This window comes from Vulpes vulpes, chromosome 2 (genome assembly GCF_048418805.1).
Source record: "Vulpes vulpes isolate BD-2025 chromosome 2, VulVul3, whole genome shotgun sequence".
NCBI lineage: Eukaryota > Metazoa > Chordata > Mammalia > Carnivora > Canidae > Vulpes > Vulpes vulpes.
The window spans coordinates 152,979,454-153,123,632 of NC_132781.1; the positions used below are offsets into that span (position 1 = coordinate 152,979,454).

The 144,179-nt window shown below is 43.8% G+C and overlaps 2 protein-coding genes across 9 annotated transcripts; both read right to left on the minus strand.

Annotated features, from left to right (window-relative positions):
• Positions 1-1,760: 1,760 nt before the first annotated feature.
• PIGV (phosphatidylinositol glycan anchor biosynthesis class V) lies at positions 1,761-11,965 on the minus strand. 5 transcript variants are annotated; one of them, XM_072750659.1, is made up of 5 exons: positions 11,590-11,965; positions 9,926-10,019; positions 8,048-8,182; positions 3,922-5,043; positions 1,761-2,562 (listed from the first exon to the last, which is right to left on the minus strand). In XM_072750659.1, the coding sequence occupies exons 3-5, from the start codon at positions 8,123-8,125 to the stop codon at positions 2,281-2,283; spliced, it is 1,482 nt and encodes a 493-aa protein (XP_072606760.1). In that variant the 5' UTR covers positions 8,126-8,182; positions 9,926-10,019; positions 11,590-11,965; the 3' UTR covers positions 1,761-2,280. The 5 variants fall into 5 exon arrangements, with proteins under 5 accessions (XP_072606760.1, XP_025870371.2, XP_025870370.2 ...); XM_026014586.2 differs by lacking the exon at positions 11,590-11,965 and adding an exon at positions 11,024-11,078; XM_026014585.2 differs by lacking the exon at positions 11,590-11,965 and adding an exon at positions 10,794-11,074.
• Positions 11,966-17,795: 5,830 nt separating this feature from the next.
• Positions 17,796-87,586, minus strand: ARID1A (AT-rich interaction domain 1A). Of its 4 annotated transcripts, none has more exons than XM_026014534.2 (20): positions 86,138-87,586; positions 61,773-61,985; positions 59,981-60,433; positions 58,642-58,758; positions 35,680-35,920; positions 35,302-35,391; positions 34,602-34,769; positions 33,183-33,495; positions 31,639-31,784; positions 31,419-31,528; positions 29,994-30,203; positions 27,266-27,473; positions 25,848-25,980; positions 25,500-25,672; positions 24,991-25,141; positions 24,775-24,909; positions 24,594-24,690; positions 23,219-24,110; positions 22,742-22,872; positions 17,796-20,877 (listed from the first exon to the last, which is right to left on the minus strand). In XM_026014534.2, exons 1-20 carry the CDS (start codon positions 87,278-87,280, stop codon positions 19,147-19,149), a joined length of 6,855 nt encoding a protein of 2,284 aa, XP_025870319.2. In that variant the 5' UTR covers positions 87,281-87,586; the 3' UTR covers positions 17,796-19,146. The 4 variants fall into 4 exon arrangements, with proteins under 4 accessions (XP_025870319.2, XP_025870318.2, XP_072606767.1 ...); XM_026014533.2 differs by having other exon boundaries at positions 25,500-25,675; XM_072750666.1 differs by lacking the exon at positions 86,138-87,586 and adding an exon at positions 71,559-71,685.
• Positions 87,587-144,179: the final 56,593 nt, after the last annotated feature.

Here is a 144,179-nt window from a genome sequence, read left to right on the forward strand (position 1 = left end):
TAGTCCACCTAGCTGGGGTCCTCAGTTATCTCCTCTATGTTCAACTGTAGCCATAATGGCCTTTGCAGCATACCAGTTTGGTTCCTTGGTATTAGTTGAGAAGGTGGAATTTCCATTTATAGGGTTTCTGGTCCTTGAATGTATTTGTGGGAGCAATCTGTCCTGAATATCCCCAAAAAGAGAGAAAGAGGAGAATCCATGAGAGCAAAGGATCTAGTGCTCCTATCTCTGCAATACAGAGCTGAAATAGGACCTCAAGTCTTCCTGCACACAGGGTGGAAGTCCCTGGATTTGCAGCTGTTGGTGAGGAGGGAGGGAGCAATTTCTGCCAACTGGAGGGACACTAGGGCAGGGGTTATCCTCTTTTGCCAAGAAGGGCACTCGGGTGTCTTGGCAGAAGGCAGAGGGCTGCCCCAATCTGCGTGTACATTTTCAGAAGCATTTGACTCTGGACCAAATGCTCTCAGCTGTGCTAAAGCTGGGGCAATGGATGGGAAATGCTTATTGGCCAGGCTGACTAGAGGCTCCAACAGAGGGTGTTGGGGCTCAGCCAGGAGCTTCCCTTCAGCTGGCAAGTTTAGCTTTCTGTCATGGTCAGAGGGAGTGTGTCAAAATTCCAATTCTCAGTGCTCTCCAGAAGCTATGATTACCCATCTATTTTGAAGTTTCTGCTTGTTGGAATTTTTGGCTCAAATAGGGAATGAGTGGTGATGATGCAAAGCCTCTTACCTCGCTCAAAGAATGAGCAAAAAGAGCTCAGCAGGAGTCAATGCTCTTACTACCAGCACAGTGATGGGCTCATAACCAAATGGGGACCAGGAAGATAACATTTCATTCAACCTTGGACTGCGCAACAATTTATGAATTCATGCTGCCTTGTTGGCATCTCTGACCCATGTCTACCAATCAAGTAAGCACAGGCCCTCGGGCACAGCAGGAAAACCAGTCACGGCTCAGACGATTTACTTGCCTGGAGCAGATTTACTTACACAGAACAAGGAACCTTATTTGCCAGGTGTCGCTGCTTTTCTTCTTTCAGAGGAAAGGTCACTTAAGTTACTCCTCAGAGTTGCACCCAAGGAGGGAGAGTTTCTTTGGAGCACTGAAGGCAGGAGAACAGGGTATTTTCTCCTAAAATCACGTCTGAACTTCTACGTGAGTGTTTAGACTGGGATGATTTCATTCTTAAAGCAGCTCTTAAGATCTTAAAGCAGAAAGGGACCTACTATATTACCTGGCCCATTCCCTCACCTCTCCCAGTACACTAATATCTCCCCCAGTTTCAGAAGAGGTCACTGGGGCTGTGAAAACTCCGCCAGGGTCACACAGCTGATAAGTGGGGCTCTCCTGAGAAGACTAGAATCCAGGTCTCCTGCCTCTTTGTGCAATGTTCATTTTACCATGACTTTTTCCCTAAGTATTTTGTTTTATTTTTAAAAACGTAATTCAAGGGCACGTGGGTTAACTTGGTTGGTTAAGTGTTCAACTCTTGATCTCAGCTCAGGTTAGTGACGTGAGTTCAAGTCTTACCCAGTGTGGAGCCTACTTAAAAAGAAGCAAATAATGGCAGCCCTGGTGGCGCAGCAGTTTAGCGCTGCCTGCAGCCCAGGGTGTGATCCTGGAGACCCAGGATCGAGTCCCATGTTGGGCTCCCTACATGGAGCCTGCTTCTCCCTCTGCTTCTCTCTCACTCTGTGTCTCTATGAATAAATAAAATCTTTAAAAAAAAAAAAAAAGGAGCAAATAAGTAAATAAATTCATTGCACAGTCAAAAGTTGTTTAATTTGCATATCAAGATTTTTTCATATAAATAAATGAACAAATCATGACAATAATAGAAACAATATCCCATTTAGAAAAGATGGCCCTACTTTATTTATTACTGCCATTACACTTGTTCAGGCCTCCACCATCATGTGTCAACTATTACCAGCCTGTCAGCTAGAGCCATGGATGAAACTCATTCAAATAATTTACATTTAAATTTACATGTGGGTCAGTGGTGAGTTTACAATCATCTCTGCTATGCTTGGTTGACAAGACAAATCCAAGTGTACTTTAAACCTAGAGTAAGATTTCTTCCCTTACAGAGAAAACAGGTACTGCTCTAAAATTTGCCATAGCCAGGACCATATGAGGGCTCTCCCGTAGCTCACATTCTTCCCATCCCCGATCAACCTTCAGAAAGACTGGAAGTTCCTAAAGGAAAGAACAAGGGTCTCAGGGCAGCACACACAGTTCTAGTGTGTATTTGTACTTCCAGACCCCTGAGATTCCAGGTCATGTCCAAGGTAGGAAGTTGCAATGGAGGAGTAGTCCCAGGAGCCAGTAAGACAGGAAGTAGCCCAGAATACATCGTGTGACTAGTGAACAGGCTTTCCAGTTGTATAGAAGTCCCACAAGAGAATTTCTGGGAACCTTTTGTCTTGCTACAGATTCCCCTGCAAGTGGCTTCCAAGGCACAGTCTCTGGGGATCTCAGCAGTGGCTCTTGATTCTGAAGCAAATAAGCTGGAAACCAGTACACAATAGGAGTGGAGGAACCCAGAAACCTGGTGAGGACCTGGAAATCATTAAGGGGGGGGGGGAACCCACACATTTATTAGAATATCACTGCTTCAAATTGGACCAGCCTGGGGCTTCCCTGCTGCTGGGTAAACTATAGGCCCATAACTAGAAATGTATTGTGATGGAAAAGAATTTAGCAGAACTTAGAATCTGCCTTATAAAGAGCTGTGTGTGACACCAGCCAGGTGACCTCAATGTTACAAATAAGCAAAGCTACGGCTAAGTACTACAATAATGGGCCAATCAGCACTAAAAACTCTATGGGGTCCAATTTTAGCCTAGGGCCTGGACTCTAAATGCTAGGCTGTGATGTGGGCTTTGGGGACCTGAAGTGGTTCCCTCGTCCCCCAGGGATGGCAAAACAGGAGGGAAAAGGGGGCAGAGGATCCTGTGGTTCAACATTTTCCTTCCTAGAGGAATTCAGAGCCAAGTCTCCACATGGCCTCCCTCATCTAAGCTGGAAACTCTAAGCTGTGCTGGCACTCACTCTACTAGTTAATCCAGCTACAAACACAGAATGCTACTTTCTATTTCCCCTGTGCCTCTTACTCATACAACTCAGAAAACTTTACAAACAGTCAATGTGCGCCTCCAAGAGGCAGAAAGCTGTTAAGGAGTGGCCAGCATGGAGGAAAAAACTTTCATGGGGTTATGTGGGAACTGGGGCCCTAGCCAGGAATAAAAACATTTAAAGTATCAAAGGCTTCCCATCCCTCTGTCCATCCCCCACCCCACCCCAAACATTGCACAAGGGATCTCCTCAAAGACTGAGCACCTGCCAGAGCTGAGAGTGCCTTGAGTCAACATTCCAGTAGACACTCAGTGTAACAGGACAGGAGGGGAAGGTCCCGAGTTCTCCTCTGTGCTTATTCCTTTATCTCAGTCACATCAGATCCTTCCACAACTCTTGTGTCTCTGCACACACACCCTTCATTTTCCCAGAATATTCTTCCTCTGCCTCTTAAATGCAATTCCTTCTTACTCTTTAGGACCCAGCCTTAATATGACTCCCTCAACTCCTTCGGTCCATTAGCTACTTTTTCCTCTGCATTTCCACAATACTTTATCTGAAAACAGCAGCTCCTCTTCCATCCCACTGTACTAGAATTTTAGCTGTCAAATGTCTATCTCCTCACTTTTACCATGAGACCCAGTAGGGCGGCAATCTTATCGCACTCATGTTCCATTCTTCAGTGGTCTGATTAGGGTCTGGAAAGGAAAGCCCCCAAATAGTTGTTGAATGAATAAATAGGTAGAGGTCACTCAAATGGGAGAGACTAGCAGCCTTCCTCATCCCTGGTCAAGGGGTTTTGCCTGTATTCACACCTTTACCCCAGCCAGGAACCCACCTCACCTGGACATGCATGTAGACACCACCAAACAGCAACAGCGCTGCAGCGTGGACCAGGTACACAAACACCCGAGGACTGAGGAATCCAGGATGAGAGTTCTCTCGGGTCTTACTGTTCTTGCTCCTTCGCATCCCAAGTGTAAGGCAGAGCCATGGGTGGATGGTCACATATGTCCATGTTGCCCAGGCAACCAGTATAGCCACTGGTGCAGCCAGTAGGAAATTGGGCACCTGCTTGAACTCATAGTATCGCAAAAAGCCAACATTCCAGTAGAGATCCTGGATATAGCTATATATTAAGGGAAGTTTCCAGGAGCACCAAGGTGGCTCATTTCCCTCCACAGTCCGGTAGCCCTTGTCCACAGCTAACTGCAGCAAGGGCTTAGGGATGGGGCGGGCAGAGCCTGGCAGACAGAACTGGGTATAGGCATAATACTGAAAGAGGGCAAAGGGAAGGCCAAGTGTGAACAAAGACAGGAACACAGAGCCCATCAGCATCAAGAGCTGTCTTAGAGGATTCAGCACCATGAGAGAAGACAGAAATCCCTGGCACTGAGAATACATGAGGAAGCCAATGTTGACCAGTCCATTGGAGCGAACGCCAGTGGCAAGGGCAAAGAGGAGTCCACTAGTCCAGCTTCGGCCCCTTTCCAGCTGCCCCATGGCGCTGAATGTCAGGAGGGCAAACAAAGCTTCTGAGTAACCAGCTGCCAGGAAGACATTGGCGGGGCTGAGGCAGAAGAGCAGGGCTCCATAAAAGGCCTGGCGGGGACAGCGCAAAACCAGACAGCCCAGGTCATGAAGTGCGACAGCGGCTAGCACGGAGAACAAAGAATTGAGCAATGCTACTGAGATTAACAGGCGACTCCGTAGGTTCAGTAATGCCCGCAGGGGTCTCAGCAGTTCAGCTCCCACCAAGAGAGCCAGGGGGAAGCCAGGGAAGAAGGCAAAGTTATGCTCATATAGATAGCCGTGCTCAGCAATGAACAGGAAGTGTTCAGCATCCCAGTGAGACAGGCCACCCAGAAGACCTTCCACGAGTTGGTCCACAACGCCTGAGGGGGTGAGGTGAGGAGGAGAGAAGGCTTCTGCACGGTGATCTGGGATGACGGCATTGAAGAGAGCCTGTGGGATGAAGGAGAGCTAGGATTTTGGTTGAGCAACTGGAAGGCAAGAAGTACCATTTAATAAAATGAGGAAGAACAGATTTGTTAGAGGACAAGCAAGAGTTCGGTTCCAGACTAAATTTGAGTTATACATTCCAGTGCAGAAGTTAACGAGGCAGTGAGATATGAGTCTGAGGGTTAGGAAAATGATCAGGGCTGGAGACATAAATTCAGGTGTCATAATTGCACAGAAGGTATTTAAAGGCATGAGACTGAATGAGATCACCTGGGGAGGAAGTAGGGCTAGAGACAAAAATTCTGAGGATTGGGCTCTGGGCGTGTCAACATTTAGAGGCTTGAAGCGGAGTAAGGATCCAGAATGTAGATAAAGAAGGAACAGTCATTGAGGTACAAGGAAAACCAAGAGAGTCTGGGGTCTTAGAACCAAGCAAGGAAGTGATCAATTCTATTAAATGCTGCTAGTAGGTCAAGGAAGCTGGGGACTTAAAAGTGACTGCTGGGTTTAGAAGTGTGTAGGTCACTAGTAAGTTTGACAAGAGCTATTTCTCTATCCTCTATGGAGGATAGAGAAGACTGCCTGGACTGGGTTCAGCAGAGAAGAGGAGAAAGAAGACAGTGCATACAGACAACTATTTGGATAAGTTTGGCTGTAAATGGGGTAGTAGTAGATGAACAACCATGTGAGAGAGAAGTATCTGTGAATGGGAATAATCCCATGGAAAGGAAACCACTGAGTATGCAGGGGAGAGAGAATTGCTGGCGCAGGCAAAAGGGGGTAGGAACTGCTACACAGGTAGGGGAGCAAGCCTGAGAGAACAGCCAGGTTTAGCCCCACCTCACCGGTGAAGGTACAGAGATGCAGAGGTAGATACAGATGTGGTGGGAGCATGCCCAGGGTCACTTCTGACTGCATCTATTTTTCTGAGTTTTTGCTCAGGGAAGCAAGTTGGGGAAAAGGTGTTAAGGCCTTGAATAAAAAAACAAACACATAAAATAAGTCATCTATGACCCTAGTTCTCAAAATAGGCTGTCGTGCACTGGAATCATCTAGAGAGTTTCAAAAATACTGATGCCTGCATGTCTGGGACCTTCCCCCTGAATTAATGATTTAACCAGTAGGGGATACAGCCTCGTCACCGAGATTTTTTTTTAAGCTCCCCCACGTTATTATGATGTGCAGAACAATCTGAGAGAATGGCAGGGTGCAAGGGCCAGGGAAATACACTAAGATAGCCAGGTAGCACTAAAGAACCCACTTGGGCCAAAGATCTTGAAGAGAAAGAGACTGGCCAATACAACTATGCGTTTCTCTCTGGGCATGATGCAGAAGTAGAGACAGAATGAAACTGAGCCACAGCTGAGCTTTGGTCTCGTGACTTAGCCAGGGAGAGGGAAGCAAGTGAGTTGTGCACGAATGCCTGGTGGACCCGAATCTACCTGGGTAAGAAGGGGCACAGTAGCCATAAGGTGGGTGAGACACTGTGAAACAACGGTGGAATCAATGGATTATAAGTCTTGAAGGGGTGAAAGAGCAGTTAGAACTGGGGTACTAGAGGGAGTGAGCTGGGAAGATAGGAGATAGTGGTTAGTTGTATCAGCTTTATTAATATTGAAACCACTAAGAAATCAACAGTAGTTGATTGTCAGCTACTTAAAGGAAAAGACACCATAACTTTTCATTCTCACCACCTAGCACAGTTCTTGGAACAGAGCAGGCACTTAATACAATCATGGTGGTTGAGGGAGGGGAGAAGAGATATGCTCCTTTCCAAATCACCCTCTGAATTAGTCTTGGTTCTCTATCCCAGATGCCAGTTCACAGTCCTGCCCTGGGGGGGGCCTGCCAATCACTCATCTGATGCTGTCTGGAGCCATCACTGGGTCAGTTTCCCCAGCCCCACAACTTGGGTATAACCCCATTCTTAGAAGGCTCTTTCTCTTTTTGGTCAGTTTCTTTATCAGGCCACTTTAAACAGTGAAAACGAATGGGACAGGAGTGACAGTAACAGATAACAGCCCCAGTCTCCAAGCTGAAGCTACTGTTGACTAAACCTGGGATGAAATAGAAGCTGCTATGCCTCATAGTGCGGGAAGGGAGAAAGGAGGTTTCCAGAAAGGAAACAGAAAATGGCATTTGTGGGGGAAGAAAGCACATGTAACTATGCTAATATAACATGCCTGCATCGTTGACATACAGTCATCAACAGCACACATTGAGAACATGCTAAGTAAGCACCAGGCTCTATGCTAGGCACCAGACAGAATTCATCTATGTGTGAAACTGGATTAAAATGTGTCAAGGGGAGCCTTGGAGGGCAAAGGGAGTTGCAAAAGTGCAAATGCATTCCAAAGGTTGTGATGAGTGAGACAGCAAGGGGAGACACCCCCCTCCCCCGCCCCGGGAAAGAGCTGGGGACATTGCTGACTAGCCGAATATACAGACTGTCTCAGGACAGAGCCGCTCAACTGACTGACACCATGCTCAGTCTCCTGGTAAGAGGACCCAGGGCAATGCCTTGGGCTGTCGCACCCTACAGGCATCTCTGGTTACAGAACCTCGTGGTCTATTGGAAAGAGCACTAGCTCAGGAGTTAGGAATGCTGGGGTCTGATTCTGGCCCTTGTCTAACTTGCTATGTGTCTTTAGGGAAGCCATTGAACCTTTCTGGGCCTCTGCTGGTTCACATGTAAAACAAGGGATTAATAAACCATTTCTGGGCACCTGGCTGGCTCGGTTGGTAGAGCATGAGACACTTGATCTTGGGGTTGTAAGTTCAGGTGCACGTTAGCGTGGAGTTTACTTAAAAAAATAAATAAAATCTTTTAAAAAACACAGACCATTTCTAAGAGTCCTGCCCACCTTTCAATGATCAGGTGTAGGTGTCTATGGTTCCAACCACATGGAAGGTAACCTGGGAGGCAGAAAGACTATGGGGACAGTTCTTGGTGCCTAGCCCCGTCATGTGGCAATAGCATGTTCAGGACAAAAGAGCAGAGACTGACCTGTAGCACCAGAGTCAGGACACGGCAGCTGACTGCAAACCTCAGCACCTCTTTCCTGGACTGGTCCAGGGGCCACATCCTCTCACTGCTGGGAACTCAGGGGTGCTGCTGCCAGGGCTGAGCTCCCACAGGCTTCTAAACTCCAAAATCCAAGGAAGAAATGTCATACATGGGCTGAAAATAAATTCTTCTCCCCCCCCCCGCCCCCACCAAAGTAAATTCTTGAAAACATTCTTCACAGGAGACTCTCCCTTCAGCATTACATGGCAAACTCAACCGCCTAACTGCCTAGATGAACGAAAAGGTATCACTTGGAAGCACTGTATTGTCAGGAAAGTTCTACACAGATAGGCATGAAGGTGGCAGCTAAGCTCACAGAAAATCTTTAAAAGCCCGCAATGTAGCCCTGTGCGGGAACTAAAGACTTGGGTTCAAGTCCTGACTCTGTCACTCACAAGTTCTCATTCAGTCCTACTGGGCCTCGGTTCTTTATGTATAAAATAGGATCAGACTGTTTTCTTTTTTCCAGCCTGTTTTCTCTCACAAAATTGTCATGATGGTGAAGTGGCCGAAAGTGTGAAGAAGTACCACCAAACCCATGTTGTGGTTACTATTATTTGGTGTGTGCCCTTTTCCTCTTGCCCAGAATAATAAACTACATCCCAAACCAGAGTCCCAAAAGTGGGGCACAGAACTCAACTGGAAGACCATAATGACTACACACTCTAGCCTCGCTCTCTGATGTGTGTTCAGCTGGTCTGTGAAATTAAGTGGAGAAGGAAAAGAAAACCACCACCCAGCAGGACTTCAGCCAGCTCACATTGCTAAAACAAACTCAGGGGGGGAAGAGAGAGTCGACTACTAGGGATGGGGAAAACTGTTATTTCCCCATCTCTTTGTTGGAATGGCAGCAATCTATAAACAACTGCAAAGCCATTCTGAGGCAAAGAATGAACTTTAAGGCTTTTATTTTATTTTGTTTTTAAACACAATTCCTTGGGCTAAAAGAAGTAGCAATGACTCCTAGAGAACATTCAGACACCAGTCTGGGAAGTCAGAAGTGGTGGCAAGAGCTCCAGAGGCAGCTCACTGATTTGGAGTGAACTATCCCTAAACCAAAGAACATATCAACTGAGAAATTAACAGAAATTAACTATCAAACCTTTAGGTATCATTTGTTTCTGGAATTCTTCTCTGATGCTCACTAGACTATTTGATATGCTCTCATTGTACTCTGCTTCGTCGTCTTTGCTGCTATTGCTTATTTCAGTTGCTTGCGAGGGCAGGGGCTTTGTCTATCTTGCTCCCAATCGTACCCCCAGGGCCTGGCATCACAAACAGGCATTTCAAGCCCGTGTTCTCATTGAGTAGAAGTGGCAAGAACAAGATATGGCATCACTAGTTCACTGGCTCGGGATATAAAGCCACTGCTTTAAGTATTCCTCCCACCATATCTCATGCTAAGATCAAGACCTAAGTCACAGAAGCCACAGGAAAATACAGTTTCACCAGCAAGGGAGCAAGATTGGCCAATAGCAACAGTACGCTTTCCTCCGCACAAGGGGGCGCCCGCTGCCCACTCCACCACCCGGGGGCCTGGAGGAAGGGAGGGGCCGTCAACGCCACACCGGTTTGCTCATCAAAATTCAGTTCAAAGGCAAGCTTTTGAAAACCCCAGTGAGCCGCGGTAGTTTGTTAGTCCACCCAACGTTTCCAGCATCTTGACTCGCGCGGAAGGGAGAGGAATTGTAGAAACAAGTACAGCCAACCTCGCACGGCCGTCGATTCTCTATTTTCGGGTGAATTCACTTCTTCCCTTCCTTCACTTCCCACCCACATGCAGAAGAAAAGTTGGGGACAGAAAAGCGCTTAACCCACCTCTGCCTCTTCACCAGGCTTCCATTCTTCCTTTCCTCTCTCCAGAGTCAAGCTCTAGCCCCGCGACCACAGGAGACTTGTAACCTACACTTAGCTTACAGGTAAACCAAGTAAAAAACAAAATAGAGCCAGTGAGTTGTCCCTCTTGGCTAGTTGCAGACCTCACTTCCCAACAAGCCCTTTGCGAAATCAGACACGAATTGGCAGGACACTTAGAGCAACTAGTTTACTCTATTTTCCCGTGAGATAAATATCCCCAGAGTGGTGAGTAATAAAAATCTCCATGGTTTTAACATCAGAGATCTCATTAGACCCTGTGAAGCCAGTATAATTACCATCGCCATTTTATGGATGTGGAAACTGAGGCTCATCGGGGTCAAGGGGCACACCCAGGGCTATATTTAAAGAGAATGTCATTTTTTCCCCCCTTTTAGAACTTCACGGTCTTCCCACCGGCCCTCAACCGGGCCGAAGGGGATGTGCTCTTTCAGAGCCAGGGTAACGACCCAGGTCTCCCAAGTCCTAGCCCAATACTTGTCCAAAGACCGCGCATGCTCTTACTGGGTATGCTTAGGGAAGGGAAGGCCCTGAGACTCTGGGGAAGCCTGTATTGGAGCCCGGCACCCTCGGAGGAAGACCGCGTCCTTCTAGAGTGGGGAAGTCTCCATGACCCGGTCCTCTCGGGGCCAGAGGCGTCGCTGGCTGTGGCGAGCCAGGGGCCGCGTTCTGCCAGCCCAGCCGGGTCCGGAGACCATTCTAACCCTTTCCTTTCTAACAGAATCCCAAATAGGCAGTGGGAACCTCCTCTCCCCATAGCGGCCACGGCGCTGGGGCTACTCCCGAGGGGGCCGGCGGGGCCTGGCCGAACCTGGCCTACGGGCCGGAAGGCCGGGGAGGGCGGGAGGCTGTAAAGGAAGTGGCGGCACCGGGAGGCCGCTACGGCGGAGGGGCGGGGCTCCCCGCTTCTCGGCGGCCTCCGCCTCATTTCCCTCGGCCTCCGTTTGACGACTTCCCTCCCCCCCGAGAACTCCAAGGCTCCCGAGCTGGCGCCGGGTCCAGAGCGCCGGCCCGTCTCGACCTCCCAGGCGGGGCCCGAACCTCAGCTCCTCCATCCGGGCCCCCAGCAGCCCGCGCCTGCGCACCGGCTCCGCCGAGGCGGCCCCGCCCCCCTCCTGCCCGGACTCGGAGCTGCCCCGCCCCCCTCCGCGGCGGCCATGTTGACTCCGGGCGCGCGGGGCGGGGATGGCTCAGACCCAAGACTCGGAGCTGTGTGTCTTGGCGCTTTCCCGCCTCAGTGACACCTGAAGAGTTCCTTCTGGCCCTTCATGCGCCCCAAGCCCCCTCCCCCGCCTTCCGTTGGCCGTGCTGCTGTGGCAGAGTCGGCGCCTTCGCTCGAGTCGCATCCCGCAAACATCCACTGAGTTCTCGACGCGTGTGCCCGGAGGCTCCCGGAGTTGGGGCCGCCCCGCGGCCTCTTCACAGAAGCCGGAGCCGCACTTTCCCTGCCGTCAGGCATCAACCGCTCATCACGGGGCCCGGCACACAATAGATGGTCTCTGAACAGGAGGAAAAGCTTTGGGGTTTCTGTGGCCAGCAGTGGCACCCTGCGTCCCGGGTGTGAGGAAAGTGGGGGGATCCCCCTGCCTTTCCCCTCCTCCACATACCGGGGACCTCGTGTCCTACTTGGATCCTCAGCCCCACCTCAGGTGGCTAATGAGGACTGTGCAGGGCACGCCTCCCCCCCCCTCACCCCCACCCCGGACTCTTCTTCCTCATTCAAGCAGTTGCTCTCGTAGGAAGTGGGGCCAAAAAAGAAGAAGCAGCAGCAGCTAACTCAACAAAACCGGCTGTTAGGGAGGAGCGGCCAGTGGGTACCCCGTAACGGAAACTGTTAGAACAAATTTGCACCCTCCTTTCAAGGAAAGAGATAATAAATCCTTCTCCGTTGGTGGATTTCTTGTTTCTCAGGATTCCAAAGCCTTCTGTGGTTTCAGTTATCGGCCCTCTAAACGGAGCTGGGGTCTGGGTTAGCCTCTGGCCACAGCCCTGGCTGAGGGAGGGGTTTATCTTCTGCCACAGCTACTGATGTGGGTGGGAACAAAGGGATGGTTGCTATCTCTCCAGGCAAAGAAAACTAGCCTATCAGTTGGGGGGGGGGGGGGGGTTGGGGGGAGGGACAGGGACGGCACTCTTTGATTACAACTCTTTTCAGGTTCTGAGACCTAAGCTGCCCTAAGATACTGTTGTGTGTAAGGTGGATAAAGTAGAAATCACATGTTAGTCCTGAGTTGGAGAAGGGGAAAAAAAAATGGAGAAGACTCTTGCCCAGTTTTTTCAATGACACACACTTGTTCTCAGTTCCAGAGGCTTGTGAGTGAACCGGCAAAGCTGTGGTGCACACTCGCGACAGGGGCCTAAGGTTGTGGTTGGGGCCTAAGGTTGGGGCTGGAATCTCTAGAAGTCCATGAGGCTCCCAGCAGCATTCTGTTTTGCAAAGACAAAACTGCTTTGTGAATTCACAAGGTAAAAAGACATGCATTCTTAAGGTTTCCTCTATGCATAACAAATTACCTTAAAAATCTGTTTGTAAAAACGACAGGGGTCTCTTGTGACAAGTCAGAATGTTTTCTAACAGCTCAACTGCCACCCATTAGAGGTAGAACTTTGTCTAGATCTTCAGCTCTACTTTCCAGCAATTTCTCCTTCCTTTCCTTCTCTGCTGCCCACCCCCCTCCTCTTCCGCTCTGTTTCCTGTTTCATTTTCTGGCTCCTGCTCTGACAGGAAAACAAGAAAACTGAACCTTGTGCTCTGAAAGCCCTGGCTTGTCAGAATGGGAGAAGACTGGGTGGGATGGGAGGGGTTCTAGAAGGATCTCCAAGGCTGTAGGTAAGTAGTTGAGGAGGCAGCTCTCCAGTCTGCTTTTAGAGTCTGCAGCTAAAATGGAGCCTGCATCTACACAGGGAATCAGCTGAGCAACCAGCACTGTGGGAGAGCCAGGGAGACAGAGACCGTGTCCAAGAGCTCCAGAAAGACGTTATACCACTCAGGCACTCCCATGAAGAAACAAATATCCCATACCACCAACAAATGATTTCATAATATAAATCCCTGACCTAAGCAATACAAGCAATGCATCACTGTTTCCAGAATCCTAGAAAGTAAGTTACAGCATTTGTTTCTTGAACTTGCCTGGCTCTGCCATTGCTGCTTCCCCTGCTTGAAATGTCTCCCTGCCAGACCACCCTTTGGCCAGCCCACTACCTTCAGGTCTCAGCTGAAAGGTGGTCTCCTCAGAGAGGCTTTCTCCCACTACCCAGTCACAACCAGCACCCTGTACTGTACCATCCTCCCTGTTCTGTTATCTTCATAGTACCTATTGTCACCTGATTATCCTGTCTGTGAATTTTACTGCTTTCATTGTCCGTTTCCCTCTTGTGGAATATAAGCTCTGTGAGAGCAGGGGCCCAGTTCACCAAAGTATTACTCACGCTTACACACTGTGTGTACTCAGTAAAGATCTGGTTTATAAATCACTTTGTTTAACCTGATACCTATATTTTATGGACGTGGGAACTAGGGCTCAGAAAAGGGAAGTGGCTAGCCTGAAGTCATATAGCTGGTGGCGAAGGCAGAACTTGAATTCAGATCTCCAGGCTATTTTTTTTTCTGCCACTCCACACTATTTTAATCTTTCTCAGGTGTACCTCTTTCTCTTCCTTTTGTTCCACACAACATCTTTATAGGCTATGCCAAGAATCCAGCATAGGGCACACACCACACCTTAACAGTTCCTATCCTTTCCTCCACTGAAGTCGTTTTACCCTTTGATTTAATCAACAAAACAGGAGTGCCTACTATGTGACAGAATGAGGATGTAGTACTTAGCAAGACGAGGACATGTCCTTGTCCTCATGGAGATAGTAATATCTACTTCATGGATTCTTTTTTTTTTTTTTCTAAGATTTTATTTATTCATGAGAGACACAGAGAAAGAGAGAGAGGCAGAGACACAGGCAGAGGGAGAAGCAGGCTCCATGTGGGGAGCCCGACATGGGACTTGATCCCGGGTCTCCAGGATCACACCCCAGGCTGCAGGCAGCACTAAACTGCTGCGCCACCGGGCTGCCCTACCTCATGGATTCTGTAGTGCTTGGCACAAAGCAGTCCATGAAGATGGGCTGTTGTAATTACCGGAACAAAAAGGAGAAAGAGCGATGTTCCCACCGGAGGTGGGAAGTTCGGTAGTTCTCATGGAACACTCACCATGCTGGAGCAACCTGACAACTCATTTCGTTCTGTAGCGGCCTTGCCTTGCTCCTGAACCATATCCGAAGATGGCCTTGGCCCCAGACTGAGCAGAGGAACAGACCAGTGTATCCATTCTCAGTAATTCAGTTTCAGACATTAAACTTTCCATGGCCCCAGTCCTAGGGGAACAATGAAGTAGCTAACCCTGATCTTGGCTTTGAGGCCACATCATTATGGGACAAAAGTGACCACACTGGCTTCTGATTCTGTCACTGCCGGTTGTTAGCAGGCAGGGCTAATGCCTCTGATGACAGGCAGCTATGCCTTCCCAGAACCTCATGCTACATCTTTTCTCTGTGGGCATTCACTGGCAGTATCCAAGGGGGCTGGGTGAGACATCCATCCTGCAATCTGAGGCGGCACCAATCAAGTTTTGGACATTCCTTTTGGCCTCTGTTGTATCATTTGAAGATGTCTATCCACTTGGGGACAAAGACCCCACCCTGCCTCTCAATTGCAGGAGCCAAACACTGATCCTTTAAAGGCCATGGACACTAAATATTTTTCATCCTTCCTTTGGTGTTTGCCTTTCAGTAGTTAGAAAACCTTGACCCCACTGAGAGGCCTAGTGGGAAGGGCCTTAGCCACTTGGGGGTGGCAGTGGCTGCAAGGCAAAAGAGCCAATGAGGTTGAGAGTATTGTTTAGGCCAGACTTGGCAGCTGTCCAGCTATGAAAGAAGGTTAAGGTCATTTGGGGGGTGGGGAGGGAGGAGCCTGGGAAAAGAACTACTGGCCACACCCCTGGGTTCTCTACTGGCGAGGTTCTATTTACTTCTCAAAAGCAAATTACTCACAGCTCAGTGGCTAGCAGTTCTCTGCCTGTGGTAACTCCAGTCAGAAACTGGAGGCCAGGCTCGGCTCCCCCTGCATTGCAGGGGAGCAGATGAAAGGAACCCAGGAAACCAAACTCCTAGGTAATGCTCCACACATAGCCCAGAAATGCACTTTCTAGACTAGAAAATGGAGTTCGAGAGGCCTGGTGCAAAAATAGTCATTAGCAACACTGCTTACCAAAATATAGATATGAAAAGCTTCCCATGTAGTTTTTTCCCAGAAGAGTCCTAGTAAGGCAGCTTGGTTGACGAAGGTTAGCCATTGTCTCTACACCTCCCTACTCAATCAATAGAGGAATACTGATTATTCATTCCTGTCCTTGACCCAAATATTAACAACCACGCTTAGCTCAATAAACACTTGATTGAAATTCTTGAGACAATTTTTACCTCATGCTGGATACGACAAAAACAAATCATGCCTGCTGAGCTCCACGGCCAGATTCAGTTACTCCTGGTTGTCCTCTGACCCAGGAAGGAGGGCCTTGGTCAGCAGGACCCCGCTTCATGTATGAGCTCAAACCAGCCACTTTCCTCAACTGTATAATCAGAGCCAGAATACTGACTCACAGGCACAAATCTTCAATCCTCCCTTGTAGGATTATTTGATGTACCGTGTAGTCTGGTACACAAGTAGGTACTCACTAGAAAACTGTTTCAAGTTTCATTTTTAAGGTCTACAACAATAGCATTTTTCTGTTACAGCTTCTGGTCTATTGCTGCCCTAAGGAAGGAGATGAAGAGAAACTGTATATTGCAACATTAGCCTGATAAAAGTAACTGCATCTGGCCAACATCTACAATTTCATTCAACAACTACTTAAGTGGCTGCTCTGTGTCTTAGGTCCGGAATGTAGCAGTGAGCAAAATAATGCCCTCAGAGAGCTTACATTCTAGTAGGAGACAACAGAGGAGAGTATAACATACCGTTGATCCTTCAACAACAGTGGGTTTGAACTGTGTGGGTCCACTTAAACAGATTTTTTGGTGGGAATACAGGCAGTATTATAAATGTATTCTCTCTTATGATTTTCCCTCTTACTTGATTCTAAGAATACAGTATATAATACATATGACAAAATGTGTTAATCCATTGCTTATGTATCAGCAAGGCTTTTGGTCAACAGTATACTATTAGTATTAGGTTTGGGGGGAGTCCAAAGTTCTACATGTATTTCTGGGGGGGGACTTGGCTGGCTCAGGCCATACAGAATGTGACTCTTGATCTCGGGGTCTTGACTTCAAGCCCCACGTCGGGGGTAAAGATTAGTTAAAAAACAAAAGGTTAAAATAACTAAAAGCAACATTTGTAAAATTTAAAAGTATTTTTGCCTGGGTTGGGGTGGATTGGCCCCCATAGCCTCTGCACTGTTCAAGGGGCAGTAACAATATACAATATATACAATATAGCGGGCAGTAACAAGTGCCACAAAGAAAAAATAAGGCAGAGAGGGAAATAAGGCAGGGGAGCAGGGATTGCTATTTCATTTTTTTTTAAGATTTTATTTTTATTTATTTATTCATGAGAGAGAGACAGAGAGAGAGAGAGAGAGGCAGAGACATAGGCAGAGAGAGAAGCAGGCTCCATGCAGGGAGCTCGATGTGGGACTTGATCCCAGGTCTCCAAGATCACACCCTGGGGTGAAGGCGGCGCTAAACCGCTGAGCCACTCTGGGCTGCCTGAGATTGCTATTTTTTATTCCCCCCGAGATTGCTATTTTTCAATAAGTTGGCCAGGGAAGAGTTCACCAGCACAATTTTTAGGCAAAGACCCAAAGAAGAGGACTTCTGCCACAGTTATCTGGTCAGAGTAATCTGGACAGAGAGGATAGTAGGTACAAAGGCCCAAAGATGGATATGTTCCTATGTGGAGGAATAATGGGGAAGAAGAAAGGGACCCAGAAAGCTAACAGCAAACCAGACACTGAGGGCCTTGTAGGTCATCAGAAGGATCTGGACTTTATTTACTCAGAGTGAGAAGCACTGAAGGATTTTGATCCTATGTCTTAAAGAGAGCATTTCTGGTTGATATGTTGAGAATAGGTTCAACTAGGCAAAGCAGAAGCAAGGTCAATTTGGAGGACATTTCAAGAATTTAAGTACAATAGGACCATGTCTTGAACTACAGTGGTGGTGGCTTGACTGAAGGTTCTTTTTTGGAGAGCGCGAACGACTGACATGGAAATGGAAGTAGTTTTGTTTTGCTGTTTTGTTTTGTTTTGCCAAGCAATGGAGTTACTGTTTATTGGGAAAACTATGGGAGAAGCAGGTTACTAGGGGAAAGCAGGGCATTTTAGCTCAAGGGGTGTTCAAATTAAACTTTCAAACGTTAAGTTGGAGGCTGCCTTGAGATAAATGGTTGTCTTATTGTTAGAATTTCTTAGAAAAGCAGACTTCCTCTTAGCCAACTATTTCCAAAAGCTCTTTTTCCCTAGAGTATTGTCAATTTCTTTGGCTATTTATATCCATTATTATTTCAAGAGGCTAATGTGCCTTTTACGCCTAGAACTTCCCCTTACAGGCGAAATCATCACAGATGCTTTAAGTTTACTTATTACACTGTGGAAGGTAAAGTGGAATATGGTGCAGAAAGAAACGGTCCAGGATGCCACCATTCAGGGGAAAAAGCACCCTGAGGGACATTTCCAACCAAGAAGAGGATCAGCAACCCCCTCAAAAAGTCAAGCTTTTGAATAGTCTGAAAACAGTAAAAAGCCTCACAAACGTCTTACCAAGATTTAATGTACATTTATTCTTAACACGTGGAACATATAGTATAAAGATTTCATACTGAATAAATGATATTCATTAAGCCAAAAAAGGAAAAAAGGAGGAATTTACATCAAGTTTTAGCTACATTGTTTGAAATACAAATATGCAGATTTTATCACTGAAAAAATCTCAATTGTGTTTCTTCATCAGGAACTTCAACTGAACCTAGAACTTTTTCACACCTCGATTAGAAAGAAAACAAAACAAAACAAAAACCCAGAAAAAAATAAACTATAAGTTGATTGGCTGCTGAGACAGCAAGGACTTTTTACAGAGACCTGTACAGCATCGCGCCAAGAGGGGCGATGTCTGGCAAGAGATTAAATAGCTGTGTCTCGCTTTGTGCAGGTCACCAACTTGTTAACTCGTCATACTATAAAGGGGCAGCTGGGAGGGGGACCAAACTGTGGGGATCCAAGGGTATGTGCAATGTACAACGTCATATATATACACACGTGGCAGCGCAGCCGCTGCAGCTAAAGGTTAAAACCAGTTCTAAGAGGTGATCTCAGGGTTATTCATACAATCAAGGAGGAGAGAAAGAGGTCAGGGTGTTGTAGGTTCACACATGATACTTTGGGGGAAAAGCCTTTTTTTTTTCTCCTCAACATTTAACTAAAAACATTTTTAAAAACTACATCTTGCTGCTGACCCAGCGTTTTCTCTTGTTTCCATGTGAGACATTATTATTACAGTATGTTTACAGTATCAGGTGTACAGTACAGTACATGAAAGGGTCTACACTCTACTGCACAGGCCTCTCCAGTGAACAGGGTCTGTCCACAACTGCGAACTTCTCGGCTCCTGCAAGATTGTGAATGTACAACAATAAACCACACACAGTTCAGCAGTCACCTTTTTTGTCCTTCAGAGGTTTTTTTTTGTATTTTTTTCCTTTTTTTTTTTTTTACCATTAAAAACAGTTATGAAATGTGGCATCCCGTTGATGCAAGGGCCGGGAAAGCCATTTTTATTTTATTTTTTTTCCCCAAACTCACTGTAAACGACAGTAACTTTGGTTAAAATAAAAAAGTCTTCTATGTAGGCAGAGCTTTGTCTTTTCAAATAGGGTGGGGGTCCTGAGGGGAGTAAGGTGAGGACGAGGAACAGAAAGGTGTGAGGTGAGGTGGGAGTGGGAGTGGGAGGAGGAGGAGAGAAACAGGAGAGACTTTTTACCCAAGGGAGAAGCTGGACAGCACAGGGTAAACTGGATTCTGAGGTGGTTTTGCATAAATAAAGGGCAACAGTCAGTTTCTAAGTTCTCCACACACGCACACACACACAGGGAGGGAGGTGTCCCACGGCTGTCATGACTGGCCAATCAAAAACAGTACATCACAAATGACTTGTGAAACCAACGAGTTCATCAACGGTGATACCGAGATGTCCAACAGCCGTGACTCGTACAGCGTGAACTCCGAGTGGTTCTCGTCCACCTTGGCCAAGGCCAGCAGTGCGCGGGCAGCCCGCCGCATCATGTCCACACTCGTTGGCTCGAAGGGCGGGTTCTGCATGTGGAGCAGGCTGGCCTGGCTCTGCTGGAACTGTGTGGCAGCAAGGCTATCCTCCAGGAAGCCCAGGAGGTTGCCGATGCTGCCCTTCTGCACTGCGATGGCACGAGCTGCCAGGCTGTCGCCCTGTGCCAGGTTGGCCAGCAGTACCACAGCCATCTCCCGGCACACCGGGTTCTTTCGGTCACTGAGGAAGCGCACCATGGTGCTATACAACTTCTCCAAGCGGCTGAAGGGGGGCGTGGCCAGGATCAGGTCCACATTGTTGTCCTGGATGCTGAGTTTGCTGAGGGTTTCCAAGACCAGTCTCTGGGGGGAGAGGACGGCATTGGGGCCCAGGGTGGAGAAGGGGTCCTGGGCTTCAGCGGAAGGGCAGACTGCCCAATGTAGGAGTCCGTCCAGGACAGGCAGGCAAATGCTCTCAGGGTACGGAGAGAGGTCCAACTGCCCCGAGATGTTGGCGAGCGTGACCAAGGTGTTCTCCCGGAGCATCTCCAAGCAGTCCCACCACCACTCCACTTTGTTGCAGCTCACCCCTTGGTCCTGCTCCTCCTCCTTCTCATAAGTCAGTGGTGCCTGCTTCCGCTCTGGGTGCTTGTGATGCAGGAGGATCAGCTTGCCCAAGATCAGCAGCAGACCCGGGTGTTTGGACATCTCAAAGTCGTTGCCTGGCACAAACGATAGACTTCGGATGGTATTGGAGACACAGACACAGCGTTTGGCGAGGGAATCCTGCCAGTCCAGAAGGGTACACAGTGGGGTCTCATCTTTACTGTGGGGTTCGTCCTCTAGGATCTTGATGTTCCGGTGGCTCTGTGCCGGGCTGATGCCGAATGGAAACTTGCTGCTCTCCTTGGTGGCCTCTGCACTCTTAGCTCCCTCTTCGGTCAACGTGCTAGACCGAGTGGACAACATGTCATCCATTGTGGCTGTGATTCGTTTCTCTGGAGGGCCATCAGGTGGGGGGCCCTCCTGTTCTGTCGTCCCTGGCGTACCCTCTGGTGCTGTGACATGTTTCCGGGTGACTGGAGGGCAGGGCACATGAGGCCTGTTCGGCAGCAGCTCTGTCTTGCTCTCAAAGTGGGTTTGGATATGCTCAGTGGTGTCCCCCCCACCAATCCGCCAGTGCAGCAGGCCACTGTCAAACTCCTGCACGCGCCCGAGCTTATCTGAGCAGTCCACCACAAACGGGTCATTCTTCTGCACGATCTTTACTGGAAGCTTGTCGAACTTACTAATAAGTTTCTCCTCACTACTCTCTGTGGCTGCCTTGTCCTTGCCCGAAAAGGCCATCTCCTCGTCATTTTCCACTACTTCTTCCTCTTCTTCCTCCTCTAGTTTAGGACCTAAAAGGTCTTCTTCCTCCTCCCCCTCCATGGGGGCTGGACTACACGCCTTGCTGAATCTCCCAGGGTCCAGTAGTGTTCTCTGTCCTGGGTCACCCACCTCATACTCCTTTAAAATGCCAAAGATCTCGATCAGGCAACGTCGGAAATATTCCACAAGGAGCTCTAACAAACCTGGGAGCTAAAAGAGAAAAACAGGAAATAAATGGAGAAAAGGGAGCTAAAGGAGAGAATCCTTGATCTTAGAGGTCTCCCACGGTCTGCTACCTAATCTCCCCACTCCCTTTGTAGGCCAGACACCTAGATTTCCTGGAAGAGACAGAGTTGCTCCTTTCCCAAAGGCTCACCACAAAGCAAGTCACTCAATCTCTCCTATGCCCAACACACACTTCTTCCTTCTCCTTAGCCTACCTTCCTATAAGAGAAGTGTGTCCGTTCTGCCAGAGGTAGGACACATTGACCAACAGCTCTGTACCTCACCATCTCTTGGACTCCTCGTTCCCCACCAATCCCTGCTTTTCTTCACCAGGCCCAGGTCCCTTCCTGCTCGTCATTGCTACTGTCCCTCAGGACACTCTACATTCCACTGCCAAGCACAGCCCAACGCTAAGCATGGTGGAATGACCCCTTCAACATGAGCTGAGAGAGGAAGTGTGGACAGATGTTCACCTGCTCTCTTCTCCAAGCTCCTCAACAACATTCCAGGAGCCTGGACCTCCATGAATCAATCATATAATATAATGAGTGGGATGAGGCTTCAGTCCTCCAAACATTGGTCAAAGCTGGTGCTAGTAGACCTAAATTTCAACTTGGATCTGTAAAGGCCATTTACCTCTAGAAGAAACTGTTAATCTCCAGTCAGATTAGTTTTCGGCTGAAGAGTACAACAGAATGGAAAAAATAAGGGCTTCAGAATAAGAAAGATCTAGGTTTGCATTCTGGCTTTTCTAGGAACTACCCATGTGATTTAAACTCTCTAACCTGTGCTGCTTCTATCTATCCATTGAACACGATGGAAATTCCTTTAATTGACACAGTTGTTCTGAGGTCTAAATGAAATATACCAAAAGCCTGGCATAAAGAAATTGCTCAATCACTATCTATTCCCTTTCCTTCTCGTGGGGGAGTGGTGGTGGTGGTGGTGGTGGTGGTGGTGTGTATGTGGCGATTTTATGTAATGGACATGAAGTCAGGCTTTGGAATCAGAAAGACTGCTGACAGCTGTGTGAATCTGGGCAAAGATAAGACTCAGCCTATTTACTCATCTCTAGGAGGCCACAGGTGCCTCTGAAAGCTGCTGCAAGGGTGACATGAAAGAAAATATAAAGGACCTGGCACACAGTGACGGCACCAGAAATGGTTAACTATTAATAACAAAGCCCTCTAGCCAGCCAGCTCCTTGATAGATGGGTTGAAAGATACTAAGGATCAAAAGAAAGAGTGGGATGCGGGAGCAGAAACTCTTCCCAGCTGTTGGGAAGACTCAAGGTGCATGTCCTGTGGAAAGAGAATCTTCTGGAGACTCACCTCTGCAAGAACATAATTAAAATACCACCACCACCACCACCACCCACAAGCAGACTTCTCTCCATTTCTCCTTCTATACCTTAGGAAAAGGGGATCAGTAAAGATCTCCTATATTCATAGTGGATAAAGTGAGGCGGGGGAAAAAGAAACTGCCATGCTCACTAATAAAGACAGCAGGTTTTTCTTGGTAGTCTTGAAAATTGGTCTCCTCACTCACATCAACAGAATCTCCATTTCTTACCAATACCAAAAAAAAGTTTCTCCCAAATTCCCTTTGAAGTCAATCCTGATACCTTACACAAATTATTATTGTTCTCAGTGTTCTGGGCCCATGGCCAGTGGCAAAGTACTGGCATAGAATCAAAGCACTGGCATGGAAGATACCAGGGAGTGAGCGAGAGAGGGGAGACCATGTTAACTAGGGATGGCTTAATTCCCTGTGTCACTTAGCACTGTCTACTTCGAGAAGATCCCAGGCCCTCCCATTCTTCCAATCTTTCCCAGGCACCTATACTCACCTGACTGAGGTTGAAGGTCATGATGCTGTTGTCATCATACAGCAGGATGTTAATGGTGTCTAATGCCCATGTGCTCTCTGCCAGCAGCCCAGACTTGAGGGACATCATTACCCGCCATGCCTCCGGGGTTCCTGAAATAAACCTCCATGTCGCCCATCTACCAAGCCCAAGTTGGCCGGATGCTCCCCCAGTGGCCCATCAGTCAGGCTACTCTGAAGATAACACACGGTGGGAGGCAGTTCCTATCTAGGAGAGGACACGCATCTGCTTCTAGGCTCCCTTAGGACATCACTGCATGGCGCTCGCTTTTGGTAAAGCCTGAAATCAGTTGTTTTCCTTATCCAAAGTTCTTTGGCTCTATTTTAGACAACACTGGACCGGATTTTTTATCCCATCCAGAATATCAGGATGGAGACAGAAAAATGGACAAGACTTTAAGGGGCAGATGAAGCAACCTGATCAGGGAGATCTCCTTACCGATGTCTTTCATTGTGAGCCGCCTCCTTTGCTTCAACACAGGCTGTGTTGCTTCCACAGAGCCAGGTGGGAAGGTGATGTCCCGCCGAATCATGGGTGGCTGCACGGGGGCAGGTGCTATGTGCGAGGCAGGTACTGGGGGGCCTGCCTTTTGCATCTTCATCCCAGAGTGTAGGAATGGAGACTTGCTAGGAGAGGTGCGGTTCTCCATTGGCCGGGGCAAGGGAGCGGGGCTGGATACCTGAGGAATGTGATTCTGCATGCTTGGCGGGGGCTGGTAGTTGGATGGAGGGGGCCTTGTCATGGGGGGCACGGGGGCAGAGGGACCATATGGGGGCTGACGTGTACCATGGGAAGGCCACGGGCCTTCATGGTTGGCCCTCTGATCCGTATGCAGCATTTCATCTGTTCGGTTCACACCATGATAGGCAGGGCCCTGGGGGGCAGAGCCAGTGCTCTGCCTGTTGGTATAATTGTAGGTCATGTCATTACGCCCCTGCCACATGGTGCCTTGCTGAGCAACCTCAGCCGATGCTTGTATGGGGCCGCCCATCATTTGCGGTGGCATGTTCTGCTGGGCATTGGAGCCAGGGGGTGCAGAGACACGGTCTCGGCCAAACTGGAATGGAAACTGGTTCTGGGGGCCGCCTGCTGGTCGGCGCTCAGTAGCAGCGGCGGCAGTGGCAGGATAAGCGTTGCCATACTGGTTGTATACATCTTGCTGAGGGGAAGGCTGGGCAGCTTGCTGCTGGCTGGCAGGCTGGGGCTGGGCTGGGGGCAACTGCTGCTGTTGCGGCTGCCCCTGCCCTGTGCTGTATGGCACGCTGTACATCTCCCCTTCGTGCCGCTTGGCGGGAGGGCCGTATGTGCCATCCATTGGCCGTTTGTAATTCTAAGACAGGGACAAGCAGAGGGCAAGTTAATACTCTGCACGCAGGGACACAAGACCCATCACAGATGCCAAGATGGCTACACCAGACACTTGCCAGGCTTACTTCTGTGCCTCCACAAGAGGACACAGACTCCAAGGGAAGAATGGAATCACCTTTACACCTTTTGAAGTTGTTTCTGAAAGCAAGAATCATTACCTATTCCCCTCTGGTTCTCCCTTGCTCTATGTAGAAAAATGTAGAAAAGTTCAAAAATCAAAAAATAAAGTCTGTTTCTAGTCCTTTTAGAGAACTAGAGAGACTGGACTGGAATCTAAACACGGATAAAATGGAGGGCTTGGCTCTTCAGCAGAACTGACTATGTGGGTGGGAGAACACCAAAGTATCTAAAGGAGGCTTCTTAAACTTTTCAACTTAATCTTCTAATGGGCTCTCAAGGGGAATCTGTGTGTCAGTGTACCCTGCTACCCACTCCCCCTCCTCACCTGCTGCTGCTGCTGATACATTGTGGTCTGCTGGCTGGGGAAGGGGCTGCCGGAAGGGGTGCCTTGAGTGGAGAACTGATTGCCATAGGAATCATGTCTGCAGGAGGGAGAGAATCAGAGGATCAGGGTGGGAAATGGCAAAGCCTGAGCCACAATGACACTAAAACCAGGCTTCACTTACCGTTGTTGCTGCTGCTGCTGTTGCGGGGGGTAGCGGCTGGGAGAATACATCCCCGAGTCTGGGTTGGAAGGCATGAGATTCGGCTGTGGAGCTCCAGTGCCCATGTTTCCCTCAGGTCCTATTCCAGGCTCCGTCCTAAACACAAATGGAGAAGTGGATTGAGTTCACTCTTGCTGTGGGGTGCTGGGGTGGGACACGTGCAGGGGCCATGCTCACCTCACTCTGTCATAAGGACCTCCATAGGGATAGTGCTGTCGCGGTCCCATTGCCACATTTCCCAGCCCAGGGCCAGCAGCACGGCTGTAGGGATCTCCCATTCCGCCATTGGGGCCCTGCCCTGAGGACATGAAGGGATCACTCCCTGGAGCTGAACGCAGAAAGGAAGGCAGTGAGCGAACTTGTAAGCCAGGAGGCCTAGCAAACTATACCTTGCCTGCCCTGAACACCAGGCCCTCTTCAGGGCTCGGGTTTGATCCACTGCTTCCCCAACAGGTTCAAAAGAGATCTAAAGAGACTACAACCAGCAAAGAGCACATACTGGTTTAGGTGTGCAAGGTGAGGCCAGCGAGAGGGAGACAAGAGGTAGGGATTAAGAGTGGTGGTTAGGACTGGAAAGGCCTTATCTCAGAGAATGGCTTTACAGGAACCCTGAATCGCTCTCAACATATCCTCCCCATTTCCCTGGCCCTGTCCTCAAGGGCACAAGGCTAACAGCAACTGGTCACCTTTCCTCATGCTGCCATAAGGATCCTTATTTGGCTCGTAGGACATGCGCCCCATCATGTCAGAGGTATTCATACTGGGCTGGTACCCAGGGTTTGGAGTCATGGAATTCCGCTTCTGGAATGTGGGGTCACTTCCATCAGGAAAGGCATCCTGGATCCCAACCGAATTGCTCCTGCTCCAGAGTGAAGAAAGCCAATTAAACCCCAAATAAAGGAATTCCTCCTGTAGGCAGGGCACATGAGAGTCACTGGCTGAGCAGGCAGAGCAGGGACCACCCTGGGCTGTACAAGAACTCATGCACTTCTGCCCAGATCCTCCAAGTCACCTGCCTCTGTTCCTGGCCTTACCTCATGCCTGGCAAGGGGGGGATCTGACTGTGTGGTGTGGATGCTGGAGTTGGTGGCTTCAGGTCTCCTCCTTCTGCCATGGAACTGCTGGTTGACTGAGGTGTCTGTGGCCCCTGCATAGACCCAGATCCCGCTGTGGACAGAGATGTGGGGTGAGCTGGCAAATGTTTAACTCTCACAGAAATACACAAATGCCCTGGCATCTCTGGAAAGGATTGTTGTAAGGCTAAAGCTGGGGTTCTTGAAAGCCTAAATCACCCTTCTCAGCAAGGGATGTGTAAGGCCAGGTAATAAGAAGAGAATCTGAGGGTGGTTCTTCTTTTTGACATGGGGCTTGAACTCATGACCCTGAGATCAAGACCTCAACTGAGACCAAAAGTCGAACAGATGCTTAACTGACTAAGCCACCCAGGTGCTCTGGGGAATCTGAGATTTCTATTGCTCCTTGCTACTGTTTCACATTTGGAGAATAGGAGTAGTGTGGTGATACCATCACCATGCTAGTGATTTTGTTGAGTTCCTGCCAGTTTCCCTGACTACTTTTCTTTACTTCCCCAAGGACCCCTGTCTAACCTACTAAACCCTATAATGCTGGCACACAAGTTCCCAGTAAGAGCCCCTGGAATCCTAAGTAGGAAGGCTCCATCTTGTCCCAAACCTGCAGTGTACTTGAGGAACCTAGGAGCTCCTACTCACAAGTATCTAGCATTGTATCACCACTCAGGTTCCAATGTGCCTCCAAGCTGATGAGAGCAGAACTACCAGTAATTAATGTTTCCATTAGTTACCATTCCCAGCAGCAGATATCCCACTGCTTAGGCCTCCCCAGCTGATGAGTCATCTCAGGCACTCATTACATCCTGAGGTCAATAGCAGGGCACATGTGTTTACACCCACCTTCTAGGAGCCCTGGCCTTCCTCCCTCCCCATGCTTGCCCTGGCCCCAGCCTCCTCTCAGAAAGGAGGGTGGGCAGAGGCACTCCCATCAGTGAGTTCCATTCATACCCCCTCTCCCTCCTTCCCATTCATTAGCATCTCAGCTCCCTGGGGAATTCAGGGCTCCCGTCTGAGCTGCATTCTAAGGCGCTGACATCCGTGGGCCAAAGCTCCCAGATGGCCCTGCCTCATTGCGATTTGTCAGATTTCCCCACTCCTCTGATGTCCCTCCCACTCGCTAGTTTACAAACATTTGGCAAGTCGCCAGGTGCACAATGAAAATTAAAACTTAAGGGCTGCTGCAGACTACCTCTCAAGGGAGTCGCCACTGCCCGCTCCTAGTGTGCCAACATAGTAAGCCCTGAGGTAGTGATGGGCAAAGCACACGTCCTTGGAGTCAGGCACTGTTGAATAAGGACCCGGACCCTTGAATGCTACCTGCGAAGGGTGAGCCTTAGCGGGGTGGCTCACCAGATCCTTACCAGGAGAGGGAGGCTGGATCTTGGGCTGGGACTTCTTGGAATCAGAAGCTGCAAAGATGTCTGGGGGAGGGTCTTCTCCCCGTTCAATCTTGCACTCAAAGGCATAGAGACACTGGATGTACTGCTTTTTCAAGGAGCTGGCAGCACTGCTCGAGGTGCCCACATTGAGGTTGGTCGCAAGTTCCCGCCATTTTTTGTTCTTGTTGACCTGTACAACCAACCAGAAGAGTCGAGGTACATCTTCCACCTGGTCTTCCTGCCAATAAGCCCCAAATCCCCACCAGGATACCAGGTACTCATGTTTTATAGAATCGCAGTTCTCAATTAACCACTAAAGTTAACCCCCCCTTGGTGCATAGTCCACAACAAACGTTAAATCCATGGCTAGCTCCCCTCTACACTCAGCAGGTTCTATCCATAAACCACCGCAACTAGCAAGCTAGCAGACAGTGCTTATTTGAAAGAGCACAAATTTTACATCACTATTAGTGGGAGAAAACAGAATTCAGAAGGTATGATGCTTTACAAGTATAGTACTGAAAAATGCTGTGCAAATCAACATCAGATGCAAACCCCTTCAAAGGCAACAATAAAAATCAACCTTTTCCAGAGATGTGGCAATATCAGCTACCACTGCTTGACTTACTTTGTCAAACTGGAGGTTTCCACATCTGGGTTGTTTCTTGGTGTGGGGCTCTTTGCCAATTTTACATTCTGTGCCACAGCTGCTCTATTTCTCAGTGACATGTAACTAACTACAAGCCCCCTTCCTATACGAGTCACTGTCCTGATTGTCCAGGAGATGCTTCAGGCCCTCTAACTTCTCTGTGCCCTCCCAGTAGCCTACACTAGTCTCTTTTCCTAAGCTTCAGGATGCTCTGACCAAGACCATTCCCAAACCCTACAATTAGATGATCTTTCTGTTCTAGCCAGGCAGGTCCTCCTTTTCCATGTATTTTTATGCTTATCCATCCACCTCAAAGGCTGGGGACACCAGCTTTCCAGTCTAAACCCACAAAGGAAGCTCAGTATGTTGTGATATCTACTGACCTGGTACCTGTGATACCAGAGAGAAGAGTGATAAGGAAGCAAAGAGAGGGACAACCTAGAAGGCAGGGTGGTGACCAAAGAACACTTCCCAGAGCAGGCAAATATCAGCGCTGAAGCCTGAAGGTTGGAGTTGGCGCTGGTCATGTGTATTCTAGACTCTCTCCCATCTCCATGCCACATAGGCCAGTCAATTGGAATGACCCCTTCCTCTACCTATACCCTACTAATCCTTCACAGAAGCTCAGGACTCATCATCTGCCTTCTTGGAAGCTTCACAAACTAATTTATAATGACACTCTTTCTCCTTTAAACTCGGTCTTGAGCATTCAATTACATCACAGCACCTAAAAGGATGGCATCCTTTCGCAAACTGGAAGACAGCTCAGGCTTCAGGATTCCCTCTGTATCCCATCCTAGGTTCAGTGAATCCAGAAGCCCATCCAATCAAAAGTATGCCGAACCTAACCTGGCAACCCCTCCCTTTCCCTACAGGCAGGAGAAGCCCGATTAGGAGATTTTAATACTGGGGAAAATGGCAGGAGTAAGCCCAGGGTCACCTCAGAAGCCTGCTGTGGCTCTGCTTCCCACGCCAGTTATGTGGCGATGTGCACGTGTCTTGTTTTGTTTTGTTTTCCTTTGTGGGGGAGGGGAATAAAGCCTGAAGGGAGAAGGAATTCATAACTGACTGTTGGTTGGCTTCATTCCAATCACTTTCTTTTCTGCTGGTGACAGCTGTTTTCCTCTTCTGATTTAGAAGGTTTGGAATACGTCTCTCCCTGCCACGCCTCCCCCCGAGCTCAGCCACAAACTCAGATCCAACAGCAGGCTTCTGATCTGATGACTATAGAACACATATAGGAAGAAAGTTTGCAAAGCACAGCATTGCCTCAACTGTTTGCCTCCTGGGCTGAGTGTGAAGCAAAGCTATAAGGTATCAGAGCAGGGGCAAGGCTCAGGGTCATGTTCAGTTCAGAGGTTTTTAGCAAAGATTAAAGCATTCATTCACTTAAGTATGCCATATGGAGTAACTAAACACAACTTCCCCACCTACTTCATCCATCCTAAACTCTTTCTATTAAATAGCTCCTGAAATCCCATCTTCACTGGGATTGGAATGAAAGGGTCAGCAACTACTCTGGCTACATCTGTACCATATTGCAGACCAATTTACATGGCAGAAATCTCGTTGCAAGCTTTGCATTATTATTTTTAGCTTTTGACAGTCTAGCAGGACACACACACTAACCCTACTTTACAAATAAGAGGAGTTAGGGCTAAGAGTGGTCATACACCTTGATTAAGGTCACATATAGTGTTAAGTGGCTGAAGAAAGAATTCAAAACCAGACCCATCTCTCCAAACCATGCCCTTGCTTACTATGCCAAACTGCCTTCTGTGGAATCAGAATGCCCACATTTTCCCCTATCTTTGTACCCCAGTGAGACCCTAGGCATTCGGTAAACTCAAAGCTAATACTTCATACTACCCAGGGAGGTCTCGGCCTCTTGTCTTTGTCTTATCTTCTGGAAGCCCTGTGCTTCCAGTCTGTCACAGTATGTGCCTCAGAGAGCAGGAGACGGTGATGTCCCTGTGGGATGCTTGGCACCAGGTGAAGCCACTGAGTACCTAGAGAGAGGCTTGTTGAAACCACAGAGGAAGCCAAGTGCTAGGCACTCACCTGAGTCAATCCACCAATCTCCTTCACAGACACATAGAGGCGATAGAGGTCCAGAGGTTTCCTACCCACAGCAGGCAGATTTGTCATGCCCATGGCCTTCTCCTCCGTGAAGGCCAGATAACGGTCCACCCACATCTTCCTCTCAGGCTCACCACCCAGCTCATACAACTTGGTGATCTTCTCATTGGTTGTAGTAGAAGAACTGGATTTCTGGAAGGGGCAGGTCAAGATTCATAGGAACCGGTCAGATTCAAAGCCTATGCTAAGGGTCTCAGAAGTCCCTTGATTAGGGCAATGGTAAAGCTTATTCTGGGGTAATCACTAACACATACCTTGCCTTTGCAAGGTCAAAAGACTAGAAGGGAGCTAGAAATTCTTCCTGTAAAGGAAGGAAGCTAACACTGCCTGTATATTATGCATTGGGTGCTGTGCTAGATGCCTTTATATGTTAGGTATTGTTATCTTCCTCTTAAAAGATAAGGAAGCAGGCACAAGGAGGCCATTCCTAAAATGTCATAGTTTTTAAGTACCAGAGCTAAGTGTCAAACCCTTATCCACCTGACAACAATGTCACTATACTACTCCCATGCTATTACTGAGGAGCCTTGGCATGCTTTTATAGACTGTTTCAGAGAACTCAAGAAACTCAAAATATGATTTTGAGAAAATGGGATGGACTAAAACGAAAAGAAACTTCCTCCTCTCAAGAAAGGAAGGGTCTCCTACCTGCCTGAAAGGCTTTGGATGTTAATTATCCTGTCCAAGACAGGAGGATGGCTAAAAGGGTCTGAGAGTCAGAGGTGAAGGTCCACAGGAGGGGCAGCTGTATATGTTTATTTCCCCTACTTTATAAGATAGGGAAAATGGGGTATGACAAAGGGCAGAAATGTCTCAAATGATTCAAACACTGAACAGGTCCCCAGACTGCCACACAACCCAACAGATAGCACACTCAGGACCATCCCACAGGGAGGCCAAGCAAGGACCCAAACCCCACCTGCCTCATCTTCCTCTTTATAGAACACAGGGCACCAACCATTCCTGCTGCTCTGAGGAAGGTCCAGGAAGAGAAGAGCAACTAGTTGCCCATGGCACATACCACCTATCAATGCATGAGGACAGGGTGCACAGTTTCACAGAGGGCAATCCAGAGAATTCTCACTGCAGGCCTCGCATTTCCTCTATCACAGACAGCTGTGAGAACATTGTGTTATTTATATCAGGACCCCTTAGGCTAACTGAAATCTAATTCAATGAGTTATTAGCCTTGGATCCTTCATGACTAGAAGAGGCAAGAGCAGCCTTTTCCAAGACGATCTAGTCCGTGTTATAAAAGGCTCGTCTAGTCACCCTTTTTTCTTTTTCCTTCCTATCCTGGAAAGGATGGGACAGAGAGTTGAGAGGAGTCAGGATATAAATCATTACCTTGGATTTGGATTCTGTCTTGGGTGTCCCATCTGCCTTGTTGTTCATTTTGGTGGCTGGAGTTAACTTGACATCCCCAAGGCCCATCATCTCTGGGCTGGCTGCCATCCCTATAAAAGAGGAAAAAAAAACCAAAAAACAAAAAACTCAAGTCCGAAAGTTTGTGACATGAAGATCATTCTGGAAGAAATTCCTGAGGTAAGCAAGGATGTGGACTTACCTGCTGAATTGTTGGCCATAGTCCCACCCATAGGATACGGGGGTCCCTGAGGGTTGATCATGCCAGCCATACTATTAATCCCTTGTCCGTAGGGAGGTCCAGTTCCCATCATGCCCCCCTGATTCATATTGGGGTAGCCTGGTGGCCTGAGGAAAAAGACGGAAAGTGAGAGAGAGAGACAAGAGTTAGAGACACAGAGCTTTCATATTTGGACCTGAGCTAAACAGTTTGTGATCCAAGATCACTGAATGAGGCTTACAAGGAAAAACTTAACGAGTTTCCCAAAACACAACCATGTACCACCTGACCTAGATATTCCTATCTACTACCTCCCATAAAAGGTTGTAAGATGGTTCAGGCTCCAAACAGGAAACCATAGCTCAATTTTAAAGGATACAATTCTTGAAGAGGGGACACCTAATGTGTCCCTTAAGTACTGCCTCTAAGGCACCTCCAATGTCAAAAATGTATTTCCATCTAAGGGCCCTCTCTATGACAAAAAGCCTACATTAAACACTCAACTTTACCACTCTGTCATATCAAATCCCAACCAAATTGGACCCCTCAAGGCATAGCACCCAGAGGTGTGTTCTTGATGGACCTACTACAAACTCCATGCTTCCATCATTCTGAAGTGCTATCAAACCCATCACTTTACCACTGATCACCCTATTAAACCTTAGTTCATCAACATTCCAGTAAGACAAGAGTTACTTTAAGAACTGTAGGAATGGGGTACATGGACAGAGCCTTCAAAAACCAGTAGAATAATTAGGTATGCCTGGGTGGCTCGGCGGTTGAGCTTCTGCTTTTGGCTCAGGGTGTGATCCTGGGATCCAGGATCGAGCCCCACATCAGGCTCCTTGCAGGGAGCCTGCTTCTTCCTCTGCCTGTGTCTCTGCCTCTCTGTCTCTTATGAATAAATAAATAAAATCTTAAAAAAACAAAACAAAACAAAACACCCCATATAATCATATTTACTGAAGTGAACGGCCACAGAAGTTGAGCGTCCAAGGAAGAATGGATGAATATTCGAAGTCAATAAATCAAATCACATGAGCTCTCTGCACTTTACTACTAGACTCAAACACAAAGAGCCACACAGAATGGTTGAAAAATGGCAAACCACAACCCTATCATCCTCTATTTCTCACAGTAGAGATCCAAGTCATGTGTATCATTAAAAATCCTTTTGGAAACCAAAAGACTAGATCGAGAGAAGAAATGGAGAAACTCTTCTTTTACTCATCAAAATAATCTACACTTTATAAAAGTTCTTTACATACAACATCCTGGTCGTGAAATTTGAGAACAATTGAAGGTGCTTAAGAATCAGCACTTTAAAAAAAAAAAAAAAAAAAAAAGAATCAGCACTTTTGTTACGTTTTTTTTATTGCAAGGAAACCTAGTTTTCTAAGGAGCTCTCAAGAAAATACATATTTACCAAGATGACATGATTCAGATCCAGAAGCATCTCAACAACCCGAATCACTTTACAAATTTATTTCCTTCTGCTGACACCCTCTTCACTTCCCAGGCCTTACCTGTTTTGGATAGAGTTGGCAGCAACATGCATGGCGACAGCAGTTTCTTGAGTTTTCCGGTTCATGCCCCCTGGTGGGGGACACATCCCTGACCCAACCTGAGGTGGCATATTGGCCATGTTAGGGCCATAAGGCCGGTTGCCCATGGAGGCATGACTCATTCTCCCTGGAGGGAGTGTGCCATAAGGTGGGATGCCAGGCTGCCCATGCATCTGACCTCCAGCACCCATAGGGTTCATGCTTCCGGCCATGCCTGCACTAGGGTAGTTAGCATTGGGCAAGGCATTATAGTTTGGCTGCCTGGGGTAGCCTCCTGGGAAGGAAAGAAAAAGAGAAAATGCAGAGACTTGGTTAGTGACTCACCAGCAACTCCTTAATCTCACTCAGCTCTAAAACTCCAAAGATAATAAATGATAGGAATCACTCAGTATTTGGCCTGATAAGAGCCTTCACCCCATTTAAAAACATTTTTTTGGGACACCCGGGTGGCTCAGCGGTTGAGCACCTGCCTTCAGCCCAGGGTGTGATCCTGGAGTCCCCGGATCGAGTCCCACATCGGGCTTCCTGCATGGAGCCTGCTTCTCCCTCTGCCTGTGTCTCTGCCTCTCTCTGTGTCTCTCATTAATAAATAAATAAAATATTTTTAAAAAAAATAAAAACATTTTTTTAATGAAAGGAAAAAGAAAGGAGAGGCCAGGAGCATAGAAAGACAGGCCTCAGTTGTCCTCTCATCCTAAAGATAGCACAGAACAGGGCAAGGCTGGCTGGCTGGCAGGCAAGAGTGGCTTTGCTGCTACCCAGGCCCCTCAACTCCCAGAACTCCTTCCTTTCTACATATGTAATCCACCGTCTCTCCCATGCTCTGTGTAAAATATTGTTTTAGATCCATCCAGGGCTCATTTTGAGCAAAGATACATTTTATTAGGATTAATTTATACTTTAATTACCATTAAGTGTCTGTGCCCAGTCTTGAGCTAAACACCTTCTCCCCATTTTACTGATGGAAGAGAGGTTCAGGGATATTCAGGGACTTTCCCATGGTGATAATCCTGCCCTATTTTAGGCCCTGGCTCTGGTGGATTTAAAGCAAAGGGCATGGGCGGCCCGCATGGCTCAGCGGTTTAGCGCCACCTTCAGCCCAGGGCCTGATCCTGGAGACCCTGGATCGAGTCCCGCATCGGGCTTCCTGCATGGAGCCTGCTTCTCCCTCTACCTGTGTCTCTGCCTCTCTCTCTCTCTCTCTGTGCCTCTCATAAATAAATAAATAAAATCTTAAAAATAAATAAATAAATAAATAAATAAATAAATAAATAAATAAAGCAAGGGGCAGTCCTCTTACCATCCAGATCGCAGCATATGAGACAATGAACTATTTTCTCTTTCCACCTCTATATACTCCTAACTGGGCAGCATACTCACCCTGTGGGCCGTACTGACTCCCCTGGGGACCGTAGCTCCCCATGGAGTTCTGCTGGTAGGAGCCCATGCCTGTGTGCATCTGTCCACCCGAAGGCTGACGCGGAGATAAGGCCGAGCCGGGCTGGGGGGAACTGTACTGGGGCATCTGGGGGTTCCTCTGCATGTAACCTATTTGTAGGTAGTGTTCATATAATTATTACCTCAGTACAATGAGAGCAAATGTTCTCCCTTATTGTAGGACCTCACCATCTACATTTTCTTTAGCAACTACTTGTACAACATGTCTCTATCTTATTTCCTATGTAATTATGTGCCCTTTTAGACACCCTCCACAGTGACATAGCCATTAACCAGGGCATGCCAATTGTTTCTACTAATGGGGATCTGAAAAGAAAAACAGCAATAACAACAAAATCAGACATGATTTAAAGGGTAAAGATTTGATGCCAAGTCTTTAGTATTTGCTGACCAAATGAGACACAATGTAGGGAGGAATCCATCAGAACACAAACACTGAAAAACAAGACTGGGGGTAACACAATTCTGGAGATACCAAGTTGATCAAGCCCACTCTAACTTCACAATTTATTGTAGCAGTGTCCTAAGCTTCTTGGTCACACAGTTCTCCAAAAGCTATTGCACAGGATAATCAAATGGCTCCCTCAGACTCCTGCACCTCCCTGAAAACCCAGAATCTCACCTCGATCTTGGGCAATGCTCGATTGGTTCATGGAAGGATGCATGATGCTGTCCGACTGGCCACTGGGTGGCCGAGGTGGCATCTGGTTGCCTGCTCCAAACAGAGAAAGAAGCCAATCATGGCTAAGCCTGGCAATTCTAAGTAGGAGGTCATTTCAGAGCTGGAAATGGCTCCTGGCAAGGCCAAGCACTTCCCAATACCACATATACAAAAGGGACCCGACCAAAGTGCTCCCATCTCTCTTCTTCAAATGCTGAAGAGAAACCTCGCATATTGTGAACCAGAGATGCTCTTTGTGGCAGTGGAAGGCTGGGGCTCCCTGATATCACTGGGGCCAGTCCCTCTTCCCTCTCCCCAAAGACCAGTATTTGAGGGTACCTGGCACTGCAGCAGGCGAGAGTGGTCCTGAGCGAGACTGAGCAACACTGGCGGGAGAGCCAACAGGGGATGGGGAGGGGCCTCGGATGCCAGGCAGGTGAGGGGAAGTATGAGGAGAGAAAGGAGACTGAGCTGGATTACTCTGCTCTCCTTGGCTGCTGGAAATCCCTGATGTGCTCACTCCAGGGCTCAGAGCTCCTTCTGTCCCCATGGGGAGATCGTCTATTGAACCAGATAGATCCTGAAACATATGCACAAGGATATGGATTAGTAATATTAGGCAGAAAGACTCCTGTTTCAACAGCTGTACTATACAATTAATATCTTCCCTAAGCAAGAGCAAATATACTGCACACGTTATATAGTCATGATACTAAAGCTTACAGATGGCAAACTCCATTCATAGCTAGAGAGGAAATATTTTTGACTCTGTGGGCCATTAGTCTCTGTCACAACTACTCTGTCACCAGAGTGCAAAAGCAGTCACAGGTAATACATAAACAAATGAGTATGACTTTGTTCCAACAAAACTTTATTTATAAAAACAAGTAAGTAGCCCATAAGCTGTAGTCAGGTGACCCATGGTCTTTCTACCAGAAGCAGATCACCTAGTACTTTTGTCTTCTTTCCTGTCCCCAACTTCTACAGTCAAGAAAGCTGCTTTCAGTGAGGCTTCAGTTCTTTTCTGGTAGGGAAACTTTACAAAACATTGCCAGGATGGCACCAGGAGCTAGCTACAGGAGAATGTTAAACAAGTTTGGGCAATGTTCACAGATCCCCTCTGTAACAGATTATTAGAACCTACATTTACCAGGATGCACTTACTCCAAGTTACCATACAGTAAACATAAAGCATAGGACGTGTGAAAGGGATATACTGTATAGGAAAGACAATTCCTTAACTGCCAAGAAGGTCTGAGACTATGTTCCTAACAACTGGCCCACAACAGGGATGAACGAATGTTTACCAAACGAACAAATCCAGTTTTCCTCCTAGCTTGTTTTTTCAGTGAGAACTTGATGTTTATTGGGGGTGGGGGGTGGGGGGGTTTGCTTACCTTGAATTAATCAGTACAGAGTTCACTCTAGGTCAGCAAGCTGAGATTAGCAACCAGGAGCTCAATATGAAAAATATTCACCACAGGAAATGCACACCCAGCCCCAATTTCATTCTCTAGCAATACTACTGGTTCAACACCACACATTAATTTCAGGCTGGGGACTAACTGCACCCCGAAGAAAGGATGAGTTTTGGGTATGGGCTCAGGTCTGGGAAAAACCTAATGGTCAAATGGTTAAGAAATAAGTTCTTTTTAATTAATAAAGAGACACATCTGAAGAGAGATCCAAAATGGCCTGATTTAAGTCTATTCCTATTCCTACAACAAGCTCACTCTGAAAAGAGTAGTTTGAGATGACACTGACCCTGGAGTCTGACAGTAACACTGAAGGTCAGAGGGCACCTCTTAGCCTCTCCCCAAGTATCCGACTTGGTTGGACCTTTTGTAAAACCAGCTGGTTACTTTAAGCTGGGAACATTTCTGCTGAGTTCTATGGGAACAAAACTTGCCCTGAAGGCAAGGCAGGGAGATAAGTATGCATTTGTACCTGTGTCCAGTTCTCCAATGTTAGTTAGTTCAGAAGTCGGAAAATGCTAGCTTTCCTATAAGAAGCAGACCTAGCATACCATAGCATGCTTTATTTAAACATGCAATTAGAATTAGTCCCAGCATGGACAAGAACTCAAGAAGGCCCTCCTGTAGGTAATACCAGAGAGTGTCTTTTCTTCCGAAGGACTAAAGTACCTGGAGCTCTAAGAAGCCCTGGGTTCATCCCAAGAAAGGAGGATTCCACCCTCATGTTGAGGGCTAAGCTTTATCAGGGACACCTGGCTAATGAGCCAAGGAGAATAAATTCAAAGAGGGAGCGAGAGGAGAAGAGAAGCCAACTGTGTGTAGACATTGAGAACCACTTGTTAGGCCCTGATCTATAACAGAAACCACAGTTCAATGCTCTCTTTTAGGGACCAGTCAGTTCCCTCAGGATTCCTTCCTTCCTTCCACCCCCAGTGCTTATTGATCTGCCAGCTTCCGGTAACAAGAACTACTTGCTTACAGAAAAAAGAAGTCAGTATATTTCGAAATAGAATAGGAATCAAAATCCATCCATAAGAACTTGGCCCTATTCAAATGGCTTTGAAAAATTAAATGTTTTGAACATTTTTGTTTTTACTTATTCTTATTTTTTAGAGAGAGAGAGAGAGAGATAATACATGCAGGTGCTCACACATGCAAGGGGGGAGGCAGAAGCTAAGAGAGAGAGAATCCTCAAGCAGACTTGTTACTGTGGGCAGAACTCAGGGCTCAATCCCAGAACCCCGAGATCACAACTTGAGCTGAAATCAAGAGCCACCCAGGCATCCCTTATTTTTTTAAACAATTATTTTAAAGATTTATTTAAGTGTGTGTGTGTGTAGGCAACACATGCATGTGGGGGGTGAGAGAACAGAGGGAGGAGGAGAGAGAGAAACTCAAGCAGACTCTGCTGAGCAAGGTGCCCGATATGGGGTTGGATCTCATGACCTCTGAGATCAGGCCTGAGCCAAAAGCAAGAGTCTGATACTTAACCAACTGAGCCACTGAGGCTCCCCTGAATATTTTTTTCTTAAAGATTTTTATTTATTTGACACAGTGCAAGCAGGAGGATTGGCAGGCAAAGGGAGAGGGAGAAGCAGACTCTCTGCTGAGCCAGAGTCCCAGGATCCTGGGATCAAACCGGAGCCAAAGGTAGATGCTCAACCAACTGAGCCACCCAGGTGCCCAATATTTTTGTTTTTAATTAAACAAGTAAAATATGAATATCATCATGGTAAAAACAGTTCAGATAGTATAGGTAAAGCCAAGTTCCCCTTTGCTCTTTCTGCTGCCTTCAACTGAGGAACCCCGGCTCAATTTGGTATCTATCCTTGGAAATCTTCTGAGGAACAGAGGAGGGAAGAAAAAAAGGAAGGGAAAAACCCAACAACAACCCACCAACCATGCTATAGGTGGGGGCAGAGCCTATGGAGGGCTTCTTCAGCCACACTTCTGTTAAAAACCAGGTTCCCCACAGATCCACAAGTGAATGTGCTAGTCCAGGTAAGAGATCCTAGGAGCCTGAGGAAAACAGGCAGCCCCTGGGACTAGGCTTGCAGGACCCTTGAGGTATCTGTGGTGGCAGTGTGGTGGCTTCCTTTACAGAAGCACTCTGAGGGTGGCTGTCAGTTTTGTGCCCTGAGCTCCTCAGAGAAAAAGTGCTAAATAAACCACTGTCAACAGCAGCTCCACGTGGGCTGGGACGCCTGGGCATAGAAAATAGTGGGGAAGGAAGCAGCATTAATCTTATCTCTCTGATTTGGCTGGTTTGAGGCCAATCTCTCAAATTGTCATTTTCAGGCGATGGCAACTGGTTATAGCATGGGGGTAGGTGATTAAAAAAAAAAAATTTTTTTTTTTTGTTTTTGTTTTTATTAGAACTAGAATGTTAGCATAGGAAGGGACAGATCATTTGCCATTTACCATTTGAGCATGTATAATGGGCCTGACACTTTATGGAGTTCCTTAATTTTCTACCATTCTTGAAAGCAGGTACTACTACCATTAACATGTTGAAGATGCGCATGCTGCTGCTCAGAGAGATTAGGTTATGTGCCCAAGTTATCCAGCAAGTAAGTGGTAGAAACTAGATTTCAAACCCTGATTTCCTGAACCCCAAAGCCTATGTTCTTTCTCTCCATTATGCTGTGATATTATACTATATGATACCACACCTCTGAGTTAGAAGACCAAGGCCTAGTTCTTGGTACTTATCAGTTGTGGCCCTAGACAAGCTGGTAACAAACTGCCTGGCTTTCTCAGTTATACAATAGGTGGACTGGACAAATTTGAGTTGGTGGTACCCCTGGGCCATATGCATGAAACTCCCCTGGAAACATAGGGTTGGGGCCATATAGAATACGCAGAACCAGCAGTAGCAGCCTGGAATGAGAGATATGACAATACACAGCAGTGTAGGATATAAGAAGTATCAATCAGTTCCAGTAGCTTTATCACAGTATATGTCTTCACTGGGAAATGGGAGGGACTGGTGGGGAGGAAGACTCCAAAAGAAGTGTCTCCCCTCTATCTACATGAACAGATACTGCTCTGAACTCCATATCCTTTTATTACACAGGACACACCTCTGCTTTCTACCCCACAAAAAGCCAGTTTTTCAGGTCTTTTGTTCCACAAAAAGCCGGATGTCTGGTTGTTGAGTCAGACCTCAATGTACCGAACAAGTTTGGCTTTCCACAACACACCTATCACACAAAGTTCAATCAACCCAAGCCCCCACTCTCCCTGGTGGGGGCCACTTTTAGCATTTCAAAAGTCAGGGTGTCTCAGTTCTTCCAAAAGGGCCCACCTAACAAGTACCTTCCAGGAGGTCTACTGAAAGAATTGTAGCACTGCCCCTAAGTGGAAAGATCTCTTTTTCCGGGTTTGCTCTCTTCCAAGCATAATCCTGCTGAGAGATGGGAGGTGAGGATCAGCCCACTCAGTGCCCTGCCAGTTCCAAAGAAGCAGCAGGGCCAGGGAGAATTTCCTCACGTGTTTCCAACGTGTTTCATGCATTTTATTGCTCATCTACCATGCAGATCAAAAGCGCTGGAGCAGGTCCAACTATTTCACACAGAATCTCACACTCCAGGCTGGCTACAGCCCCGAAAGCCTTCGTTTCTTCACTTGAAATACTGCCCAATGTTATTTTGGGATGTGACCTGATAGAGGAAGCCCATAGGGACTCCATGACGATAACCGTTCCAGCTGTGATTGGTTGCCCAGCCCCAGCAAGTGCCAGCATGGGTTTGTCAGGCTCTGCTGACAAACAGAACTCGGCAGCTAACACCTTTTCTTCACACCACAACAAAACCATGCCTGAAATCACACAGTCCATACCTCGTTGGGGGGTGGGGTGGGGGGAGGCCTGCCTGCTAGTGCTCTCACAGGAAGGGCTGCAAGTTCTAACATGAATTGGCTGCTTGATGAAGTACATTTTCAAGCAGGAAGATACCAGATCAGGGTTAGAGGAAGGGAGTTTAAACAGTCTCCTGACAGAGCCCAAGAATGACATCAGTTCATTTTGCCGAGCAGATTAAATAACATCAACAGGCAAGTCTAAAGAACAGGCTCACGGAAATGCTCAATTCAGAGTTTTCTCATAAATTTGGATGAGTCCTTGAGAAATGGAGGTTTTGTTAACCCCCAGATGGAGTTCTTGTCCTCTTTCAGTTGAAAAGAACTTTTGCCAAGTTGTGCTGACTACTGGCGGGGAAACCACCTACCAAGGAAACCAGGTAAATCCTACATACATACTTAGAGGGTGTGTACGTGTGTGTGTTGAGAACCCTGCAATTCAGCCACACTTACTTAAATGACTTTTCCTTGAATGAAAAAAAGCCCAAATGCACAGACTGAAATCACCAAATCTGCACTGGCATTTATCAAGTGTTTTCCCAGCAGTGTACCTAACAGATCCACAGCCACAGCAGGAGGCTGCTCCCATGCTGGAGAATGGGAGGAAATCCTGAAGAATACAGAAAAGACTGGAAGACCTGACCCTTGAAGAAAGGCAGACAGCAGGAAAGGAGACAAACTTCAAGGAAAAAGGAGTACAGCAAACATAATTACATAGTAACTACTTAAGGTAAATAAGTTTTGGGGAGACCTGGTTTTTCTTTTCTTTCTTTCTTTCTTTTTTTTTTTTTTTTTGAGACCTGGTTTTTCATAATGACTTCCTTAAGCAACTTATTTGTCAAGGGTCAGGGGAGAAGAGACTATCTCTGCCAAACACTTCTAGAAAATATTCAATATAATAAAGCTTCAGTTGTAGGCCCTCTTTTCCTCAGTCTTTGTTAAATTCAAGTTAAGGGATCTGACTCCCCAGACTGGTAGGGACTCCAGAATTACAGAACTGCACTTGCTCCAATGAGTGGTCACAGTTCAACAGATGAGCTGCTGTCCCTGTCCAGAGAACAGGCTATCTGGTGCGGGCTGAAATGCCAAGAACGAATCAATAAACAGAACAAACTGCCTCTTAGTACTGGTGTACTTTTGAGTCAGGGGCTAACAGGTGGTTAAAAAGGGGAAAGGAAAGACACAGAAGCTGGCACTATCTTTCTAGCTCAGGACCAAACACCATCTCCTGCTTGAACTACACCAACAGTTTGGAATAGCAGCAAGTGCTCTGGGAAAGGCTAAGAGAATGTGATTTCCTAACGCCTACCTGAAGTTTCCAAAAGCCCCTCACCAAACCCCCTTTTCTCTTTTTCACAATAGGCTATCATTCTGGGGATAACGGGTCATTTCTTCCCAGTACCTTCTGGCTGCCTAGTGGGGGATGAATAGTAAAGAGTCAGAACTCATCTGGTACCCAGAATGCTTTCTGGGGGCCCACCTCCAAGAGGAAATCCCCTATATATATATACACATCAAAACATAAATAAAACTTAAGGAGACCAAATCTCCAACTTCAAAGGGTGCTGGAATGAAGAATAAAGGAAGTCTCTTTGTATCTCCCTCTTGAAGGGAAACAAATATATGACTCTCATGTGCTTAACCCTCAGGTACACGGCTGGCTCACATTTAATTCTCACAGCCATCTTCTAGAAGCATGTATCTTCCCTGTTTTTTGCCAAAGCAGGAGCTCAGAAGTTAAATAATGTGCCCAAGGACAGAGAACTATCATACAGAAGAACTGGAGTTCAAACCCATATTCTTCTGATTCCAGAGCTTGCACTCTTTCTACTATAAGGTAGAAGCTTGCCACTCTCAGAAGCCGGGTTCCATGTGCCAAACAAAGCCTGGTCACAACCTGCCTCTGGACATGCTGAGTGACTACTACATCCATGGCTTTAACAAGTAAACCACCCTAGGCCTTGCTTGGCTCCTCTGTAGAAGGAAAGAGTAAAACTAGGTAATTTAACCGTTTAAGTCTATAATGCTACACTCCCTCTTGCATGGTCGCTCCTCCTATAAACCATTTCTCCTTTCTAAACCTCCTTTTGTGATTTATTTCAAATCAGCCCTTTCATCTGTAACTCTCAATTTAAACTTACTTTCGCCACACTAAATGGTATAGTACTTTCTCTTACCTCTGGGTCCTTAGAAGCGTACTTTTTTTTTTTTTTAAGATTTTATTTATTTATTCATGAGAGATACACACACACATACACAGAGGCAGAGACACAGGCAGAGGGAGAAGCAGGCTCCATGCAGGGAGCCTGACGCGGGACTTGATCCCAGGACTCCAGGACCACGCCCTGGGCCGAAGGCAGGTGCCAAACCGCTGAGACACCCAGGGATCCCCTAGAAGGGTACTTAATGTATAGGGAGGGAGAGAGTGACTTAGAATCTAGGGAGACCCTCTGGAAGCTAAGTCCTGTGAAGGTTGGTATCTGGTCTTTGCTGGTATTCATATTGAATGTGCTCTATGCCTATATCAGACACAGGGGTGTGGCCCAGAGAGAGAAGTCAAAACATCCCTGGCCTCTAGATGGCCTCATCTCAGGCGATTTCAAACCCTCACCCAGTCCTGCAGCCATCATTCCAAACTGCAGGACAATTAGGCCTTGTTTAGGAGCCCCATTCCCCAAACTCTAAGGTGGGGAAGCTCCTTTGTGGAGGGAAGCCAAGCAAGCTTCAACCCTGTGTCCACAGTTGTGATCCACCGAGGCTGGTACCAGAGCTTTCCTATAACACAGCAGGATGGTCCACTTCCAGGTCACCTGAAGAGAACTGGGTGGGAAGACCAATTACTTGAAGTCGAGCTACAGGTGCAGCAACTATAGACTAAAATCATTTTTTGCCTTGGAGACTTCAAAGACAGGAAGAGCTTTGTGGGGATAACGCCTTCACAGCCAGCACAGCTTCCCTGGCCCTTCACCCTCACCCTAGGGACAATGCTCACAGCCCCTCCAAGGACTCTTCTGGACCCACCGTGGCAGGACTGATGGCACTGTGCAGATTCTGCCTGTAGGACCAGAGCAGGACCAGGCCAGATCCTCCCCTAAGTTATCAGTGAGCAGAAAAACACCAAGCACACAAAAGACAACATGTTTGATGAGTTACTCAATGAATAATCTACTCAAAAGCATCCTCTTTAGACCCATTCTCTAGTAGTCTTCTTTCCTTTAACCTTGATCCCCCACCATAATCCCACACCTGAGCTCTAGACCTCCACATGGAGGGGATTCTTGGGTGCTGGCATGGAGGGAACAAACTCTCCTGTCTAAAACTGCAAAGTACGACCCCCAAATAGGCCCTGGCCACTTGGGTAAGAGAACTTGATAGAACTGCAGTGCAGGGAAGGAACGTCTGGAAAGGAGGCTGTCGGGAGGCGGGGCTCTGTCACTGGAGAAATTTCAATCTAATTACAAAAATACAAGAACCTGCTGTTCTAATCTACCTCGGCAAAATCTCTTGACGTAGGTTTGCCCCTTTGGGTGGGGGCCTAGGGCGTTTCTGAGGTAAGAAAGGGGAGAAGAAAGACCATGGGCCTGCCTGCACTCCTGCGGTGGGAGCCCCTGCGAACAGCAGCTCGGCCACTGCAGCAGCCATTGATTTTCCAGGGGTCGATATTCTGCTCCCACAGATCTGCTCGGCTAGAGGTTTAATCACATTGAGTGCTTCTGCTCAACATCTCCCCTGCACTTCCCCCTCCCCAAACCAATAAAACAAACACCAAACACAAGGGGAGTCAGCAATGGGTAGATGTATCTCCCCACAGCTGGCCCCCACCGCCAAAAATTCTAAATACCAGCTCCAAGGGAGCTGGGCTACATGGCAGTTCGCTACATGGGCAGTTCGCACGAAGCTGCAGGGACAGACCCATAGGTGCCAGAGAACCTCTTAACCCATTGCCTAAGGCTCCCATACATACCCTTCTAATAATTCTGAGATTTTACATTAAAAACTCTAGTTTCCCAACTTGTGTGTGTGTGTGGGGGGAGATCCTAGAACTCCCACAGTGTAGCAATTGGTTGAAACCTTGTTTTCCAGTTTGTCACAGTCCCCACCAGGTGTATTACCTACCTGACCTGCCTTGGACACACACCCCTCCCCTGCAAAGGCTTCTCACTTGGGCCAGGAGAGGATGTCTTAACTAGTCAGAAACCACCTCTTGGCCAAAAATGTACAGTGCTTTAAGGGTCACTAGCTAACAGACTCAAATCTGGAAGAAAAAAAAAAATGAAACTGGGTCAGAGCTGGGCCTGAGTTAGAGCAGTCAAGAACAGTGCATATTTATGGAATAGGGCTGTTCTAATCCCAGCAGGAAATGAGCACTGTAAAGCTCAAGAAAGCAAAGAAGTTAGGAACCCCCTACTTTCCCCAAGTTAAGCATTTCCTGTTAGGAAAGCCAACCACACAGACCTTATTCCACCATGATCAGCTGAAATCCTAGAACTTGAGCAAGGAGGGTGGGAAAAGGGGGAGAGGAAGGAAACAGAAAAGAAGTCAGAGTTCTAGATATGAGAAGTCTAAGGGAGAGGGGGTGTGGCCTTAGGCTTCCACCTCCTCTAGCTGCCCCTCAGAATTATAGCAACCAGAAAGCAAGCAAGGATGCAGTGTGCATAAACAGGGAAGGCAAGGTTGGCACTGTGCTGAATGAACACAGCTTAGACCAAGGTCTACGGAGCTCAATGGCCTCCTTGGTTTGGCATTTAATCCCCTAAATTTATATTTGCCAGTGGTCTTCCCTACTATGGCCTACTGGTTTAGATAAAATCCAAAGATTTGGGGGAAGGTATGGAACAAACATCTGAAAATAGGGAACAAATAGCATCTTAAGCCAGAAAAGACAGGCACCAACCCAAACACCCAAAACCAGAAGAACAACTCTGAACACAGGAAAGACATAGTCAAGTTCTAAAAGGAGAAGATGAGGGGCACCTGGGTGGCTCAGTGATTAGGCGTCTGCCTTTGGCTCAGGGCATGATCCTGGGGTCCCAGAATCAAGTCCCGAATCAGGCTCCCCAAGGATCACGCCGAGCCAAAGGCAGATGCGCAACCACTGAGCCAGCCAGTGCATCCATGACCACCCAGGCATCCATGACCAACTATTCTTAAGAGTTCCTCTGAACACTGATCCTGTTTGTTTGGAACTTTTTCTTCTACCTTCCCCAGAATGTCAGGAAATTACCTTCACTTATCTCCATAAACAATATTCAATATTCCTCCCATATCAAAGCTGGCCTTAAAGGGCAGGTTGGCTGACTCTCAGCTTGAGCCTTCAACTCTTAGTTTCCACTTTCAACAAGACCTGGCTTCTTAGCTTCCTTGGGAAAGGTCAAATGGGAAGCAAGCTAGCCATATGAAGGTGAGCTCTGCCCAATGGCAATCAGAGACTATGTCACAATACCAGCCAATTCCATGTGGATACCAACTGGGGAAGATGGAGAAGTTCAGGCTGTGGAAGTGGATGGCATAAGAGAGCAAGCACTGGCCCCCAAAGGTTGAATGCCAAATATGTTAGAAACATGGTGGGGAAAGAAAGACAACAGAATTCTATGCCTGATTTATCAGGTATGTTAATATAGCTCCATATACCAGGGGTCCTCCCCTCTGGACCAAGTTTGGTGGAACAGATTCTCACTCTGGTGTAGGAGGGTCCTCATGGCTTCTGAAGGATAGCATTTCTAGGAGGACTTGGTTTATTACTTGTTTGAAAAGCCCAATACCCCTCTAAACCCCAAGGACAAATGAGAAACAGCTTGGCAATCACACATCTGGGGGCTAGCTTTCTGATTTTGCTGGTCTTTTTAGAGAAGGACAATGGCAGAAGCCAGGGCATGTACTTCACTGAGGTAATCTCCCAAACAGCTTTGCAGAAGGTTATAAAAGCACCAATAGGAGAGAGGGGAAAGTAGGGTAGGAGTGGAAGAAAGCCATGGTCACCAAGGCAACTGAGTTCATCCATATGTTGACTCAGGAATTGTAGGAAATTCTAGTTTTTGAGGTTTCTTCCTTCCAGAATATTTCCTACATCTTCCCGGAGAGTAGACCTAAATCCAGAAGCTACAGTATCACTACCTTTGCCCAGAAATCTCAGCCCCACATTTCTACACACCTCTTCCTCCTCTCCAAAGAGAAGAGAATATGGCATTTTTTCTTTCTCTTCAGCTTTTTACCTATACTTCTTTTTTTTTTTTTTTTTAAGATTTTATTTATTTATTCATGAGAGTCACACAGAGAGAGGCACAGACATAGGCAGAGGGAGAAGCAGGCTCCCTTCAGGGACCCTGATGCAGGACTCAATCCCAAGACCCCGGGATCATGACCTGAGCCAAAGGCAAATGGTCAACCACTGAGCCACCCAGGTGCCCCTTTACCGATCCTTTATAGGAATTGGTCCTAATAGTGAAAACACTGGACTATAAGTCAGGGAACTGAACGTTCTGATTTACTAAATGACCTTGGGCAAGTCCATTGCCCTTTCTGGGCCTTCGGTTCCTCATATGTAAGTAAGGTAAGGAATAAGGGGGATGGTTGTAATTTTTGTGTTGGTGCAGTGAATATTCTGCTCAGGCTACCTCCATCCCACTGAGGTTAAAAAGCTAAAAAAAGGGATCCCTGGGTGGCGCAGCGGTTTGGCGCCTGCCTTTGGCCCAGGGCGTGATCCTGGAGACCCGGGATCGAATCCCACATCGGGCTCTCGGTGCATGGAGCCTGCTTCTCCCTCTGCCCTTGTTTCTGCCTCTCTCTCTCTCTCTGTGACTATCATAAATAAATAAAAATTAAAAAAAAAAAAAAAAAGCTAAAAAAACCCCACATTTCCCAGAATCCCTTGTGAATGGGTTTAGATACAATTCAGGTTCTACTAATTAGAAGCAAACTCAAGATTAGATCAAAGTATGGCAGAGACCATATTTCTGTCTCTTTTACTTGTTCCTACAACAGCATTTTGGCTTCCTCTTCCAGTAAACTGGATGCTGCTTCTGGTGGCAGCAGCTGCTCCTTCTTGACTCTAGCTTACTAATCCCTGGATAGCAGACTTAGAGCAATTAATATGATAGTGGCTCAAAGATAGGAGTTTCCCTGGTGGGTCAATCTAGTTTTAGGTCCTGCTCCTGAAGGACAAGCCTAGAGCATGCTTGCTTCCTCAATCTTTCTAGCAATTTTGTAAGTTCAACTCCCTATATTAAATCCCTCTCTATTAAACATACCTAGGCCTAGGGTTCGGTATAGAAACCACTCCATCTGACACAGGATTATCAGATGATCCCCCAAAGAGTAGTTGTGAAGAAGAGAGAAGGACAGAATTATCGACAAGGCATATTCTCTGCTAAGACAACATCTTCTGGGGAAAATGGGTAAGATGGAAGAGCCTTAGAACTTTACAATACATTTGTCCAGAACAAGCTCCTTCAATTCTTCCCTTTTTTAAAACCTCCCTGTACTTTCTCCCTCCCACTCTAACCCCAGGGTGGGGGGGTGGGGTGGCTATTGAACTGCTCACACAGGATAGAAGGCTGAGTCAGCACATGCTTTCTTTCCATCACTATACTCTCTGCAAGCTTTTACTCTGCTGAGGATAGCATTACCTGCCCAACCCCATGTAAGTATTCTCTGGACTTTAGGGAGGTTTGGGATAAAAAGGGTACCAAGTGTCTTCTGCAGTAGCAAGAAATAGGCTTGTAAAGCTCCAGGTGAAAAAGAACCAGTCCTGACAACACTGCACAGCTGAGGAACGAAGACAGGTTTGGCTGCAAAAAATCCCAGCTCATCTTCTTGTAGCAATTTCTGGTCTAAGCAAAGAGCGACCAGCTTCCTGTAGCGGGGCTAGGGACAAACTGAAGAACAAGGTCAAATCCAAGGGGTATGGTTTGCTTGGTGGGAAAGAGGTATACTTCCTGCCAGTCCTCAGAAGGGCTAACTGATCCCAGGAGCCATCATACCAGAAGTAAGGCTCAGTTAGTTTTCAGACTGAAGTTCTTCTGAAGAAAACAAAAGGTTCTAGCAAGAGGAATCTGTGTGAGACACACAGGCAGGAAGCAGAGCTGAGCCACCAGTGACTAGAATAGAAACAGGAAATGGGCCCAGGGACAAGCATACAGTAATGTGCTGCAAGCAGCACAGGCTCTGGCAGGCACCAGGCAGTATCAAGGGCTGGAACAGCGTGACTAAGATGGAGAAGCGGATTGGCTAGCCCTGCCAGAGAACCAGCGTTCTAGAGAAGGGATGGCTACTTGCACAAGGTACACGCTGCTCTGAGCAGTCTGGGCAGATATGACAGAGGGGGTGGGAATTTCCTTTCTGAGACTTTTTAAGAGCACCTGGGCTACAATTCAAGGGGAGCAAGCATAGATACCCAGTCAGATACAAAGAAAACAGGTCACCAACCTCAGAAAGGCCCAGCTTCTCTGAATACCAAAATTGCTAGTGGCATTTTTGTTACCCCCTTGAAAATAAGCCATCAAAAGCCTAGGCAAAAACTGTTGGCCTGTTTCCTTTTACCGTGAAATGTGACAAAAGGCAACACAGTGTAAAATTTAAATCCTTCAAGCATTTCAATTTTTTAAACCTTCAGAGGATTTCTGTCACTCCCCCCAGGAAACCTACACAACAAAAAGCTGGTTCCCAAGCTCAGGTGGGCAGCAAGAACCTGGTGCTGCCCAGCACAGGTTTACCAAGTGGGACTAGCTGCCCTGGCACAGGCACTAGATGCAGACCTGATGCCCAAGCAGAGGTGCCTGCATAATGCTGGGCCAACATGAAGAAACTGGGGAAGAAATCCCAGAGAAAGTATTCCAGCTAGGTTCTGAAGCCACAGTAGGAGTCTGCTGGGTATTCAAAGAGAGTGGGAGGGTAGGTGGGCAGACATCTTTAGCAAGAAGACAATGGCAGGAAGGACCGGGGGTTGTGAGGAGCTTGAGACACACCCAAGAGGCTGGAGAAGAGGCTACACAGGTCTGCTGGGAGCTGCAGATGGCCCCACAATGGGGTCAGGCCTGTAGATACAGGGAACCAGGGCCCCCAGAGCACTGTAGAACAACAGGTGGTGGTCTCCCACTCCTATCCACACTCAGAGATTCTTGAAATTTTATTAGACACAGTAAAACTCCAAAGTCCCCAGCTTGATATTTCATTTGAAAATTTTACTCTCAGTTCTCAGGGTCTAACTCCTTGCTTCTAAACCATTAGACAAATGAATCACCTGGGGATCTTGTTAACGGTGTTGGGATTCAATAAAGCTGTGCGGGACCCAAGAACCTGCATTTCTAAGACAATTCCCAGGTGATGTCTGTGCTGCTAGATAATGGACCACATTTTTTCAGGAGCAAGGATCTACCTGATTAACATCAGCATTAATCAGGACACTGTGCTCTAAGAAGAAAGGCACTGAACAAGGCTTGCTTCCATCCAACCCAAGGGGAACCAAACTCTAGTCAACTTTTCACATTTTGAGGTGATTCCCTAGTTCCTCTAGCTGACCCGTCCTATCAGTTTGGGCATGTTTCCTCTCCCACCCCTCCCTGTACCTCAGCTGTCCTTCTCATAACTCATCTGTGCCTCCATGACAAGAAATCCAGGGAAAACAAAAGTGAAATCCTTTCAGGACAAGTCTAGTAAATATTAAATGGTATAGGGGTTGAGGCTTTTGGCTGACCTTAAAGAGAGGATTAAGATTGTCCAAGCCTTTCTTCTGCTGGGTGGGATGCTAGAGGAAAATACTTAATTTGAAATATCAGATAGAGCTGGACTAAAATCCTAGTTCTGACCGTTAGTTTCTTTCTTTAAGATTTTATCTATCTAAATAAAAAAAGGTTTTCTCTTTCTCTCTCTCTCTTTCTCTCTATCGGGGAGAGAGAGAGAGAGAGAAAATGGGCAGAGAGGAGGGGCAGAGGGAGAGGGAGAAGCAGGATGCCTGCTGAGCAGGGAGTTTGACATGGGACTCAATCCCAGGACCCTGAGATCATGACCTGAATTAAAGGCAGATGCTTAACTGACTGAGACACCCAGGCACCCCTCCTCTTAGTTTCTTCTAATACGAAAAAGGAGTGGTTACTAGGTATGTTTCAATTCCTGCTCTTCTAGGAGGATTGGTGTTGCCTGTAAGCTCTGTTCCTGGCCTCACTCCTGCCCTCTTAATATCTGGATTCCACAGGAACAACATAGTTCCCCTCCCATTTCCTCTTTCCAGATCACTGTAACCCAAGTTCTGAGAACATCACAGTAGTAAAACATGAGTGCTAGCTAATAGCTACAGTGTTATTAAGTGAAATCTAAAGGAAGGGCTTGGAAACCCAAGTGATTTAAAGGAAAAAATTTGTAATTAATTTAACAAACATTAAAAATCCTAATCCTCTTCTCCACCTCATATCCAGCATCAATAACCTCCACTCCTACCTAACCAGAAGAAACAAGTATGATCCAGCACTTTGACAGCAGTCTCTAAGACTTTTCCAGTCAAGGGTATAGTGTCCTTTGTGAGCTAACCCAGTGAGTGCCCTTGATTGCTTTCCTTCACAACTCCTGAAAGAGAAGTCTGTTTATACCCTCCTAATATTCTGCCAGCATCTCCACCCTTCTATCTATCTGCCTTATACACATGCGGGTCTTCAGATGAAGTAGAGGAATTTGGGCTGATTCAGCTGCCCCCTCCCTTCAATGCCTTTCAAGAATGCTCTTTGCCTTTACACCTTTCCCGGTTCATTTCCTTTCCTCTAACCCTCAGAAATCAGGTCCTCTCCACATCTATAAAGGATCCCAATAACCTGCTGCCTGACAAATCCAACTTTATACTCTTTGAAATATAAATGTGATGTGGACCATTCCCCCTTCCTTTTGGCTTTCATAAATATGATAATCCTGGTCCTCCTCCGAGCTCACCAGCTATTTGCTGGGCAAAGGCACTGTCCAGGGCTCTCATTGGCTCCTCTCTCCATAAGCCATGGCCTGGGAGGCCTCCTTCATTCCATTGTTAACTATGAATTACACCACAGACAGACATTTCCCCAACTCGAACCAGACAACTCTTAACCAACTTGCAGTCTCCTATATCCAACTAGCAGCTAAACATTTGTCTTTAAACATTTCACTACATGGAACTTACCTTCTCCTCCAAAAATGTGTTTTCCTATTAAGCTTTCTATTTTTGTCAATGAGATCTTTCTCCCCACCTCATCTCAGGTCTATAGTCTTTCCTGCACAAATCAGAGCTGGGACTAGGCTGGCTATGCAAAGAGACAGAGGGGAACAACTCCATACCTCTCATCAAAATTATTCCAACAGTTGAACTTCTTCCCTTGCTTCCAGACTCTCTCCTTTGCAAACCACACTATACACGAATGGATTGTTTTTTTTTTAACGTTATTTTTATCATTTTACTGCTCCAATAGCCTATCTGCAGGTCTGTAAGATCAAATTCATATGGCTTAGTAGGCCCACTAGGGCCCTAACCCCTGTAATCTAGCTCTCCTTTCTGTTACTCCCTACCCCCTAGAAGCCTAATCCTCATCAATCCCTCAGTATCAGCTATACTATACCCCACCCCTACCTGGCCTCTGCTCAGGCTAGATTTTTCCTTTCCAACCTCCCAAGTATGTCCATAACTAAGGTCATTTTAAATTCTGCCATGATGTTTTCCCTCAACTACTCAGACATAAATGATCACCGACTTGACCAAATTTTCAGAAAGCACCCATTGTAACACTCAGGCATACATTCTTCTATTTGTTTTATTAACGAAACAAAGAGGATACTCAAGGGCAGCAACCATGTCATATCACAGGCTACTTCTCAGAAGGCATCAAAGTCTAACCCTTGTCTAATGCCTGTCTGCCTTCTATAGAATATCCACAGCAAACAGTGTGCTAGCTTTTACTCGAGGGACAGGAAACTTATCCACTGTTTTTTGTTTTAAATATTCTCATCCTCCAGATCACAAAAGAACTTGTATCACCCTTGGGCTTAAACCTATAGGCAACAGGTAGTCAGAGGTTTGTTTTTGTTTTTTTTTTAAAGAGAAAGAGAGGCAGAGACACAGGAGGAGGGAGAAGCAGGCTCCATGCCGGGAGCCGGACTCAGGATTTGATCCCGGGACTCCAGGATCGCGCCCCGGGCCAAAGGCAGGCGCCAAACCACTGAGCCACCCAGGGATCCCCCTAGTCAGAGGTTTTTAAAGCAGTAATGTTAACTTGCCAGATTTCTTTTTAAAGATTTATTTATTTGAGAGAGAGAGAGAGAGAGAGAGAGAGAGAAAGAAAGAGAGAGAGAAGCAGACTCCCCACCAAGTGGGGAGCCAGATGATGATTCAGGGTTCGATCTCAGGACCCTGAGCCCAAACCAAGAAGAGTCACTTAACTAAGCCACCCAGGTGCCCCCAGGGTTGATTTTTTTTTTTTAAAAGATGACTAGTCTGATGATTATGGAAGGAAAATAAACAGAACCACCAGGGGCAAGGCACTAGGTAGGAGGTAAAAGGGGCCTTTAAAAAGGGGGGCAGGGGCAATGGGTAGGACAGGGGAAGCCAGATTCGAAAGCCATTTCTGAGGTAGACTAGGAGGAGGTGACCAACTTTTGGAAGGGATCCAGTGATGTGTGCCACATGGAAAACTTCCAGGGTGGTACTGAAAGTGCAAAGACTACACACAGTGTTTCTCTCAAGTCTCTTTTCTTTCCACCATTTTCAAGCCATAGCCTTCCCTCCAGATCACCAAGAGTCACCACTGTTGTATTCAGTTACCACTGTGGCTTCCTAGTCTAGTAATTTTTTTTCCTTCCCTTTTCAAAGGGCTACTACCTAAACTCACTGTTATTTAAGTATGGTTTTTGGAACTTCAGCACCACCTGAGAGCTTGCTAGAAATGCAAATTCTTAGCTCCCCTCCTTATACCCACTTAATTAGAACCTCTCTGGGTAGAGGTCAGTAATCTGTGTTTTAATTAATCTCCAGATGATTCTCAGTGCATGCTTAAGTTTGAGAAGCACTGATCTGGTTAACCTTTCCAGATCTGGGCTTTCGATCCTATATCCATTTTCCACCACTGAATGGAAACTCTATCTCAAGACTAAAATGTAAATTTACAAATGTGCCTCAGTAAGAAAAAAATTGGGAAACATTCACTAGAGAAACCACACATACTTGAATGAATCACTTAAACAGAAGCTTTTATTTTATTTTTTTTAATTTTTCTAAACTTTTATTTATTTATGATAGTCACAGAGAGAGAGAGAGAGAGAGAGAGAGAGAGAGAGAGAGAGGCAGAGATATAGGCAGAGGGAGAAGCAGGCTCCACGCACCGGGAGCCCAATGTGGGATTCGATCCCGGGTCTCCAGGATCATGCCCTGGGCCAAAGGCAGGCGCCAAACCGCTGCGCCACCCAGGGATCCCTAAACAGAAGCTTTTAAAGACGCAATTCCAGGTCATTCCCAGAAATGATTATAATTGAAAGTCAGATACCAATTTTCAGATAAGACCCTTAAAGATTTTGCCCCACGCTCAAGAAAATTAGAGACTTAATGAAACACCTTAGGCAGCTCGGGTGGCTCAGTGGTTTAGCACTGCCTTCAGCCCAGGGCGGGATCCTGGAGACCCGAGATCAAGCCCCACGTCAGGCTCCCTGCATGGAGCCTGCTTCTCCCTCTGCCTGTGTCTCTGCCGCGCTCTCTCTCTCTCTCTCTCTCTCATTAATAAATAAATAAGATCTTCAAAAAATAAATATATAAAAGTTAAAAAAAAGAAAAAAGAAAAGAAACACCTAAAGGTTTGTTCACCCATTCCTTACAAGAACTTTCTTACCATAAGGTGAAGTAGTGGCTCTTTTATAAGATAGATGACAAACCCTAACCCCTTCTTAAAGCAATTATTAGAAAGCATAAATAAATTCATCTGTCCTCTAAATGAAGTTTGGGCCTTCCTTTAAGGCTGTGATACCTGCCTTGCCCTAGCAGTGAAAACAATTTTACAATATGGTCAAGCTGTCCCCTGTCAGCCATACACTTTGTGAATGAACAACGTAATAAATACTGCTTAGGTTCATTTGTTCACTGAATTGGAGACTACTTTATGCCATGCACTATGATGGCCAAGAGCAAGACAGAGACAGTCAGCCCTCACTGAGCTTGTGTTAAATAATTGAAGTTACACTTAAGATAAATACTGACTGAAAACATGGGTGCTAAGATAGTCTGTTTTAGCAAAGGAAGCTGACACAGTTTGGATTATGAATCTCTACCAGGGCTACAAATCAATCACAGCTTCTAACCATAGCAGAGCCCAAGTCCCCCCAGCCCCTCAAATGATTCAGAACTCTGTGAACCCTGGACATTGTTTTTTTTTTTTTTAAAGATTTTATTTATTTATTCGTGAGAGACACAGAGAGGCAGAGACATAGAAGAGGGAGGAGAAGCAGGCTCCATGCAAGGAGCCTGATGTGGGACTCGATCCCAGGACCCCAGGATCACGACCTGAGCCAAAGGCAGATGCTCAATCACTGAGCCACCCAGGCGTCCCCTGGCCATTGGTTTTTAAAGATCATTTGCTCCTCAGGTAATTCTAAGATGCAGCCAAGGTAGAGAACCACTGGTCTGGGGCATCATGTGATAGGTGTTAGGGGCACATAGATCAGTAACACAGTGCCTGCTCCCCCAAGCTTACCATCAAATGAAGAGACCCAAATGTAGAGGTATTAGCAAAGTGCTCTAGTGACATGAAGCAAACAAACCTCAGATATAGGATAGTATTTTTCTTGGTACACGGGTAGGGAAGTGATCCCAGAGGGCTATATAAGGTGCTTTTACCTATGTTAGAAAGGTCTGCTTTCTTTCTTTCTTTTTTTTTTTTTTAAAGGTTTTATTTATTTATTCATGAGAGAGACACAGAGAGAGGCAGAGACATAGGCAGAGGGAGAAACAGGCTCCATGCAGGGAGCCTGACGTGGGACTCGATCCCAGGACTCCAGGATCACGCCCTGGGCCAAAGGCAGGCACCAAACCGCTGAGCCACCCAGGTGCCCCAAGGTCTGCTTTCTAAAGATGGGTCCTGAGGCACCGAATCATTCTTTACACCTTTTAAGAAGTCTTAAATATTGCAGAGGTGTTTGTTTGTTTGTTTGTTTGTTTGTTTGTTTGTTTGTTTTTAGGCAAAAACTGCCTTTAGCCAGTGAGGGCATCAGAGCAGTTATTTAGGCTGAGTTTTGACATTTGATCAGGAAGGAGTTTTCTGAGGAAATAATCTTGAAGATGTAGTCTGAAATATGAATAAGAGGAGTTAGGAGGAAATGTGTATTAGACAAAAGGAAAGGCCTGTGCAGAGATCTAGACACAGAAAAAAGCATGGGGCTTTACAAAACCTAGACAAAGTCCATAGCAAGGCAAAGGGCAAAGAAGTATGAAGTAGATGTTCTCAAAGTGTCACCCCTGGTCTAGTAGCAACAGCAGTATCAAGAAATTTGTTAGAAATGTAGTCTCAGTCCTCCTTCCAGACCTAAATCAGAAGCAGGGGGCAGCGTATGTAATATAAAGGATTTTGGATTCTATTCTAAGATTAATGAAAAACAGTTGAGAAGTTTTAAATAGAGGGATAACATAACCAGGATAAAAGCAGCTAAATGGTTTGGCATTAATAGCTGAGCAAAAACTCAAAATCTAATTTTTGTAATAATCAGGATCAGAAATCATGAGTCTTTAAATCAAGGGTCACAATCATAATGCCCTTAGGGCTAACTGGATAAGGTGAATGAGCAAAGAGGGGAATGTGAAAATGGGAGAGGCTTAGCTTCTCTTCTGGAGCCAAATACAAAGAGGTGCCCCATAAACATCTGCTGAGTGAAGGAATGCACCAGCAAACCTAGGGATTCCTTGACACAACTGCTTCAGAAAAGAATGGGCCTCTTCTAGGGAATCCCGACTTCTTTCTTCAAATGTGACCGTTTCCCAGCCTGGCTAGGCAAATCTGGCATCAAACCAAAATTTCAAAGAATAACCACCTTTTGTTTCTTAGTCCAAGTAGCAGAGGGATAAAAAGCAATTCAACAAACAACATGCCAATAACCCAGCCAGCTCACCTCCCACATAGAGCTTCTACCACAGAGCAAATGACCCATTTGGATGAATCTATAGTAGAAGCCTGAGTTTGGGAATGCTCCTTGTGATAGGCTGCCCAGGAACAATCCTCCCCTGGGCCCACGAAGCTGCCAGTGCCTTCACTTCAGCAGGTCAAATCAGAAGCCCTGGATTTGACAATACAAGGCTCTCAACCCTTAGAAGACATGCAATGTGTTTGTATGCTAGGCTTCTCAGGACTGAAAAATAACAAATACAGTTCTGCTGGAAGATTACTAGGAGCAAGCAGAAACTTTTTGATGGGGAACAACTTAAAACATTGGCAAAAATCCACTGATTTGGTTTCTTGCCACAGTTGCACCTCACTCATTTAGCTACAGACCACAGATGATGAGGGAGTAGTTACATTTCTGACTGAATCAGGTTAAAAAACACATTCCAGTCAAGTTTGGGATGCAGAAAAGGACTGCAACAGTAATTAATGAAAAGGGAACAACAAGGGATTGCCTTATTCAGACATACCCTCACCCAATTCCTTAACTGAGAAAGTCAACAGTTTCAGGGTCCCATCTGACAGGGGCTATGCACCCTGGCCTGAGATGCCTGTTATAACAGGTACTGAGGGATCCCATAGACCTTGCCCTATCCAGGTAATGCTCAGAGATCTTCAGGGAAAGCCACAAGAGGCTTTGTGATGAAGAGAGTTCTTGCCTCCTACCTATTCCTTAAAAATCCAGAAACCATTTTCTCCCAAGTCAGAAGAACTAAAGAGATACCTTTAAGTAGAATCAAGATTTCAAAAGACTTATCTAGACATGTATGGCTGAATTTCTATTTACTAAAGCAGGATTTGTAATGGAGGGTTTGCTACCAACTATCTTATTAGATTTTAGAGTAGCCCATTTCATTCCTGTGCCCAGTAGATTAACTTTCACAGCCTGTGTAACTTGTTCACATATACCACTAGAGCTAAGACTAGGGGTAAATGTTCCCAGAACCTGTCTACTATTATCTAGTTGGTACTGTCTCTCAGGTATCAAATATAGTCCCTATGCCCTCTGAGGAGATGATGAGAATGTTTGACATTTATGCAGTGCCCACAATGCATGAACACTCTATTTTGATCTATCTCATGTTAATAACCACCCCACAAAGTGGGTTCTTTAGGTTCATTTTACAGATGCAAAAAAGAAGGCATGGGAAGGTTAAGTGACTTGCCCAAGGCTACAGAGTTAGTGGCAGAGTCAAAATGCAGACTCAGGAACTCTGGCTCTAGAGCCCAAGCTTTTCATCAGCAGACCATACTGCCTTTCTCAGGATACAGTCAGTCCATCCATAAACACCAATCAAGCATCTGGGCACCAAGCACTCCACTAGACAAAAGAACCTATTCACACAAAGGACCAGAAAAACTGCTTTTACTCAGCCCATGATCAATGTGACATTCCATGCTGGATGCACCCCAGATCCTACGTCCTAGCCAAACATTAAGACAAAACCCTAAAAATTTAGCCCTCAAAAGTAAGGTCAAAATAACCCTGAAACTTCGCTCAACTTTGATGGAGAGCAGACAGAGCTTATAACATCTTCATCTTCTCTGTCCCTTACCTGGTCCATGCCTCAGAGCCCAAGATTTAAAAAACAAAACACAAAATTAAAAAAACTCTATAGAGATCACCAAACCTACTTCCCAGGCAGCAAGCCAAAACAGACATTCCACAAGTCATCCATAAATTTCTATTTAGAATTTTCAACCTGAATTCAAGAAATAGCTCATTGTTTATTTAGGCCACATCACCAAAACATCCAACCAGAAGCCAGTTTTCTTTGCTTTTTTCTCTGCTCCATCACCTTTCAGAGGTTGGCAAGAATACTCACAGGCAAGCTTGAGGGTCTTGACTGAAGACTCAGGTTCATATCTTCTTGTCCTCCCTTACTGGAGGTCATTGAGGGGGCTGAGGATGCCTGAGACCCAAATGAATCTTGAGATAACTCCTAAAATAAGAAAAACAAATGCTGTGAAGGCCTGGTACTGGTAAACCAGGCAAGCTTGCTTCATCGTAAAAGGGCTATAGGACTGACTGTCTCACGGAGGACAGGTGGGAGCAAGAAACTCCCCAAGTGTCCTCTATATTATCTGAAAGCAGAAAAATATAAGGTATGGCTCATAAGACAAGAATATCAATGAATACTGGGTGACATATAGAATTGTTCAATCATTATACTGTACACCTGAAACTAATTTAACACTATGTTAACTGGAATTACAATAAAAACTTAAAAACAAAGTTGCTGGTTTAATTAAAAAAAAAAAAAAAAAGAATATCAATAGTGGATTAAGACTCTGAACAGCACTGCTGACCATCTATCAGCACAGATAGCTATTCCTTGGGGTTAAATGCTGAAGTATGGCTAACTAGAAGTTTTATCCATCAAGGAATGAAAGCAATTAAAAAACAAAACAAAACCAAAAAAACAACCTCATGCTAGAATCTCTGCATTAAAATGAGTACTGCTTCCTTCAAAGACATTGCCTTAGGATAAGATATTTATTCCAATAATGCCCAGAATCATTAGTGGACCTGTCAGGACTGTTACTTCTTCTCATTTTTGCTCTTTAAAGAATAAAGCCCAAATTGTTATTTTTAGGGTTCTTCATCTACCTTATTCAGAGACATGGCTACAAACATATTTTCGCTATTTCCTAAAATCAAATCCACCTTTAACAAATGAAAGGACTTGCCACCACTGAGAATATTCTAAAGAATGTAATGTGAGCTCTGATGGCAATTTCAAATGAAGGGGTCCAAAATATTTTGAGCAATAGCAGAATGTGATGGCAGTTGGAATGAAAGTACAGTATAGCCTCCTAAAGTAACTTTTTAAAAAAAACCACTCACTTGGATGATCAAGTTCTGAATGCTAGGTTATAAAATAAAAACAAAAACAGTCCCATTATCTTTAGTTTCTTATCTGTCTATGTAACTTTCCATTGCCTTATTTCTTCATCAGTAAGAAGAGCCACAGGTATTTTATGCAGTTAAGAAGGTTATGCCTTTATTAGTTCAATCAATCTAGTTAGCATGTTTACCCAGAGTTTAATTGGTTTTTAAGTGCACATTAGAGAACCAATTTGTATGGCAAAGTCCTCCTGACACCAAGCCCCGAGCTGCCTGTGGTCACACACGGGGAAGGGCAAGAGGCAGGGCCACCTTACCTGCGGCGGAGGGAAGCGCTGCTGGGAATAGGCAGTTTGCTGTGACTGCTGAGACTGGGGCTGAGGGTATGCAGCCTGCTGGGAGAGCGTCGAGGAGGCTGGCTGCTGAGGTTGCTGCTGCTGGTAGGGAGACTGTGCCTGTGGCTGTGAGTAGGGGGGCTGGCTCTGGGGGTGCTGCTGGGTGGTGGGCTGCTGGGAGGGGTATGGAGTTGGGGACTGCTGATGTGGAGGCTGGGATGGCTGCTGGGAATAGGGAGGCTGAGAAGCCTGGAGCTGTGGTGGCTGAGACTGTGGCTGCTGCTGATAGGAAGGCTGGGCGTGAGGGTTTTGGGACGGTGGCTGCTGGGAGTAGGGCGGCTGCTGCTGCTGGGGGTGAGGACTTTGCTGGTTGTAATATGGAGTTTGGCCCTGTTGACCATACCCACTGGGGCCTTGTTGTCCATAAGGAGGAATCTGTAGAAAAGGAAAGGATACTTTTAGCAGACTCTTCTGGATGAATAAAGGTATTCCGTCAGAAGCTATAGTCTGAGGAGGAGCATAAAAAGCAGGTATGCCAAGCCTCCCATCTAGAAGATCCATGGTTTTTCCTACTATGCCTTTCTAAACCAAGCCAGGAAGGACAGCCCAGCTGGGTTACTAGTTGGTTTGTCTACAAGCGGACTGCATTCATTCACAGAAAACTTACACTAACATTTGGGCAACTTAACACGAGTTCAAGAGCAGCCGTTTTCACCAATGAACTTCCTCTTTATCATGGTTTAAGACTGTTCTATAAGCATTAGGAATCTATATCCTAGCCACAACGAATAGTCAATAGCAGCCTGGCTAAGGCGACTGAAAACCTAGGGTTTAGTAACCCAGACAGCATGCAAATCACTAAGCTACTCTGGTTCTCTTTTCAGTCTTCATTAAAAAAGTATCTGAGAGCCTACCTGCTTACTTGTACCAGGCACAATTCTAGCATTTGCAGGGTGGGGCAAGGTGGGGTGTGTGTATTTGATAAATTGGCCAAAAGAAAAAAAAAAAAAAACATCCAATAATATCCACCCATCTCTCCATCTTCTCATTGGAAAAAAAAACACCCAAAAACAAAAAAACTCCCCAAAGTGACAGTATCCTATTTTCCACATTTAAGGGCATATTTTGCTAGAATTCTTAGAAGTGAAGTTAGGTTTTATATTCTATCCATCTCTGTTTTCAGTATGAGTATTACTCAAATATAAATGATAGAAAATGCTGTCAAAACAAAAAATGACAATAAAAAGATAATGGTGCAGATGGCCAGACAAAAGGAGATGAGGGAAATCTTAACATTTTTAACAGCACTGTTAGCATCACTACTGTTCAATCTTCCCCTTTTCTTCTATTCCCAGTCCCTCCTAATCATTGAAAATCAGATGCTATATATTGAAGACTTCAGGAAACATCAAAGGCCCTTTCCATCCCCAGGGCACACAATAAAGGGCTTTTCTTGATTGTAGTAGATAGGTGCCCAGCTCCTGCCTTTTTTCCACACCTCCTTCAGAGATCACCACTCAGTGGGTATCAGCAGGCCAGCCAGGTCAAAGGACACAGATATGTACAGCCTGTGGCCAGGGAGCAGTTTTTCTTTGTGCATACATGGGATGATGCCCACAATCTTGGCCTTGTAAGTAGCATATTGTAGCCAACTGAGCTCTTGGCCTATGCTCCTTTCGAGAGGTTCAGATGCCAAAGACTCATTCTGATTCTACAGCTCAAGACCACATCCTGGACAGCAACAAGGGTTAAGGTAATTGGAGTCATCATCTACCTGCTGTGCATAAGAGAGGCCACCCATGGCACTCTGCGCCCGGCCTTGCATGGCCATCGGGTACCGCTGCGGGGTCTGGGACCCATATGGCTGCCCTGGGTACCCATGTCCTTGCTGCGGTCCTGATGAAGGTCCCTGTTGTTGCGAGTATGGGTTAGTCCCGCCATATGGCTGAGGTCTCATCTTGCCCATCTGATCCATTGGACTGGATGGCTACAAAATAAAAAGCATTTCATTAACCTGAAGCTTTGATAGCCTCTGGCCAATATGAACATAAACCCAAGCGTACAGGTCTGTATGCCACAAAGGAAAACAGTTACTGTGAAAAAGTAGTGGTACAGACCAGTAATCCTTGGGCAAGTCATTTAATCTTCCTCAGAACCTTGATTCTGCCATATGCAAAATGTGAATACCACCATGAAAGCTATGCACTACCTTTATAAGTGTGGTACTACTTGAGATCCAAGGGACAGGCCAGGTGTGGAGCAATGAATATATGTACTCTGTGGTGTAGAAAATCAGAACAAAGATCCTTCATTGGGAAAGGACGGTGCTGTTATACTCTGCCATGATCTTATTCAACACCACCAAAACTAATGCTTCAATACTGTAGTTGGGAATTCCTTTTTTTTGGGGGGGGGGGGGGAATTCAAATATATAAGCATGTAGACTTTTCCATTCTTTAATCGTGGAATCTTTTTTTTCTTGCCTATCTGTAACCTGTTCACACTATGGCACAAGCACTTACATTTGTGCTTTCTTCCAAATGGATAATGTGGCTAAGTTATAGTTGTTGACTCTGAATTTAGAGCCTTGGGCATTTCAACTAAAAAGTTCATCTTGAATATTAAAGGTAATATTCAAGAGTTTGAATGTGTACGGAGGATAGAACCTTTGTCTCCTTAAAGGACAAGATATAGAGGTACACCAATAATGGAAGTTCAAAATACAATTCACAAGTATTTGGCTACAAACACAGCTTTCTTTCAGCTCTTTGTGGGACAATCGGGTCATTCACTTTCTGACACAATTCTATCCTATTGGATCTGTATAGGTAGGACAGAGCCCAGCATGTTTTCCAGCCAGAGATACCTACCTATATCAATGGGGATAAGAGTAGGGGGTGTCTCTAAACACCTTAAATAGATACACCCAAGTTGAAGATTAGGCCTGGACTTGACACAAAACTTGAGAACTGAGTCTTAAATTGGGAATGGGGAACAGATATTAATACTCTGGGCCTGAATATCATTAGCTCTGAAATTAAGGAGTTCAGTGGTTCTCAAACTTTAGCAGGCATCAAAATCACCTACAGGGCTTGGTAATACATAGGCTGATGAGACTCATCCCTAAGGTGTCTGATTCTACAGGTTCAGGGTTGGGCCTAGGTTATATACTGGTAATAGTTCCATGGTGATTTTGATGCTGCTGGTCCAGAGGCCACACTTTAAGAACCACTGGTCTAGATTAAACTTAAGGTCCCTTCCTGTTACTGCTATTCAGTAGTTAATATTCTATAACTTAAGGTAGATAAGACCTTAAAAAAACAACAAAAGCCCTCTAAGATAAGTGGAGGGAGGTACATTCAGATAACTGGTTCTCTGCACATTTCTTTTGGGGGCAGAGTACTACCTAAATATTTTTATAATAGAGGGAGAGTTGAACTGTCATGAGGAAAATGGGTAAGACAAAAGCCACAGAAACTCTTTTAAACACCAAGAGGGAAAAAGCAAAGGCAAATTCTTAGGCTGCAGCAAAGTCTGAGCTAAAAAGGTAACAGTGAGGATGGAAGCACCCTTCTAGTTTCTAAACTACAGTGAACCATAGTAAAATTGTATCCCAAATCACTACTGCATGTCAATATTACTAAAGTGATGTTTCTAACAATCCCATCTAAACAATATTTGCGCAAGTCCTCCCTCTGTATCAGAAGCCCCAAAAAAGTCTGTCATTAATTTTGGAGCTACATGAATTCTTTGGGGACTGTTTAGGAAATTCAAATTTAACAACTGGACTAGTGAGTAATAAATAGCATGTGGTCTTCCCCAGATACACTTAGCAATGAAGCCAAAACATCACCAGTCTATCCCAAAAAGAGCTCAGGGGCTTACACAGCCACATTATGCTGCATATAACGACCAGATCCTCATCTCATCCCCAACTGCAGCTGCTGTCCATGTGGCCCTCAAGTGAAGAGACTACATTTCCTGAACAGAGAGACTAGCCCACTCTAGGTATCTCTGTCAATCCAGGTCTCCTCATAACACAAGAGGGGCAGTCATTACCATGGTTACTGTGGAGCTTCTAGAGCAGGAGCTATCAACCAGGGCTACAGATCAGAATTTTCTGTGAGGCCGCACAAATGCCTGGGTCTCTCCCCAGAGATTCCAACTTAGTGAATCTGGAAGGGCTTGGGCTTCCCCATCCCTTCCACCCCTTAAGATTCTTGGCTGACTCTAATGTATACTATTAACTGAGATCTAGAGACACCCTGTCCAATAAAATTTTCTGTGACATGTGACAGGTATTTAAAAATATGGCTAGTGTAACTGAGAAACTGAATTATTTTTATTTACTTTTAATCAAATTCAAATAACCACATGTGGCTAGTGACTGTCATATTGGACCGCACAGTTCTAGAGCAATGCTCAAAAATAGTTTTCATCTTTCCCTGTTCACCAATAGCTCCAAACTTCCTATTTACATCCGGTACAGTATTGCATAGAAACAGTAAAGAATGTAGTAAGTCTGTAAACTTGAGCTCAAATCCTAACTCTATCACTGTCTGATATTGAACATAAGTCCATCTAAACAGAGAAAACTTTTTCACCTAAAATGCACATAACTTGGAGCGCCTGGGTGCCTCAGTCAGTTGAGCACCCAACTCTTGGCTTCAGCTCAGGTCATAATCTCAGGGTTGTGAGATCAAGCCCCACCTGGGGCTCCACGCTCAGCAGGGAGTCTGCTTAGGATTCTCTCCCTCTGCCCCTTCCCCACCCTCAATAAATAAATCTTGAAAAACAAAAATAAAATGCACATAACACACTACACACAGTCCCTGGTATTTAAATGTCCAATAAGTAGTAACTATTATCGATAATGATAAATAGTGCTTCTGCCTGGCTCTAAAGCCCTCCACAGTGTACTCCAGTTCTACACATTTTTCAGTTTCACATCCACCTAGGCATGCTTAGCTCTACACAATGGTATCCTGCCTTGCCCTCCTATCCACAATGGCTTTCACTAGCAGAAACAACCCTTCAACAGGAAGGCACTTCCCATTCTTCAACACACTCTCAATCTGCCACATTTCTAAATGTCCTAGAGTAAATTCAGTCAGAATTGTAAGATTTACCACTTAATTGTCTAGTTAACTGACCGCATCTCTCAAGACTAGGAAGCCAGAGATTGGGTGTTTTTCCCTTCAAAGTCCTTTAGTGCAGAGCTAGGGGTCAGTAACTCCAATGTGCTAGGTTGCCCTACTGTAAAAAGTAGGTAGGGGACACTATGGGGAGAAAGCCCAGATCAAATCATCTAGCCATAGGGCCAGGGTGCACCCTAAACTAGGCTATGACTTTGAGGGAAGAAAAAAAAATGTGGATTGAACTGAAAGAAAAAAAGAGGGCAGGGTGGAACAAACAGCCAAGGGAAAACAAGCACACTTTTGAGAAGATTCTTATGTGCCATCCTACACCAGAGAAGTCTTCAAACTGCAAAGACATCCTCAAACATACTGCTTAAAAACAAAAAGTCACCTTTTGCTCCCTCATATCTAGGTTCCTGTACTCCCAATGGAGGACAGTTACTTAAGAGGGGGATAGATAATAAAGGTTTCAAGGATTCCTCTATCAACTTTAGGAAATCTTTGTAGGCCAAAAATAAATGCAAGTCAAAGAAATTCTTATTCTAAAAATAAAATTAAGACATTTCCCCTTCCTGGACATCAGATTTCTGACCCCTTCCCTTCACCAAACATTTATCACCAACAGAATCAGCAGCATTGCAAACTAAAATATACTCAGTTCAAACAATCTGACTACTCTGGTCTCATGTCAAAGTTAAACATCTGTTCGTATCAGAAGAGGTAGAGACCTAACTCACACTTCTGACATTTAAAACTATTGTGAAAAAAAATAAATAAATAAAACTATTGTGAAAGATTTGTGATTTGTAGTTATAGATGAAATGCCATCTTACAATCTCTCATAACAGAGAAGGGGCCTTAAATCATCACTAATCAGTTTTATTGGAAAATAGCAATTTTAAGCCAGAAAAATTCCTACTACATGCAAGACAGAAAAGCCAGTATCAGCAGTCAAGCAGGCACCAAGGAAGAGGCAGGGGATGGCAAACACCAAACTCTGGTTGCAAAGAGCCAGAGATTCCACTCTAGGAATGATGGAGAAGAAACTCTTTCAATAGGAAACCACAGGAGTAGACTACTGTGATTACACTTCAAAAGCAAAGGCTCTGCCACAAAGACACATAAATGAGAGGAAAATGCTGTCCCCTTGATCAGGAAAGTAGGGCCCCTTGCTATATACTCTCCTGCATTCATTAAAAAATAAAAATAAAAAAGAGGGAGAGAGCCATAAGGAAAAAAAAATCCAATTCCATCTACCACTTATCTCTTTCCAGATCACTGGCCATGTCACAAACTGTGTGCCAAATAAACGCATCAGAAGATGCAGTTTAGGGGCATCAAAGGCAAGGATGCCTAGTAGGCTAGATCCTCTGAATATATTCAGAACAGCTTGTTGACTAAGCTTTTGCTTAGAGTCCCTCTATTCCAGGCAAAAGAAATTATATGCCCCTCCAGACCAGTGGGCTAATGGGATCCCTTACAACTTCTTATTGCACCAAGGAAAGCCCTAACAACCCTCAGGATTGCTGAGATAGAACTTCAAATTTTTCAAATTCTGACTGTGACTGAGAAGACAGCAGAGAAGACCACCCTCAATGCCCTCTTCCTTCAAACTTCCAAGTAGAAAGATACTATTCACCAAAATGTATCACACCATTCTGTAGTGGCACCAAGAAAGATAAACTTAATTTTCCTGAAATAAAAGTCCAACCTAAGAAAGCTCTGGCTTCAGTCTCAACCCAAAGATACAGAAAGGAAGTGACCAGGCAGCAAATGTTTAAGGAACCAGATTTGGTACCCAAAGACTGGAAAGAACAGGAGTAGAGATGGATGGGCCAGGGCTGCAGAAAAGGTGTCCATCAGAAACAAGTCTTGACTACCATTTGTTCTGTCATCTTAAATGCCAACTAGTTGGGGTCAGTATAAACTTAGTGCCATAACCTGGAATTTGGACATTTAAATATTATTTCTTACTCCTTGTGCTTTCAATTCATTCCTGGCCAGATTTGTTGTATGACTTTTAATAATAACAATAAAAAAAGGCATCCCTGGCTCTTTAACCGAAAGAACCCCCTAATTGATTCCCACAGTAATTAACCTGCATTTTACCTCAGAGAGCGGTAGTTAAGGAAGTCGGCACTGCTATTTATAACTCATCTCAAATTGAGGGCAGACTGCCTAAAATCTAACACATCCCAGCTGTACTCCTGTTTGAACTGGGGCCAAGGGAATTTTTTAAAGCAATCTTGGCACCGAATGAATGACACCAACAGTATGAGAGCGCGAGCGGTTGTGTTGTGGTGACGTAGCACTGGAGGTGGAATGGGAGGGGGCCAGTGTACTGTGATCCCTCTCGTGCACGCCTGCTGCTTGCTGAGTCCCAGTACAGTAAGCTGGGAACCGCCCACTGAGAGCCAAACACAGGAAAAGGCTTTTCCTGTGGAACGCCTTGAAGTGAGAAACACATGGCTAATCTGCATAAACGCGAAGCCACACCGCCCCTGCCAGGAAGGTTAGTGCTCGTAATCTCTGGCCATGAAGCTGGCTGCCTGGGAGGACTTGGACTGGGGCCTGATAACCCAGAAAGAGCCGAGAGAACAGATGGGTAAGGACCCCGGCAGAAAACAGCCCCAGGTCACGTGACTCGCCACATGGCCCCGCCAGCACAAACTATTGTCTGGCTGCGGAGCTCCCATACAAAGGCACCCGGCCTCAGCTTCCTGTGATTACAGGGAAAGGCGGCAGCTGTTGATCCAGTTCCCGTTTGGGACCCTCCCCTGTTGAGGAGCATTCCAGGCAGGGACAAATATAAAAGGTAAGGCCTCTCCCAATCAACGCTTTCAGCTTCCCCCAAGCTCCACGTGGCTCCACTGGGATCCTAGGATGGACAGAGTAGACAACCCTAAAAAGAACTACCCTTTTTACCTTGGTACACAATAATTAACCAGAGTAAATTATTCTCATTGTGCCCTCTTCCCCAGCCACATCTGTATCCAAACCTCTTCAGCCTTTTCTTACTCTTCCAGTATTTCACGGCTGGGAAAATTGGTCAAGGACCCCTACCCAACCTGAAGAGAAACTGCCCAGAAACCTGCTTGTTTAGTTCCATCCTCAGATTCTGTCTCCTAAAATAAGGAGACTTCTTTCATTTTGTTTTGCATTTTAAGCAGTCAGGTTTCCCTACTGTTCATGGGCCTAGGATGACAATAAGACATTCCTTAACCTCCAATTTGGCCTCACCCAGAGACAGTATTTAAGATTTTTCTGAAGCTAAGCTGATAGGAAAAAACAAAACAAAACAAAACAAAACAAAAAAAACCTCATCAGACCAACACCTGACCCAGGAAATCAAACCCACTCAGCCTAAAATTGTTATCCTCCTTAACCTGAGAATCACACCCCAAAATTTCTACTTTACGAGAGATGAAAAGCAATTCATTCTAGTTACTAGTTCAAGTTCTAAGCAACTGGTCATCTGCCTCTGGGAGAGAGAAATTACCACTATCACTGCAAAGAGGTATAAAAAAACTTTAAAAATTCTCTAAGTGTCCAAATTGAATGTAAATTTAAAAATCCAACTCAAAAGTTCTATCAACCCTATTCTGTTTACAGAAATGATTCTAGAAAATTAGGGCGTGTTCCTCCTTTGCAGACTAAGAACTCATTTCAAAGCCATCACCTGAAGCACCAGCCTAACCAAATCCCTAGGAGAGGCTGCACTCAGACATCAGACAACCTTCCAACCCATACTCTGTCTCTAAAGTGATAGAGAACAAGGTGCCTCTCTCCCTGGCTCAGAGATATTTAGGCTAACTATGCTCTTTCCAAATCAGATGACCAGAGAAAACTCTCTAAGGGTAGAAAAAAAGAGACCAAAGAAGTAAATCATTGAATCACCTAGCAAACTCAAACAGATTATGAGAGCCAACTGTAATAACCACCTCACAGCTGTCCACCCAAATGAGGCATGCCAGAAAAACCACAACCAGGTGGCTGCTATTTTCTTTATTTCTTCTTTGGTTCCAGAAAGAGTCCTTCAAATAATGCAGCAATAGCACCAAACTAATGAACTCAACAAATGATAAAGTCCTCATCCAGAGCACTTTCATTAGCCACCTTTCACAGAGAATATGCTCTTCTGAAAATGATGAAGATCACTTTTTTGAAAGGCCAAATTTACCTAACCAATCTCTCCCATTTCCAACGAATTACAAAAGCCTCTGAGGAAACCACACAGCTTCTTGAAAAAGAATTCCTCTTTAGGTACTGCTTCAATCCCAGGTTTTAAAAACAGTAAGGCCCCAAGAAGATGATTAAACAGGAACTGAAATGCCATTTGATAAAATTAAACATCCTCTTCTTTACAACTTTTTAATCTCAAGAGTAAGGGAGCAGCACAACATGGTAAAGAGTACTAGACTGAAAGGACACCTGGGTCCTCATCCTAGTTCTCTGACCAACTCCCTGGGGTAGACTGGGGATGGCAGGGTGGGGGGAGGGGAGCGGTAGCAAAGTACTAACCAGGTTGTACCTTAACCTCCTCAGCAACACAGTGGAATCCTGCCCTCCAGATTCTGAATCAGCAGCTCTGGGACAAGGCCAGAAATCTCCTCAGGCGATTCTCATGTCCAGTCTGGGAGCATTTGGGCCACATGCCCTCTTTCCAAAACTCCTCCCATCTCCAGTACCAAGGACTCTAGAACTCAGATGCACATTCAGTTTCCTTAACCAAACAATGGTCTAAAGAGGGCATTGCCTGGCCAATAGAGAAACCACCAGGAATGCACCTCAGATTCCCAGATTCCCAAATAAATAAGCAGCATTCTCAGTCAAAAGCCAAGCTTTCCCAAATTCCTCTACCAAGTCCCTACATTGTCCTGTTCACCTAAACATGTATCACTAACATACTATGTACTTATCCTGTTCATGTCTCTATCCTAGGCTAGACTATAAGCTCCAGGTTGGCAAAGACTTGTGTGTAAAACAAACTTTCCTTCTTTAAAAGTAGGAAAAGAAAGAGGACTGTGGAAGAGAAAGTGAAATTCTAGAGGCCTTGCAATTCCTAACCTCATTCTTGCAGAGAAAATGCTTTGGCCCTGGGTGGCCAGTCCTACACAATGGTTAAGAGCTCTGCCTTTGCAAGGTCTTCGACTTCTCCATCCCTCAGTTTCTGCATCAACAGAATAGAGACAATAGTAGCACTCTTTAGGCTGAATGAACCGAGTTAATACATTAAAACAAAACCCTCTTCCTCAAACCAGTTGGACATACTCTGGCCTCACCCATCTCCACCAGGAATACACTTTCTTTAGGTATATTAGTATAGCTCTCTTCCACATCAAGTAACACTTTAACTTGGCCTTCCCTGGTGAACGCATCTAAAATTTCAATCCCATGGGGAACCTGGGTAGCTCAGTGGTTGAGCATCTATCTGCCTTTGGCTCAGGTCATGATCCCAGGATCCTGGGATTGAGTCCTATATTGGGCTCCCCGCAGGGAGTCTGCTTCTCCCCTCTGCCTAGGTCCCTGCCTCTCTGTGTCTCTCATGAATAAATAAATAAAATTTTAAAATAAATAAATAAACAAAATTTCAATCCTGCACACCTTAGACCTGGTCCATGATTAACTTTTCTCCTGAGCATGTATCACTAGAAGACTATGGTTTACTACTGATCTTGTTTAATGTCTCTATCCTAGACTAGAATATATAAGCTAGTGGGTATGTGTCAAGAGGTACTAAAGGTAGATGTGTGTTTAATTGACTGTTATATCCTCTAGCACCCACAATTTTGCTATCAAGTCCTAAATTTCCAGAAACAAGGGTAGGCAACTAGAACACTTAAGGTCTGGTCTCATACTCTCAAGACTAGAAACCCAAAGTGATCAACTAGAGGTTAACTAACAAATAGACTGAGGTTATGCCTTTTAAAAAAGAAAAAAAAGCACAGGCTTTGAAACTACTTTGAGCAAGTCACTTCCCTTGGCACCAGAACCATCCATATAATGGGGATTAAAAACTAACAAAGATACATAAGACCATTGAAATGATTAAATATGTGAAATGCTTGTTAAAGTACCAATTCATAAACTACACATACAACAGACATTAGTTCCCTCTACCCTCAATAAGAGAAAAAGCAGAATAAGTTGGAAGCACTTTCAAAATACCAGGTTAAAAATCAAGAACATACAGGTCAGACATCAAAAGGGTTGACCAGTCCAGTTTTCAAGCTCTACCTACTTTCAGTCTGTTCTCCCAAAGGAATCCCAAGGATTCTCCTCCCAAGAATCCTGACAGTAAAGCCCAATAGTTTTCAACCAGGACAATATTAAACCCCTGAGAAGTGTTTGGAAATAAATGTATGCAAGTGCCCTTTTTTTGGTTATCACATCAACTCTGTGGTGCTACTGGCATTTATTACCTGGGGAGCAGGATGCCAAATGTCCTGCAATGCATCTCCACACAAAGAAGAGCCTCGATGAGAAACAATGGACTCTAGCCCATTACAAGTCCAATCTTAGATGGAGAATTTCCTGTAACACTTGACCCTGGAGCAGTGAAGGGAAAGGGAATCAGAACTGACCAGTACCCATCCCAAGAGCCCAATATTACAAAGCCACCCAGTAGCCAAGGTAATCATAAATAAAAATTCACTTTAAAAAATAGCTGGAAGATAATTTACTGAAGGTGGTACTTCTCCAGCACATTTATTACAATTTAATTATGGTTACTTGTAATTATTTACTTACATCTTTCCCCACTAGAAAGTACTTCATGGAGGCAGAAATTAGGACTCCTATGTTCACAACACAGTGACTGATACATTGTAGAAGTTCAGTAAGTATTTGTTGCATTATTGTAAGCAACCGGCAAATGGAAGGTAGGTACTCACAGGTTTTCCAATAAAAGTTCTGCTATAAGACTTCTTACATTGGCAAGTAAGTCAATACCAGGACTGGGCAATTAAGCGAGCTAAGAAAAAGTTATTTTCCTGAAAATTCCTGAGAAATGGGGAATATGATCAAAGTCTAGGAAATCTTGATGTATGCAAGAAAGATAGGTTGGGTTACTGCATCCCAATACATGCTCAATAATTAAAAACAATGTATAGACCTTGCTACCCACATGAGGTGGTATGAGTTGACACCAGTAAAAGATACTTCCTCCCACAAACCATTCTTTGGTGTTTCTACTAGAGAAAGGACCTTAGTGTGGATGGACCACAAGCCGAACTGAGAGGCACAGGTTTTTAGATATTTTCTGCCCTGCTTACTTATCCCTTATCATTAAGTGAAATGGTACACTTAAGGAATACACGGAGAGACAAGGGTCATGTAACGTTATAAACAGAGCTTCACCCAGGAGGGTACATAGCAACTTTTCAATAAAGACAACACTTCTAAATCACACCTACTTCTTCTGACCTAGTTTCTAAAATACTCTTCCTTCTTCCATATTAAACTGCTTCACAGATAACTGCTCAAAAACAAACACAAAAGGCAAAGGCCAAAGCTGCTCCTAGTTGCAAAACTTTAAGGCCTCATTTGCTTTCTCTTTAAAAAGCTCTCACCCCCCCCACACACACTCCTTTTATTTTATCTCTAACTCCAAACTTGGACTGGTCTTGCATGGGTTATATAAAAAGATCCCAAATTTCTCTAAGTGCACAGTTCTACATCCTGCCAAAATTTCTCCTTCTGTACTAAAAAAGGTATCTGTGACACATCACTGAGCTGTAGGAACTTGATTTACATGCAGTCGGAGATTCCGTTTGTCACCAATCCAATCAAGTCCTGTAAAGACACTGAGAAGCAGCAACGCCACTATGGTTGGTTAATTCCTGGGGCTGCCTTGGACCACTTTCCAAATATAAAGGTCTTTCACCTGGTCCCCTTAAGACTACTCTGAACTGAAACAGGGACAATCAAGTTAAAGAATGGCCCAGGGCACAGCCAACCTTATTAAGATTAGGTGCCTCCAAATCCTCAGGCTTTTTTAAGGTCAGCAATTCCCCAAATGAAAAGCCGTAGAGTCCTGTATGTTTTCCAGCTCTTTTCAGCTCCAAAAGTACATTGGCACCCACCTCCTCTATACCACTGTTCACAAGAATGTGTCCCAGAGTCCCTGGCTTCATCATTTATACCAGAAATATACTGAACCAGACCAAAGTTACCAGCTATCTTTTCTGAAGCTTATTTGTCTCTCTTTATTTGCTATCTCTGGCCAGTATAATCAAATTGAGATGGATACTTGGCATGCTAAGTTACATAAATCTAGCTAAAATTTATCTCTTCTTCACCACCCCCCACCACCACCACCACCATCCCCAAGTCTGTTCTGGCTCATATACTCTTTGGAGATAGTCTTATTCAAGACTATCTTGATAGTCAGAATTCCCTTCTGGTGAATGTGTCTGGGTGGATGAACCCAGCTATCTCAATCTCATTTTATTTTAACCCAAAATACCATAATGAGACCACATATTGGTCACTTGAGGTTTTATGTAGGGGTTTTAAAGAAGCCGATTCAACGTTGCTTTGGAAAAGCAAAAGATTCAAATCACAGACTAGAAAGAAAAACAAAAATGTTACAAATCTGTCCTGTACCAACACAACCCCATAAACAGATTAAGGAGGGCTAAGAAACAGTCTGCAGACCAATAAAGTGGGGAAAAGAGAGAAGAGGTAGAGATCTTTTAGGAAAACTTCTGTTTATTAATTAGACAAAGGCCTTTCCTGCCTCTACTTGGGCAAGTACCTCCAGAGGTACAGAGAGACCAGGAATCTTTTCACTGAACTGATGTTGATCTAAAAGTGGTTTAAGTTGCATCTTCAGTACTTTAAAGACATTTTACCAGCTCTATGTGGTAAAACTAGGTCTCCATGTGCCCTGCATTCTACTTAAAGTTAGACACCACCAAAAGAGAGAATGAAAAAGAGAAAAAATAAGAGAAAAATCAAGCTAGAAGACAGAGGGATGATAAAGTTTAAAACACACACACAAGCACACACAAAGAACATATGACTCCCTACTAGAATTATTTGTCTGTACCTACAAATGTCAAATCACAGATCAAACTGTCAGCACACTGCCTCCTAGAAGCCTTGGCCTTCATCGCAGCTGGGTCACGATGATCACACCGTCACTCCTCAGGCTAGGAGGGAAAAGAGGCCTGGTACAAGGAAACTTGTAATGAGATCGATACAGAAACCACACCAGGCTTTCAGAAAGCACAGTTGTACTAGAACACTGGTTCTCCACGAGGTTTTGCATTGTTACTGTTTATTACCTGACCATTTCTCAACTTCCATTTCTGTGCCAAGCACAATCATTATTTATTAAGTCATACAACTGGGGACAGGTCTTGGCTCAAACGTTCACTCATCAGAGAGACCTCATCCACTTCAAAGATGGGCAGCTTGTATGGAGTTAATGTACAGGGTTTATTTGTTAGAACTTCACAACAAGGGACACAAAGAAAGGAATCACAGCAAAACTCTGGCTAGCCACTGGGGACTAAGGGGTGAGAGAGGGAGGGAGGTCATTAAGGATGACCTACCGAGAGACCACCAGATCACCACAGGCCCTGTTCTCAGATCAGCTGGCCATCACGAGCAGAAGGGACATCATAACATTTAACCAAAGCTCCCAAAATGGCCTATGAGTAGCATTTTCAAGAATCACTTTCTTAGGCAATTTACTTGGCTGGTCATACCTAGTGACCACACAGTCACCATCCTACAATGAACTTTTCCACCTTCATCAAACAACCAGTACCACAGATTCAGATTATCTTCATGCTACATGTCACCAAAGAGCTAAGAGAAATGCAAGGCAAGGAGTCCCCAAACCCTATAAAGAAACAGATCTGTTTGGTCACTGGAGTTTATCATTATTGCGTAGAAGATCCATCTCAAGGGATCCCTGGGTGGCGCAGCAGTTTGGCGCCTGCCTTTGGCCCAGGGCGCGATCCTGGAGACCCGGGATCGAATCCCATGTCGGGCTCCCGGTGCATGGAGCCTGCTTCTCCCTCTGCCTGTGTCTCTGTCTCTCTCTCTTTCTCTCTCTCTCTCTCTGTGTGACTATCATAAATAAATAAAAATTAAAAAAAAAAAAAAAAAGAAGATCCATCTCAAAAGTATTTCCTTTCTTCTCCCACAACCCCAAACACTTTTAACCTTTTCTCTATCCAGTAACTCTCTCACATCATGAGAGGAGCAGATACATCTGAAATATCAGCCTATGATGTAAACTGGAAAAAGCCCCTCAGGTAATTCAGATATACTCTGTAGCCCAGTTGAGCATAAATGCATCAATCTGGTAGCTCTAACTTGGGTGTGCATCACAATGGCCTGGAGGACCTGTTAAAACACCCTGCTAGAGTTCTGGATTCAGTAGGTTTGGATGAATATTTGCATTTTTCTTTCTTTCTTTCTCTTAGGTACACCCAGCATGGAGCCCAATGTGGGGCCTGAATTCATGACCCTGAGGATCAAGATGTGAACTAAAATCACGAGTCGGAAGCTTAATTGACAGAGCCACCCAGGCGCCCCTTTACTCTTCTAAACTGGGCCCAGGTAATGCTGATGCTGATGTTAGGAACCCCATAGAGAACCACTGCACTAATCTATTTCTCAAACTAGAACGAGTACTTAATAAAAAAAATATTTTTAAGCATTAATATAACTTATATTTAGCTAAGAACTATAGGATAGGTTTTAATTCAGTGAAGACCAACTGTCTTTAACCCATCAGTACTATCCCACTCTCAAGCAGGGGCCTCTCTACCAACTAGGAGTCATGTTCAAGTTTTATTTGATAATAGTACTTTATTAAAGCCTGGTATTTTTTTCCTCATTATATAGTTAAGGATACAGATTCAAAGAAGTTAATTGACTTACCTAAAGTCACACAGCCTAAGGGAACTTTAAACTTTGGTTATAGAGCAGTTTCTGCCATGGAACTTTGTGTGAGGTACTTAATCTTTATGTGTTCACTTTCCCCTAATGGAAATTAAGACAATAATCCTTGCCTCTCCTGCAAGTGCTCCAAGTCATAGAAAGTAAAATCACTCTGCAAATACTCCCATAATGCAAGTTACTCTCACTTTGATCTAAGTGAAGGAGTCTATGAGCCTCAATCCCACCCCTACCCTCACTCTACTCAAAGATCCCTCTTGAAAAGAAAGTGGCTTGAGGATCAAATGTTGCCAATTCTTACTATTGAGATCACATGGCCATTTATCAGAAACTTAAATAAAATTCTAGATGGACAGAAATTTAGGCATAATGTACAACTGTAACTAAAGGCGTTTAGGGCAGCCCCAGTGGCGCAGTGGTTTAGCACAGCCTGCAGCCGGGGTGTGATCCTGGAGACCCGGGATCGAGTTCCACGTCAGGCTTCCTGCATGGAGCCTGCTTCTCCCTCTGCCTCTCTCTCTCTCTCTCTCTCTCTCTCTCTGAATAAATAAATCTTTAAAAAAAAAAAAAAAAAGTATACGATACTGAAAAAATCAATTAAAAAAAATAAAGGCTTTTAATCTTTCACCCCATTTAAGAGTTCCAGGCTATTACAAAAATATTGTCCCAATAAGTCTTAGTGCTTAAATAATTTATTTTGAGGAAACAAATTTAGTATTTTATGTTACAGCTCTAGAGAATCAGACAAACCTTTATTCATATCAGAACTCTACCTTTTACTAGCTTTTTGCCCTTGGGCAAATTTCTCATTTTTACTCTATTTCCTCATCTGTAAAGTGGGAGGAGTAACAATACAACCCACCTGTTGTGGTTTTGAAGATTAAATAAGTAAATTCATGGAGAGACCCAGCAAAAACTTGGCTCACTGTTAAGTGCTCAAATGCATGGTCGTTGTCATTAATACTCACCTACATCATGCCATCATTTGAAAATTGGGATCTCAGTGTGATTCTCAGCCTATTCCCAGCCCAGGACAAAATTATATATCAACTGCCTATAGAACTGTTCCCCAAATCCTTTATAATAGAGTTATCTCTTGCAGCCAGATTCCTAAACAGGTAAAAAGTTAGAAGCCTATTACTGGTGGACTAACCCAAGAGCTCTACCACCTTAAGCAATCTGAATGATCAGACAAGACACAGTAACAAACAGCAACTAATTCTCACATTTCTGTTCAGGTATTTGTTCACTAAGGACAAGTGAAAGCCATAATAAGGTCTACCCAGAGAGAGGGGGAAATCACTGTTCAAGAAGAGCCCAAAGACATTTTTGTTTCCTCTAAAAGGAAGTGCCCAGCACTATGGAGCCTTTAATCATCTACCACGTGGCTGAACTCACATTCTGCTTAAAGTCAAAGTATACCAGGCGTAAGTCAGTTGAGAGTAAACAGCTGGACCCAGATGCACTCATGCCCAGCAAGCAAGTTGTGACCTCAAGGAAAACAGGAGGCAAAATAAAAACCACCAAGCACACAGCAAAATGGGTTTTTAAATGACTGATATCACACCAACCCCTAAGCTCCCCTGCTGCCGTCATGCTGGTGCTAGATCTTGAGCAGGGAGTTCCTTTTAACAGAGATGTCTATAAACAAGCAAGCTGAAAGCTAACAAGTTTAAGAGGGAAAAAGCATACAAAAATCTTGGCTGCCGGTGATGAGCCACAGAAAATCATGAATGTGCCCGTGCCAAGGGAGGAGGAAGTCTAATATCTAACATTGCAGACTTGGGAACCCAGAAGCAATGAAGCCATAAGGAAGCCCAAATGCAAAAGAGGGGAAAAAAAAGCACATGGCACATTTCCTCTTCATATGGGTGGCAATTTAAGCAGCACTCGGCCTGCGGAGCACATAGCCCTGGTACCCAAAGCCCCTTAGTATTTCATATCAACATTAGCTTCCTGGAGGGCGACAAAAATCTGTCCTGGATTACTGGGTGATTTCTAATATGTACCATAACCAACACTAAGTCAACATTTTAGGGATCAAATTTCCTACTCTGCAGCATGTTGGAATGCATTCTTGGCATTAGACTTCTCATTGCACTACACCCTTAGAAAATCCAGAAGCCACTGGGAAATAAAGACTCAACCTGTCCCAAGACCATCTTCTAGTATGTATAAATGACTAACAAAAATGAAAGTTCATTCAGATGTCCTTTTACATTCAAAAAACTAACTCCATCCCACTTGAATGGGAGGAGGAACAATTTCAGAGAAGGATACTCAAGGTATGTTAGGTCAACATTCACCCTAACTTGGATTCCTCTAAAACCTAGATGAGACTAAGGAGTTCATCTCAAGCCCCTACTCCCCTGCTATCGACGGCAGATGAACCACTGTGTCCCAATTTCGAGTTACTAGAAACTCGCTTTACAAAATGCCAGAATGGCAAGGCAAAAGAAATTGGAAGAGAGATTTCTAAACTAGAATCTGTATTCCAGACTCCATACTTGCATACTGGAACACTGTAACCTGGCCTTCTCTTCCAGGTAAAAGCACTGTAGCAGCCTGGCACTGGTCTTTCCATGCATCTTCAGCTGTTAAGCATGCACTTACAGCCCTTGAAAAGTGCCAAATCATGTGTAGTCCAGTTGCACATGAACCAGCAGGTAAAGAGAAACCAAAATCACTGCATTTCAGAGGCTTCCGTAAGGAATAAGCATGTGTTTGCAGCATTTATGAGCTTCTTGGCCACAGCCAACCTAATCAAAAACAATATTAAAGGCTATTTCTGTGAACAGATGGGCAAACTGCATATGTGCAGGCTTACCCACCCATCAACCCTCAATATAAGGTCTAATCCAAGCAACTCAGCCTCAGCACAGCTCCCAATTCTTTAGAAATAGCAGCAGCCTAAGTATCTGGACAGGTACTTCATAGCTCTTGTTTTATTTAAGAAAAGTCAATTAACTCTGCCAAAAAAAGAGAAAAACCCAAGCTCTCCAACTAAAGTTGAATCGTCGTCACTGCAGAGTTGTCCAGGACACACTACTCTGAAGGTGACAAGACCTTCCAAACCCAAAATTACTACAAAAGAGCCCCTGAAACTGGCCAAGAACTTGGCAGGTTGTACTAAAGGCCCCACATAACCACAAGAACCACTAAGACCCTGGAGCCACTCTCTTTCACGGAATTTTATAAGTTACAGTCCAAATTCTCAAAGTCACTAGAATGAAGCAACTACGGGTCTGGAGATGGTTGTGTAACGTGGTTCCTATAAAAGCCCATGGAACTCAGGGTAGCATTATGAAAAAGCAAATTAATATTTTAACTTTCCCCCTCTTGAACATTAAGCTTCATGAAACACTGCCTCTGAAAAGCTGTCCCAGGTTAACCTTGCCCAACTTTGCTCCTTTATTCTTGAATTCCTTCAGCCCATACACTTCGTTTGGTCTATACCAATTTATAAACCCTGCTTTGCAAGTTTTCCAGAAGTGTGCATATAAGCATGTTTCGCCAAGAAAATGAAATTCCTCTGAAGCAGCTTCTAAGTCCCTTCCTAGTATCTAACTGGTGTGTTCACACAGGGCTATTTCCTACTCCCATTTGAATCTCCAAATCCCCTTGAGCTAGAAATCATACTCTCAGTGACAAGCCTCATGTTCTAATACTCTTAACACCACAACACAGAGAAAGGCCTGGGCAACCAATGTCCATGTCAACCTAAGTTTTTGTATTTTGTTTTAAAACAAGCTGATAGCCTTTGGTAAGTTAGAGGAACCTAAAAATTATGGTCAGGGCCATAATGACATTCATATTCCCTACTACTATGCTAAGTCAAACAGGCATTTCCAGGACTCTGGTCTATAAAAACACTTCTTGTGAAGAAAATTCATGTCAGAGTCAATGGATTTTGTTTAAAAAGAGACTTTGAGAAGATAAATATGGTTATCTCACAAGGCTACCAAAGCAGAGTACCACAGGCACACAGCTAAAATACTTCTAAAATATTTCTTCCTCCATAAAAAGAATGTTTCACTGAAGGAACCCAGAAATGTTTTTAATCCTAAAATGGCAATTTCAAAAACAAAGATTGAATCTACCCATATAACCCTTCAGGCAGGATCTAGTGAGTCCCCAAACATTTGGACTTTGTACTAAACACCCAGGAACCTGGGAGCATTAATTTTAATATATGTATGTATGATGCACAGAAGGAGTCCAGTAAAAACTATACAATAAACCCAACCTGTAAAGTGGGCTTATAATTCTGAGAGCCACAGCAAAACAGAAGCTGAGGACGACCCAGAAGCTGCAGTATCTTTTTTTCCCCTCCTTTCTGGTATTCCAAAAACGCAAACCCAACCCTAAAAACATCTCACCAAACTACAAAACCTTTCCGAAAGAACGAGGCTCATAAGTCAAACTCAAAGTCTCATAAACCAAGTTTTTGGAGCACACTTACCTCAATACTGAAACTTAGAATCTTCTTTCCAAACTTGTTTATTTTTACTCTGAAACTGCAATCCATTTTGAACAGGGGCTCCATTGCCCTGAACTCAGCCTGGAGCCAGGACCATGGAGGCTTCTCTTCCAGGGCAGCATCTTTTCACTTCCAATCTCTTTTAGATCATCTCTCCGTGTCTCCATAACCCCAGTACTACCTCTTCCCTACCCACATTTCTTTTTCTCCAATGTTATTTTATTCCACCACATGAGAACAGACTAGCATTATCTTTGCTTGAAAACTGTTTATTAATTTGCCTGTCAAACATTCTATAGAGCCGTTTACATCTTACTACAGAAACCTCCTGGGTACATATTGACAGCTCAGCAAGTATTTACACAAAGCTCTGAAACATTTGGTTCCTTCAGAGAGGAAGAAGCTGCTGTGTCAAGCAGAGAATTATCAAACACCTTTTCCTCTACCTTTTTCCCTCTTTTATAAAGGAAAGCTCCCTTCAAGCATACTTCTAACATGCCTAAATTATGCATTATTGCCTAGCTTCTAAACTACTAAGCTAGGAGGAGAAAGAATGGAAATTCAGGTGTGCTGGAGAAGAGAACATCATTCCCAGGATCACCTGCAAATCACACCATGTAGTTTCAAAAAACCAAAGGTATGAGAAAAGGCAACAGGCCTATGAAATTGACCCTGTAAATGCTTGGCTTTTCCTGTTCCAGTCTCAGGAACTTTTGCTTCTCTCTCAGCAAAACTTACAGGGCAAGTTCAGGCACTCAGATTACAATCAACTGCCCAAACCAGACCTAGACCTGCCCAAACACCCAGAGTCTGGAAAACTTAAGGCTATCTCTCCCCCGCTTTCTATCCCACCAAATGCAAAGTGTTAATATTAAGAGAATCTACTCCCTACCCTACCATGAATCTACTCCCAAAATCCCCTCTTGGAGATTCTGAAGCAACTGTTTTCAAGTCTTGCTTTAATGAAGTCTGCCCAATTTTTCAATTAATGTTTAGTGTTTTAACAACCAGCCAGGTAGAATGATTAATGACAAACATAAAGTTTCAAAGCAAAATAGTCTGGTAGCACTTTTTCCGTAAAGGGCCACAGATCATTGTGGTACCCACTGTTCAGAGCTTGCTCCTATAAATCCTTAGGAGAAAAACAGCCTTGAGTTCTTCAGGCCCACAGGAAGAAAGATAGTCTCAAGACCCCTACCAGTACCTGTACAGGAAGAAGCTGCCCTCATAATTAAGTCAGGTATGGAAGCACAGCCCAATATGTAGCATCAGACAGAAAGAAGGCCATGCAGTCCACCAACTTCACTTTACTGATGAAGAGAAAATAAAACCAAGGTGAATGGCTTGCCCCAAATCACACAGCTCAATCTAGAGCTGCATGTGGAACCAAAGCCTCTTGCTCCTGAGTCTTGTGCTCTTAATCCCTCACCACTATGTCACATACAACTCAGTGTGCATCAATAATGATAATGACCAATCTAAACAAGGAGAAACCCAGAGATAAAAGCCATGAGAATCAGGACTCCATTTTAAAGACCAAGGTATCCTAGCTCACTGGCAGGAAAGAACAATTCAGTCCCAACGTATTTTGAATACTATATTTTAACCAGACATTTGCTTGGTTCAGTTGTTTCTAGAATTTTGGGATTTGAAGCCAACCAATACAACCTTGAAGGGGGGAGCAGGGCGGGGGGGGGGGGGGGTGTTGGGAAAGGGCCCTGATCATTACTTTGTTAGCCACATTTTAAAAAAGAGTTTCAGGGATCCCTGGGTGGCGCAGCGGTTTGGCGCCTGCCTTTGGCCCAGGGCACGATCCTGGAGACCCGGGATCGAATCCCACATCGGGCTCCCGGTGCATGGAGCCTGCTTCTCCCTCTGCCTGTGTCTCTGCCTCTCTCTCTCTCTCTCTCTCTCGCTGTGTGACTATCATAAATAAATAAAAATTAAAAAAAAAAAAAATTTAAAAAAAAAAATAAAAAAAAAATAAAAAAGAGTTTCACTAACCTTGCTGCCAAAGCCTACTGTAGACAGCACACCTACAGGAATCAATCCAACAGATGAATGTTTAATGCAATCCAAGACATCTTATTACAGCAGGTGCCACTTGTCATGGTTTACTCTGTGTCACATACAAAGGAAGGAACCTTAAAAAGTCCTTGCAGGGCCTAATACAAAGAAGCCAACCTTGGTTCTGATGCTTTCTCTTCACTTGCCACCATCCCAACCCCCATCATCCCTAGTTCTCTCATGGACAGTAGAGAAACATGAAGCCTCACAACTAAGTGCCGTCTCAGTGTGGTTTTCCTGGTCCCTCCTACTTGAGAGAGCTCCAAGAGTCCTGTATTTTAGCCAGCCCAGAATTTCTGCCAGTAGGCATTCCCATAATAAGCCCAAGATTCTTGTATTTGTTTCCCAGGAGTAAGAAATATCATTTGATATTTCTATACCAAGAACTAACAGCCAAACTTCTACAATCAAATCCATCTTGATCCTGGACTACATATTCTATTTCATTTTTTACTTTGATGAGCTGATACTACTCTCAAGGTACGAGAGCTAACAGCATCCCAAATAAAAAACTTTACATGAGGTTCAAGTGCATAGGTGACCAAAAAGTATTTCAGCAGTAGCAGGATTCAACACCTTGAGACACACTATTACTTATGGAAAGTGATAAAGGAAAAGTTTGCCTGCTGGGATCCTCCCGCTCCTGTGAAAAAGAGCCACAATACAAACACTTAGCTAATCTTTATTTCATAAAGGAAGAGTCAAATGAGAACATTACCACCTTAGCTGTGTCAATCAATTCTCTGCAAAACAGTCTTAATCCAAGACTGAGAATGGGACAGAGCAAGACCCTATTATTTAAGAATGCTTAAGAATAAGCCATCATCGTCTGACAAGAGCTTTATCCTTAAGTAGCAAAGAGGAATTCATATCAAAATCTATCCACCTACATCCCTCATGGAGCCTACCACAAAACTGAAAAAGTTGCACGGTCTCTTCCACAAGCGAACACTCACCAGCCCATTCTCTGGGTATCATGGGAGTAGGCAAGTGAACTGAAATTGAACAGGAACTTATGTTGCATGAAGTGCTAAGAACAGTTATGAATCCAAAAAATTCACCCAGAGGCAGCACAGACCAGCTTCCAGAGAGGGACTACATCTATTTTTCTACCATTTACTCAGCACAGAGCATAGTACTTAGCACATAAAAAGTGCTCAAATATTTGTTTAATGACTGAAAACCAGAAATCACTATATGGCAAAAGTTGGTTTTATCCCCCCCTAAAAACAAAGTGTTTGCCTGAATACCCTCAAACCAACATAATTCAAACTAATTTTTGCTTTTAAAGGAGTCTGGACCTACCCAAATTATTTCCTCTAATAATTTAAGAAAGGTAAATGGCTCAGACCCTCTCCCCTCAAGGGGAAAAAGATGTAATATGTCTCTTATCCAGAGACAAGAGGATACTCTCTTTCCTAAGACAAAACTTAATCCTCTAGCACCAGAAATTCAATTTAAAATTTCCGTTTCTTGCCCAAACACAGAACATTACAGACAATGTAGAGTCAAGGCACAGAGATCTAAATCTGCCATTTAATACAGCTATTTTCATAATTCCCAGCTCAATAGAAGAGGAAAGCAGTTCTAGGATGAGGAAGGAATACCGCTCATCAGTGAACAAAATCTAATAGCAGGAAGGTACAACTGGGTACTGCTAGGGTGGGGGGGCCACAAAGAGCTTTTTCTCTCTGAAAAGATACAGGACTCCACAGAATACCCAATATTCTTGACTAAAGCACTGAAGTAAGAACATGAAGGGATATTAAGAGCAAAATAAACTAGAATGCATAAAAATGTACCTAAACGTTGTCATTTCTAAGCAAATATCAAGTATCATTATAGGTGATATCTTCATTATCTTGAAACACAGAAAAAACAATGGAACATACCTTAAAATGCAAAGAAAAAATTAGTTGACCTCTATCTCAAAGCTCTAAAGTGACTGATGACAAAACAGAAAACTAGCCTTTTTGATATCCCAGGAACAAATGATAAATTTTACCAAACCAGGCCTTTAGGAGAAAGTCCCTCCCAAGATCATAAAAGATATCAGCTTCTCTTTAAATTGAGCTGCTTTCTCAAAGTTCAATTAACAAAAGAGTTAACAAGATTCAACATGTAAACAAAGAATGAGGCCAGTCTTCCTTAAAACAGAACACTTGAACGTAATATGAAATTCTCTCAGGAAGCTTCCAGTTCAAAAAAAAAAAAAAAAAAAAAAGAAAAGAAAAGAAAAAAAAAGTTTTCTTCTACCCCCTCCCATAAAGATCCCACATTTGTCACTCAATAAAAATCCCAGTAAAATAATCTCAATTCTGCAACGCGAACAGGGTCAAAATTACTCAAGACAAATGCATCTTCAGAGCCATCAAAGAAGTCATTTATACCACCAGGAAAGTCACAAAACCAAAACAAACAGCAAACCCATTGTAGAGAAAAACTCAGCTACTGTTCTGACAACACAGAATCTATTTCAGGCTGCATAAAACATAACAAGCAAAATAAATCCAAGGTACAAGCAAAATGCCACTGCCTCCTCTTTTGTTTCGGCACAATGTAACAAGGGCAGCCTGTCTGGGGCTCTGCTCCTGCTGATACAGTATTGCTGCTTAAACCTCCCTCCTCAAGGTCACAGCCAATTTCAGCTCTGGAATAAAAGGCAGATAGTGGCAGCGATGGTTTGGGTTATCACTGGCAGAAAAGCAGAGTGTAAAAGTTTATGAGCTCATCAGGATTGTTGTACCATTACATCAGAGGCAATTATAAATGGCCAAGAGCAGGAGATGGGGAGCCAATCAGATCACAGATAGGATGTCAACCTAAGACCAACTGTCTCCTGGCTTTGACAGAAGGATTTTACCTCCATAATTCAAATCCCAAACCAAAGCAATCTGCACTTACTACTCCAATCACTCAGCTGTTTACCAGCACTTCCAGGGAGAAGCCCAGGCCACTGGGCCGACGGAGACTAAGACAGGAGATGGCCCGGGCTGCCCTGGGTGAACCGCAGCCGGCCTTTAGCTGCCCCCAAGCAGGCCCCTGCCCTCCCCCGAGGTACCCCAGAGCCCGAGGGGCCCCTCCTTGAAAGCACAGATGGGGAACGGCCTAGAGGAAGGCAGGAGGGCGGGCAGAGAGGAGCGGCAGGTGAGCAAAGAATTGTTCACTCAACTCCCGAGCTCCTAGCTCTGCACACCCCAACCTGAGCCCCCAACACACCCCTCAACCCCGGGCCAGGCCCTTCCCCGCACATTCTGCCCCGCACCCCCTCGAAGACCCCAGGAGCGCGAAGGGACCAGGGGAGAGGGAGAAGGGGAGCATACACCTCAGGGAAAGCCCCACACAAAGGCTGAAGGAGGGAAGGAGAGGAAGGCAGACAGGCAGCCATTTTAAGAGAAGAGCCAGACAATGGCAGCTCCCCAGCAGTGGGGGCCCCGGACTGGGGGTAGCCCAAGGCTGTGGCCTGCTCCCCGCAGCCGCCACCCACTCCCAGGACCCCGCTCGCCCCGGCCCCCTCCCCACTCAGCTGTGTACCTGCGGGGTCCGGGCGAGCGGCTGCGCCCCGCCGCCGCTGCTCCCGGGGCTCATGGGCGCGTGGTGGCTCCTTTGTTGGGCCCCTCCCGAGGCGGCTGCTGCCGCCGCCGCCGCCGCCGCCGCAGCCCCCCAGCACTGCGAGGCCATGTCCGCCGGGCCCTTGCCGGCGCCCCCGTCCTGGGGCCCGCCGCCGTAGTCGCCCCCGGGGTAGCCCTGGTAGCCCCGGGCCGAGCTGGGCGACGTGAGCAGTTGGTTGAGGGTGGGGGTGGCGGTGGGCTGGGGGGTTCCCCCGCCGGCCGCTGAGGGGCCGCCTCCCCCCATGGCCCCGAAGCGCTGCTGAGCGAAGGACGAAGACGACGAGGAGGCGGAGGCGCTGGAAGAGGGAGGCGGCTTGGAGCCGGCGGCCGCCGCCGCGCCGGAGCCCGGAGTGCCACCTCTCGGGGAGCTCAGCGCGTAGGCCTGGGGGGGCGGGGGGTAGGCGCTGCGGTTGGGGTAGTAGGAGTTGTACTGGTGGTTGGGGAAGCCGTGGTCGTGCGAGTTCTGCTGGGGCCCCGCGTAGGGCTCCAGGCCCCCGCCGCCGCCGCCGCTCTGCAGCGCTGCCAGGCCAGGGCTTTGTTGTCCGCCATGTTGTTGGTGGAAGACGGCGGCCGCCGCGGCGGCGACGGCAGACGGGCTCCGGCCGTAGGGTTGCCCGAAGCCGTAGGCTGGGGGCGGCAAGGCGGCCGCGGCTGAGTGAGGAGGCGCCCCCACCCCATCGCTGCTGCCGCCGCCGCCGCCGCCGGGCGGCTCCGTGAGGTTATTGTTCAGGGCGGGCCTAGGGCCCGCGTTCCCGTTCGAGTTCTTCAGGTCCGGCTCCGCGCCGGGCCCGCCGCCGGCGCCGGCTCCACCGCCGCCGCCACCCCCATTGCTCTCGGCCCCGTCCTGCAGCTCCTTTCCCAGCGGCTGCGGCGGCCCCACGGCGGGGCCCTCGCTCTCCTGCCCGGCGGCTGCCTTCATTTCCCCGCGCTCGGCCGCTGCCGCCGCCGCCGCCGCCTCGCCCCCCGCCTCCTCCCGCTGCTGCTGCTCCGCTTTCTTCAGCTCCGAGGGCGGCGGCGGCGGGTTGCCCAGGCTGCTGGCGGCGGCGGGGGCGACCTGCGCGGCCATGATCCCCGCTGTCTCGTCCGCGGAGAGACCCGGCCCTGTCTTCGTCTTCTCCCCCCCTCCCACCCCGCCCCGGGGCCGAGTCCCCCGGGCTGCCCTCCCCACCCGCCCGGGCGGGCCTCGCGGGGCTCCGCTGCTGCGCGGCGCTCGCTCGCTCGCTCCTCTCCCCCCCGCCCCGCCGGCTCAGGCTCCGGGCTGGCGGCGGCGGAGGAGGAGGAGGCGGCGGCGGCCGAGGCGCCGGCGGCTCAGCTGCTCCCGGCTCTGTAGGCTCGGGACCCGGCTCTCCCGGCTCATTCCCCCCAAGCCCTTGCCTGGGAATGAGGGGGGCGGTGGAGGCTCCGCTCCCCAGGGCCTGGCCCCGCTGTGACTCTCCGCTTTCTGCTGCCGGAGAAAGGAGGAGGGAGGGAGGGAGGGAGGCGAGGGGGAGGGGGCGGGGAGGGAGGGAGGGAGGGAGCGGGGGGAGGGGGACCCGGGACGGGCGGGCTGGAGGGCGCGCGGCAGCAGCCCGGGCGCCGGGAGGCAGAGTCGGAGCGCGGGCCGGGCCGGGCGCCCTGCCTCCCCTCCCCGGCCGCGGCGCGGGCCGAGGCTGCTGCGCGGCAGCGGGCTGGCGGGCGGGCGGGCGGCCGGACTGAGCGGCTAGAGCGCCCCACTCTCCTCCGAGTCCCCCTCACTCCGACACGAGGCTCAGCACTGCCATTTTACCCAGCGCCGTCGCGGCCGCCTGGCAAACCCGGAATGGAGCGCGGAGCGGGCGCAGGCCATGGAACGGACTCGCTCCCTTCCCCTCACAAAGGAGGAGGGGAGAGAACGAGCCGCGGCGGCGGCAGGCCCTCTGCCGCTTTCGCTCGGCAGCGCCGCCGCTGAAGGCTTCGGGGAAAACCCGGCCCGGAGCCCGCGCCTCTCGGAGCCTGCGCCGCCTCCCTTCTGGCGTTCCTATCCGGGTCGGTCCCCTCCAGGCCGCACCGAGGGGAGCGGGCAGCGTGAACTTTACTCGCGGCTGCAAAATTGGCCTGAGCCCGAGACCGCGGCCGCCTCGGCCCAGGCCTGACCCCCTGGCAGCGGGCCTGGTCTCTTGGCTGCTACTTAGCACCTCTACAGCACTTTTCTTCAAAGCCTTTTACAAACCCGGTCTTAAAGACCCAGCTGAGTGAGCGAGCAGGGCCTTACATTTTATCCCCTTTGCAAGCCAAACGGAATGACAGATCATTGTTCAGACTTTCCGTTTTCCCACTCCCCTACCCTCATTAGCCCGGCCTCATAAGGCCCATGGGCCTGGGGGGCCATGAGGTCCGATTATCCCCATTTTAGAGAATTGGAACACAGAGGGAAATTTTAAAAAGTAGCCAAGTTCCCCAAGTTTTCCCATCTACTTAGCCTTAAAAAAAAAAAAAAAAAAAAAAGGCAATCCAACAATGGGAACAGAAGAATGGGTTTGAGATCAAAGCTGATCATCTCCACCTTAGATCATCTCAACGCTGACATAAGATGATGACCACTGAAACTACTTTGGGGGCATATGACAGCCTTCTAGCAGGAGAACCCAAGCCCGATCTTTTCCTCCTGGGAGAACTTAGCCCACAATGACCAATAGTCCCAGTCTCTGAAGACAATACCTATAAGACTGTGAGCAGTGGACAGAAGAGGCTCCAGGAACTGGAGGAAACTGTTCAAAGGAACCAGTGCAGAAGAAGAATGGCTGCTGGGAGGGAATCCATTTTCTCTCTTATTATTATTATTTTTAAGATTTTATTCATTCATGAGAGACACAGAGAGAGGCAGAGGGAGAAGCAGGCTCCCTGCAGGGACTGCATCCCAGGACCCTGGGATCATGACCTGAGCCAAAGGCAGATGCTCAACCACTAAGCCACCCAGGTGCCCCCCATTTTCTCCTTAAAGAGAGAAAAGGGGCAGTCTAACAGGTCACTTAGAAAATGGATGCAACTAAATTTGTTTTCTATCCTCCAGTGTAAAGATTCTTCAAAGTTTACTATTATATTCCAAGAGATGCCAGTTGAGCTAGAGGTATACATAGAAAACTCTAGATAGAGCTACAGGCCCTATCAAATCCCAGCAGCAGCCTTTTCCTCCCCATGCTGACTTGGAATGCTCTGACGTGACAGGCTACAAAAGCCAGAGGGGATTCCAGCTCCTCAGCAGGCCCAAGGCTGCCTTGGGAGAGGCCCAGGCTATAGCCACTAGACACCAGAGCCTCTTTCCCCCTCAGATTTTATAAATGGAGACTTCATGGCCACAGATCCATTATGTTAGAACTTCCAGATCATGCAGGCCCCTTCGACAAGTTCTAGCCATGCCACTGGTCACCGTAATTCCAAAAACCTGAAGTCATCCCTACTCTGAAGAAAACATAATATGATCTTACACTACAAAGGCAAAACCTTCTTGTTAATCTAAGACTGGTGGGGGTGGGGGGTTCTCTCTCAAGCCAAGAATCAAACTATCAGGCTCTGACTGACTGGAATGGGCCAGTGCCCTCGTTTCACTCACTGAAGTCCTCAGGGGCAACTACTCTCCCGGTGCATTAGGTCCTAGAAACCAAATTATAGGCTGCCTCATAAATGGAGCTTGGCTATTTAATCAACTGCTTCTGAGCTGGCAAACAGTCCTGAGTCCTGCACACAAATGAGGACTTTTTACATGCAATTACCCTGCCATTTTCCTCAGAGCTGGAGTGTAATGGGAAACCTGGAGCCCAGTGAAAATCTGGAAGCCAAAATGGATGTGTCTCCAGAGAAAGCCCTCATCCCTTTTTCAATGGTTGTGAAATTCGGAAAGTGCCCAAATCCCTTTCCTACACGTGGGCGAGCTGTTTTGAAAACAGCCACCATTTTTATCTAGCAACAAGGTAAAGTGCATTTAACAATCTATCCACCTGGGCTGGAGGAGGCAATGTGGAATTTCTCTTTTCCCATTTGTCTTAAATCTCCAATCCTTTAGGGTTCTCTTCCACCCCTACCGTTAGAGCCCTATGCCACTATCCCAAGGACTCCCGAGTTGAAGGGAACTTTCTTAGAAACTGGCCCATCAGCTTTCCCTAGGGGCAATGGCAGCGGGAAAGGGGGGAGGGGAGGTACTGGGCACGTGGCTGGCCGGAGCTCCAGGACCCAGGTTTGGGGCTGCGGGTTCTCCCCGTGGACTTTTCTCCCCCACAGCCCCAGTGTTTTAACCCCACACCCAGGCAGCTCAGGAATCCCGGCGCAGATTGGAGAACTAGGACTAGGACAGCGCTACCCTCACGAAAGCGCCTCAGCCACCAACAGCCTGATGGCAAATATGGACTGAATCGTTGACATGGAAACCGGACTAAAGTCTTGCTCACTCCCTCACAAGAGAGTTCTTATCGCCATCCCCGACCGCACAGCACTTGGCAAACGTGGACTGGATCTCCCGCCCAACGGATCAGGCGGAGTTTCGGCGCTCAGCTTTAACTCCAGCGGCTGCGGCAGCCAAGGAGGGGGGCAGGGCTGCCAGGGCAAACCGCCTGAAAATGGCAGAGGATGTGCTCTCATTTTATCCGGCTTGTACAGTGTGCATGGATTGGGCCCGAAAATAAAGGAACAACCTATTAAAATCCACGCAGTCAACTGCAAAATGTGGAACCGAGGCCTGGAGGGCTTGCTAAGAGAGGGAAACGTTTGCTGGGAGGACAGCCCTTCCTTTCTCGCAATTTGCTTCCCCTCAGTGTCCGAAATACAAAACTCAACAAACAAACAAAAGATGGGGCTCGGCTCCTTCCTTTCCCCACTCCTTCTGGGGGAAAACGTTTTACGCCGCGGGACCCTAGTGAGGGTTTGCCTTGGTTCTGAAAAAAGGCGCAGGGAATCGGAGGAGAGTCGGGTTGTGGCCCCCACACGCGTCCCCGCCGCGGCAAAGCAGCAGACACCCAGCGGAGCTCTCCCGAGTGCGAACTGGAGCTGCGAGTTTGAGCAAAAGGGCAACTATGTCAGTTGACGGAAGCCAGAAGCAGAGTTCAAATCCCGGCGTGGATTTCCGTCTGGAACTGCCTGCTTCTTAAAGTTTGTAACTCCGTGTTCAGAAACAGCCCCAGCGGAGGCTTTGGGAGCAGTGTGAAAGTCTAGCACTACCATCTGACAGCGAGCAGCAAAACTTTGGGCTGCATATTAAGCGAGGAAAGTGGATTGAAGCGAGAGTCAAGGCAATTCATTATATTATCGGCTCCCAGACGGGAGCTGTAAGACACGAACTGGATCGCCACAGAGAAAAACGGAATGGAGTCTAAATGGCGCTCAACAGCTCTTAGCGGTAAAATTGTGCCTGCCCGGCACCTAGAATGATAAAGCAGCAACCCCAGAGGCATCGAGTTTGGCGGGCGCTCAACAACTATTTGTGTAGATGCTTTCTTTCATTCATCTCAAAGTTTTAGAATAATTTGGAGGAATTTACATTTAGAATAATAAGGAACACATTTTGAGACATGTTAATTTCTAAATGAGGCTTTCTTTTTTTTCCCCTCCATCGGAAGAGTAGCTCTGCAAAAATACCTTTGAATGTCCAATCAGCTTGCTTTTTTGGTACCAACATAAAATGAGAATTACCTTCACTGACACCTCCCCAAAAACTAAAATCAGAAATAAAATAAAGATCCACGCTGGTCTGGTTTGTGGCAGATTTCAAACAAAACCTAACAACCTAGGTTCAATCTAACATGAGGAAATGGGTATCAACTCTCACATTCTAATATGTACCTTTTCCTTATCCGCCAATCTCATTGGTGAGCTTGCCAGCTATTCTTTTGGAGAAACCAGAGTACAACTGGTAACAATATTTTAAAGACAAACAAACATACCTGAACTGGAGTTTTATAAAACCATTGGACAGATCAGGAATTTGGACATTTCTGCTGAGCCCCACCAAAGGTTTGTATTCACCAACTGACACAAAAATAGTATATGAGAAACCTACTTCCAAAAAAGATTGAAAGCCACTTTATAGTCCATCAGAAGAGAAACTTAATGATTTTGTACTTGGTACGTATTACACTAAGTTGTTTTTAGATTTGGAGAGCTAAGTACCAACAATATTACCAAGGAAAGATAAGGTCAGCAATCTTAATATTGAAGGCTATTGCCCAGGAACAGGAAAAGTCTATTATCTCTGACTTCCCATATTAAACCAATGTAGGCTGCTTTTGTTTTTACTTTCCTTTAAAACCAATCGAGGAAAATTTCACACATGTAAAATGATTGTAAGGGAAATTTTTGAAAGTGGAGGGTAGAGGGCAGAAAATCAGAAGGAAAATCAAATATTCTAGGTGGGTATTTCTTTCAGCCCTGATTGCGTAAAGCTTTCTTCCACTGCCATTTTACTGAGATAGGAAAAAGATCCAGTGAGTGGGGAAGTTTCTCGTAGCAACTCCGGAATGGATCTGGAATGGAGTCTTTTGCTCCAACACAAGTTATGTAGAAGAGAGTGGGAAAGAGAAGGAAAAGCTGTGTGAGCACTGACAAAATGGAGGGAGGCCGGCTTGTACAACAGGATGGGAGGCTGAAACAGCCAATATGCTGCCTGTTCTCTGCAACACAGCTACCTCAAGAGAATACTCCAGCATGATCATCCCAGGCTTTCTATGTAAGAATCAAAGAAAATCCAAAGGAACCTATTAGGCATAAGACAGGAAGTGAATGGCCCCTAAGGGAAAGCATTCTAGCTTTAATAGAATTTAAACCCAACTATCCCTACAGAAAGAAAATGGCTTCTTCCAAAGATAGAAGAAAAGTGGGCCAAACAAAAAAGTGATCTGTGGGATACTGTAATGGTAGCGTGGTAGCACTCCAGTGAAATGCAGAGCTTACCAATGACATCAAAGGAAAACTGCCAGGAAAAACTACAGTGGGTTTTGGCAGTTTTCCAAATTATCACTTTCTGCCCCAAAATTTACCAACATTGGATTTGGAAGCCATGAGAGGGGCAGGAGGGTGGAAACCAGCAGGTTAGTTCTCATTGGCCTACAGCTCCGAGATACTACTGGAAACCTGTATACATGTGTGTTGTTGTTCTGCCAGTCTTGCTGTGGAGGGAGAGAACAGGAGACAAAGAAGAAACAACTCAACACACTTCATCAAGCCTATCCCCGACAGGCCATTGAAAAACAGCACTGAACCCCCGACTACACACACACATACACATACTCTTGTCTACCGCTGTGTGTTTTCATTAATAGAGTCCAACCACAAACTACACTCAAACAAAAGAATACGCAATGCCCTATAACATTAGGCACTATTTTTGCCCCAAACACTAAGACCAAGATGTAGATTATACTTCTTGATCATGAGATCCCTTTTGACCTCAGAACAGTCCAAGAGCTCATTTATTTTTTTCCCCAACCAACCACAGCTACCTAAAAATATGGACACTCTGCCCAGCAAAAACTAGAGTTTATGGCTAACGTTGTGTTTCCCCTTTAGCTCAGCTAAAGTTGGAAGGCCAAAGTATTCTAGAAAAGAAATATTATAGTTGACTCCACACCTACTCTCTGTTTTTTTATGAACTAAGCAGTAAGTGTTTCTAAGATGGAATCATAGGAGAATTGGAGTACTATGTGGCCTTCAAAAAGATCCTCTCTAGGAAAAAACTTAGAGGTAAGGAGGAAGCACTTATTGGCTACTGAGGATTTTTAGTAATCCATCATTAGCACAATTTGTACCTGATCATGGAGAGGTTAGACAGAAGCCTTTAAAAAAATATTTTATTTATTTATTCATTAAAGACAGAGAGAGAGAGAGAGAGAGAGAGAGAAGCAGAGACACAAGCTGAGAGAGTAGCAGGCTCCATGCAGGAAGCCCCATGCGGACTCGACCCCAGGACCACGGGATCATGCCTCGGGCCAAAAGCAGGCACCCAACCCCTGAGCCACCCAGCCGTCCCATACAAAAGCCATTTTTATAAACTTAACCAAATATTATAGATCAAGGCCACTCAGTTTCCCCTTTAAATACTCCCTTTTCATGATGAAGCAGCTCTACCCTACGCACCTGCCCCTTGAGCAATCCTTGAGTCGTGTGTGCTGTTCTGGCCCAATTTACACCAAAATGGGTCTTCTAAGGCTCAGAAATCTTGTGAGCATATTATTCTTCCAACCAGAAATTAATAGCATGACTATTATTGCTAATAACAAGATCATTCCAAAGCCATATTGATATACTTCATTAAGTACTTTGTTCCTGGCTTTTTTTTTTTTTTTAAGATTTTATTTATTTATTTGAGAGAGAAAGAGAGCACAAATAGGAGGGGAGGGGCAGAAGAGGGAGAATCAGATTTCCTGCTGAGCAGGGAGCCCCACGTGGAGCTTGATCCCAGTACCCTGAGATCAGGACCTAAGACAAAAATCAAGAGCTAGACACTCAACTGACTCCACCACCCAGGCACAGACATTTTGCACAGACATTTCTAAAGTTCCACAATAAAACTCACAGGACAGCCTTGCAATAGCAAGAATGCTAGGAGTCTCATAGGACAGCCTTGCAATAGCAAGAATGCTAGGAGTAAAGCAATAACAAACAGGAACAGTCATGCTGATCCATAACCGTTCATTGCCATCACCTTTTGACTTCCTGTGAGTAGTTCATATTTTCAATGATCTGCTAATTGAAGATTCATTAATTTAGTAGGTTCTTCACCATTGCAAATATTACTATCTGACCTAGTCTCTCCCTTACCTCTACCCCACACATACACACATACACATACTCTGACATCGATACCAAAACAAGAAATATTTAACAGGAACAGGAGAAACATTCTAAACTAAAACTATGGAGGGGACTGGATAATAAGAGACATTTGTTTTCTACTTTAAGGTTTTTACTTCTATACTTCAACTGCAGAACACACACATGAATATACATTATATATATATATATATATATTTTAAGGGATCACATATGCTGGCTGGGATTAGCGTTATATCAAACATTATTAAAAATACTCTATACCACCATTTTCCAAACTAAATGAAACAGAACAAAAACATGGGGAAGGCATTTACAGGAATGGAGTGCTACAAAGACAGATGAAAACTGTTAGAGGTCTTCTTTTGGGAAGAGTCGGGGTGGGGAGGAGTTAGGGAAAGACAAGATTTAAAGAAGGATAAGTGGGGATCCGTGGGTGGCTCAAGTGGTCTCGGCCCAGGGTGTGATCCTGGAATCCCAGGATCAAATCCCAGGATCGAGTCCCACATTGGGCTTCCTGCAAGGAGCCTCCCCACTCCTCTCATGAGTAAATAAATAAAGTCTTTAAGAAAAAAAGAAAGAATGACCTACCTAATATTCAAGGCAAAGAGCCTACAGTTTGAGAGCTATCTCAGCATTTGAAACAAATGTTCAGACTTTCATTTTAAGTCAGATTTCCAAATGGCTGTTTTTGTTTATAAATTGTAATGATCAAAATTTTAAAGAGATTCACGCAATCTAATCATATGAACTATGTATGCTCAGATGCATCGGAGCGGAGACTCTCTGTGAGTCAACTATCTCTGAACTGAGTCAACTATCTCTGAACTGTGATGCTTTGAAACCAGTCTAGAATTTTCCACTTTTTGATTTTGTATATAAATTCTCTCATTCAGTTTACTACAAATGGGAGGCCCTTTGACATCACTCTGCTATGATGTACAATACTGTGTACACATTACCTTTGTACCTCCTGTAAAGTACATTGTGGGCTATTGTCTACCTATGAGGAAAGACAATGCCTCCGAAATAGTATATAGGCTTTTTTCATTCAAAATTTATAAGTTCCTACCACTCAGGTCAAGATCCCTCATTTTCAAAGAAAGTTGATGAAGAAAGAGAAAAGAGAAACAAAGAAAAATTTAAGACATGTCAATATTCATTCTATGGGTCCTTGAGATTTTGGTGAGTACAAGAAAATAATGGATGATAAAAGTACTGTGAAATCACTGGCCTCGTTATCAAAGGCATTATTATTAATATTACTAATGCTCATATATGCAGGTTATATTTTAGTCATTCTTTTCTCCTAGTGAGAATTAAGAGAAGCGAATTTAGATAACTTCTGCTCCTCCCTCTTTTCTCTCTTCTCTCTTTTTTTTATCTCAGTATCACATAGGCTCTTACCATAGGTAAGTGTACTTGGACTAAGTAGTACAAAGATGTCCACAAGGTACAATTTATGCCACACAGCTGCCCTCAAAGCTCAGGCTCCTGTACATAACAACACTTATGACAGAGACTCCTGCATAGATTGGAACCCAGTGCTCCTAAGGCAACTACTACATGGAATGATGAGATACTTATTCTGCCTATTTGGCTGACTCCGAGCTTAGAATGGTCTTTGGTCTTTTTAATGAGAGAAACAAGTGTCCACCAAAACGAATGGCTAAGATGCACCAAATCAAATAATGTCCTTAATTGGACAGATGAGGAAGAAAAGAACAAGCTGGACTTAGAGTCCATTTAATTGCAACTCTCCCAACAGAGTCCTGGTGCTAGACGAAGAAACAGAATACAGCCTTCCAACATTTTGATACTTGCTATTGAGGACAAGAATTTGATCTTTAGGTCAGTGTTTGGAGGGTTTCAAAATTAGTGACCTGGGAAGTCCCGAGCCAGCAGCTAGCACTTCCTCCCTCCCTGAACACATAGCTATTCCTTTCAGAGGGCTGGTGTCCTCAGTTCAGTCTTTTGGAGCACCTCATGCAGCAGTGACACAAAGCAGAACAGTTAATGGAAGAAATCCTAAATATTCAGAGCTGCATTGAACTATGAACCCCTTGTTTTCTTTTTCAAATTTGAAAATATGTGTTCAGGAGAATTCTTTATAAAATAGGTTTTAAAAAAAGTTCATCTTCAAAACTAGTTTTCTGTTGGAGTGATGTTTACCTTAAACTCTAAACATTATAAAAGTTGGAATGATGTTTACCTTAAACTCTAAACATTTGCCAGTTGACAGCATTAGAGTCTTCTATAATTTAAAAATCAAATAGAGAAAAAACCAAATTCTTGTCTTCATATTGCTTCGGCCTTCATACAGGTAATGCTCAGTACATGGTGATCGAAATCTGTTGGCAAGAGGTTAAATTTATAAAAGGATAAAAAAAAAGGGAAGAAACAAATTTTACTGATGCTGCATGGCAGGAACTTGCCAATTATAATGTCTGCCACATTTTCTTCCAGAAACCAGGAAAACCAAGGAGATGAAGTCAGCCTAAAAGTCAAAAGAATATGAAAAGAAAAGTAAACACACATATCGGGCAGCCCCTGTATCTCTGTAACTTCCAGAGAATAACCCAAGTGTAACATGGAGGAACAAGGCACCTGAGTACTCGCCTAGTGGTGCAGGCCAGGGATCTCCTAGGTCCGAGAGCCTCAAGAAGGAAGGAATGGCTGTCCTGGCTCCAACCTGAGCTGTGTGCCTGTGATGTCATGTCATTTGCAGCAGGAATCCCTCTTCCACGGGGAGCTATTAAGGAGCTGCTCTGTTCCAAAACAGGGTTTTCCAAATTGCCTCTCTCTGTAGGCTTCCCCGAGGGCCAGGCATTAGGAGAATTTGCCTGCTGTACCTATAAAGGAAAAGGAAAATAACAGGCCCTAAAATGAAATTAAGCAACTCCATTTGAAAATTTTCTCAACAAAGGTAAAGATCATTGTGGTTGAATTATTTCAGCTTCACACTTAAGAATCAAGGAGACCAGGGTGTCTGGCTTGCTCAGTCAGAAGAGCATGTGACTCTTGATCTTGGAGTCAAGAGTTCGAGCCCCATGTTGGATGAAGAGATTACCTAAATAAATAAAACGTAATGGGGTGTGTAGGTGGCAGTCAGTAAAGCATCTGCCTTTGGCTCAGGTCATGATCTTAGGGCCCTGGGATGGAGCCTGGCATAGGGCTCTGTGCTCAAGAAGGAGTCTGCTGCATGGCAGGAACTCCCCTCTCTCCCTCTCTCTCCCTCTGCTCCTCCCCGCACTCCCCTCCACCATTTGACTCCCACTCTTTCTCATAAATAAATAAATAAATAAATAAATAAAATCTTTAATAAATAAATAAAACTTTAAAAAAAAGTCAAGGAGACCAAAATTCCTTATTGAAGATCTGAACTTTTACTTTGAATTTTAAAAAAAAAAATTTTTTTTTAAAGATTTATTTATTTATTTATTTATTTATTTATTTATTTATTTATGATAAACATAGAGAAAGAGAGAGGCAGAGACACAGGAGGAGGGAGAAGCAGGCTCCATGCTGGGAGCCCGATGCGGGACTCGATCCCAGGACTCAATCCCGGGACTCCAGGATCATGCCCTGGGCCAAAGGCAGGCTCTAAACCGCTGAGCCATCTAGGGATCCCCTTTTGAATTCTTTAATATCAGAATGAATCCAAAAATAAGCACAAATCTACATACGAAAAATTACATTCCATATGGATTTTACTAGAGCTCTATAGTGCCTTTTCCTTTTCTTTCTTTTTTTTTTAAAAAAAGATTTTATTTATTTATTCATGAGAGACACAGAGAGAGAGGCAGAGACACAGGCAGAGGGAGAAGCAGGCTCCATTCAGAGAGCCCTATGCAGACTCGATCCTGGGTCTCCAGGATCACACTCTGAGCCAAAGGCAGATGTTCAACAGGTGAGCCACCAGGCATCCCTACAATGCCTTTTTCAAATGGATAAAGAAAAATAATCTTAAAGAAGCATCTCCTGGAGCACCTGAGTGGCTCAATCAGTTAAGCGTCTGACTTAGGCTCAGGTCATGATCTCAGGGTCCTGGGATTGGGCCATTTCAACTCAGAGCTCAGCCGGCTTGTCTCTCTCCCTCTCCCTCTGTCCCACCCCATCTCATGTGCATTCTCTCTCTTAAATGAATAAATAAATCTAAAAAAAAAAAAAAGAGAGAGAGAGAAGCATCTCCTATACTGCCAAAATTTCAAGATCTAGGAGATTTAGAAGAAAAAAATGGAGTGATGCAGACATGAAAAAGAAAGAAGGGTAGATCCTCCTATCTCACACATATTTGGTGACAATAATAGTAATCTCATGAGTGACCACTATGTGCACACCATATAGTCTCTAGTACTCACAAAAATCCATTAAGAAAGATAGTGTTATCTCTATAAATCTATAAATGAAGATACTGAAGCTCAGATAAAGTAATCCAAAGCCATGACACTGGTAAATGACAGAGTCAGGATTCTAATCTAGCTTTCTTACGAATTCCAAATCCTAACTTTTCAATAAAAATAGATAATAAATCCCATAATGTACTTTAGTAATGTACTTTTTCAAGATACTAGTATTAACTGTTATTAGAAGCAGCATCATATGTGTGTGTGTGTGTGTGTGTGTGTGTGTGTATGACACTATACATATAAATGCCACTATCAAGTATGAGGTCAAAATAAAACTATTTAATTGGTCTTTTAGGTTTATTATTATTTTTAAAGATTTACTTATTTATTTTAAAGGGAGAGAGTGCAAGCAGTTGGTGGGGTGTAGGCAGAGGGAGAAGGAGGAGAAACTCAAGCAGACTCCAGGCTGAGCGCAGAGCAAGACACGATGTTTGATCTCACCACCCTAAGATCAGACCTGAGCTAACACCAAGAGTCAGACGCTTTAGCCAATTTTGCCACCCAGGCGCCCCAGATCTCTTAGCTTTAGTTCCAAGCTGACATAATACTGATCCCAGTCAGACAATAAACACAATTTCATTAGGTGTCTTAGAGTCTCTTTTTCAAAATGTAGTTCTAAGACTAGAAGCTTCAGGATTACCTAGGACCTTCTTAGAAAGACACAATGTCAGGTCCCATTTCACACCTTCTGAAACATAATATGCATTCTGACAAGATCCTTAGGTGCTTTGTATGCAACTTCAAGTTTACATGGCACTGTCTTAGAGATGAGGGATTCCAGAAAAAGAGATGCCCCTCCCCCACACCGAAGCCACCCTTATTCCGAAGATGGGGAGAGAGAGAATGTTAAGAGCACACTCATATTATTATATTATTACCTTTCCTCTCTGTTTTTAAAATAAATGTTCATCAGTCATTATTTTTCTTTTAGTAACAGCTTTATTGAGATATATTAAAATTCACCCATTAAAGTGCACAATTCAATGGTTTTTAGCTTACTCAGAGTTGTGCAACTGTCACCACAATCAGTTTTAGAACATTTCATCACCCCAAAATAAAACTCCATACTCTTTAGCAGTCACCCCTCATACTCCCCAGCCCCAACTCTAGGCAACCACTAATCTTTCTGTCTCTACAGATTTGCCTATTCTGGACCTTTCATACAATACAATATGTTATATGATCTTTTGTGATTGGCTTCTTTAACTTACCATGTTCTCAGAGTTCATCCATGTTGTTCATCAAAGCCATCTTAATCTTTCCTCATAAGTGGGAGTTATTCCTTCAACAGAGGTGTGGGTGGGCCCCTCAGCCACTCCTCCCCATGGAACCCCTGAGTGTCACTGCTCCCCTAGGAGAAGCCATGCTCTTCCCATTACTAACTACCCTAATAAAGAGGTCTTTAACAGAGTTCCTTTTTCCCATCTTCTCCCTGGGATTTAGCAGCTCGAGTACAGCTGGCCCTTGGCCAAGTTTCTCTCCACAACACCTGCAGGCACTACCAGTGCTGCCACCTTATGCCCATTTCTTGAAGTAGTGGACACTGGGTCAGGCACTGTCTTCCTCCCCAGAGCCCTGCTCTTTGCTGTTTCCACAGCAATCAAGGTTGTGACTCATGACAGAGTGTGACCAGGAGAGGTCGAGGGTGTGCTGTGTGGGAGCACATGCCTGGTACCTTCAAACAACGAAGAGGCAGAGAAAGAAGCAAGTGCAAACGCACTAGGGGTAAAGGAGACATGATTTTGCAATCTCTCTTCCTGATTCTCTTGGCTGTTTCTTCAGCTACCATTTCTCTTCCTCTCTTTAGCTCACTTTCATTTCCCTATGTTATTCTTCAGAGAATAGGGAACCTAAACATTTCTCTCCTTTCCTTTCTACCTGGACTGTTTTCTCTTGTGCTTCCAGCAGCACAACAGTTGTGTACTTAGACATTTGGGCATGCTAAGTTACTTCTTAAAAAAGTAAAAAAAAAAAAAAAGAGAGAGAGAGAGAGAGTTGGTCTAAACTTTCTGCCCTACTGAATAGCAGAGCAAGGAAAAGGGTTTCTTGTTCTCCAAAATCAAGATGTTCTACTTTAATAAATGAAGACTTCTTGATACAAAACATAAATTATCAGTCCCAAAGAAAAACCAGCATAATAACAAAAACACTTTCCTAGTTGCTGGTGGCTGGATTTGGAACCTTGCCTGAGTTAATTTCCGGGTATGTACTTTGACTACAGATTGTTGTAGGTTATTTTGTACTCCCAAGTAGCCTGTATGTCCCCGGGTCGTGCCGTTAGTCCTGAGAAAGGCTTTCCAAACTAAGGCTTTAGGTACCTCAAGCTTTCATTGCCACTCTATCACATTCGTTCAAGAAATGTTTGGATACTACTACACAACAGCCCTGTGCTGTACACAAGGCAGACAAGGATCCAATTCTCAAGGCGTTTTGCACAAGGGGTTGTGGAGGAGGAAATACTATGGTACACTGCAGCCCTAACAGACCTGTCATGTGTATGGTGGATTCCCTCAGCAGATCTTAATTAATCTCACTCTCTCTGAGTGAAGCAGGCAAGGAAGACCTTGCTGTCTAGGACATCAAGGAAGAGAAGCTGATGGGCTCATGTGGTCCTGACTGGTAGCCTTGCAGAACCTTCAACTCACTCTGACACTTGGATAACCCTCTGAGATCCATAAGGTATCACAAAGGCAAAGAACCATAGTATTAATGGACTTCATGATATTATTGAATTCACTTAAATAATAGTTTGTATGTATTACACATTACTTATAAATTCATCTTATATGGGACGCCTAGGTGGCTCAGCGGTTGAGCACCTGCCTTCGGCCCAGGGCATGATCCTAGAGCCTCGGGATCGAGTCCCACATCGAGCTCTCTGCATGGAGCCTGCTTCTCTCTCTGCTTATGTCTCTGCCTCTCTCTCTCTCTGTGTCTCTCATGAATTAATGAATGAATGAATGAATGAATGAATAAAATCTTTAAAAAAATATTCATATATATAATCTTTGTTAATTTATGTAGTTCCATATTTTTAAAAAATATTTTATTTATTTATTCATAAGAGACACACACAGAGAGAGAGAAAGGCAGAGACACAGGCAGAGGGAGAAGCAGGCTCCAGGCAGGATGCCCAACGTGGGACTCGATTCCAGGACTCCAGGATCACGCCCTGAGCCAAAGGCAGGCACTCAATCACTGAGCCACCCAGGTATCCCTGTATAGTTCCATATTATTTAGCAACATAAATAATTTACATTGTGGGGCAGCCCGGGTGGCTTAGGGGTTTAGCACCGCCTTCAGCCCAGGGTGTGATCCTGGAGACCCCGGATTGAGTCCCAAGTCGGGCTCCCTGCCTGGAGCCTGCTTCTCCCTCTGCCTGTGTCTCTGCCTCTCTCTCTCTCTCTGTCTCTCATGAATAAATAAATAAAATCTTAAAAAAAAATTTACATTGTGGGTTTGTGTGATCATCATTTAATTCTTAGGAACTTAGAACAAGGTGCTGCATACCTTTACTATTTTCTACTTTTTATTTTCCACAGAGCTGGCCCCGCCAATGGGAGCTTGTTAAACTTTTACAGTTAGTCAGCTTGTAGTGGAATGCATTATTTATTTTCTCTTGCTTGGGGGTCAAAGCAACCAACCAGATCTAAAGACGCATTTAGAAGACCTGTCAACATAGGCTGATGTGTATTTACTCTGACTTTGCTATTACAACTCAGAAAAGCTCCATTTATCTACACGTTTGAAAAATGTAAAGAATCTGAATTTGTTTTCTAAATAATTTAAAGTAGGGCAGCCCAGGTGGCTCAGCGGTTTAGCACCGCCTTCAGCCCAGGGTGCGATCCTGGAGACCTGGGATCAAGTCCCACGTCAGGCTCTCTGCATAGAGCCTGCTTCTCCCTCTGCCTGTGTCTCTGCCTCTCTCTCTCTCTGTGTGTGTGTATCTCTCATGAATAAATAAATAAAATCTTTTAAAAATAAATAAATAATTGAAAATAAGCCCTTTAAGTATAAAACGCTTAAAAATCTGCCTTTAATGAAATATTTTAAATAAAATAAATTTCTGCATTCTTGAAAGGTATAGCAAATATAATTTACCTTCTTACTTTCTTGGTCATTGTTAGCATTCAGAACTAGAGTGCAAAGTGATGCATCCTCAAGAAACACCGAAATAGGGATGCCTAGGTGGCTCAGTGGTTCAGCATCTGCCTTTGGCTCAGGGTGTTATCCCGGGGTTCTAGGGTCGAGTTCCGCATCAGGCTCCCCACAGGGAGTCTGCTTCTCCCTCTGCCCATGTCTCTGCCTCTTTCTGTGTGTCTCTCATGAATAAATAAATAAAATCTTGAGAAAAAAAAGAAACACGGAAATATGCCAGGCTGTTTGCTCTACCCCAAATGATCCAAGATTGATGTGTTTTGTGTTCTTTTATGTCCTTCTAATGATTTTTTCTTCCTTTTTTTTTTTGCCTTCCTAATCTTCGCTTTATTTATTTTTAAATTTTAATTCCAGTAGAGTTAACATACAGTGTTTTTTTTTTTTTAAGATTTTTTTTTTTTTTATTCATTCATGAGAGACACAGAGAGAGACAGAGGCAGAGACACAGGCAGAGGGAGAAGCAGGCTCCATGCAGGGAGCCCAATGTGGGACTCGATCCCGGGTCTCCAGGATCAGGCCCTGGGCCGAAAGTGGCACTAAACCACTGAGCCACCACGGCTGCCCAACATACAGTGTTATATTCATTTCAAGTATACAACACAGTGATTCAACAATTCCATATATTACTCAGTGCTCATCATGATAAATGTACTTTTTTCCCCAAGATTTTATTTATTAAAAAAATGTATTTTATTTATTCACAAGAGACACAGAAAGAGGCAGAGACATAGGCAGAGGGAAGAGAAGCAGGCTTCATGCAGGGAGCCCGTTGTGGGACTTGATCCCAGAACTCCAGGATCACACCCTGAGCTGGGGGCAGATGCTCAACCACTGAGTCACCCAGGCATCCCTGAGAAGTAAGTGTATTGTTAATTCACCTATTTCACCCATCCCCCTGCCCACCATCTGTTCTCTATAGTTAAGAGTCTGCTTTTGGTTTATCTCCTTTTTTTCTTTGTTCGTTTGTTTTATTTCTTAAATTCCACATATGAGTGAAATCATATGGTTTTGTCTTTCTCTGACTGACTTATTTCACTTACCAGTGTACTCTGTAGATCCACTCATTGTTGCAAATGGCAAGATTTCATTCTTTTAATGACTGAGTAATATTCCATATGTGGGGTGTGTGTGTGTGTGTGTGTGTGTGTGTGTGTGTTTGTGTATCACATCTTCTTTATCTATTCATCTATCAATGGACACTTGGGCTGCCTCCATACTAATAATTTTCCTTTGGCTTTTTGGCCCCTATTTTGTTAAGATATTAGGTAGTACCTCTTATGATGTCCTGATTGGCTGGCTTTGGCAATCCTCTACCTAATCTGTGTCCTAGGAAACCAGATAACCAGGTTTATTAGCATTGTGTGTAAAGTGAGAGCAAATAGGTTTTGAATCTGAGAGTCTTTCCTAAAAGTTAGTAGTACCAGCTTTTCAAAGGCAGTTCAATGTTCCTTTTTTACTTGCTCCAGTATTCTCTCTCTCTCTCTCTTTTTAAAGATTGTATTTATTTATTCATGAGAGACACAGAGAGAGAGGCAGAGACACAGGCAAAGAGAGAAGCAGACTCCATGTAGGGAGAGCCTGATGCGAGGACTCGATCCCAGGACTCCAGGATCACACCCTGAGCCAAAGGCAGATGCCCAACCACTAAGCCACCCAGGTGTTCCAGCTCCAGTATTCTCAATTCCCCTACAAATACCCTAGATTGTTAGATAAATTACTTGCTGTGGAAAACTCAGGTATTACCAGAGTACTTTTCTGCTAACACAGTTCAACCAGATATGATTTTTTTTCATCAAAACTTCTTCTTTGTTTTTAAATTATTCTTTTTAGCTCTTCCTGATTTATGATTTGAAACCATTAGTCCTTCCAGTATGGGCATAAAGAAAACCTAAATAACTTAGAAACCTGGTATTTCAAGATCTTCTTATAGATTACAGAGAGATTTCAAAATATGGTATTTTTTTCTGATAGGAAAAATGTCTGAGTTGTAGTTCTAAGTTAAAACCAATGTACTCGGGGCACCTGGGTGATTCAGTTGGTTAAGCATCTGCCTTCAGCACAGGTCATGATCCAGGGTTCTGGAATTGAGACCCACATTTGGCTTCCTGCTCAGCAGGGAGCCTGCTTCTCCCTCTCTTCCCTGCTTGTGCTCTCTCTCCTTCTCTCTCTCTCTCAAATAAATAAATAAAATCTTAAAAATCCAACATACTCAATTTTTAAAATGTAACAACTACCATCTTAAACTTACCATCTTCTTTCCTATGCTTATAACATCTCTGCAAAATTTGTAACAATCCTAATTTACATTTGTTGGAAGCTGAAGCTAATAGACATTAAGTGACTTAAACAGGGTCACAAGAATAGTAAGTACAAGAGCTGAGACTCAAATCGAATCCTGAATCAAAAAGTCTGGATTCTCTTTTCTTTTTAAAGACAGAATAAGAAATTTATTTGTCAAATAACAGCCTGGAAGATTCTTGACTGCAGGTACTTCTGCTCCACCTGGTCAATCAGGACTTGGGTTCCTTTAGTTTTGTTGCTTTGCTCTCTCTTATGGAGATTTCACCTCAGCTGCATGGTGAAAACTCAAGTCTCAGGCACATCTGCTCCAACTTACTCTGGATCAGCAACAGCCAAACAGGAACAGGCAAGGGAAACTTTAAATGGCCATGGGTTGAGGAAAAGAAGAAATAGGGGATCTGGGTGGCTCCGGATGAATGAGGGTTAAGGACAAGGGTTGCCCATCTCTCTACCTCCACCCACCTCCCACTCTCTCATTCCCATTAGAAAGGTACTCTCAGAGTCTGCACATTTTCTATTAAGCCGAATAGCCTTCCTTATACTATTGGTGAGAGGTAATAAGAAGGTATTCAGCATGTATTCTATAATTGTGATCAACTTGACCGTGGACCTATTGGTAATAAATGTAACCAACCAGCTGTGTCTGTAATCAGCAATTATTACTTGAAGATACGGTGGAAGTGGTTCTTTTCAGCCACTAGAATCTCCCCCCAAAGGAGAGGTTGGGGATGACTTAGACTAGCCTTGAGGCAAAGGCCAATACCTTTTTGGGTTCCATAGAGCAGATCTAAAGCCACCTGAGGAAAGCCAGATGGTCAAATATTAGGCTACCAGGAGCATAAACACCTCATCCAGACTGCAAAGGCAAATATTGGGTTGATGTAATAAAGGGTTGAGATTTTAGTGAGAACAAGTACAGGGGATCCCTGGGTGGCTCATGCCTTCGGCCTAAGGCATGATCTTGGAGTCTTGGGATTGAGTCCCACATCAGGCTCCTGCATGAAGCCTGCTTCTCTCTCTGTGTCTCTCATGAATAAATAAATAAAATCTTTAAAAAAAAAAAAAAAAAGAGGGATCCCTGGGTGGCTCAGTGGTTTAGCGCCTGCCTTTGGCCCAGGGCATGATCCTGGAGTCCGGGGATAGAGTCCCACGTCAGGCTCCCAGCATGGAGCCTGCTTCTCCCTCCTCCTGTGTCTCTGCCTCTCTCTCTCTCTCTCTGTCTGTCTATGATAAATAAATAAATAAATAAATCTTAAAAAAGGAAGAAAGAAAGAAAGAAAGAAAGAAAGAAAGAAAGAAAGAAAGAAAGAAAGAAAGAAACTGAGGCATTGAGTGGCACTCTCATTGCTCTTGGCTTGTATAGCATAAAATATTCACTACCTCGTTCTTTACTGAAAATGTTTGCCAACCCCAAGCTAGAGAAATTAAAGACTGCTTCCCACACAGGTGACATTGGAGATAAGACTTGGAGGAGCCATAAAAGTACTTTTGCTGAAGGGAGCATCATGAGATAAGGTATGAAGGGATATATCATAATACATTGGAGAGGAGTCTTTAATAGAGTAAGACTACACTAGGTTAACCCTCAATCACTGCAGCTTACAACTATAGGAACTTAGGCAACAAGAAACAAATAAGAAAACATTAGACATAATGTAGGTCAGCCCAGGAGGCTCAGCAGTTTAGCTCCACCTTCGTTCCAGGCCGTGATTTTGGAGACCAAGGATCGAGTCCCACATCGGGCTCCCTGGATGGAGCATGCTTCTTCCTCTGCCTGTGTCTCTGCCTCTCTCTCTCTCCGTGTCTCTCATGGATAAGTGAATAAAATCTTAAAAAAAAAAAAAAAGAAAAGAAAACATGAGACATAATGTAAACATGACATTATAGCTCTTAGCCCACATCTCCTCCTCCTCACACAAAGAGCCAAAGTAAAGCTTTGAAGGGTGAATTTTTTCTTAAGATTTTATTTATTTATTCATGTGAGACACAGAGAGAGAGGCAGAGACATAGGCAGAAGGAGAAGCAGGCTCCCTGTGGGGAGCCTGATGTGGAACTCAGTCCCAGCACCCCGAGATCATGACCTGAGCCAAAGGCAGACAGACATTCAACCACTAAGCCACCCAGGTGCCCCTGAAGGGTGAATTATTGACCTTGGTTAACTGTTAGTTCAACTGAGATTTGACCACTACTGAGTTTTGGACCCAACTTTGATGGGGTAGAGGACCTGAAGAAAGGAGAACCCCTAGAATCCCAACGCTGTGTACCACAATGAAGATGAGATGTTTCATATCTTCTAGGCAAAAGAGTAGTAGGTGTCCAAAAGTCCAAGTAGGAGACAAACTATAAATCTGAAAATCTGAAGGAAAAATATTCCACCCAGGGATCTCCAATGCCTCAGTTTCAATGACTTCACTCTACCATTACAGTGCAAAAGCAGTCATAGACAATAGACAAATGGGAGTGGCTGTACTTCAATAAAACTTTATTTATAAAAACAAGCAGTGAGCTAGATTTGGCTCATGATCTATGGTTTGTTGACCCCTACTCTACTTAGATATTTCTTTTCCAACCTAATTGCTCATGACTCCATTATCACATTTGTACTGTAAGTGTACCTCCATCAGACCATGAGCGCTTTGAGGGAAACTATTCTATCTTTACACCTCTCTGAACTGAGCAAAACTGAACTCCTAATGATTATAGGTACTCTGTAAACATTTCTGGAAAAGTGGGGAAGAAATTAGGAAGAGGTAGGTTCTTTATTAAGCAGGAAATAGAATCATGCAAATCTTCTACTGATAGGCAAGTGAATGTGAACTTCCCCTAGTAACATGAACAGAAGTTGTTTATAAAATACCTACATTAGATTCTTCTGAAAAGTTTCATTTCAGCAAGTTTGCATTTGGAGATTTATATATGTGTTAGCCAGCCTCCAAGATGGCCCTTAGTAATCCTTACATCCTGGTACTCACGCCCCTTCCCATGCTGAACAGTGATGATGTATGTAACTGATAAGATACTATGGAAATAAAGGTGTATGACTTCTGGGGCAAGTCAAAAAAGACATAAGGCTTCTAGCTCATTCTCTCTTGGATCACTCTCTCTTGAGGACAAGCAACTATATGGAGTGGTCCATGGAACAAAGAAATAGGGCTTCTTGCCAATAACAATGTGAGTGAGCCATGCTGGAATTGGATCTTCCTTTCCTCTGTTAAGCCTCAGATGAGTGTTTCAACTGACATTTTGATTATAAACTGATGAGAGATTCTGAGTTATACTACTTAGACTCTCCTGAAATCCTGACCCATGAAAGCTATATGAGAATGTTTACTACTGTCTTAAAATTTTGGAAATTATTTGTTATACATGGATAGATAACATACAATATGCTAAGTGGCTCTCATTCTATCTAAAATCCCTATAGTCTTTCAGAACACCTCTTTGGGATTTCTTCTAGTATTTAAAATATCTAACTCTATACTTGTTCAATGTCTGTCTCTTTCACTGGGACAGAGACCACATCTAATTTTTCTTTCTTTTTTTAAAATATTTTATGTATTTATTCATGAGAGAGACAGAGAGAGAGAGAGGCAGACACATAGGCGGAGGAAGAAGCAGGTTCCATGCAGGGAACCCAACGTGGGACTCGATCCTGGGTCTCCAGGATCACACCCTAGGCTGAAGGCAGCGCTAAACCACTGAGCCACCCAGGCTGCCCTTTAATTTTTCTTTAAGCACAATTCCCAGCATTCAGGAGGCATTCAAATATATATGTATATTTTTAGTAAATATCTAGTAACAAACAAAATAGAGAATCTTAAACCTAAAAGTGATTTGCTCCCAATGTTTTGTTTCCCTAAAACATATTATAATGATGTCTTTCCAAAAATCATCCTTCACATAGGATTAAAACATTTACGTAAAAAAAAAAAAAATTACGTGCCTCTATTGTAGCATTATCACACCAAATAGGAGTTGACCATCTGTGAACTCCATTAGGGCAAGGTCCTTAGCTTATCACGTTGTATTTCCAATATTTGCAAGTGCCTCCCCACAAAGATATTTAATAAATGCTTGCTGAATGATAAATTAAGTGATCGATTTGTGGAATGACTAAAGGTGGACTTCCCATGATACTATACAAGACTTGAAATTGTGCCATATCACTCAGTATTGCAGTTTGGATTCTTTGCTTTGTTGTAATATCATCAATTATACTGAATTAAAAAATAAAATCCTCTTGGGACGCGTGGGTGACTCAGTGGTTGAGTGTCTGCCTTTGGTTCAGGGCATGATCCAGGAATAGAGGATTGAGTCTCACATTGAGCTCCTCCTGTGGAGCCTGCTTCTCCCTATGTCTCTGCCTCTCTCTGTGTCTCTCATGAATAAATAAACAAAATCTTTAAAATATATATATATAATCCACTAAATAATGCCTCTTGACCAAACTATATTTAAATAAGAGATTCTACTCAGACAGTAAATCAGAGCAAAGATAGTAGCATCTTTTTTTCCAAATGCTGTTCCAGTTCAGCAGGTAGAGAACACAGGAAATAGACATTTCATAAGACATGTGGATCTACAGACTAGTCAACCACTATTTATGCTGAACCAGCAAATCCAAGGATACGAAGATTCTGCAATTAGAAGAGCTCTCTTAAAAGACAATGCCATTCAAAATACTAGAAAGTTCAAGTGGTAATAGGATTTGGATAATTAATGATACATGTAATAGTAAAGCCCAGAGCAAAATGCCTTGAGACTGTATAGTATTTACAGTAATTCTTACAAATGGCCATGGATGAAAATACCATTATGATGGTGTCAACAAGTTAGCAGATACTTTTAAAATTAATTTTCATTTTGGGGCATCTGGATGGCCCCATCAGTAGAACGTGTGGCTCTTGATCTCAGGGTTGTGCGTTCAACCCCACATTAGGTTTACTTTACAAATAAAAAATTAACTTAATTTTCATTTTATTTTATTGTGAAAATTTACAAGAGAACTATTAAAGAAAGTACATCTAAAGTACACGGTATACTAGAACATAACAATGATCTGTCCTGACTTCAACTAAAGCTGCTTATACAAATTATATAATAAATATACACTCTAATTAAAACTAGCAAGAGTATCAGTTGATTTAGGGATGACTGCAAGCTGAATCAGTTAATTTTCTCCCGTTACTTAGAGTTCCTATTGCAGTGGCTACTAATATAACTTATTCATATTAATGTATCTATATAAAATTCCATCATCAAAATAATGAAGTTATATCTTTCACTAGTGATCCTTCTGTTGATGCCTTCTTGTGCCATATACTGCAGGGATGCCTGGGTGGCTCAGTGGTTGAGAGTCTGCCTTCCACTCAGGGCGTGATCCCAGGGTCCTGGGATTGAGTCCCACATTGGGCTTCCTGGGGGGAGCCTGGTTCTCCCTCTGCCTATGTCTCTGCCTCTCTCTGTGTCTCTCATGAATAAATAAATAAAATCGTAAAAAAAAAAAAAAAAAAAAAAAGAATTGCTACAAAACAAAAACAAATCTATCTTAAAGGGTCAAAGTGTAATGACCAGTATGAAATACAGATCCTAGGAAAGAACCAAAGACATTTAAGCCAATTCTTTGAGGGTACTACCATGCCAAAACATTTTTCATTTAGGTCACTAAAAAGGGGAGAGCACAGTAATGCCAGTGATGGACCACACAGCTTTGAAGATGACCTCCTAACAAATTCAGAGGAGCCACCAACATATATCTGGTGTTCGAATAGAACATTCAAGCGTGATCCTTTAGGACCGGGCTCTGTTTATACTATGTTGATATAAAGAGTATCTCAGCCCCAATTGTGGCTTGCTCACCAAGAATCTTTCATTGCAATGGTCACGAGGGAAGGAGCTTTGTTAACTGATAAAGCTAGCAAAGCTGTTGATTAATAGTTCCTAAGAAGTAACCATGAAGGCCTGAATTATAACTCACATAAGTAGCCAACTTCATTATATCCCAATTTGTTTATTTATTTATTTTTAAAGATTTTATTTATTTATTTATTCATGAGAGACACAGAGAGAGAGAGAGGCAGAGACACAGGCAGAGGGAGAAGCAGGCTCCATGCAAGGAGCCCGACGTGGGACTCGATCCTGGGAGTGCGGGATCATGCCCTGGGCTGAAGGCGGTGATAAACCGCTGGGCCACTGGGGCTGCCCTAAATCCCAATTTAATATATCTAATTTCATCACATATTCTCAGGCTACAATGGCAATCATTCATTCAACATTTATTGTTTAAAGGTCTATAATTGGGGCATGTGGGTGACTCGGTTAATCAACCAACTCTTGATTTCAGCTCAGGTCATGAGCCCAGGGTCCTGAGATTGAGACCCCTGTCGGGCTTCATGCCCAGTGGGGAGTCTACTTGAGATTCTCTCTCCCTCTCCCTCTGCCCCTCCACCCACTTGGCTCATGTGTGCGCATGAGGTCTCTTTCAAATAAATTAATAAACCTTTTTTTAAAAAAATAAAGGCCTATGATTTTCCTGGTACTGTTTTAGGTATTAGGGATACACAGGTAAACAAAGTAAACAGAAGACTCTACCCCTAAAAACTTACATTTTAGTGGCAGAAGACAGATAATTAAAAAATAAGATAGGTAGTATATATATCTGATGATATGATGGAGAAAAATAAAACAGGAAAGGGGGATAAAGAATGCCAGGGTTAGGCAAGGTTGCAACTTTAAACAGGCAATGAGGAAATACCTCAGTGAAAAGGAAACATCAAGCAAAAATCTGAAGTGAGTGTGGGAGTTTATTAATCAGTTTAGGCTGCCATAACATAATCCTATAGGTTGGGGGGCTTAAACAACATTTATTTTCTCACCGTTTTGGAGGCTAGAAATCTGAGATCAAAGTGTCAGCATAGCTGGGTTCTGATAGCTCTCTTCCTAGCTTGCAGATGGTCCTTCTTGCTGTCTTCTCCCACGGCCTTTCCTGGGTGTGTGCACATGGAGCTCTCTGGTGTCTCTTCTTATATAGACACTAATTCCTATTGGATCAGAACCCCACCCTCATGACCTCATTCAACCTTAATTACCTTCATAAAGGTCCTATCTCCAAATAGTTACATTGGGGGTCAGGGCTTCAACATATAAATTTGGGTGGGGGACACAATTCAGCCCATAGCTGGAAGTGCAGTGAGCAGTGCAGCTATCTGGGGGAAGAATGTTTTAGGCAGAGAGTTTGGGCCAGAGATATAAGTCAGGGTATTATTAGCATACAGATGATATTTAAAGCCATTAGGCTTGGGCAGCCTGGGTGGCTCAGCGGTTTAGCACTGCCTTCAGCCCAGGTCCTGATCCTGGAGACCCAGGATCAAACCCACGTCAGGCTCCCTGCATGGAGCCTGCTCCTCCCTCTGCCTATGTCTCTGCCTCTCTCTCTCTCTCTCTCTGTGTCTCTCATGAATAAATAAATGAAATCTTAAAAAAAAAAAAAAGCCATTAGGCTAGATGAAATCATCAGCAGAGTGACTGTTGAGAAGAGATACAAATCCAAGGTGTGCATCCTGCTGCACTCCATTCCAGTGTTTAATGGTGAGAGAGATGAGGAGGAAGCAGCAACGGAGACTGAGATGGAGAAGCCAATGAGTGAGGTAGGAGAAAGCCAGGAGGGAGTAGTATTCTGGAAGCTAATGAATATGGCTTAGTATTTGCTTTCAAGAAGGAAGGGGTGAGAGCTCTGTCAAATAAAAATGAAGGCTGAAAAAAAAAAAAAAAATGAAGGCTGAGTCTTGACCATTGGATCAATAATATGGAGGTTACTGGTGACTTTATCAAGAGTAATTTTGATGCACTGGTAAGGGTGAAAGCCTGGTTGGAGTAGGATCAAGAGAGAAAAGAAATTTAAAACATTGAGTAGAAAAGCATCAAAAGAAAAAATAGACAAATTGGACAAATGCAAATGATAGATACCATCAAGAGATGAAAAGACCAGGAACCTGGCTGGGTCAGTCACTGGAGTGTGAGACTCTAGATCTTAGGGTTGTGAGTTTGAGCCCCACGTTGGCTGTAGAGATTACTTAAAAATAAAATATTAAAAAGAAAGAAAGTGAAAAGACAACCTACAACATGGCAGAAAATATTTACAAATTTGATAAGGGACTGGTAAATGGAATATACATTAAAAACTCTTACAAGTCAAGAACAAAAAAACAAGTAACCCAATCTTTTACAAATGGACAAAGGATTTTTTTTTTAGAGATTTTATTTATTGATTCATGAGACACACACAGAAAGAGAGAGAGAGAGAGAGAGAGAGAGAGGCAGAGACACAGGCAGAGAGAAAAGCAGGCTCTATGCGGGGAGCCTGACGTGGGTTCAATCCTGGGTCTCCAGAATCAGGACCTGGGCTGAAGGCAGCGCTAAACCACTGAGCCACCCAGGCTGCCCCTGGACAAAGGATTTAAATAGACATTCCTCCATGTAAGATATGTAAATGACCACTAAGCACATGCATTGATGCTCGACATCATCAGCCACTAGAGAAATGCAAATCAAAACCATAATGAGGGGCACCTGGATTGCTCAGTTGGTTAAGCAGCAGACTCCTGATCTCAGCTCAGGTCTTGATCTCAGGGTCATGAGTTCAAGCCCTGCATTGGACTCTGTGCTGGGCTTGGAGCCTACTTAGAAAAAAACAAAACAAAACAAAAAACAAAACAAAACAAAAAAACCATAATGAGATATCAAATCATACCCATTAGGATGGCTATAATCAGAAAGGCAGACTATAATAAGTGTTGGTGAGGATGCAGAAACTGGAACCCTCATATATTGCTGGTAGGTTTGTAAAGGGATATAGCATTTTAGAAAACAGTTTGACAATTGCTCACAAGTTAAACACAGAGTTATCCAATAACTAAGCAGTTCTACTTCTAGGTATATATCCAAGAGAAATAAAAATATATGTCCACACAAAAACTTGTATGCCAAAAGGTATATGTGAATGTTCCAGGAAGATTATTTGTAACAGCCCCCAAATAGAAATAATCCAAATATTCATCAACTGATGAATGGATAAATGAAAGTGATATATTCAAATACTAGAATTATTATTCACCAATAAAATGGAATCACAGATTGATATATATTACAACATTAATGAGCTTAAAGATGTTATGCTAAATGAAAGAATCCAGTTACAAAAGATCACATATTGTATGATTTCATTACATGAAAATTCCAGAATAGGCAAATCTATAGAGACAAAAAGATTAGTGATTATGTAGGGTTCTATAAGATGAGGAGTGATTAATGAACAGAGGATTTCTTTTGAGGAGATGAAAATAGTCTAAAATCGATTGTAGGGACGCCTGGGTGGCTCAGTGGTTGAGTGTCTGCCTTTGGCCCAGGGTGTGATCCTGGAGACCGGGGATCAAGTCCTACATCGGGCTCCCCGCATGGAGCCTGCTTCTCCCTCTGCCTGTGTCTCTGCCTCTCTCTCAGTATCTCTCATGAATAAATAAATAAATAAAATCTTTAAAAAAATAAAATAAAATCAATTGTAGTGATAGTTGCACAGCTCTGTGAATATGTTTAAACCATTCAATTGTATACTGCAAATGAGTAAATTTATGGTATGTGAATTGCATCCCAAAGAAGACATTTTTTAAAAATTGCATATGATGACTTGAGGAAAAAAAATATAAATCTCTAGTGGATACATACTCAACATCACCACCAGTTGGGATTCAATTCTAAGTGTATCTAACTCCAGAGACTGTGTGTTCTTAACCACTCTCTGAACTACCTCCTAAGGATAATTTCCTTAGGTTAGATTTCCAAAAGTAGAATTAATTACTGAGACAAAGAATATAAACAACTTGCTGGAAGGGCTAAAGGAGTCCATGCAGCCATCTGGACTTGCCAGGTACATGGCCCCCTTCTAGGCAAAGTGATCCAAACTGTTCTTTCCTCTTCAAGTGCTATGACTCATACAACCTGTTTTGAATGAAACAAACCTTGCTATCACAGTTGATTAACACATGAGCCAAAGGCAACTACATATACATTAGCCAACTAATGTTGAGGCAGTAGCAGTAGCTGTTTTCGAAAGCAGCATTCAGTACTAAATAATGGCAAGTCAACCCATTCAAATTCTGTCTTTAGGGACATACAAATGCCAGGTGAATAAAGGGAAAACAAGTAACTGAAGGCTAAGTTGTCGAGATTTTAGCAGGTTTGTGGTAAGTATGGAACATGAATTATTTGTAAAGAAGCTTTCAGTTGTTATCTAAAGAGTGAACCCAAACACCCCTTGAAGACAAGCTCACCCAACAAGGAACCCATGCACAGACATTAGGGGGAAGTTATTTACTACTACTGATACTAGTAAATTAGTAGTGATACAAATGATAACTACTATGGTATCACCCATATGATACTGATCTAACCATATGAAGCATTCTTCAAGGATTTTGCAAAGAGAAACCAAGTCATTTCATCAGGTCAAATCATAGTATCAATAAAAATGTTAAATAAATTATCTTTTGTTCAAGAGGAGCAGAAATGAACAGAAGTTAGAACATCTAATCCAACATAGCCTCTAAACCTTCTAAATCTTCATTTCTCCTTAAGCCTTATACCCTCTTCCTACCCTGAATTTAGTGAATGAATTTGCCTTCTGTGTCACTGGGAAAAGAAAGACAATCAGTTGGAATTTCCTCATTCTGGGATCCCTGGGTGGCTCAGTGGCTTAGTGACTGCCTTTGGCCCAGGGCATGATCCTGGAGTCTCAGGATCGAGTCCTGCATCAGGCTTCCTGCATGGAGCCTGCTTCTCCTTCTGCCTCTCTCTGTGTGTCTTTCATGAATAAATAAATAAAATCTTAAAAAAAAAAAAAAAAAGGAATTCTCTCATCCTCTCACCGCCAAATCGACCATCCTATATCCATCAGCACTCATATTCTCTGTCTTCTTTCCTGTAACAAAGGGAAAGTGTCCCTATTCCTATTAAAGGCCAATTAATTCATTTAGGCTCTGTGTCCCATCCTCTTTAGCCTAGTCATGGACTTTGCTCCTGAAACTTTCCCTAATCTCTCCTGCATCATTGATTCCTCCCTTTCTATTGAAAATATGTAAATATGTTCTACTAACACCTTCCTCATACTTAAAAAAAAAAAAAACAACTCTTCTGGGAATTTTAAAAAAATCTTTTGGAATGGGGAAGGTTTTTAAAGTATGATATAAAACCCAGATAAATTCAGCTATGTAAAAATTTTAAATTTTTGGAGAGAAAACATAAATAAAGTGAAAAGACATATCGGTAACTCATATCACAGAGGGCTAACGTGCCTGATATATTAAGAACTTCTACAGATGAATAAGACCAACAACTCATTAGAAGAATGAACAAAAGGGAGGAAGTGACAATTCAAAGAAATAAAAATAGCTTTTAAACTTTTGAAAATATATTCAACCTCACTCAAAGTAAAATAATGCAAATCAAAAGTACAAGAAATCATTTTCACTTACTAGATTGGAAAAGATAAAAAGAATTGCTAACATATAGTATGGGGAAACAGGCCTCATCATTGCTGGTAGAAAATAAATAAATAAATAAATAAATAAATAAATAAAAATTTAAATTAAGAAAAAGGTTAAAAAAATAAAATAAAAAATATTTTAAGATCCTTTCAAAAGTAAATTGCAAGTGGCAGGCATAATGGCACTTTTTGTATTTTTTTTAAATTTTATTTATTTATTTGACAGAGAGAGAGAGCACAAGCAGGGGGAGTGGCAGGCAGACGGATAAACAAATAGCTAGCAAGGAAGAGTTAGGAGAGAAACCAGAGATGGAGCAAGTGGTTGATTACACCTTGAGCACACTCTTTCTTATTTTTTTTTTTAAGATTTTATTTATTTATTCACACAGAGAATGAGAGAGAGACAGACAGACAGAGGGAGAAGCAGGCTCCATGCAGGGAGCCCAATGTGGGACTTGATCCCGGGACCGCAGGATCACGCCCTGGGCCAAAGGCAGGCACTAAACCGCTGATCCAGCCAGGGATCCCCAAACACACTCTTTCTTTTCTTTTCTTTTTTTAAAGAGTTTAGTTATTATTTATTTATTTATTTATTTATTTCAGAGAGACAGAGACACACAGGCAGAGGAAGAAGCAGGCTCCATGCAGGGAGCCCGACGTGGGACTGGATCCCAGGTCTCCAGGATCACGCCCTGAGCCAAAGGCAGACACCCAACCGGTGAGCCACCCAGGCATCCCAACACACTCTTTCTTTTCTTTTTCTTTTTTTTAATTTTTATTTATTTATGATAGTCACACAGAGAGAGAGAGAGAGACAGAGACACAGGCAGAAGGAGAAGCAGGCTCCATGCACCGGGAGCCTGATGTGGGATTCGATCCCGAGTCTCCAGCATGGCGCCCTGGGCCAAAGGCAAGCGCCAAACCGCTGCGCCACCCAGGGATCCCGCAACACACTCTTTCTTAAAGAGCAACTGGCCACTTCTGTAATATTTTTCCCAAAATGTTTAACTTTTTCTTTTTTTAAGATTTTATTTATTTATTTGAGAGAGAATGAGAGCCAGAGAGATCACAGAGGGAGAAGCAGACTCACTGCTGAGCAGAGAGAGAGCCCAATGCAGGGCTGATCCCAGGGCCCTGAGATCATGATTGTGATCTGAGCTGAAGGCAGATGCTTAACCAACTGAGCCACCCAGGAGCACCTGAAATGTTTAACTTTAATCATAAAGAAATAATCAGATTAATCCAAATTAAGGTGTTGCCTTCCCCCCCAAAATGTTAATACCATGGGGGGAAAAAGTGAGGAATTGTTCTAGAATAAAGAAAACTAAAGAACTAAAGAGACTTGAGGACAAAATGTAATCCCGAATCAAAAAAAGAAAAAAGAAAAGAAAGAAAAAGAAAGAAAGAAAGAAAAGGGAAAAAAAGGAAAGAAAAAAAAGCCATAAATTATGAGGAAAACTGAGAAAATTTAAATATGGATCATATACTTGGTGGTAAAATTGTGTCTGTGTTAAATTTTGTAAGAACGACAATTGTAGGGCACCTGGGTGGCTCAGTTGGTTAAGCATCTACCTTTGGCTCAGGTCATAATCCCAAGGTCCTGGGATCAAGTCCCACATCAGGCTCCCCGTGGGGAACCTGCTTCTCCCTCCACCTATGTCTCTGCCTCTCTGTGTCTTTCTTTAATAAATCAAAAAATCTTTAAAAAAAAAAAAAAAGAGGTAAAAATGGGGGGAGGGGACTGGAGAGGGAGGTGGGCAAAGTGTGAAGTAGCCATAAAGCTAACTAATGAATTTGAAGCCTTGTTTTCGAAGCATGAAAACAAAACAAAAAAAACAAATCAGAGTCTGAAAGTACTAAATCTAATACTTTCTTTTCTAGTAAAAGAAACTAGGAAATTGCCTCTAAAATGATATCATTGTCTACTCATTCTCAAAGCATATCTGTATTATTTATTTTTAGCAGGAAAAGGAAAAAAGTTTTTTTTTTTTTTTTAAGATTGTATTTATTTATTCATGAGATATACAGAGAGGAGCAGAGACACAGGTAGAGGGAGAAGCAGGCTCCTTGCAGGGAGCCTGATGTGGGACTCGATCCCAAGACCAGGATCACGCCCTGAGTCAAAGGCAGACGCTCAACCGCTGAGCCACCCAGACATCCCAGGAAAAAGGTTTTTATAACTTTTAGTAAGGTCTAGTGAAGGGCAAACCACTGAAATAAGTTATTTTTTGGAGTTGGAATTTTATGGAATCATGTATCATAAGATCTGAGGAAACCTAGAAAAAAGTTGTTCTTTACTCACATTTATTCATTTCTTCAACAAATATTTGTTGAATGTGCCTGGTACAATGTTAGGTAATATCAGCAAAATAGTAACAATAATAATAGTAATAATAATAATAATAATTCCTATCTATCAGGATAGAATAATTGCTATGAAAAATTTATGCACATTACAAAGAGCATATAGAGGAAGAGGTGTCTTTTTATTTGTTTTTGTTTGCTTGTTTTTGAGATAAGAGTTGAAAAAGAAATAGGAGTTTCCCTAGTGAGCAGAGGGGAACAAATCCTAGGCTGAGGAGACAGCACATGAAAAAGCACAGGAATGATATAGGAGGGTACATTTAAAGAACATCATGTAATTTGGTATATATTAAATATGCCAATCATTTCTTCTATGTTAATATTCCCTTCTTAGGAAACTGCCCTTCTCAAAGCTAGTGAATGCTGTGCATATTAAACGACCTTCGACCCCTGGCCACAAGAGCAGGAATGGGCCCTTGACTGGAGCTAATAAGATTTTCTCTTTTTTTTAAATAAAGATTTATTGGGGCAGCCCGGGTGGCTCAGCAGTTTAGCCTACCTTCAGCCCAGGGTGTGATCCTGGAGACCTGGGATCGAGTCCCACGTCGGGCTCCCTGCATGGAGCCTGCTTCTCCCTCTGCCTGTGTCTCTGCCTCTTTCTGTGTGTCTCTCATGAATAAATAAATAAAATCTTAAAACATAATTAAAAAATAAAGAGTAGGCTGACTTCATGTCATCTAAGCAGTCCAAAAAAATCTCAGGGGGGCAGCCTGGGTAGCTCAGTGGTTTATAGCAGTTTAGCCTAACTTCAGCCCAGGGTGTGATCCTGGAGAACCAGGATTGAGTCCCACGTCAGGCTCCCTGCATCTCCCTGCACGGGGCCTGCTTCTCCCTCTGCGTGTGTCTGTGCCTCTCTCTCTCTCTCTCTCTCTCTCTCTCTCTGTGTCTCTCATGAATAAATAAAATCTTAAAAAAAAAAGATACTCAGATACTGACTTTAGGATAAAATTTTTTAAAAAAACAAAACAAAACAAAACAAATCTCAGGGCCTAAACTTGTATTAAATTTGCTGTAATTGCTAGTTGTAAGAGTAAATAAAAATCCTCTTTGAAGAAAAATATCATCATCCTTAGCTTCAAATTATTTACATGAAAAATTGCTTTTTTCAAATACAGTGTCCAGAGCAACGATAACCAGGCACACAAAAAGACAAGACACCATGAGTAAGTAAGAGAAAAAACAGATAATAGAAACAGTCTCACCGGGCAGCCTGGGTGGCTCAGCGGTTTAGGGGCACCATCGGCCCAGGGGGGACCTGGAGACCCTGGATCGTGTCCCACATCGGGCTCCCTGTGTGGAGCCTGCTTCTCCCTTTACCTGCATCTCTGCCTCTCTCTCTCTATGTGTCTCTCATGAATAAATAAATAAAATCTTAAAAAAAAAAAAAAAAAGAAACAGACTCAGAGATTCTGTATGTTGCAATCATTGGGCACTAACTATAAAACGATTCTGTGTACTATGTTCAAGGAGATAAAAACCAAACTTGAAAAACTTGGCAGACAACTAGAAACTATGAAAAGTGACATAAAAGAGGTGCCTGGGTGGCTCACCCAGTTAAGCTGCCAACTCTTGATTTCCCCCTCAGGTCATAATCTCAGGGTTCTGGGATCAAGCCCCACATCAGGCTCCCTGCTCAGTTGGGGAGTCTCCTTTCCCTCTTCCTGCTTATGCTCTCTCTCTTTCTCAAATAAATAAAATCTTAAAAAAAAATAGAGTATCTTAAATTTTGACACTACCACATTACTTTACCAATTTTCGTTTTCTTCAGCAATGTTTAAGAGTTCTCTTCTCTTCACATTCTTTTTTTTTTTTTTTTTTTTTTAGGATTTTATTTATTCATGAGAGACACAGAGAGAGGCAGAGACATAAGCAGAGGGAGAAGCAGGCTCCCTGCAGGGAACCTGATGTGGGACTCCATCCTGGGACTCCAGGATCATGCCCTGAGCCAAAGGCCAACACTCAACAACTGAGCCACCCAGACATCCCTCTCTTCACATTCTTCCAATACTGAATTTATTAATTTTTTAAAGATTTTATTTATTTATTCATGAGAGACACGGAGAGAGAGAGAGAGAGAGAGAGAGAGAGAGAGAGAGACAGAGGCAGAGACACAGGCAGAGGGAGAAGCAGGCCCCATGCAGGGAGCCCCATGCAGGACTGGATCCCAGGTTTCTGGGATCAGGCCCTGGGCTGAAGGTGGCTCTAAACCGCTGAGCCACCCGGGCTGCCCCATCAAAGTTTTGTTATATTGCCAGTCTGAAGAATTAAAAATGGTATTTTAAAAGTCTACTTTGCATAAAAATGGACATGATCATGGATAGAAAAGAGAATCCAGAAATAAACCTTTGCATATATGGTCAAATGATTTTTAACAAGGTATCAAGACCATTTAATGGGGGAAAGAACAGTCTTTTCAACAAATTGTAGTGAGAAAACTGGATACAAAAGACTTACCTTATACCCTACACAGAAATTAACTAAAAATGGATCAAAGAGGTAAAATGTAAGTACGAAAATGATAAAACTCTTAGAAGAAAAAATAGAGGAAAAGCTTCATGTCATTGGATTTGGCAGTGATTCTTTGGATATGATACAAAAACACAAGCAACAAAAGAAAAAAATAGATAAATTGATCAAAATTCAAAACTTTTGTGCATCAAAAGATACCATCAACAGTGTAAAAGACAACACACAGAATGGGAGAAAATATTTGCAAATCATATATCTAACAAGGAATTAATATCTAGAGTACATAAAGAACTTTCACAACTCAACAAGGACCAAAAACAAAAAAAAACAAAAAACAAAAAACAAAACAAAAACCCTGAAACAACTCAATTAAAAAATAGACAAAGAGGGGCACCTGGGTGGCTCTGTTGGTTAAGTGCCTGCCTTCTGCTCAGGTCATGATTTCAGGGTCCAGGGATTGAGCCCCACATCAGGCTCCCATCTCAGCAGGGAGTCTGCTGCTCCCTCTGCCCCTCCCTTGCTCATGCTCTCTTATTCTCTCTCAAAGGAATAAATAAAATCTTTTTAAAAATGGTCAAAGGACTAGAATAGACATTTTTCCAAAGAAGATATACAAATTGCCAACAAGAACATGAATGATGCTCAACATCATTATTCATTAGGAAGATACAAATAAAAACCACAGTGAGATATCACATCATATCTGCTAGGATGGCTATACTATGAAAAAGAGGTAATAATTATTAGTAAGAATACAGAGAAATTGGAACCCTTATATATTGTTGGTGGGAATGTAAAATGGTAAAATATTTTAGAAAACAGGTTGGTGTTCCTTGAAAAACTAAAGAATTATGAGTTTGGGAGTTTAGGGAAAGAAAAATTGAGCTGGATTATAAATTAGGCAGCCTATGGCAAGATTTGAAACTGTAAAACTAGATGGGATCACCTAGGGCAAAGTATGGATAGAACAGAAAAGAGCCAAAGGCAGAGTTAAACTTCAATAGTTAGAGGAAGAGGAGGATCCAACCAATATGATTGAAGTGTGACCAAGGAGGCAAGACAAAAACTAGAAGAATGGAGTATTCTACAAACCAAGAAAAAGAAATGACTTCAAGAAGGGAATAATTAACAGTGTTGAATACTATTGAGAGGTTAAGATGAAAGTAGAGAGATAGCCATTGGGTTTGGGAAGATAGAGGTTATAATGACCTGGAAAAGGCAGTTTCAATAGAATGGTAGGGACAGGGATGCCTGAGTGAGTCAGTCAGTTAAGCAAGTGACTCTTGATTTCAGTTTAGGTCATGATTCCAGGGTTGTGAGACTGAGCAGGCCCATGATAGGTGTGGAGTCTACTTAAGATTCTCTCCCCCTCTGCTCCTCTCCTGCCTCTCTTAAAAAAAAAAAAAAAAAAAAAAAAAAAAAAAAGAATGGCAGGGACAAAAACTATGTTTGAATGGATTAAAGAGAGAATGGAGATGAGAAAGTAGGAACAGCAAATATAGATACATACTTTGTGTAGTTTTGTAAAGAAATAGGGTGAAAGGAGGGAGGTAGGACAAGGAAAATTTTAAAAGATGTTTTTAAATAAAAGCAAAAATTTCAATAGATTACATTATATGGTACAAAGTGGTATACAATGAAAATCTCACTCCCATACCTTTTCCTCAATCACAGTGTTTTCGTCCCTCATTTCAATGTTTCCAGTCTCTCACAAATCTTTCTGGAAATATTCTCTGTATATATGAGAAAATACATATATTTATTTTTTAAAGATTTTATTTATTTATTCATGAGAGATACTCAGAGAGAGGCAGAGGGAGAAGCATGCTCCATGCACCGGGAGCCCGACATGGGATTCGATCCCGGGTCTCCAGGATCGCGCCCTGGGCCAAAGGCAGGCGCCAAACCGCTGAGCCACCAGGGCTGCCCTTAAAATATTTTTAAAAGTATATGTGTGTGTATTTTAAATAGATATATACATATACATATATAGTAAATAAGGTAAAATATTAATGCTAACATTGATAAATTTAGATGAAGGGTATATGGCATGGTTAGGGCATTATTCTTTTCATCTCCATGTAGAATTGAAATTTGTAAAACGTTAGGGACGCCTGGGTGGCTCAGCAGTTGAGCCTCTGCCTTTGACTCAGCAGGGCATGATCCTGGAGTTCTGAGATCTAGTCCCACATCAGGCTCCCCACATGGAGCCTGCTTCTTCCTCTGCCTATGTCTCTGCCTCTCTCTCTGTCTCTCATGAATAAATAAATCTCTTTAAAAAAATAAAAGATTTGAAATTTGTAAAAAGTTAAAAGTTTGGAAAGAAGAATAAAAGAGTACTTCTCTAGCTCAGAATAAAGATTTACTGGCCATACTAGAACTGTCATCTCTTAAAAGCCGGATTTATGGTACAAGGACAGTTACTGCAGAAAGTTTCTTGGAAATCTCAAATCAAAACTAGCAGCATCTGCTACTCTATATGCCTCACCCAACCCTCATGATGGAAGTGCTACAAGAAGTATCTAATGAAAAATAATAAAAATAAAAATAAAAAAAAGTATCTAATGTTTCTGAATGGGAGAGTTAAGCAGGCTCTATATCTTACTTATAATCTGGGGTGGCAAGGAGGTGGAGTGGCCAGTTTAAATAAAGCCAGGATGAACTTAGAAGATAAATTTATTTCTGACCTTCCTTCTTCAGACTCATGATCATTTGCATTACCAATAATTCCACCTGCACACATAGGTTCCTCCACATCCTGCCTTTGTGAAGATAAATACAGAGACCATTAACTTGAAAGGTGCTAATATGATTAAAGCCCTCTGGAGAAGAAACATAAACCTAAGATAATAATTTTAAGAAATAACACAAATACTATAAGCAGTAATGGAACAAAACAAATTCAGAGCTCCAGTTAAACTCTCAAAGCTGAAAATGAAGTGAAAGCAATTTCTATATGTCAAGAAAATAAATACTGTGGAAATTCGGAAAACGTAGACTAACTGGCTCAATTCTGTAAAGACACATGACCAAATGGTATCTGTACAAGTGACAAATAACAAAATAATTTTTTAAAGATTTATTTATTCATGAGAGACACAGAGACACAGGCCCAGGGAGAAGCAGGCTCCCCGCAAGGAGCCCGATCGACCCAGATCCTAGGATCACACCCTGGGCCAAAGGCAGACGCTGAAACACTGAGCCACCCAAGTGTCCCAACAAATAACAAAATAAATCAAGGATGTTTATCTGCATTCATATATGTTGTTAATTTAAGGAGAGAACTAGGTAAATGTCTTTCTGGATCCTAATGATAAAAATATAATCAATTACTTCAATTTAATTTTCCACTCACTCATTCAAATATATTTTGTAAAAATTTATTTATTTATTTTAGAGGTGGGGGGAGAGGGAGTGAGGGAAGGGCAGATGGAGATGGAGAGGGACTGAAGCAGACTCCCTACTGAGCATACAGTCCAAAGCCCCTGATATCAAGACTTGAGCTAAAATCAAGAGTCAGATGCTTTACCAACTAAGCCACCCAGGTGCCCCTCATTCAAATATTTTTTTGAGAACATGCTATGTGTAAGGCACTGGGGTTGCCATGGGGTGAGGGGGTTTGAAAATAAAAGGTGAAAATGAGCTTCTAATTTCAAGGTATAGATGTATATACTTTTTTGAATTAATATAATTCATGTACTACAAAATTTACCATTTAAATTTGAAGTGTACAGGGGTGCCTGACTGGCTCAATTGGCGGGGCATGCAACTCTGGATTTTAGGATTATTAGTTCAAGCCCTATGTTGGATGAAGAGATTATTTTTTATTTATTTTTTATTTTTTTTAAGAGATTATTTTTTAAAATAAAAATCTTTAAAAATAAATAAATTTAAAGCATATAATTCAGTGGTTTTGAGTATATTCACAAAATTGTGCAAGCATCACCACTACCTAACTCCAGGACATTTTCATTACCCCCAAGGAAACTTTGTATCTACTTTGCAACCACATTCCATTTCTACCTTCCCCTAGCCTGTGTTGGCCACTAATCTACTTTCTGTTTCTATGAATTTTTGTACTCCGCACATTTCATATAAACGGAATCATACAATATATGGATGGCCTTTTTAGACTGGCTTCTTACATTGAACATAATGTTTTCATGCTTTATCCATGTTGTCGCAAGTTTCAGTAGTTCATTCTTTTTTTATTTCTAAATAATATTCCATTGCATTTTTAAAAAAGATTTTTAACTTATCTATTCATAGATACACAGAGAGAGAATGAGAGGCAGAGACACAGGCAGAGGGAGAAGTAGGGTCCATGCAGGGAGCCCGACGTGGGACTACATTCCGGGTCTCCAGGATCACGCCCTGGGCTGCAGGCGACGCTAAACCACTGCGCCACCGGGGCTGCCCTCCATTGCATTTTTAAAAAAATATTTTATTTACTTCTTCATGAGAGACACAGAGAGAGAAGCAGAGACATAGGCAGAGGGAGAAGCAGGCTCCTTGCAGGTATTCCTATGTGGGACTTGATCCCAGGACCCTGAGATCACACCCTGAGCTGAAGGTAGATGCTCAACCACTGAGCCACCCAGGCATCTCCTATTGCTTGTTTTTTTTTTTTTTTTTTTTTTTTTTAAGATTTTATTTATTTATGAGAGAGAGAGAGAGAGAGAGAGAGAGAGAGAGAGGCAGAGACACAGGCAGAGGGAGAGGGAGAGGGAGAGGGAGAGGGAGAAGCAGGCTCCGTGCAGGGAACCTGATGTGGGACTCGGTCCGGTCCCGGGACTCCAGGATTACATCCTGGGCCAAAGGTAGGCGCCAAACCGCTGAGCCACCCAGGGATCCCTCTAAAAGTTTTATTTATTTAAGTAGTCTCTAAACCCAATGTGGGGCTCAAACTCATGACTCCAAGGTCAAGAGTCACATGCTTTCTGCGCCAGCCAGGCATCCTCCATTATATGGCTATACCATATTTTGTTTATCCATTCAATTGAAAGACACTTGGATTGTTTCCACTTTTAGGCTATTACAAATATTGCTGTTATCAACATTTGTGTACAAGATTTTGTATGAACTAAGTTAATGTACTAATTATGTATGAATTACTGTGTATCAATGCATTGACACAGAAGTAATGGAATGTAGTAAGCATCATGTAGTGGATTTTTATTGGTTTTGGCTTCCCAGTGCCTATTCCTCCTTCTTATTAATAACAGTACCCAAGACACCTGCGTGGCTCAGTGGTTGAGCGTCTGGTTTTGGCTCAGGTCATAATTCCAGGGTCCAGGGAGTGAGTCCCACATCGGGCTCTCCACAGGGAGCCTGCTTCTCCCTCTCCCTATGTCTGTGCCGCTCTCTCTCTCTGTGCCTTTCATGAATAAATAAATAAAACCTTAAAGGGACGCCTGGGTGGCTCAGTGGTTGGGCGTCTGCCTTCAGCTCAGGTAGTGATCCCGGATCTGGGGATTGAGTCCTGCATCAGGGCTTCCTGCAGGGAGCCTGCTTCTCCCTCTGCCTGTGTCTCTGCCTGTTTGTCTCTCATGAATAAACAATAAAATCTTAAAAAAAAAAAAACTTTAAAAATTAACAGTACCATATTCTCTTATGTGTAATAACATAAGGAAGTTTCCAAGAAAGCTGACTTCACACTCAAATCCAGGGTAGATATATTTGGCTTAAGTCCAGCACATCCTATCTCCATGGACATTGATTAGTTCAGTGACGGGTAAGTGACCTTAATTCAAACCAATGAAATATGAAAAGATCTTTGCTGGAGGCTTCTGGGAAAGATGCATCTTAGTTATTCTGAAGTAGCTCCCTTGAGAGATGTTCTTTTACTACTAGACATGAGGGAAGACATATAGCCCTCCTAGATACTGCTATAGCCATATTGAGATTGAGCATATTAAGCCATCCTGAGCAAATTTTGGAAAATCAAATATTTTGAAAAAGAAATGGAAAGAAACCAGGTCTTTGGTAGTATCATGGAGCCTCAATACTGAGGACCAAACTTTGCCTGAGTTTTCAGTTGATGACTAGTAAATTCCCTTAATTGTTTTAGCCAGTTTGAGATGAGGTTTCTGTTGCTTACAATCAAAAGATTACATCATAATATTAATAGAAACTAAATTTTTATACCACTTTATAATGTAAAAGGCGAAAGATTTATACAATCTGAAGAGAAACCAGAGTTAGCACTTTATAATGTAACTCTGAGCTATATGAATTCAGTGGTGGAAACATTGGATACTGCCAGAGGGAGTCATGAAAGTCTTCATGCAGAAAGTGACAGTTGAATTACAACTAAGCAGATTTCTTTTATTGCAGACCTTCTCAGAGACTTTAATATTCATTCATAATATATTCATATTTGAATTATAAATATATTCAAGAGAGGGATATAATATTTGGTGTTTACTTTATTTCACTCTGAACACCTAGTAGTATCTCAAAGAATCTAGCTGGCTTGATAAACTGCTATGTATAATGTACTGAGTGACTAAAAGAGAAGAAAAGATCATCTTGGCTATCTTATTAGCAAATTTTTGTGAAGATGAAAACATTTGAAAAATTTTTTTAAGAGATTGGTAAATTCTGAACAAGTATAATGGATGTACATAGCTGCTTGACTAAGTCAGGTGCATCAGCTAAACTCTTTAGTCAAGAAGAAATCTGAAAGGGTAGTTATTAACAGTGTCGTTCTTTAAAGTTTATTAGTAAAGCTCTTTTTCTCTAGAGTCCTGGAGCAAATTAAACAAATAATTTTTGAAAAAGTACTTTATTTTGTAAAATAAGCTAAAGTGAAAAAAATTTAAATGTATTTTCCACTGTATTTATAGGAAATAACTGCAGAATAGAGGCATGAGTAATGGACAATTGATTCCTTTATATCTGATAAAGCACCTACTAATAAATCTGTTTGTTACATCTCAGTTTCACTATATAATTGTGAAAGAACCCTGAAATAAATACATCTTTGCAGCTCTGGCTATCTAACAGGAACAACTGATAATTGGAGAAAACTCTGCAAGTTCGTAGGTGATAAAATTAGGGAATTAAGGGTTGTTACTTTATTAGACAGAATCATTAAGTGTCTAAAAACCCATTTACAATAATTGATGGTAACACCATTTACCACAGATGAACAGTCTTTTCTCGTCTTCATTTTTCCAAATCAGGTATATGAATAACAAGGTGATTAAAGCTCAAAAAGGAAGAGACCAGAGATATTCCATATACGTATCCATTTTTTATTTTCCAAAGAAAATTGTACAACTTTGCCATAAATTGCTTTCAACAAAGGTTTGGTTTACACATAAAAAGATGGCGGGGAGGTGAGAATGGGGGTGAGTTTGGGAATGAGAGTGGGAGATAAACTAATAAAAGAAACCCAAAGACTTGGCAGCCCAGGTGGCTCAGCGGTTTAGCGCTGCCTTGGGCCCAAGGTGTGATCCTGGAGACCTGGGATCAAGTCCCATGTCAGGCTCCCTGCATGGAGCCTGCTTCTCCCTGGGCCTGTGTCTCTGCCTCTCTCTCTCTCTCTCTCTCTCTCTCTCTCTCTCTCTCCCCCCCGCCCCATGTCTTTTATGAATAAATAAATAAAATCTTAATAACAACAACAAAAAGAAACCCAAAGACTGTTTCTAGAAAAACTATATGGGCAGAAGGAAGAAAATACAAACACTGGCCTTAAGACAAAGTCTCCATTAACTTCCTATATCCATCAGTCAGGGCTTATCCAAACTCCCCGCTGAAGGCAAAACTGAGGAAATAAGGAAGATCCAGGTGATTGAGAATTGAGAACTAAGTAAGATAAGGGTAGGAAAGAGAAAGAGATTGACAGATAGACAAAAGTCCATATAGTCAGGCTGCAGGAAATATGAGATCCAGATAGAACACAGGTATTGAGATAGAAAGACCAGTGTACTGGGAGTCAGGATACTGCATTATTGCCACATCTCTCAGATATCAGCTTTATGATGCTAGCTTCTGTTTCCTCATCTAAAGTATAAGGAGATTGAACAAACTGCCTCTGATATTCCATCTCTAACTTTCTAAGAATTGATGGAAGGCTCCCAAGTAGTGGAAGGTAATATAAGCCAAGATGGAAATTTGGAGGAATCTGAAGCCTAGCAAGAATCTCACAGAGAGTGTGAGGACAGGAACAGCTAGGGTAAGAAAAGAAACTGAGAAGCTGAAGACTCAAGAGCAGATACCATATGAACACTCTCCATTTTTCTATTGATGCTGTAAGAAAAGGGAAAATAACCCAATTTAATAACCTAAAATAGACCTAATAATGTGCTCACTGCTAGTAGGCTGATACCTAATAATGTGTTCACAGCCAACTGCTGATACTCAGTTGTTACAAAAATGGCAATTTCATATGGTTCAACTTAAAATTTTCCATTATCCCATTGGAGACAAGGAGTCTTCATATTGATGATAATTAACTTATTTACATAGAAAACAATAGATTTGAGGGATCCCTGGGTGGCGCAGCGGTTTGGCGCCTGCCCTTGGCCCAGGGCGCGATCCTGGAGACCCAGGATCGAATCCCACATCGGGCTCCCGGTGCATGGAGCCTGCTTCTCCCTCTGCCTGTGTCTCTGCCTCTCTCTCTCTCTCTGTGACTATCATAAATAAATTAAAAAAAAAAAAAAAAAGAAAACAATAGATTTGAGTTATTAATTTTTTATGAAGCTGATATTACTCAGTAACTAGTAGAACTATTAAATGCCCCCCACCATCTATTATTGTGGTTAGATTACTCTCCTTAAGACTATAATTCTAAGATGCTATATCCCCCTTTTTCCCCCTATATTATGCCTTAATTTTCTACAAGAAAACTGAATCATAGAATCACAGAAATGAAAACCTACAATTTTCTTTAGTGTACATAGTATTGAAGAGACATTGAAATGGAGTGGCCTATGGAAAATTTAAACAATAATACACCATCACTCTATAGGAGAAGGGGTACAAATAATATCATATAAAAGAAACCCACTATGTACAGAAAAGGTTGGCAGTAAGATGTTGAACCTACAAGAGTATAGGGGTCCCCCAACTGTATAGCTCAGAAACTTCAAACTGATCCTTGCCTAATCATGAAGGAACTGAAAGAGGCATTTAGTTATGATACTGTGGTTCTCTAGTAGGAGGAACTAGCTCTAAGGAACCAAGACACTAAAAAGAGAAGTAAAAAGGGGTGGCTCAATTTTTGCCATCCAAACACAAACACCAAAGGATTCAGTCGGTGTTGTAAAAAGCAGACTGACTTCTGGAGATCTGAGTTTTGCCCCTAACTCTGTCACTAACTTGTTGTATGACCTTGAGCAAGTCTTCACCTTCCAAACTCTGAATTTTCACCTCTTCAAAGTGAGGAGTTAGAGCAAACGATCTAAAGCAATATAATTCCAAACTGACAGAAAATTTGAAGAATAGTAGAAGTAGCTCCCCTAATTCCTTTATCCTAATCAAATTTTATTTATATTTGCTCCATTTGCTTTATTATATCTTTGCATATGAACTTATAAATATATGTATTTTTTTCTGAACCATTTGAGACTTAGAGACCTTATACTCTTTTACTCCTAAATACTTCAGTGTGTTATTTATTTATTTATTTATTTATTTATTTATTTATTTATTTATTTTAAAGGATTTTATTTATTTGTTCATGAAAGACACAGACAGAGGGAGGCAGAGACACAGGCAGAGGGAGAAGCAGGCTCCATGCAGGGAGCCCGACGTGGGACTCGATCCCGGGACTCTAGGGTCATGCCCTGGGCCATAGGCCGGCGCCAAACCACTGAGCCACCCAGGGATTCCCCCAGTGTGTTATTTATTAAGAACAAGGCTATTCTCTTATGTGGCGATAGTATAGATACAAAAATTAGGACATTTAACACTAACACAATACTATTATCTGATTCACAATCCATGTTAAATTTTGTCAGTTGTCCTAAAAACATTATTTAGGTGTTTTTATTTTCCTAGTCCAGGATCAAATCTAAGGTCACATATTGCATTTAGTTGTCATGTCTCTTTTGCCTCTTTTAATCTGGACCAATTCCTCAGCTTTTCTTTTCATTTCCTGACCTTGACATTTTTGAAGAGTACAGACCAGTTATTTTGTAAAATGGTTCTCAATTTGGGTTTGTCTGGCATTCCCTCATGATCGGATTCAGTTTGTATATTTTTGGCAGGATTATCAGTGAAGTGATGTTGTGTCCTCAGTGCTTCTTACTAAGAGATACATAAAGTCAGTTTGTCCTAATATCAGTGATGTAAGCTTGATGACTTGGTAAAGGTGGTGTTAAAGAGGGTCCTCCACTATTTTCCCCTTATAACTATTAAGTAGTTTATGGAGATACACTTTAACATGTAAATATCCTGCTCCTCATCTAACTTTCACCTACCAGTTTTTGCCCCTACAAATGAGTTTCTTACTCCATTATTCCATTTATATTTATTAGTTGTCATCCTACTGATAGGAAAAGCTTTTGGGTGCCCAGGTGGCTCAGTTGGTTAAGCATCTGACTGGCTCAGGCCATGATCTCAGGGGCCTGGGATTGAGCCCCACATTGGGCTCAGTGGTGAGTCTGCTTCTATCTCTCCCTATCTTTCTCCTTCTGCCTTTCCTCCTGCCTATGCTCTCTCTCAAATAGTCTTTTTTTTTTTTTTCAAATAAATAGTCTTAAAAAAAAAGTCTTCAATTTTCCTACATTTATCTAATGATTTTTTAACTTATTTATAACAGTGTGGAATCATAGACTCTTATTTTATTCAGTTGTTTATAATCCATTACTAATACAAATTATTTTTATTAAAGAAGGGGTTCTTAATCTTTCTTTGTACCATGGATTCCTTTGGCAGTGTGGAAAACCCTATAGACCTCTTGTCAGAATGTTTTTAAACGCATTAAATAATTGCAGAGAATATTACATAGGTTTACAAAGGAAACCTGGGTTTCTGAGTGGCTCAGTTGGTTAAGCTTTGGACTCTTGCTTTTGACTCAGGTCATGATCTCGAGGTCATGAGACAGAGCCCCACCTTAGGCTCTGCGCTCAGCACAGAGTCTGCTTAAGATTCTTTCTCCCTCTCCCTCTACCCACCATCCCCACAAGATAAATAAAGACATTTTTTCAAAAAGAACTTTGTGGGGGCACTTGGGTGGCTCTGTTGGTTAGGCATCTGCCTTCAGCTTAGGTCATGATCCCAAGGTCCTGGAATCAGGTCCCACATCAGGCTCCCTTCTCAGCAGAGTCTGCTTCTCCCTCTCCCTCTGCCCCTCCTTTCCGCTTGTGCTCTCTTTCTCTCAAATAAATAAACTCTTTTAAAAAATGTTCTTATAAAAATAAGGAAAACTATTATACCAAAAACTGTTATCAAAATACTAGAAATTTACAATACAATGTGTTTATTAACACATTAAATAACAAGATCTAGTAGTAAAGAGTGCAAACTATATCAACATGTCTACAACTACAGTGTGATAGGAAATGATCTGTGATTTCCATCAGTGGAATTCACAAGTACCAGTATTGCTAATATTACTGTGATTTTGTTACTAATGTTCATACTAAAAGGAAATACTAAATTTCAATATCAGTGAAAATAAAGGTGTAATTTCCTCCCCATCTATGTTCATGGACCTAACAGATTCTATCCTGGATGCCAGGTTTAGAACCCTTGATATAAGTCTTTTTGTAATCTCCCTAAGGCCCTACCATAACATCACATTATGATTCAAGCCCAAAGTTTCAATCCTCCAACATAAAAGTTATCCCATCAATATATAAAAACTAGATAAAACTTGAAAAGACACCTATTTGAGTAAAAGAAAAAATTGCTTTAGGAGTCCAGAGTCCTGGAGCACCAAGGCAAAAAAGTGGCCTCCTGAAGAATAGCCTGGAGTTGGTTGTGGATCCAGCCAGACTCAGCGTAGAGAAACTGAAGCCCAAATAAGAGGAATGACATAGCCAGGATCCCACAAAGAATGCAGTCAGAGGCAGTAGCCAGAAAAGTCACCTTTAGAAGGTTTGGTGAAGGGTGCCTCGATGGCTCAGTCAATTAAGAAACTGCCTTCACCTTAGGTCATGATCTCAGGGTCCTGGAATCAAGCCCTGTATCAGGTTCCCCACTCAGTGGAGAGTCTGCTTCTCCCTCTAACCTTCCCCACTGCTTGTGATCTCTCACTCAAATAAATAAAATCTTAAAAAAAAAAAAAAAAAAGACTTGGTGAATGAAAAGACTTAATAGGCAACTATTCAAACTGTGGCTTCTAAAATGCCTGAAGAAATGGAAGCCTTATGACTTCTAGCTTGGATGCAGGACCAACAATAAGGATCTGTTTATACTATATGACAAAGAAGTTGACAATAAAGGAGAAGAAAAAAGCCTGAATTCCATTAGAATAAAGGGGATGACATGTGTTAATTTTTCTATAGGTTTTAGTCTACACTGTGATTTTCCCTTAAGAAATCAGAGAGTGCCACTGTGCTCCCAGATCAGTGCTTATGCACCATAGCAGCTTGATTCTAATGTCTTTGTGGTACCATTGCAGATTATGAGTAACAAATACAGTCCCATACAAGAATTCTTTTTGGGGGGGTGCCTTGGTGGCTCAGTTGGTGAAGCGTCTGCCTTTTGGCTCTTGTCCTGATCTCAGGGTCCTGGAATTGAGCCCCATGTTGGGCTCTCTGCTGAGCACAGAGTCAGCTTCTTCCTCTCCTTCTCCCTCTGTGATCTCTCTTGCTCTTACTCTCTTTCAAATGATTAAATAAAATCTTCCAAAAAAATTTTTTTTAAATAATTCCTTTTTTTTAACATATAGGAATTCTGAAAACCATCTCTAGATTTAATAAAAACTAGTATGTTTTCATATGTAATTTTTTCATTTTACTTAAGAAAGACTGTTCTTGAGGTTCTCACAATTTAACTTTCTGAACTTAAAAGTTAGAAACAAAATGAAATTGAGCTGAAAACCTAGTTGCTTATCTTATAGCACACCAATCCCATGAGAGGCATCAGTTTGCAGACTAGGATATAACATCAAGGTGAAGTTGCAGTGAACTCTGGAAGCAAAAGCAAGAGCCCAGCAGACACATTTAGAATAGTTGAATGGAGCTAAAACTTAAAAAAAATCATTTTAGAAGAGTAACTTTGAATAATAAAGTTCAAATGCAATGCTTTTTAAATTGGTCAAAAGTATTTAAATTTAAGTTACATTTAATCTCTTGACTCGTCATTGATTTTCTTCCCGGGTGGGTGGGTAAGAGTTTTGGGTCTGTCTAAACTAATCAAAGGATTCATCCCACTCCTGCTTTAGGAAGTTTGAATTCCACTGGAAACTAGATTTTACTTTTCTACCACTGCTCTTCCTTAAAACTCCTCAGCAAATCTGTGTATGTAGGCAAATGCTTAAATGCAAGACTATTCTATCCTTCCTGAAATAAAAACGGTTTGCGAACACTCATGCAAAGGTAAACAGTATATCATTTCTAAGGCTTTCCTATCTTTCGTCAGCATTTAAAATCTGAAGACCTGGACATCCTTAGACTTAAATTTCTCTTTCCTGCCATTCCTATGATCTTACTTTTCAATATTGGACTGTGTCATTATTCATATTTCCATTAAATCACTGCCCACTCCTGCTCCTTTCTGTTTAGATGGTCCTTTTTTTTTTTTTTAAGATTTTATTTATTTATTCATGACAGACACAGAGAGAGAGAGGCAGAGACACAGGCAAGGCAGAGGGAGAAGCAGGCTCCATGCAGGGAGCTGGACATGGGACTCCATCCAGGGTCTCCAGGATCACACTCTGGGCTGAAGGTGGTGCTAAACCACTGAGCCCCCCCCGGGCTGCCCTGTTTAGATGGTTCTTAACTATTCATTGCTCCCGTCTCTTGATCCACATGATCAGAACCTGAGAACTACACATGAATAAAAGGTGAGATTTTTGTAAACCATAAGTTAATATATAACTTATGTTATTTAAAAAAAAGAATTAATTAGAAATAATAAATTTTCACTAATTTGATCCTATGATAGAGTTTTATCTCCACTACTAGATGGTATTTTAAGAATAGTCCTGTGTTGGGGTACCTGGGTGGCTCAGTCGATTAAATCATGTGACTTCAGCTCAGGTCATGATCTTGGGATCCTGGAATGGAGCTCCACCTTAGGCTCCACCATCATCTGGGAGTCTGCTTGTCCCTTTCCCTTTCCTTCTGCCCCTCCCCCTACTCGGTCTCTCTCTCAAATAAATAAATAAAATCTTAAAAAAAAAATAGCCCTATCTTGTCCAATTTTATAACCCACAAAAGACCTAACAGTGCTATCTACGCACATAGCAATCACCCATTTGCTAAACCTAAGTTCAGAAAGTGTTAGCACACAACACTCTTAGTCTACTTACCAAAAAACTCTTGCAACAAATCTGGACTGGTTCTTAAGACCATGGTTATGCTTAGAAGACATGAACCCAATAAATAACTTAGAAATATTTACAGTAGAAGAAAATCATGATAAAAGTGTCATTCCAAACAAAACGTAACAAAACATCCATATTTACTGTGCTTGGAATGAAACATTTGAATCTGAATTAATGAATCTCTCGATATACATAAAATTACACAGATCTCTTATTTCCTTTAAATCAGTCATATCTTTAAAGTCTGTGGTACACTGAAAGTTTACAGTGCTTCAAGATTCTCTGTGATATCTCTTGCAAGCCTCTCACGGACTCAATATTATTTGAATTAGAGCTGAAGTCCATGGAAGAACTGACTTTATGAAGAGGGAGAATTCAGGATAATAATAACCTCTCACGGACTCAATATTACTTGAATTAGAGCTGAAGTCCATGGAAGAACTGACTTTATGAAGAGGGCAAATTCAGGATAATAATAACCAACCACACGCAGGCCGGGGGGCTCAGTGGTTTGGCGCCGCCTTCCGCCCGGGGTGTGACCCTGGAGATCCAGGATCGAATCCCACATCGGGCTCCCTGCGTGGAGCCTGCTTCTCCCTCTGCCTGTGTCTCTGTTTCTCATGAATAAATAAATAAAATATTAAAAAATAATAATAACCAACCACATCAACAAAAAGGATAAGTTACTTTTAAAATAAAGTGGTAGTTTTTTTTTTTTATCGAGGAAACAAATTCCATCAAAATTTTCAAAACCTTAAAAAATTATCTCGAATGGGGGGAGGACTAAGAGAATTACAAGAATTACAAGAAAACATTACACAACACGGTAAAAAACTATTTCACTTTGAACAAATAACGTCTTATCACCTTTAAATTCTAATGTGTCTAAGATCTCGAATTGGCCCTTCTGACGTAGCAAACGCTGCATGGTTGACTTGGGGTAAATTGCTTCTATGGCTTTTGCTAACTGGTCTGTTGTGGCTTGCCCTGTAGGACTGAGGGTCCCAAGATCTAGAACGGGCAACTGGCTTTCCAAGGTTGCTTAAAATTGTAGGAAATCGAAGGTTTATCTTTCCAGTGTCAGTTATGGTGTGATCTGGGGGGAGAATTCGAGGAGTCCTCAGAATCCAGCCTGTCAGAGCTCTGGACCTTAACTTCCCCATCTGTAAAATGGAGCAGGCGATCGCCACTTAGAGACAGGAAGAATTACAGGATCAAACCCCGAGGCTCCGCCAACGAGAAAGCAGCCATCCAGTTGGGGCAAGGAGTAGGCGGCGCGCTGAGAAGAGCGAGAACAGGGCAGTTCGCAGGAAGTGCTTCAGGGTTGGGAGGGGAAATAGAGGGCGGAGGCGGGAATGTGAAAGCCGAGCGCTAGCTGCGGAGTTTGTACCGAAGCTCGGGGAGGCGGGGCGAAGCTGAGGTGAAGGGGTTAGTCAGTGGATAGGCAAGACGGGCCACCTCCCCCGAAAAGAGAGGGCTGGGTGCGGGGGAGGCTCTGAGGTGGCGGCAGAGGAACGTGGGGGGAGGGGGAGGCGAACGCTCTCAGGAAAGGGGCGGGAAGCGCGCGCCACCGCGCGCATGCGCGCGCCCAGCTCCTCCAGCTCACAGGCCTGGGCTTCTGACCGCGCGCGCCCAGCGCCGACGGTGCGGACGTTAGAGAAGGAGGAGTCACGCTACCCCTCCTCGCCCCGCCGGGACCTGAGAGCCCTGCCGCGCGTACCCCATGGTGGCGCGTCGTCCCTTTTTTTCTTCAGTGGGGCTTTAGGTGGCAGGGAAAGGAAACACGTTTCTCTCCTTTGCTCTTTTCCCCTTCCCCCACGAAAAATGGGACGGGAGGTCCTGGGCGTGTCAGGGAGAGTCCGCTCCGGGTTTTCCCGCCCACTTTAACTCCGTGAGCGCTTCGACCGCGCGGCGCTTCACTCCATCGGGCGCGCCCGAGCCCTCCGCCGGAACTCGTTCCGCCTCCCCCACACGGCTTTCTCCGGCCATGCAGAGTGGGAGCTCAGACCTCTTTTCCTGAGCTCCTCAGGCCAGAGTGTCGCCCCCTATCTTTTGAGGATTGCGACTCTGACAGCCCCTGGCAGCTAAAATTCTCTATTAAGGTTGCTCTGAGGGACTACTTGACGTCTCCGTGCGCTCGGTGGTGCGGCCGCGCTCTGAGCTCTTCCTGGAAACTCCCGCCTCGGGGAGCCAGGAGAGCCCGGCCGGGGGGAGGGGAGCGGAGGGGACGCGCACGCCCCCTGTCCCGGGGGAGGGCTCCGCGCCCCCGCCCTCCTCCCCGCGGGGAGGGGAGGGAAGGCGCGAGAGGGGGAGGGGAGGGAGCGGGGCGCGGAAACGGGGGGGGGGCGGCTTCCCGCCCCACCCCCCGCCTCGAGAACAACGGGTTCCCGCTGCTGCCCCCTGCCGCCCACAGCGCCCTGCACCCCGCGCCCCTCCCCGGCCCCGTGAGGGGCGTCGGGGGCGCCGCCGCCGCCGGGGCCGTGGGAACCGGAGTCGAGACTTACAAGAACTGACCGGTTTCCTGTCAGAAAACTTCCAGTTACTTTAGAGAAGCCGGTTGGGCCAACTTGGTCCCAGCCGGAGTTGGCCACATTTCACTACAGCTTGGTGACCTCCCTTCTACTTTAAAACAACGGGGAATAATCTTGGGGGAAGCAGTCGGTTGATAAAACCAAGAGCAACACCACGTTGCACCGCTCCGACTCAAAGGAAATTAAACAAAATCCTGATTGTGAGGAATTTTTAAAGGGCTACCAAACAGAAGGAACTCGGGCTTTTCAAGTTAAAGCCTCCTCGCCCCCGCTACTGTATGTACACAAAGATTTAAGTCGTGAGAGTTGAGTACAGCAGTACATCTGCCTGGAAGCTCACTTGAGTCTGTAGTCTAAAAAACCTTCGTGAACTTTTAAAAAGGCGTTTGTTTCTGAATCCAACAGGGAAAAAAACGAATTCGAAAGAGCCTGAAAAAGTTCAATTAGAATAGCAGCCACATTTCAACATTTCCCAGATTTTGCAATATTAAACTGTGAGGGTTTGTGCCAAATTTTAAGGCAAGAATTCTTACTGCCAAATTACAAATTTCTCAAAATGAGGGGTGTTCAACCAAATTGCTGCCAGACCCCATAAACAGGCACTAACAGCACTGCTATAATTACACCTTATTATCTCTCTGTCTTCGATTCACTGCCGGATAAAATCCTCATCCCGGGTGTCACTAGCTGGTCTTTTTCTGGGGCTGAACAGTCATACACCTCCCATTCCTCGGTTCATCTAATGCCTCTTTAGTTGTATAAACTGATCCCTGTCTATTCCATTCTTCATAGCCCATCTCTTCCTAAAATGTAACCCAGTCAGATAGGTTATTTTCACCCCGGCTTCCCTAGGGACTAAGAAATGAAGAAGATGAAAACAAATTTATCGGAATTACAAGAAAAATTTATTCTTTGAAGAAAAGGATTTAGGCCAAGAAACCAAATTTGTTGTTTAACTCAAGCCCCCTACAGGGATTTAGCATAGTGGGTTGAATGCAGTTAAACCAGCTTAATCACTTTCTTTGTTCTGGGCTCTTTGCATTTATTTAATGTGTTTTAACACGATTTGACACAACCTATACTAATTTCTTCTGTTAGTGTAGAATCTACTTTGTAGATCACACAACATTAGCAAACTTAAGTTTCTGTGGAACCTTTGGCATTTTGTAGACTCCTGTACTAAACTCCTATATGACCAAGACTAAAGAAGAGGAGTGGTTGGGGGGGAGGGGGAGAAGGAGGTCATGTTTTCATTTTTTTAATCCAGAGATTTTTAAAGCACAAAAGATTGGTCATTTTAGACCACTTAATTCTTTTGGTAAGATCTGTAGCTCCACAGCCCTCACTAGGAGGACTCATATTTACTCATTTTTGTCTGAAAGTTTTGTTGTTGTTGTTGTTGTTGTTTCAATAGGAAGAAAAGAAAGATAACGCTAGATCTCATCCCTGATAGATTTTAATTCTTCTAGCCTTTCTCCCTCTTAAATAACAATTCTACTCTGCTTCTCACCAGCCCCAGATTGAGGGGCATTCATTCACAAATGACTCTTGAGCCTCCTTCTGAAAGTCTGCTTCCTTATAAAGCCCAAACCTCTATACTAAAGCTCAATGAATTAAAGCTTGGAAAGATGCGGGCAGAAAACTTAAATGCTTGCGAGAAATAATCTCCTTTCTGTTTTGGTGTTATCCAACACCCAGGAATATCTGTCCTTCACAATGTTGTGAGCCAGACACTGTTCTAAGCTCTTTATATGAATTAACATCTCACAACAGGCCTAAGAAGAGGGTACAATTGTTGCCAGCATTTTACAGATGAGGAAGTTGAGACACAGAAGTTAAGTAACTGGCCCATGATTACCCAGGTTGGAATCTGCAGTCAAGATTTGAGCCTAGGCTGCTTCCATTATTCTTCTCATTATCTGAGCCTAGTTATCAGTTTAATTGTCCATAGAGTGAAGAGTCACCATTTGTTGAACGCCTTTTGCATTCAGGATGTCCCCTATATGACCAAGTCCTGGACCACATTTTTTCTTCTGGAACTCCAGTACAATAAAATTCGTTGCTATCTGCTTAGAAAAAGCATTCCCAAATCAAACTACTCTCTTGGAAGCCAGCCTAAGACTGTTAGCATATGTATTGTAAATGCTAACCAGGATAGACACGTCCAAATGCACCGGATTCAGAACATGCCTACCTCACAATATAAAGAAACAGGATGGTTAGAAAGCGATTTGGATTCTCTGATTTTACTCTAGGTAGGAGCCAGGAAGTGGGAAGAGATGAGGTGATAGAAACCAAGAGAAAATAAATGTAACCTATATGCACACACAGAGATCAGTACTATACTGCAAAGAATAAGGATCAACGTCATGCAGAAGAAAAGTATGTGCATGTATCATGACAGAACGAGAAAAGGAACATAAACATCAAAACCAAGCACATGGCAAGGGAAGGCAGGGGGGAGTCGGGTTGGGTTTTCCCCCACATGGAGTTCAGATAAATAGAATTTTAGGGTGGATTAGTAGAAATATAGCATCTGGAATGAGGGATGGGGGGGAAAGCTCCACTTTATTCCTTTAGACCACATCTGAGTAATATGTTCACTTTTAGAGGGATATAATAAAGCCAACCAAGATGGTGAGGAGACTTGAAACCCTGGCTTATGAGAAAGAGTTGAAGGGGCGCCTGAGTGGCTTAGTCATTGAGTGTCTGCCTTCATCTCAGGTCCTGATTCAGGCATCCCAGGGATCTGGATGGAGTCCCACAGCAGGCTCCCTCTAGAGAGCCCGCTTTTCCCTCTGCCTATGTCTCTGCCTATGTCTCTGCTTCTTTCTCTGTGCCTCTCATAAATAAATAAAAATATTTATTAAAAAAAGAGAAAGCTGAAGAATTCATGTGATAATAGAGCCATCTTGAAATAATCAAAGGGCTACTGTATGAAAAAGGAATTAAACTTTTCTTGGAAGGGCCCAAGACTAGAACTGATGATCAGGAGCTTTAGCTCAGAATATGGAAGAAGTCATGTAAATATGAAGTAGACTGTCTTAGAATGTAACAGGCTCTACATCCCTCACCAGAAGCATAAAAAATGCACATTATATAGTCCAGTAGCTGGACTATATAATATTCAAGGTGCCTATATCCTTGCTTTGCCGTTCACTTAGACACTGTAAAAAGAGGAAAAACAATACAACTCCCCTCATTAGTTTGTTGACAAGCACTTAGCACATAGTGATAAGTGATAGCACTCACTAAAAGTCAGCTGATAATAGCATCCCTGAAGTTCTAAGATTTAGTATTTCTAAATTTATCAGTGGGCAATTATTTAAGGCTTATGTTTATAGATCACCTTTTTGGCATTATCAATATTATCCTGAATGGTGGCTTGGGTAGCACTTAGCAACTTTAGGATATCCTGATGCAACTAAAACTTATTTAGTTGCATCCAGGGAGCAATATTGTGAATTTTACACCATCAGGATCTTAAAAGTTGAATTGTAGCAATACACTGCAATTCCAGAGGCAAACAACATGATAAGATAATGTGGGGTGACTGTAGGAAAGGTGGAGAAAATAAAATCTGGCAGACCGAAAGAACTCAAGTAGCACACTTCTGTGTTAACTGTTGAAAAGCAATAGTATCTGAGTCAGCCTTACATTTCACATACAAGATACAGAAATGGCTCATCTTGAGCAAGGGATGTCATGGAATCCATGAAACCAACTGGAAAAGATATGTACAAAGACAAGCCAGCCAATGATCTGGTTACCTGCTGGAAATGAGTTCTATAAAGACTTCGCTATTTCACAGACACTAAGGCTGACCTCAGCAACATCTTCAACAAAAAGAAAATGTGTGTACTGCTAAAAGAACCAATGAAGTTGTCTTAGCAATCAGACTTTCTTAAGTTTTTGGTTCCTCCAATCCAAAAGGGAAAATGGAGAGGAAGCAGTACAGCGATGGAGTAGGACAAAGCTGGGACTAGAATCCAGGCTCTGCCTCTACTAGATAAGTGACTAGGGCAAATGACTTTACCTCTCTAGGCCTCAGTTTTATCATCTGTGGAATGGAAATAATAGCATACATAGCATTACTGTGAGGATTTTAGCATTTTTTGTGAGGGATTATAGGACCCCCCCTCATAGCACTTTTGTGAGAATTATAGGATATGTTATACATAAAATATACTTAAGGGGACACCTGAGTGCCTCAGTCAGTTAAGTAAGCAACTCCTGATTTTGGCTCAGGTTATGATCCCAGGGTCCTGGGATAGAGCCCTGTGTCGGGGCTCCATGCTCAGCATGGAATCTGCTTGTCCCCCTCTGCTCCTTCTTCTCCTCCTCCTTTTTCTCTCAAATAAATAAATAAAATCTTAAAAAAAAAAGTATGTGTATATATATATATATATATATATATATATATATATACACACACACACACACAGTTAGGACAGTGTTTGACATAATAACTAAGACGTTATTGAATAAAGTTTTACTGGAGAAGAGGGGGAAGAAATTGTGGCCGTATTAGTGTTTGCGATATAAATTCTGCTGTATAGAGATAGCAATATTACACAAAGGGAATTGAGAGCCATGACCACCACACAATCCTCTCAGGTGGTTACTAAAGGGTCTGATGCTTAGAACTTAAAATAATTTATAGAAGGCCAGATGAAATAGAATTTCAAGTGTCCTTGCTCCAAATGCAAGGTAAATAATTTCCCTTCTCTCCTTTGGTTCTGTTTTTCTCTTCATGCTTTAATCATTTTGACACCAAGCTGTACAAAAGTAATTTAAAATTAACATGTCTGACACTTGGTAGCTAGCAGAACCTGATTCTGAACCCTGCCCCCTCTCCAGGGCCCCTAAAAGTCTTCTTTGATTGGCTACCGGTCCTGCAGCAGCTGATGAAGGGCCCAGGAAAACACATCCAACAATTAATTTGCTAATTTAGTTTTCTGTTTAATCTGAAACCA

Coding starts and splice junctions, on each gene's coding strand:
- ARID1A (XM_026014533.2), bottom strand. CDS start 87,280: ATGGCCGCGCAGGTCGCCCCCGCCGCCGCCAGCAGCCTGGGCAACCCG. Junction 34,770..35,301: donor GAGCATTGCCCAAGATCGAG/GTGAGATTCTGG, acceptor ACCTACAAATAG/GTTACATGCAGAGGAACCCC. Junction 24,910..24,990: donor GGTCCTTATGACAGAGTGAG/GTGAGCATGGCC, acceptor ATTTGTGTTTAG/GACGGAGCCTGGAATAGGAC.
- PIGV (XM_072750659.1), bottom strand. CDS start 8,125: ATGTGGCCCCTGGACCAGTCCAGGAAAGAGGTGCTGAGGTTTGCAGTC. Junction 5,044..8,047: donor TCCTGACTCTGGTGCTACAG/GTCAGTCTCTGC, acceptor TTCATCCCACAG/GCTCTCTTCAATGCCGTCAT. Junction 2,563..3,921: donor GTGTCTACATGCATGTCCAG/GTGAGGTGGGTT, acceptor AATGATTTCCAG/GTCCTCACCAGGTTTCTGGG.